At 37.6% G+C, this 121896-nt stretch overlaps 4 protein-coding genes and 1 long non-coding RNA gene across 7 annotated transcripts in view; 3 read left to right on the top strand and 2 right to left on the bottom strand.

The window, feature by feature from the left end:
• Positions 1-9242: 9242 nt before the first annotated feature.
• LOC138334308 (uncharacterized) lies at positions 9243-97585 on the top strand. 3 transcript variants are annotated; one of them, XM_069282946.1, is made up of 25 exons: positions 9243-9555; positions 43605-44139; positions 44345-44492; positions 45403-45517; positions 46555-46621; positions 47732-47990; positions 48983-49083; positions 49436-49606; positions 54202-54394; positions 60795-61143; positions 63332-63501; positions 64555-64715; positions 64985-65167; positions 68427-68523; positions 69138-69356; positions 69988-70134; positions 70529-70715; positions 91962-92024; positions 93199-93444; positions 93637-93735; positions 94161-94339; positions 94729-94838; positions 95139-95301; positions 95520-95662; positions 96747-97585. In XM_069282946.1, the coding sequence occupies exons 2-25, from the start codon at positions 43736-43738 to the stop codon at positions 96991-96993; spliced, it is 4221 nt and encodes a 1406-aa protein (XP_069139047.1). In that variant the 5' UTR covers positions 9243-9555; positions 43605-43735; the 3' UTR covers positions 96994-97585. The 3 variants fall into 3 exon arrangements, with proteins under 3 accessions (XP_069139047.1, XP_069139050.1, XP_069139049.1); XM_069282948.1 differs by lacking the exon at positions 9243-9555 and adding an exon at positions 43127-43145; XM_069282949.1 differs by lacking the exon at positions 91962-92024 and having other exon boundaries at positions 9247-9555.
• On the bottom strand, positions 22120-25773 carry LOC138335673 (uncharacterized). Its single transcript, XM_069284834.1, has 3 exons — positions 25583-25773; positions 22182-25085; positions 22120-22149 (listed from the first exon to the last, which is right to left on the bottom strand). Exons 2-3 carry the CDS (start codon positions 24318-24320, stop codon positions 22120-22122), a joined length of 2169 nt encoding a protein of 722 aa, XP_069140935.1. The 5' UTR covers positions 24321-25085; positions 25583-25773.
• Positions 66650-67913, top strand: LOC138334309 (uncharacterized). Its single transcript, XM_069282950.1, has 2 exons — positions 66650-67053; positions 67251-67913. The coding sequence occupies exons 1-2, from the start codon at positions 66762-66764 to the stop codon at positions 67871-67873; spliced, it is 915 nt and encodes a 304-aa protein (XP_069139051.1). The 5' UTR covers positions 66650-66761; the 3' UTR covers positions 67874-67913.
• A 47-nt stretch (positions 97586-97632) lies between the features above and the next one.
• On the top strand, positions 97633-98577 carry LOC138334307 (uncharacterized). Its single transcript, XR_011210102.1, has 3 exons — positions 97633-97943; positions 98015-98166; positions 98241-98577. It is a non-coding gene; the product is annotated as an uncharacterized lncRNA (long non-coding RNA).
• A 15608-nt stretch (positions 98578-114185) lies between these two features.
• The window catches only part of LOC138335672 (BCL2/adenovirus E1B 19 kDa protein-interacting protein 3-like), a 21099-nt gene continuing 13388 nt past the window's right edge, over positions 114186-121896 (bottom strand). The window contains 4 exon segments of the mRNA XM_069284833.1: positions 114186-116073; positions 116566-116715; positions 117432-117502; positions 118737-118779. Coding sequence (XP_069140934.1) covers positions 116010-116073; positions 116566-116715; positions 117432-117502; positions 118737-118779 — 328 coding nt within the window. The 3' untranslated portion in view covers positions 114186-116009.

Here is a 121896-nt window from a genome sequence, read left to right as displayed (position 1 = left end):
TTCATCCCATATCATAGACACTCACAAAAAAACACTTTCACTCAAGCTTTCGTAGTCTATTAAACGGATAGAAGAACAAATAGAAATTTTTACAACTGTAATTGAAAAAAAATCAGTATATAAAGTTAGTCTATGTAATATATTATCATATTTATCATCACATATTTTTGTATAGACAGATTTATTCCTTTGTATTAATATTACTGATTTTAAAACGTAAAAAGATTTGTTGAAAGTAATGGTATTGTTCAAATTAATTCCTGTTTGTAATTTCGTTTGGCAGCAATGGTTTTATGTGTTTTGTGCATTTTTATATATATGTTTTCAATGCAGTTATGTTTAAGTTCATCTTCTTTCTTGACATCAAAATATGTAGTATATTTTGAGTATAGTATAATCAGTTGATTGGAATACATTTGTCTTTCATTTTTACATCTGCAAGACCAAATAATACGTTCTTAATGTCTAAATTCAATAAGTTATGTGTGATTTATAAAACCCAATGTGAAATATAATCCCAGAATTAGTTTAACATTAGGTTAAACATATGTTCAATTGTCTCTATATCTTCATAACAAAGGTTACATGTGTCATTTGGTAGTTTATTTATCTTTCTAAGTATAAATTTGTTGGAAGTTATCTGTTTTATTATCTGTATTGGAACCAATGTATATTTTCGTCTTTAGTAGCTAGAAACGGAATCTTGTAATGAGGTTGCCAAACATGTCTGTGTATAGTTTGTTGCAGTTAATGTTACTGATTTTTGCCATAAAACTGTTTCATCATTTCGAGATGTTAATAGTTCAAAGTCCTTTTTTAATATTCGATGAACAAAGGAGATCCCAGATGACTCGGACATTTTAAGATATTTGTCTTTTTCCATTTACTAAGGCATTTTCTAGACCGCTACCTAGACGCTTACAGGTTTCCACGTACTACGTCGTAGTTTAGTTGGTTTTTTTTGTTTAGAGTCGATTTTTTTCATTTTTTACTTTCAATTACAAAAACTATTTTAAAGTTATTTATAGAAGGGTGACTTAACATTAATATATATAAACACAACTGCTAACTGCTGAATCGAGACAAAGAACTGTTTGAATACAAGTTATATCATTTCAATGGCCATCAATATGTTTTGTTTCGTAATTTTATTATTTTGTAAATACGTAAGTCTTGTAGTGGGATATTTGGCTTGTAATCGATAAGTCGCTAATGAGATTCCGACACAGACACTTTTTTAAGATACTTCAAATACATTTTAATCAATATGAATCACCTTAGTGTAGAACGGTAGTGGGTGTGAATTCTATGATAAAGATACTAGTGGCTAAATGGCAGTCCCAGCTGTAAGTTTCCAATAGGTTAGAAAAACTACTGTATTAGTAGAAAAAAGCCTAATTACAACGCATACTATTTTTGAAATCGCATGTAATTTGTTTTGTAACCGTAATGTCGGAGGTTTCGGAGAATTTGGATGAGCATTTCACGATTTTCCTTTGGAATGGGGTATTTCCTTTTTTAATTCTTCGAATTTGTTCAGATCATACGACTATGCGAGTGAAACAACATTATCACAGTGTAAATGTCGGACTTTACGATATGGTTATTTGGTGATAGGGTTTTCATTACTTCTTTAATGACTACAAAACCTGCACTATTGTATTTTGTCAAAGCATCAGTGACAGTGTGATTTGGTTCCGAAAGCTTTTATTTAGCTCATTCTAATAATAATTTCATACAAGGGAACTTTTAGGTTTGAACATAGATCATGATTTTATATGTAGTTTTTATAGAATAAAATGTTTTAAATGATTAACTGTATATGTTTTGTTTGTTATATTGATTTATTATCTCCCTTGCGTACGCGAGGCATGTTAATCTATGGAACATATCCACGGTTTGTTCACTTTATGTCAACTTATAAATTCACAAAAATGACATTAACGTTTTTGTCATGAGAAGACGGATATTCCAGACAATACACCACCCACTAAGGTAAATCCACTTCAGTTATCAGGATCGATTTCCCACGTACTTTCGTATTTGTAGAGAGAGTAGGTATAAGATAATGCTATCTTTACTATCGGTCGTTAATTAAATTAATAGTGGTAAGTATCTTTAAATTAGCGAGATATCAAAATCGATATTCTCCGCAGTTATGAGACCCAATTAAATAAAGCACATAAAATAAGAACCGCTGACATCCGAGAAATGCGTTTTGAGTGTTTTTGACTCGACCTCGACGGTAGTCAAGGAAGACTAGACTAAGGCGATGTTGTCTAATGGCAGCAACAGCGGTGACGGCGACGTCAATATTTAGGTTTAAGTCAATCTAATCACATCCGACGCAAAAATCATGAGAATTTATATTTAATCTCATCCTGACATTTTTTGAACTTGAACTTGGACAATTGATTCTTTCATCTGTAAGAACATTATAGACAATGGTTGGAGAAAAATTACCCGATTCTAGTATTTTGTTAGTGAAAAATGTTGGTTAATTTTGAGAATTAGTGTTAAAGTATACTATTGAAACCATATGTTACTAAAAATACGAAAATACATCACTATACGGAAAGCTTTTACCACTTAATATGGACATATTAATATGTAAAACGGAATGGAGAAAAAATAGTATATTGTAATTGATGTTAATATCAGCATCATGATCCGATTTAATGAAGCTAGATTTATTACTTCAAAGCTTCCCCATGGTTCTACTATCTTCATCGGATTTAAATTTAGATTTTAAATCCTTACTACATCGTAAAACGGAGTTCATCTCGAATTTCATTGACCGCTTTTACCTTTTCACATTACTTTTTATCTCAATTGTACAAATGTACCTATTAGCGTAACAACACTTACAAGAGAAATAGACTGTTAATTACAACTTAATTTATTTACAATATCATATAATTTGTATGGCATGTAGTAGGGAATCACCAAAGATTTGGCTCGTGTGGCAAATATACATGTTTGTATGCGATATTTACAATTTAATGCATTTAAAATAATTTCTAAACGTATACATAACTTTCATTTTGCAATGTGAATTAATCGGTTCAAAGTGTTGTTTTTTTCTTTCCGAAAAATTGCCACTTTTAGCAAAGGAATCAAAATCATCAAAAAGCATCGTAACACTCATCTCAGCCATAATAGACCATGTACTTTTTAACAATTTAGTAAACTCGTTTTTTTGAAAACACTTACATTTTTCGCTGTACATAAACTACATGTACACTACGCCGAAATATGACCTGACATTGAATACATACAAATACGTTTTATACAGACAGGCAATATGTAGTAACAATTATTGTCGTTCGAACAAAAAAATCCTGTTGTTTAAAAATAAAAGTTGTGTTCCTCATTGTTTCATTGAGGCGGTTTTCCGGCTTTAACCGTCTCCGTTTTTCGGACCCGTCAGGTTGGTTTATAATACACTTCACTACCAGGAACTAAATCGTAGTCCGTGTTGCTGGTTTTTTGTCAATCAAGAGTTGTCAAAATCGTTGGTAAGTTTTGATTATTAGTCTTTTTAAAGAGAACATCCCATATCGTATCAAAGTGATATCAAAATATATCTAAAACTAATTGTTATACTCAACAGATATATAGATCAACTATCTTAATTCTCTGTGCTCACCTCACGGGTAAAAAGATAACAGCTACCTGTACCGGTATATTGTACTGTGGTCATTGTTCATAGTTTGAGATGTGTGTTCGATATATTCGTCCTTTTGAAACCTAATATTAATTATTTATATTATATGTTCTTCTGGTTATATACGGTATATTCTTTACAGAAGGAAAATGTGTGTTTCACAAATCGAAAGTGAAAGTACCCTGACAATATTCTGCGAAACCGTCATACATATTCACCGATTTAAACTTGCTTTCAATATTATATAACCAATACGGATGTATACCTTCGTTATTCTCAACCATCAATATTGGTTAAATGTATTATTAGATAAACTTCATCTGTGAAATCTCTTCTAGCGACATGAAATAAACATTAATATCTGTAGGTAACTGAAACTGTGTATATCTCAATATCTACTTCAAGTAATGTAAATCATTACAACCTGTACATGACCGGCAACTAATAAATTTTATTTTCACGTCGTCTCATACTTATCATACATATTTAACATAACGAGTTCCCCTACGTTATAAGTAACCGTTTGCTGAATAATATGGATTCTTTCAAAGGCCTTTGAATATATATATGATCTTACATGACTGTTCATTTCATATGAAGATTTTATGAAACGAGTCAAAGAAGTTTTTATTTTTGCAAGCAAAAATTAAAACCTCGAGACGAGTTTCATAAAATCTCATATGAAATTAACACAAACTTAAGATACTTGTGTCACATAACTACAAATACCTACATAACAAAGAATTTCACGTCAAAATGTATTCCAAAAATTCAGCAGAAGCCTCCGTTTTGTCCCGCCGTCCTCGTAATCCTTACGTCACGTCATTTTTCCTGACGTCATTAGACTGTTTCTGTCTAATATGAAAATGCATTTCCAACCAATTAAAATCGCTTTACGTCATATTACACTGGTAACATACGCAAAAATATTACATGGGCGAAATCACTGTATATCAAGCGGATTCTGTGATTATTATGCATTGAAAGTAATAATGAAATCTCGTCTGCTCAAATATGTAACTTCACAGTATAATATAGGATTTTGGTGATAATGTCTCAATCTATGAAAATTTATTCTGATAATTCAAATTCCTGTCTCAAAGTATTAATAGCATTTATCTTCTACTGACTCGATTAACACGAGAGAAAAAAAACAAAATGACAGAATGTCAAAGTACAGTACGTTTTACTGAGAAGAAATGGCAGTAGGAAATATTTGAAATTCTCATATTTAGGATCGTATACTAGTATCTATACAAACACGTGCGGAACATGCGGACGTTGCTGAATCATGTAATCAAAAATGATTTGGCGTTCTCAATATATGGTTTACAACTCAATTTCACGGAATTAATTATATTTAAAGAATCTAATGCCTATTAATGATTACAGTCATTGGTTCATTGCCTGAAAAGTTATACAAACTAAGCACACATGTCATAGAATGTAAAAAAAAATGATGAAATGATAACTGTCACACTGCGCTTTATTTATCAAATTCACTATTTCAGAACAATTTGTATCGTTACATGTTGGGGTATAAGACAATTTTACGTGTCAATATGTTGTTCCTTACATCAAAGGCGAGTCAAATAACGATAAAACAGTTATAATGTTTTGTTGATTGCCTTTATACATAATAGTATGTGTATCTTTTTACTTTACTAATGCCCATTGGGACCGCGGTGGCTGCATGGTTAAGATGGCCTGACGTACTACGACAAGTCCTCCACCTCTGGGTCGCGAGTTCGAATCTCGTGTGGAGCAGTTGTCTGGTTCTAATGGCTAGCACTTCGGCTTTCTTACACCACCCTGACTGTTAATAGGACGTTAAACTAATAAAATCATACCAATTTTCATAAGACTAATATCTACTTGAGTGTTTCCATTCAGATGTCAGAATTGTTTTAACAGTTTGTCTACTCCTCCTGTTAGAAATTAGTTTTAGTTTTAAAAATTCTCTTAGAGTTTATCAAACCTCTTCATCCTATTAAAGGTTTATATATGTCCTAGACATTATCCAGCTGTTTGGTCCTTCTATGGTTCCATACTGACGTTCCAAAAGAGGAAGCGAAAACTGCTAACAGTTATCACTTAAGTGGTTTTATCTATATAATTAAACAAATATGATAAGTGAACTCGAACAAAATCGGAATTTATCCACACGAGCCCATATTTACTGAATGCGGGATGAGAGATAACGCTTGTGTTACCACGGGTTTAAAAAGACTCTATATATGATAACTTTGAGGTTGTTATCTGTATTTGTCTTCATTTGCACCCTTCGTGTGTGTGTTGAAGTGTATCTAGATATTTATTTCTAATAACTAAAGAATTACTAGCAATTTCTGGATACAGCCTGAAGATATATGTCCCGGTATGAGAAGGAATCACAAACTACGCCATTGTAAACCTCAAATTATAGCGCTTTTACCCTATTTGTTGTCTATATCAATCAGCGGCCCATCGAATAGGAATAGAACTTTATATACCTTTTTAACATTACTTTTTGCCATTATCATTGGTCCTTTGCAATGATATGAAATTCTTATTTCGAATTTGTTATCAAGCTGTCTAGTGGAACACGATTTCGTAACTTTTGAAAACTTTTTTATTTGAAATTCTTGGTAAATTATTCTGAAAATAATCACGCAATAAAGTGTGTAACATTAAGCTCATGCAATCTAGACGGGGGTAATTTGATCAATTAAGTAAAACTTAATTTGTCTCATTACTAATTCTAATAACATGATGGTAAAGTAAAGTTGTGATTTCCATCCTCATGTTGTGTGGTTCCATTTGTCATATAAATCTAATTCAAGCTACGTTCGCATATCCTAAATATCATTATCATGTTTTTATGTATAATTATTTTTCAGCCTATGGCAGAAAAGAAATAAAACAAAACAACATTATTAGACGATGTTCTTCCCTCTAAAATGATGGTCAATTACACTGGAATGTATTTATTTGTGATTTATATAAAATTTAATATATTGTGTTCGATCAGATGCTTCTAGTCAATGATCATAAAACGGTACGCAAGAGATTCCAGCCAAGATTTATTCATTTTTAATTAGTAATTTTACATTTTGCGTGAGAAAATGTATGCTCATATTCCCATAAAATATCTAAATATCTCGTTCATATGGTTTGTTGTTCCATACCGAAAAAAAGTAAAAACAAGTGATTTGTAGAATGATTTCCGGTTCAATACTGAAAAATACAGATTATTGAAATATTCTACACCCGCTCTTGGGATTTCAAGGACACGTCTGTACAGTCAAACAGAATAGAACATACAGATGTAATCGATTTCATATGAACGTGCACGAAAGAGGAACTGCGTTGGTACCAAACCTAAGAAAGGTGTGGTGGCATTTCGTGAGGAAGATTGTAACAGTAAGATGATACCATCACCAGAAATAAACTGAAATTTTCTTTGAACAAATTGTATTCCTATTGAGAGGATGGCTCATTTAGAGAAAATTACAATATATTAAAATAGAAAATTTGTCAATGCATGAAAAACAAATCGTAATACATAGCTCAGTATCGGCTAAATTGTGTTTTTTAACTATTCAACCCGATATTACCAAATTCTGCACAAGACGGTGAAGATGGTATAAAGTGTATTCTGCTACTGTACATCAATACAAAACCAAATAATGACACACAACATCGCAATAATCGGATGCAGATGGCATAAGGAATAAAATTGAAAATTATTTCAACTTCTAAGAACATATTTAACTAGATTTTATCGCGATCAAAACACGTGATTTCCTCCGATGTATTGATATCCTCCGATGTATTGATATAGTATTTTTAATTTGACTCTCTGGTCCGCCTCTCAGACGCCTTTTGATCTTCTATACAAAGATATTCTGAATAAACTTGTAGTACTTGAAGTCTTTTACCAAACTACAGTTGTGTCAAAAAACACATATGTTTGGTTTCAACTCCACTTTCATTCTCCTTTCTTGTGAAGATCTTCGACCAATGGGGAATAACTCGTACAATTAGAGTGACGATTATCTCCCTTTGGTCACATAATGTAATCTCATCACATTCGTACAACTACATTTTACACAACATCCAACACACAAAATAAAATCGCCGAAAGGACAATTGAAGTGTTATATCTCCGCCATTTTGAATCATTGAAACTTTGCACAGTACCTCGTAAGTTGAAATATGCGCCAGTAAATTTCAAATATGTTTTAATTTATACATGTGAATGCAACCTTGAGTGGAAAGAGAGAAAATAACGATGTATAAAGAGCGCTGTTAAACCAAGATTTATTCTATACATTAGTTATATTTGATTATAAATATGGTTTATTTGTGATATAACAAAAATTAACGTATGTTTTCTTGACAAAAACCCACATTATTTGTACGGCAGCTTTTAAAATGATTAAACATTTGCCGTGTGAAGTCACAACCAACTTCGCTAGCCAAGGGTATTTAGACCGATTCTCTTAGTAGAAAGAGAATCGGTCTAAATACCCTTGGTTAGCGAAGTTGAGTCACAACGGGCACGGAAGATGATTTAGAATTGTACTTAATACACAAAATTATTACAGATATTATACCTTGTAAAATAAATCAAAGTGCAAGTGTATGTAAATATAACATTACTGAATAATGTATTGTAGTGTATTTGTAATCTTGAAAAGTATATAGCTTGTTACCAGATATTTTCTGATTTTACCAGGTATTGGAATATATCAACGTTGACTCAATTATGCGTTATTTAGGCCAGTGATATATTGAATCATATACACAGAAATACCCGTAATTAAATTTAACAAAAAAAAAAAAAAAAAAAACAATGAAACTTGATAGGTACGGGTTAGCCAATCATGGGTACGAGCTCGCCAAATATTTTGGGTACGGGTTGGAGGGTACGAGTTGGAATGGGTACGGGTTAACTTACTCCAACAATGTTAGAGGTATAGCACGACGAGACACTTTTGATTATTGCGTTGTATATTGCACATCAGAAGTTTCTCAATATCGAGATCTAATATTATTGGATTAGGGTTAACTATACCCCCTCACAGGGGCGAACGCTCATTTCAAGGCCAAATGAGAGGCGGTGCCAAGGGAGGCATTAGGAAGGATAAAGTCAGTTAGGATGAAGAGAAAAGAAAGAATCTCAAATTTAGTCGCATTTTACGATCAATACGAGCAGCAGGTACAATTCTAACGCCCTAACTGCAGGGTTATAGAAATGAATTGAGGAACCTGGTTCTAGACTGACATATAAGTACATATGTATACGTTGTATTTTATTTCTAGGCTACATTTTGTATATATAGTGTATCAGTTCTGTTCTGCCACTTACATGATGAATAGTATGCGGCACGTGTCGTGGATTGTGTAATATTTTGTATATAGATCTACAACTACATGTAGCTTAAAATGATAATTCGCTAGAACAAGGGAGAGGAATTCCAGTTAAAACTATATAGAGGAAGCAGGATAAAGAATTAATTCATTAATTTGCCGGTTAATGTAAAGCTGATGGATACAGGTTTAGCGTAATGAGGAAACTGGCGTGTTTTTTATCGGGTATATGTCGGTAGCAGAACACCTGTACGTTTAATACCTGACTGTACAAGTATTGAGTGACGGGGTATGTAATTGTGTATTCACCGGTAGCTGTATACATAAACAGAAACTAAGTACTCCGTACGTCTCCTCAGTCGACAATTGGAGAACCAGGAAGTGACAAAGATTTAACGGTCACGACATTTGTTTTTATGTGATAAACCAGAGACCGTCATATATTGTGGTTGATAACCTCTACATCAGATATACAGACCTGTAATATTTTAAGTGGGTACTGTCGTTGAACAGCTGACCGGGTATATATAATAGTAAGTATAAGGTACTTTCGTTTGTAGATGTAGATATTATCAATGTTATGGGTCTTTCGAAATGACCAAAGTTTGGGTTATTGTAACTACACGTATCACCAAATGCATAATTAACTTAATTACATGTATAAACACGTACAGATGTAACTTACTGCAGAAGAATACATATATGTAGTCTATGTACCCTATACATTGTATTAAAGTTAGAAAGTAACCAACTACATGTACATATACTTAGAATTTACATGTATAAATACATCATACATGTGAGTATTTGTATATATATATATGTACTGTATATTGATTACACCACAGGAACTTGTCTATCAATGATAAATAATTAAACATGCTCCACCGCTGACAATTGCTCCACCGCTGACAAATGGTATTTTTTTACTATTAAAAATAGGAGCAGACGATTTAGTATGTTTCTTTAGTTACAAAAGTTACTTACGTTACACCATTACTACCATTGAAAATTTTGAGCATCTTATTTTACTTCAAGTTAAAAATATGAAAAATAATTAATTGCATCCCGAAAAAATCCGTAGCCCAATAACCTATATGGAATGAACTACTGAATGCGCATGCACCAAAGGCAAAATAAATTATTTTATATTATCTTTTGTGTTAATTATACTATTATATACACGATTAAACACCAATTATTGTTCAAATGATGAATATCATGTATGCTCTGTCGGCGGTGGAGCATCTTTAAATATACACCACATATATTTATGCTACAGTGTTATTGAAAGAGCATCAAGTTCCTGTGATTATACATAGAACATAATATTGACATTAATACAGTATGTACATGCTGACTAACATGTAATGTCTTATTATCTTAAATCTGAAGCACGGAAATAAAATAATAAAAACTACAGTACCAAATAGTTCACACTTTATATATCTAGGCACAGTAAGCATCAGTTCTCAAATTTCTATAAACTTACAAAACATATTGTCTTATAATGGCTCCTGCTGAGAAGTCCTGAATAGCTATTTAAAAACTAAATAGATAAGGCATTATATTGCCTACAGCTGGGAATCTGTGATCATGAGTGACATTTCAAGTCAGTAAAATAAATTATATATTAATGTAAAATGTCTTGCAAAGCATCTAGAAGTTTGACAGTACTCACCTGTAAATTGGCAACTGAGAAGGTAAATTCAGATAAACACACTAAACTGTCAGATTAGTAAAACCTTGATACAAAACACATAATGTTAACATTATGAAATAATAAGAATTTTATTAGACACTATATTTTTAATCAAACAGGGAATTACTTTCGAAAACAAATTATCTCCCCATGACGTTTTAGCTAACTTTCTAAAACAAATTATCTCCCCTTTACATTTTAGATAACTTTCTAAAACAAATTATCTCCCCTTTACATTTTAGATAACTTTCTAAAACAAATTATCTCCCCTTTACATTTTAGATAACTTTCTTAAATAAATTATCTCCCCTTTACATTTTAGATAACTTTCTAAAACAAATTATCTCCCCTTTACATTTTAGATAACTTTCTAAAACAAATTATCTCCCCTTTACATTTTAGATAACTTTCTAAAACAAATTATCTCCCCTTTACATTTTAGATAACTTTCTAAAACAAATTATCTCCCCTTTACATTTTAGATAACTTTCTAAAACAAATTATCCCCCCTTTACATTTTACATAATTCACTATGTCCTCCTCAACATCAAATTTTGAGCTTGATATAATTGCTCTTTTAGCCTAAGTATATTACATATATTGAATTCATTTGATAATGTAAAAATGTTTCTATAGAAGGCAATTACATGGCTAAACCTCTATGAGACCATTAGTTTTTCCTTGATAACACTCATCCTCCATATTCTAGGGGCTCCATCACTTACGATCTCTACACCTCTAGCTGGTAAAATGGGAGGCAACAGAACAGAATAGGTTATTTAGGAGAGTGACGTACATCAAAAGAGTGGTATAATGGTACACTGTGGTTGACTGTGTTGCTTTGATTTCGGGGGTCGCTCTGTAGTTGTCAAAGGAAATTTTTGCTGACCTGTGATTGGTTCAGATTGTTTCCTCTGAGCTGCCTTCAGTTTTACATATGGGATAGTCCAGGGCTGTAGAGATCCTAAGTGATCGGAACCCTTGGAGTATCGAGGATACATAACAAGGTAATACTATGAAAACTGTAAATTGTGAATTTGTGAATCCCTATTAAAGGCTCACTACCTTTTCAAAACAAAAATTTAAAGTTTCTTAAGAACAATAATAATATAAGAAAAAAACATATCAATGGCCTACAAGGATGTTATAACACCAAACAATACCAAGATAGCAATAGATTTATTTAAATTAAATTGTTAAGAAGGTATTGTTAATGTAGTATTAATGGTAAGTTAATGTAGTATTAATGGTAAGTTAATGTAGTATTAATGGTAAGTTAATGTAGTATTAATGGTAAGTTAATGTAGTATTAATGGTAAGTTAATGTAGTATTAATGGTAAGTTAATGTAGTATTAATGGTAAGTTAATGTAGTATTAATGGTAAGTTAATGTAGTATTAATGGTAAGTTAATGTAGTGTTAATGGTAAGTTAATGTAGTATTAATGGTAAGTTAATGTAGTTGTAATGTTAATGGTAAGTTAATGTAGTATTAATGGTAAGTTAATGTAGTATTAATGTAAGTTAATGTAGTTTAATGGTAAGTTAATGTAGTATTAATGGTAAGTTAATGTAGTATTAATGGTAAGTTAATGTAGTATTAATGGTAAATTAATGTAGTATTAATGGTAAGTTAACAACTTCTGTGACTCTATGAAATTATCAATTTCGTTTTATATTCCCATTTTAAAATTCAAAAGCCGTTTTGGAAAGGTAGTGGCCCTTTAAAAGTACATTGAAGTATATGTTCTTCTTTAAGACTAAATGAAGGTAAGAAGTTCATCAGTTGACTAAGACAGTGTATGTTGTGCTACTTTGAATACATGTATAATGTACAATAATGGTTAGGCCATGGCTGGCTTACTTTTTTTTCCTGTTTTGTGGTCTTTTGATAAAACACACACACAAGAAATAACGCAAAAGTGTACTGTAGAACTTGAGCTATTTAGGCATTTAAATTGTATTGGAGTTAACCTTTCTGTCCAAGGGTTATTTCCTGATTTATTTCTCACTCAATGGGAAGTAAAACCTATCATTATGTGAACGCCAAAAAAAAAAAAAATAAGATTAAAAAAATTAAAAAAAAAAAAAAAAAACGAAAAAAAAAACTCCAGAAAAAGGACAACTTTAGCCTTCATCTGGATGATTAGTGTTTGGGATGATTGGTGTGAAGGCTACAATATGTACATGTGTGAGGTACATATTACACTCAGGACATAAGTCCTTAGGAAAACTAAAATAGCATCCTGTAACACCATAGATAATGTGTATATTTACATGTCTCATTTATACTGGCCTATTGGTAGATTGCAGGGGATGCACTGGATTTAAATTTGTAGTTCATGGAACTCACAAAATATCTCTTTTTGTGTTTTCAGGATTTGATGAATGTACAGAGATTCGAATTTAAAAAAGGGATGTTTCTCTTCCCCTCACCTGGCCTCCTTTCGATGGATGAACTAAATATACCGTAATTTAGTTTTTATATGTACCAAGCCAAATTTGTAGCTTGATAAAAATTAATCCAGCTTCCCCCCCCCACCCCCCCACCCCCCCACCCCCCCACTCTGTAGTGAAATGTATGTAAAATGTTCAAACTCACCTACTGTCCGCCATTACACATAGTAGTGGGATGTCTTGTATGCCGAACCCTGGCCTTTGCCAGTGTAGTAAAGAAATTTTTGTCAAAAACTACTCAAAGCGCTCTGACAGTAGTATAATGTTTACGTTATTAGATGCATGTTCTTGTCTAAATATAATTTCACCAACTCCTCAGTGGTTATGTATTGCATTTGATTTAATGTATGTGAGTATGATGGGTATAGTGTACATGTTATATCTGCTTAATCATTTTGATCAACGATTTGGAATTTCAATGGTGTCGATCAAAATAATGTAAGGGAATTTGTCAATACTTCTTAAGGAATATAGAATAAAATATTTATGTCATATTTTGCTTCGTAGTTATGGAACATAAATATCCTCATTGAATTGTCCCTTTAAAGCAATATTTTTGGTCGTTATTTGTTTGCCTGATAAAAACATTTTGGGTATAGACACTGATTTTATAGGGTCAGTAGGGTTACCAGAAACACAAATATTTGTTTGTATGGCCTTAGCTGTTAACCTATTTGTTTGTATGGCCTTAGCTGTTAACCTATTTGTTTGTATGGCCTTAGCTGTTAACCTATTTGTTTGTATGGCCTTAGCTGTTAACCTATTTGTTTGTATGGCCTTAGCTGTTAACCTATTTGTTTGTATGGCCTTAGCTGTTAAACGTAAGCATTATGAACTGACCAATCCTTTTTTGAAGGACAATGCCAAGAGGTTCAGTCATACATGGATCTGCCTACTCCTATCAGTCTCGACTCACCTGATACAAATCACCCAATATTCTTCTGTATTAGGTCACTAACAAACTGTGTATTATTCCACCCTGATTCCATTGGATGGATATGTCACATGATGTAATATTAAATATGAGTCTCATTATGTTAACCTCTAATATTGGTGGAGTAGGATCCACCAAGTTTCTATCATCAATCACCATTTTCCTCGTATATCACACTTTTGACTACAAAGTGAATGTTTGATACAGTATTGGGTGTACAGTTTACTACTTACATGTTACATGTAGTAAGTATTTTACCAGTGGTTTCAGAAATTCAATGAGACCTGATGTAGACTGGACTGTGTGATGTATTTCAAATATCATCTTCAGGCTCCTGGGCTTGATAGATTATTAACTGTGATAATTGTGATTAGGACTAGCAAGAGGAATATCTCAGAGGAGTATCTGAGTAGCATTAGATACTTCAAATAAACAGTTCATCTCTATCCAGCCATTGGTACATGTAGGTGCATGGTACAGGCCCCATTGACCTCTTGTGTGTGACTTGATTTTCTAACTCTGTTAGAGAGATTTTGTACCAAAGTATATCAACGGAGAAAGTGGAGATTTGTACCAAAGTATATCAACAGAGAAAGAGAGATTTTGTAGCAAAGTATATCAACAGAGAAAGAGAGATTTTGTACCAAAGTATATCAACAGAGAAAGAGAGATTTTGTACCAAAGTATATACAGGCTAGCTTGGTTGATAGACAGACTAGCTAGGTTGATAGACAGGTTAGCTAGGATGATAGACAGACTAGCTAGGTTGATAGACAGACTAGCTAGGTTGATAGACAGACTAGCTAGGTTGATAGACAGGCTAGCTAGGTTGATAGACAGGTTAGCTAGGTTGATAGACAGACTAGCTAGGTTGATAGACAGGCTAGCTTGGTTGATAGACAGCCTAGCTAGGTTGATAGACAGGCTAGCTAGGTTGATAGACAGGCTAGCTTGGTTGATAGACAGGCTAGCTAGGTTGATAGACAGGCTAGCTAGGTTGATAGACAGGCTAGCTTGGTTGATAGACAGGCTAGCTAGGTTGATAGACAGACTAGCTTGGTTGATAGACAGGCAAGCTTGGTTGATAGACTGACTAGCTAGGTTGATAGACAGGCTAGCTTGGTTGAGCTGGCTGTAAACCAAATTCCTTTTGCATGCAATTTTACTTTCATTAATTAGGGCCCCGCATCGAGATGCGGGTGCCCTATAGTAATCAGGTTGTCCGTCTGTCCGTCCGTCCGTCTGTCCGTTTTTTTTCTTTTGCACATTAATGATGGAAGGGAGTGGAGTATTTTCCCCATATTTTACATGATGATTCCCCATCCATCCTAGATCTGCTTGGTAATTTTTCAGGCTGAAATTAAATTAAAAAATCGGCCATCTTGGATTTTAACATTTAAAAAAATCACAATGTTGTTGCTCTTAACTGATAAACATTTTGTTATAACATTATGATGCAAAGTTGTTCAGAATTAAACAAGGAGTTGACTGTCCAAAGGTAAGGTCATGGGCCAAGGTTACTAAGTCGAAGGTCAAGGTCAAATTTATTTGAGTTAATTGTATGCTCTTAATATAATGTTAGCTTGGAATCAGGATTCAAGTTAAATACTTGGAAGACTTTTTCCAAAGAATTATAATAATGTACCATCATCGGTTTCCCAATTAATGTTGACATTAATTATTTATTAGCAACATATAGCTAACACGGAAGAATTCGTTGTCAAAATACTACTTTTCCACTTAAGCACGTCAGACACATAGCGGGGCCCTTTCTGACGTGTCAGTGTTCTAGTTTCGCAATGTCAGTAAATTTACGAATGCATATATCTCCATCGATGCATATGAATCTTGTAACGTTACACCCAATGTATGAATCATATGCATTGGTGGCAAATGCATATCTCTGCCAATGCATATGAATCTTGCTTATATTGATATATATTTCCATTTAAGTTTGAAATTTGTGAAATCTATTCTTCACTAAGTATTGAAAAAGAAATCGCGAAATTTAAGAGCCGCAAAAGCAAGTTGGGTAAAAGTACAGTAATGCTCAAGTTACCATATTGGTAGCGTAGCTGATTATTGTTGTCGTTCAAACATTGGACTAAAAATAATACAAATATCAACTTAGGTGAATTAAAATTTTGCAATATGACTATGAGAATATGTGTGATTTAACAATGAAATATTTTGTGGATGAAACTTTCATGTATATATAATATGTCTTGCATTCAAAATTGTGAAGAAATGTTCATGCCAAAGGTGACCAGTACAGTGTTATCATACTTATAGATAATTGTGTGCTAGACTTTTGCTGTTTTAAGATAACAAGGTTTCAGTGAAGTAACAGACAGAGTGTTAAGAATGAGGAAGTTTACATATGTACTGTTGTCTGATATATAATCTCTGATGTCATTCATTCCAGTCAGGCAGGCAACTCTGGTATTTCACACTTACTACACACACCCAAGTCAGACACACAACTCTGTTATCTCACACTCACTACACTCACCCCATTTAGGCACACAACTCTGTTATCTCACACTCACTACACTCACCCCAGTCAGGCACACCACTCTGGTATCTCACACTCACTACACTCACTCCAGTCAGACACACAACTCTGTTATCTCACACTCACTACACACACCCCAGTCAGGCACACAACTCTGTTATCTCACACTCATTACACTCACCCCAGTCAGGCACACCACTCTGTTATCTCACACTTACTACACACACCCCAGTCAGACACACAACTCTGTTGTCTCACACTCACTACACTCACCCCAGTCAGGCACACCACTCTGTTATCTCACACTCACTACACACACCCCAGTCAGGCACACAACTCTGTTATCTCAAACTCACTACACTCACCCCAGTCAGACACACAACTCTGTTATCTCACACTCACTACACTCACCCCATTCAGGCACACCACTCTGTTATCTCACACTCACTACACACACCCCAGTCAGGAACACAACTCTGTTATCTCACACTCACAACACGCACCCCAGTTAGGCACACAACTCTGTTATCTCACACTCACTACACTCACCCCAGTCACGCACGCAACTATGTTATCTCCCACTCACTACACTCACCCCAGTGAGGCACACAACTCTTGTATCTCACACTCACTACACTCACCCCAGTCAGGCACACCACTCTGTTATCTCACACTCACTACACTCACCCCAGTCAGGCACACCACTCTGGTATCTCACACTCACTACACTCACCCCAGTCAGGCACACAACTCTGTTATCTCACACTCACTACACTCACCCCAGTCAGGCACACAACTCTGTTATCTCAAACTCACTACACACACCCCAGTCAGACACACAACTCTGTTATCTCAAACTCACTACACTCACCCCAGTCAGACACACAACTCTGTTATCTCACACTCACTACACTCACCCCAGTCAGGCACACAACTCTGGTATCTCACACTCACTACACTCACCCCAGTCAGGCACACAACTCTGTTATACTCATTTATCTCACACTCACTACACTCACCCCAGTCAGGCACACAACTCTGTTATCTCACACTCACTCACTACACTCACCCCAGTCAGGCACACAACTCTGGTATCTCACACTCACTACACTCACCCCAGTCAGGCACACAACTCTGGTATCTCACACTCACTACACTCACCCCAGTCAGGCACACAACTCTGTTATCTCACACTCACTACACTCACCCCAGTCAGACACACAACTCTGTTATCTCACACTTACTATACACACCCCAGTCAGGCACACAACTCTGGTATCTCACACTCACTGCACACACCCCAGTCAGGAACACAACTCTGTTATCTCACACTCACTACACTCACCCAAGTCAGGCACACAACTCCGTTATCTCACACTCACTACACTCACCCCCAGTCAGGCACACCACTCTGGTATCTTACACTCACTACACTCACCCCAGTCAGACACACAACTCTGTTATCTCACACTCACTACACACACCCCAGTCAGACACACAACTCTGTTATCTCACACTCACTACACACACCCCAGTCAGGCACACAACTCTGTTATCTCACACTTACTACACACACCCCAGTCAGACACACAACTCTGTTATCTCAAACTCACTACACTCACCCCAGTCAGGCACACAACTCTTGTATCTCACACTCACTACACTCACCCCAGTCAGGCACAAAACTCTTGTATCTCACACTTACCCAAGTCAGGCACACAACTCTGGTATCTCACACTCACTACACACACCCCAGTCAGACACACAACTCTGTTATCTCACACTCACTACACTCACCCCAGTCAGGCACACCACTCTGGTATCTCACACTCACTACACTCACCCCAGTCAGGCACACAACTCTTGTATCTCACACTCACTACACTCACCCCAGTCAGGCACACAACTCTGGTATCTCACACTTACCCAAGTCAGGCACACAACTCTGGTGTAACTATGGACGAGCTCGGCAATGCAAGTGTGGTAAGGGATGATACCAAGACTGTTATACAATATATATAAGGTTTATTTTACAAAATATACATGATTGTTTTTGGGTTTTTCCTTAAGTAAAACTAGATACACTTATTGCACAAATTACACATATGAACCAATATTATACAAAACTACCTATAAAAGCTTATTACATACAATACTTATAATAAACCCCTAGAGTCTCTCAGATAGGATCACCGGAGTTGTCGTGGTCTGTAATCCACGGTCTGGCTACCAGCTGCTACCTTGTGGTTAAGTTGATGCTACCTGGATGCAGCAACACATATACATATCAAAGTCAACAAAGTCGAAGTTCATGACGCGTTGCATCAGCATAAAATAATGCATAAGTGTTCACATAGAACGAAGGCCAAGACTCGGCTCACACAGAACCTGCAGACGTCGCCCACACAGGACCGCCAATCAAAGCCTCGATGCAACCCTTTATGGAAACTGTATAACGATATACACTTGGCTGAAGTGGTAGTAGTGCCACAATATATCCACCATCGTCAGGGGTTTAAGCTAAAATATACGTATGTCAGATTTACTATTTACACCACTATATTCGATGATAAAATTAATAAAATATACTATTTAGCAATATATGTATACCTAACACGATGTTACAAAATGACGGTGCATTCCGCCTTAATGGTTGGCGCATTCCAACAGGTGCGGTTCACTCAACCGTGACGACTACACGATTATATAACGTGGCATTGTAAACGTTCAATAGTAGTAAACAATTGACTAACTTACGTTATAAATATTGCTATCATAAAATAGTTTGCTATATTACATCAATTGAATAGTTTAAATGTTTCCACGAACTAATATACTATATAGAAATGACACTAGCATGTACATGTGCGCGTATGTAAACAACACGCCACATTACAATACACTACACATGTGAGTTAATTAGGAGATACCTGGCTAAACTAATCACTTGTTAGACTCACAGATAGCAATACACAGGTATGTACATGATATAATATTGACAAATGGGTAAAACTCACCACAATCTGTAGTTTGTGCTCTTGTACATATATCTGCACGTGGAGTATTATCGTTCACGCATGGCTATCTACCTGTCGCTACACAGTTATAGCTAATAACAGACCCGAGCGCGGATAACTAAATTCCGTATTTACAATGCGCGAAACAATACAAACTGTAAAATGATTAAAAAAATATATATGTGACCGTAACATATGCCCCCGCTAAAAGAATAAACGTTGGGGTGCATACAGCAACTTTTATTTTACAAGAAGGTCACGATATTTTACTGGAAAATCTCTAGAAAAATCTAGGGAAATAGTCTACACCCTACTCAAAAAATCTGCGCCTACATTTTCGCTACCCCTAATGGCCTGGATACGGAATCTGTGAGGTTGCAGTTGTAGGGCCCATCGCATAAGTCGAGCATTGGTTCCTTTCGACTTATGCAAGTAGAGTAAGGGTTGGTGATCTGTCTCCAATACGAATTGTCTTCCATAGAGGTATCTCTCAAACTTGGCAATTCCCCACACGACTGCTAGACACTCTTTCTCTATAACAGAGTATGACGTTTCTCCTCCTTTGAGCTTCCGGCTCGCATAGGCTACTGGGTGTGGAATGTTATCCTCTTCCTGAAGAAGGATCGCTCCGATCCCGTAATCGGACGCATCTGTTCGCAGTATGAAGGGAGCGTCTAAATCAGGAAGTTTCAGAATCGGATCTGAAGACAGTAGTTTCTTTAGCGTATTGAAGGCTATGTCCTGCGCATCTTTCCAGATTACTCTGTTCGGCTGTCCTTTGCGTGTCAGATCAGTCAGCGGTGCCGCAATGGTTGCAAAATCAGGGACAAATTTCCTGTAGTACCCCGCTAATCCAATGAATGATCGGACTTGTTTCTTTGTCTCGGGGACAGTCGATTCCATGATAGCCTTGACTTTTGCAGGATGTGGCTGCAAACGCTGTTCACCAACCATGTGGCCCAAACATTCCAAGCTACGATATCCTATGGCGCATTTTGTTGGTCTAGCGGTGATTCCTGCCTTCCTTAGTTTTCCGAACAGTTCCTTCAGGACCTCAAGATGTTGTTCCCAGGTTTTCGTGTAAATCAGTATGTCGTCGATGAAACTCTCGATATTGCGCATCCCCTTGAGTAGAATCCTCATGAGCCGACAAAATGTCGCAGGCGCGTTCACAAGACCGAAGGGCATTACGACGAATTGGAAGAGCCCCACTGGGGTTGTGAATGCGGTTTTCTGTTTAGATGACTCGGCTACGGGAACTTGCCAGTATCCCTTGCTTAAATCCAATCTTGAAAAGTAATGATTTCCAGCTAGCCTAGCAAATATCTCTTCCGCGTTTGGCATAGGCTCCGCGTCGAATATCGTAACTCGATTAAGCTGACGGTAGTCGATACAAAAGCGGTTTGTGCCATCTTTTTTCCTAACTATAACCACGGGAGCAGAATATGGCGAATCAGATGGTTCTATGACCCCCATCTGTAACATCTTCTCAACTTCTTTTTGGATTGTCTCTTTCATGTGATAGGGCAAAGGATGATTCTTCGCTTTGACTGGTTCAGTAACCGTGGTTCTGATTTCATGTTGAACAAGATGAGTTGTTCCTGGAACATCTGACAGTACATCATCATATCTATTTAGCAAGCATTTCACCTCATTCCGTTGATCTGATGTAAGATCATCCGAAACCATAACATCCTCAACAGCTTCGGTTCTGACCGGGTTTGGCAGTTGGATGAGATCTTGTGGTGTCGTTTCATCGTTAGCATCTTCAAGATCGTCTTCAACGATACCAGCACATGCTATCGCAAGAATACCCGCGTTGTCAGATGATGAAGTCCTCTCAGTGTATTGTCGTAGAAGGTTAGCATGAAGAACCTTCAATTTCCCATTAATACAGACGCTGTAGTCCATGGGACCTTTCCGCGCAATGATCTCATATGGGCCTTTCCATTGCATGAGTAGCTTGTTCCGTTTTGTTGGTAATAGAATAAGAACTTTCTCTCCAGGCTTCATTTTCCGTTCTTTTGCTTTCTTGTTGTACCAATGAGCTTGCTGTATCTTAGCCAACTTGAGGTGCTCCTGAGCAAGTTTGCATGTTTCCTCAAGACGTTCTCTAAGATCGACGACATATTGGTAGGTTGTTTTCACCTCAGGATCCGGAACGTCTTTGGCACATAACTCTTTTAGAATTCTCATGGGACCTCTGATTACTCTTCCATAGAGAAGCTCAAATGGTGAAAATCCTAAGCTTTCCTGTGGAACTTCTCGATAGGAAAACAGCAGTGCATTTAAATATCTGTCCCAGTCTTTCGGACGTTCGCTGCACATTCTTCTGAGCATCTGTTTGAGTGTTCCATTATACCTTTCTACAAGGCCGTTACACATCGGGTGGTAAGGAGTTGTTGTGAGCTGGCGAATAGATAACAACCTGCTGACTTCCCGCATAACCTCCGACGTAAATTGTGATCCCTGGTCAGTCAAGACCTCCCTTGGTACTCCCACTCTGCTGTAAATATCTACAAGAGCTTCGGCTACCCTTTCAGCTTCAATACCTCGTAACGCAACAGCTTCAGGATACCGTGTGGCGTAATCCACTAAGGTGAGGATGTACCGATTACCACGGTCAGTGGCTGGCTGCAGTGGTCCAACTAAATCGATTGCAACACGCTGGAAGGGTACATCAATAAGTGGCATCCTGCCGAGGGGAACTTTGGTTACTCGTCCCTTAGGGAATGTTCTTTGACAAACGTCGCAAGAACGACAATAACGAGATACATCGGCGATAACTCCTGGCCAGTAAAACTCAAGCAAAATGCGATCTGCGGTACGCTTCGCTCCGAGATGACCTGCCATTACAGAGTCGTGAGCCAATCGAAGAACAAAATTTCTGTACTGCGCTGGAACAACTAATTGTTTAATCCTCCGCTCTTGCATCTTTGATGATCCCTTGTATTCCCTATATATCAGACCCTGACGCAGAGCAAATGAAGACGAACTGCCGTCTTGTCTCTCTTTAACTTCTCCACTTTGAACAAACTTCCGGATATTTGCCAAACTTTCATCAGTCTGTTGAGCATCCTGAAACTTATGTGGGTCAATATCACCTAGATCCTTCGGTACTTTTAGTGGTCTATAAGTGGTCTGCTGACGCGCTTGTGCTCTCGTTTGAACCGCATTTACCTCAGGACTACGAGTCCACTTACTATCAGGTTCCTCTGCTGGCCTAACGTTATCCATATTTCCTAACATAAGATCATAAATCGGCGTCTCCATAACCCAAGCTTCCACTTGACCGGTATAGTAAGGGGTGTCGACCCTAATGCTAGCCGTAGGTAGATGTAGAACTGTGCCATCGGCGAGTTTACAAGTTTCCATCTTCCCTGTCATTTCCTCTGGTGATACTAAGCTCTTACGTACAACCGCCTTTCCACAACCGGAATCCCGTAACACAGAGACATGCTGGTTACCGACATAACCCATTACCACAGGCATCTTAACCGCCGATGTACCGCATGAAACAGGCATGTTCAAGTCTTCAGACTCGTCTTCGCTCGAACTGATGAAGGAACATGACTTCTGACTAGTGGATTTCCCTTTACTCTTCGGCTCTGACGTCTCAGAGTCTACTGTCCCAACCTTATGGGAATCTCTCTTCGGACACCTATTAGCCAAATGATCTGTCTTCTTGCAAATATAGCAATGCCTGCCGTTAATTCCTGCAGCTTTTACATCTTTCTTCTCAGACGATTTCCCATCCGTTGTTTGTGTGCGACTCCCACCATTACCTTGCTTGGAACTAGTGAACTTAGGTTTAACCAGATTCGATGGATTTCCGCGAGCCTCGGCGTACTGATCGGCCAGCTTCGTCATTTCTGCCAATGTCCTTGGAGCGCGTTCCTTAAGGAATAGTGCCAAATCATGACCACAGGTTTGAAGAACCTGATCTCTGACAACGAAGTCCTTAAATTCATCAAAAGTCAGACCCGTACCTGACATCTCCAACCATCGCATGAGATAACTCTCCATCCGAACACCGAACTGTGAAAATGTTTCTCCCGTCTCTGGTCGTCCCGTCCGAAACCGTTTACGAAATCCTTCTTCCGTCATTTCAAATCGCTTAAGGAGAGCAGCCTTAAGGGCATCATAGTCTAGTGACTGGTCAACAGGAAGCCGCGAAAAAACGTCGAGCGCGCGACCCTTCAAAAGTACGCTCAGGTTAGTCGCCCAATGCACCTTGTCCCATCTCTGTGTTGTGGCATATCTCTCAAACCGCCTAAGATACGAATCCATATTATCTTTGTCTTCATCAAATGGAGTGAGCTTAGGACATCTAGCTCCCCCACCAGGTACATCTTTATCAACCATCGAAGACTTGACCCCAAGTTTCGCTTCCTCTTGTAGGAGTTCGATTTTCCGATTATGCTCTCTGATACTTCTTTCTTCCCTTTGGGTTTCCAGATCCATCTCCAGCTTAATCTTTTCCTGTTCATGTTTCTCCTCTTGCTTCATGCGTTCCAACTGAAACTGTCTCTCAGCCTCTTTATTCTTTGCCTCTCTTTCCCTCTGTCGCTCATCTCTCTCTCTTGCCTGCTCATCTTTGACAAATGCCAGTAACTCTGCACCTTCCAGACCCATATCCTTCCCTATATCTATTAGATCTTTTACAGAAGACATGGTTACAGGATAATAAAAATATGGAAGAATCTGACGTAAGATTGGAATATAGCTCTGATATCAAATATTGGGGAGAAAACAAAATGACTGTTATGCAAAACAGTCTAAAGTGACAACAATATGACAATGATTACTTTATCATCATTCCTGACCAAGCCTGCATAGCCTTTCATCCCACCGCTGCCACCAAAAATTGTAACTATGGACGAGCTCGGCAATGCAAGTGTGGTAAGGGATGATACCAAGACTGTTATACAATATATACAAGGTTTATTTTACAAAATATACATGATTGTTTTTGGGTTTTTCCTTAAGTAAAACTAGATACACTTATTGCACAAATTACACATATGAACCAATATTATACAAAACTACCTATAAAAGCTTATTACATACAATACTTATAATAAACCCCTAGAGTCTCTCAGATAGGATCACCGGAGTTGTCGTGGTCTGTAATCCACGGTCTGGCTACCAGCTGCTACCTTGTGGTTAAGTTGATGCTACCTGGATGCAGCAACACATATACATATCAAAGTCAACAAAGTCGAAGTTCATGACGCGTTGCATCAGCATAAAATAATGCATAAGTGTTCACATAGAACGAAGGCCAAGACTCGGCTCACACAGAACCTGCAGACGTCGCCCACACAGGACCGCCAATCAAAGCCTCGATGCAACCCTTTATGGAAACTGTATAACGATATACACTTGGCTGAAGTGGTAGTAGTGCCACAATATATCCACCATCGTCAGGGGTTTAAGCTAAAATATACGTATGTCAGATTTACTATTTACACCACTATATTCGATGATAAAATTAATAAAATATACTATTTAGCAATATATGTATACCTAACACGATGTTACAAAATGACGGTGCATTCCGCCTTAATGGTTGGCGCATTCCAACAGGTGCGGTTCACTCAACCGTGACGACTACACGATTATATAACGTGGCATTGTAAACGTTCAATAGTAGTAAACAATTGACTAACTTACGTTATAAATATTGCTATCATAAAATAGTTTGCTATATTACATCAATTGAATAGTTTAAATGTTTCCACGAACTAATATACTATATAGAAATGACACTAGCATGTACATGTGCGCGTATGTAAACAACACGCCACATTACAATACACTACACATGTGAGTTAATTAGGAGATACCTGGCTAAACTAATCACTTGTTAGACTCACAGATAGCAATACACAGGTATGTACATGATATAATATTGACAAATGGGTAAAACTCACCACAATCTGTAGTTTGTGCTCTTGTACATATATCTGCACGTGGAGTATTATCGTTCACGCATGGCTATCTACCTGTCGCTACACAGTTATAGCTAATAACAGACCCGAGCGCGGATAACTAAATTCCGTATTTACAATGCGCGAAACAATACAAACTGTAAAATGATTAAAAAAATATATATGTGACCGTAACATCTGGTATCTCACACTCACTACACTCACCACAGTCAGGCACACCACTCTGGTATCTCACACTTACTACACTCACCCCAGTCAGGCACACAACTCTGTTATCTCATACTCACTACACACACCCCAGTCAGGAACACAACTCTGTTATCTCACACTCACTACACTCACCCCAGTCAGGCACACAACTCTGTTATCTCATACTCACTACACACACCCCAGTCAGGAACACAACTCTGTTATCTCACACTCACTACACTCACCCCAGTCAGGCACACCACTCTGTTGTCTCACACTCACTACACTCACCCCAGTCAGACACACAACTCTGTTATCTCACACTCACTACACTCACCCCAGTCAGGCACACCACTCTGGTATCTCACACTCACTACACTCACCCCAGTCAGGCACACAACTCTGTTATCTCACACTCACTACACTCACCCCAGTCAGACACACCACTCTGGTATCTCACACTCACTACACTCATCCCAGTCAGGCACACAACTCTTGTATCTCACACTCACTACACTCACCCCAGTCAGGCACACAACTCTGGTATCTCACACTTACCCAAGTCAGGCACTCAACTCTGGTATCTCACACTCACTACACTCACCCCAGTCAGGCACACCACTCACTCTGGTATCTCACACCTTACTACACTCACCCCAGTCAGGCACACAACTCTGTTATCTCACACTCACTACACACACCCCAGTCAGGAACACAACTCTGTTATCTCACACTTACTACACTCACCCCAGTCAGGCACACCACTCTGTTGTCTCACACTCACTACACTCACCCCAGTCAGACACACAACTCTGTTATCTCACACTCACTACACTCACCCCAGTCAGGCACACCACTCTGGTATCTCACACTCACTACACTCACCCCAGTCAGGCACACCACTCTGGTATCTCACACTTACTACACACACCCCAGTCTGACACACAACTCTGTTATCTAACACTCACTACACACACCCCAGTCAGGCACACAACTCTGTTATCTCACACTTACTACACACACGCAAGTCAGACACACAACTCTGTTATCTCAAACTCACTACACACACCCCAGTCAGACACACAACTCTGTTGTCTCACACTCACTACACTCACCCCAGTCAGGCACACCACTCTGGTATCTCACACTCACTACACTCACCCCAGTCAGACACACAACTCTGTTATCTAACACTCACTACACACACCCCAGTCAGGCACACAACTCTGTTATCTCACACTCACTACACTCACCCCAGTCAGACACACCACTCTGGTATCTCACACTCACTACACTCATCCCAGTCAGGCACACAACTCTTGTATCTCACACTCACTACACTCACCCCAGTCAGGCACACAACTCTGGTATCTCACACTTACCCAAGTCAGGCACTCAACTCTGGTATCTCACACTCACTACACTCACCCCAGTCAGGCACACCACTCTGGTATCTCACACTTACTACACTCACCCCAGTCAGGCACACAACTCTGTTATCTCACACTCACTACACACACCCCAGTCAGGAACACAACTCTGTTATCTCACACTCACTACACTCACCCCAGTCAGGCACACCACTCTGTTGTCTCACACTCACTACACTCACCCCAGTCAGACACACAACTCTGTTATCTCACACTCACTACACTCACCCCAGTCAGGCACACCACTCTGGTATCTCACACTCACTACACTCACCCCAGTCAGGCACACCACTCTGGTATCTCACACTTACTACACACACCCCAGTCCGACACACAACTCTGTTATCTAACACTCACTACACACACCCCAGTCAGGCACACAACTCTGTTATCTCACACTTACTACACACACCCAAGTCAGACACACAACTCTGTTATCTCAAACTCACTACACACACCCCAGTCAGACACACAACTCTGTTGTCTCACACTCACTACACTCACCCCAGTCAGGCACACCACTCTGGTATCTCACACTCACTACACTCACCCCAGTCAGACACACAACTCTGTTATCTAACACTCACTACACACACCCCAGTCAGGCACACAACTCTGTTTATCTCACACTCACTACACTCACCCCAGTCAGACACACAACTCTGGTATCTCACACTCACTACACACACCCCAGTCAGACACACACAACTCTGTTGTCTCACACTCACTACACTCACCCCAGTCAGGTACACCACTCTGGTGTCTCACACTCACTAAACACACACCCCAGTCAGACACACAACTCTGTTGTCTCACACTCACTACACTCACCCCAGTCAGGTACACCACTCTGGTGTCTCACACTCACTACACACACCCCAGTCAGGCACACAACTCTGGTATCTCACACTCACTACACTCACCCCAGTCAGGCACACAACTCTGTTATCTCACACTCACTACACTCACCCCAGTCAGACACACAACTCTGTTATCTCACACTGACTACACTCACCCCAGTCAGGCACACAACTCTGTTATCTCACACTTACTACACTCACCCCAGTCAGGCACACCACTCTGGTATCTCACACTCACTACACTCACCCCAGTCAGGCACACAACTCTTGTATCTCACACTCACTACACTCACCCCAGTCAGGCACACAACTCTCTTATCTCACACTTACCCAAGTCAGGCACACAACTCTCGTATCTCACACTCATTACACTCACCCCAGTCAGGCACACCACTCTGGTATCTCACACTCACTACACTCACCCCAGTCAGGCACACAACTCTGGTATCTCACACTCACTACACTCACCCCAGTCAGGCACACAACTCTGGTATCTCACACTCACTACACTCACCCCAGTCAGGCACACAACTCTGTTATCTCACACTCACTACACTCACCCCAGTCAGACACACAACTCTGTTATCTCACACTTACTATACACACCCCAGTCAGGCACACAACTCTGGTATCTCACACTCACTGCACACACCCCAGTCAGGAACACAACTCTGTTATCTCACACTCACTACACTCACCCAAGTCAGGCACACAACTCCGTTATCTCACACTCACTACACTCACCCCAGTCAGGCACACCACTCTGGTATCTTACACTCACTACACTCACCTCAGTCAGACACACAACTCTGTTATCTCACACTCACTACACACACCCCAGTCAGACACACAACTCTGTTATCTCACACTCACTACACACACCCCAGTCAGGCACACAACTCTGTTATCTCACACTTACTACACACACCCCAGTCAGACACACAACTCTGTTATCTCAAACTCACTACACTCACCCCAGTCAGGCACACAACTCTTGTATCTCACACTCACTACACTCACCCCAGTCAGGCACAAAACTCTTGTATCTCACACTTACCCAAGTCAGGCACACAACTCTGGTATCTCACACTCACTACACACACCCCAGTCAGACACACAACTCTGTTATCTCACACTCACTACACTCACCCCAGTCAGGCACACCACTCTGGTATCTCACACTCACTACACTCACCCCAGTCAGGCACACAACTCTTGTATCTCACACTCACTACACTCACCCCAGTCAGGCACACAACTCTGGTATCTCACACTTACCCAAGTCAGGCACACAACTCTGGTATCTCACACTCACTACACTCACCCCAGTCAGGCACACCACTCTGGTATCTCACACTTACTACACTCACCCCAGTCAGGCACACAACTCTGTTATCTCATACTCACTACACACACCCCAGTCAGGAACACAACTCTGTTATCTCACACTCACTACACTCACCCCAGTCAGGCACACCACTCTGTTGTCTCACACTCACTACACTCACCCCAGTCAGACACACAACTCTGTTATCTCACACTCACTACACTCACCCCAGTCAGGCACACCACTCTGGTATCTCACACTCACTACACTCACCCCAGTCAGGCACACAACTCTGTTATCTCACACTCACTACACTCACCCCAGTCAGACACACCACTCTGGTATCTCACACTCACTACACTCATCCCAGTCAGGCACACAACTCTTGTATCTCACACTCACTACACTCACCCCAGTCAGGCACACAACTCTGGTATCTCACACTTACCCAAGTCAGGCACTCAACTCTGGTATCTCACACTCACTACACTCACCCCAGTCAGGCACACCACTCTGGTATCTCACACTTACTACACTCACCCCAGTCAGGCACACCACTCTGTTATCTCACACTCACTACACACACCCCAGTCAGGAACACAACTCTGTTATCTCACACTCACTACACTCACCCCAGTCAGGCACACCACTCTGTTGTCTCACACTCACTACACTCACCCCAGTCAGACACACAACTCTGTTATCTCACACTCACTACACTCACCCCAGTCAGGCACACCACTCTGGTATCTCACACTCACTACACTCACCCCAGTCAGGCACACAACTCTCGTATCTCACACTTACCCAAGTCAGGCACACAACTCTCGTATCTCACACTCATTACACTCACCCCAGTCAGGCACACCACTCTGGTATCTCACACTCACTACACTCACCCCAGTCAGACACACAACTCTGTTATCTCACACTCACTACACTCACCCCAGTCAGGCAACTCTGTTATCTCACACTCACTACACTCACCCCAGTCAGACACACAACTCTGTTGTCTCACACTCACTACACTCACCCCAGTCAGGCACACCACTCTGGTATCTCACACTTACTACACACACCCCAGTCAGGCACACAACTCTGTTATCTCACACTTACTACACACACCCAAGTCAGACACAAAACTCTGTTATCTCAAACTCACTACACACACCCCAGTCAGACACACAACTCTGTTGTCTCACACTCACTACACTCACCCCAGTCAGGCACACCACTCTGGTATCTCACACTCACTACACTCACCCCAGTCAGACACACAACTCTGTTATCTAACACTCACTACACACACCCGAGTCAGGCACACAACTCTGTTATCTCACACTCACTACACTCACCCCAGTCAGACACAAAACTCTGTTATCTCAAACTCACTACACACACCCCAGTCAGACACACAACTCTGTTGTCTCACACTCACTACACTCACCCCAGTCAGGCACACCACTCTGGTATCTCACACTCACTACACTCACCCCAGTCAGACACACAACTCTGTTATCTAACACTCACTACACACACCCGAGTCAGGCACACAACTCTGTTATCTCACACTCACTACACTCACCCCAGTCAGACACACAACTCTGGTATCTCACACTCACTACACACACCCCAGTCAGACACACAACTCTGTTGTCTCACACTCACTACACTCACCCCAGTCAGGTACACCACTCTGGTATCTCACACTCACTACACTCACCCCAGTCAGGCACACAACTCTGTTATCTCACACTCACTACACTCACCCAAGTCAGACACACCACTCTGGTATCTCACACTCACTACACTCACCCCAGTCAGACACACAACTCTGTTATCTAACACTCACTACACACACCCCAGTCAGGCACACAACTCTGTTATCTCACACTCACTACACTCACCCCAGTCAGACACAAAACTCTGTTATCTCAAACTCACTACACACACCCCAGTCAGACACACAACTCTGTTGTCTCACACTCACTACACTCACCCCAGTCAGGCACACCACTCTGGTATCTCACACTCACTACACTCACCCCAGTCAGACACACAACTCTGTTATCTAACACTCACTACACACACCCGAGTCAGGCACACAACTCTGTTATCTCACACTCACTACACTCACCCCAGTCAGACACACAACTCTGGTATCTCACACTCACTACACACACCCCAGTCAGACACACAACTCTGTTGTCTCACACTCACTACACTCACCCCAGTCAGGTACACCACTCTGGTATCTCACACTCACTACACTCACCCCAGTCAGGCACACAACTCTGTTATCTCACACTCACTACACTCACCCAAGTCAGACACACAACTCTGTTATCTCACACTCACTACATTCACCCCAGTCAGGCACACAACTCTGTTATCTCACACTTACTACACTCACCCCAGTCAGGCACACCACTCTGGTATCTCACACTCACTACACTCACCCCAGTCAGGCACACAACTCTGGTATCTCACACTTACCCAAGTCAGGCACACAACTCTGGTATCTCACACTCACTACACTCACCCCAGTCAGGCACACCACTCTGGTATCTCACACTTACTACACTCACCCCAGTCAGGCACACAACTCTGTTATCTCATACTCACTACACACACCCCAGTCAGGAACACAACTCTGTTATCTCACACTCACTACACTCACCCCAGTCAGGCACACCACTCTGTTGTCTCACACTCACTACACTCACCCCAGTCAGACACACAACTCTGTTATCTCACACTCACTACACTCACCCCAGTCAGGCACACCACTCTGGTATCTCACACTCACTACACTCACCCCAGTCAGGCACACAACTCTGTTATCTCACACTCACTACACTCACCCCAGTCAGACACACCACTCTGGTATCTCACACTCACTACACTCATCCCAGTCAGGCACACAACTCTTGTATCTCACACTCACTACACTCACCCCAGTCAGGCACACAACTCTGGTATCTCACACTTACCCAAGTCAGGCACTCAACTCTGGTATCTCACACTCACTACACTCACCCCAGTCAGGCACACCACTCTGGTATCTCACACTTACTACACTCACCCCAGTCAGGCACACAACTCTGTTATCTCACACTCACTACACACACCCCAGTCAGGAACACAACTCTGTTATCTCACACTCACTACACTCACCCCAGTCAGGCACACCACTCTGTTGTCTCACACTCACTACACTCACCCCAGTCAGACACACAACTCTGTTATCTCACACTCACTACACTCACCCCAGTCAGGCACACCACTCTGGTATCTCACACTCACTACACTCACCCCAGTCAGGCACACAACTCTCGTATCTCACACTTACCCAAGTCAGGCACACAACTCTCGTATCTCACACTCATTACACTCACCCCAGTCAGGCACACCACTCTGGTATCTCACACTCACTACACTCACCCCAGTCAGACACACAACTCTGTTATCTCACACTCACTACACTCACCCCAGTCAGGCAACTCTGTTATCTCACACTCACTACACTCACCCCAGTCAGACACACAACTCTGTTGTCTCACACTCACTACACTCACTACACACAACTCTGTTGTCTCACACTCACTACACTCACCCCAGTCAGGCACACCACTCTGGTATCTCACACTTACTACACACACCCCAGTCAGACACACAACTCTGTTATCTAACACTCACTACACACACCCCAGTCAGGCACACAACTCTGTTATCTCACACTTACTACACACACCCAAGTCAGACACAAAACTCTGTTATCTCAAACTCACTACACACACCCCAGTCAGACACACAACTCTGTTGTCTCACACTCACTACACTCACCCCAGTCAGGCACACCACTCTGGTATCTCACACTCACTACACTCACCCCAGTCAGACACACAACTCTGTTATCTAACACTCACTACACACACCCGAGTCAGGCACACAACTCTGTTATCTCACACTCACTACACTCACCCCAGTCAGACACAAAACTCTGTTATCTCAAACTCACTACACACACCCCAGTCAGACACACAACTCTGTTGTCTCACACTCACTACACTCACCCCAGTCAGGCACACCACTCTGGTATCTCACACTCACTACACTCACCCCAGTCAGACACACAACTCTGTTATCTAACACTCACTACACACACCCCAGTCAGGCACACAACTCTGTTATCTCACACTCACTACACTCACCCCAGTCAGACACACAACTCTGGTATCTCACACTCACTACACACACCCCAGTCAGACACACAACTCTGTTGTCTCACACTCACTACACTCACCCCAGTCAGGTACACCACTCTGGTGTCTCACACTCACTATACACTCACCCCAGTCAGGCACACAACTCTGTTATCTCACACTCACTACACTCACCCAAGTCAGACACACAACTCTGTTATCTCACACTCACTACATTCACCCCAGTCAGGCACACAACTCTGTTATCTCACACTTACTACACTCACCCCAGTCAGGCACACCACTCTGGTATCTCACACTCACTACACTCACCCCAGTCAGGCACACAACTCTTGTATCTCACACTCACTACACTCACTCCAGTCAGGCACACAACTCTCGTATCTCACACTTACCCAAGTCAGGCACACAACTCTCGTATCTCACACTCATTACACTCACCCCAGTCAGGCACACCACACTCTGGTATCTCACACTCACTACACTCACCCCAGTCAGACACACAACTCTGTTATCTCACACTCACTACACTCATCCCAGTCAGGCAACTCTGTTATCTCACACTCACTACACTCACCCCAGTCAGACACACAACTCTGTTGTCTCACACTCACTACACTCACCCCAGTCAGGCACACAACTCTGGTATCTCACACTCACTGCACACACCCCAGTCAGGAACACAACTCTGTTATCTCACACTCACTACACTCACCCAAGTCAGGCACACAACTCCGTTATCTCACACTCACTACACTCACCCCAGTCAGGCACACCACTCTGGTATCTTACACTCACTACACTCACCTCAGTCAGACACACAACTCTGTTATCTCACACTCACTACACACACCCCAGTCAGACACACAACTCTGTTATCTCACACTCACTACACACACCCCAGTCAGGCACACAACTCTGTTATCTCACACTTACTACACACACCCCAGTCAGACACACAACTCTGTTATCTCAAACTCACTACACTCACCCCAGTCAGGCACACAACTCTTGTATCTCACACTCACTACACTCACCCCAGTCAGGCACAAAACTCTTGTATCTCACACTTACCCCCAAGTCAGGCACACAACTCTGGTATCTCACACTCACTACACACACCCCAGTCAGACACACAACTCTGTTATCTCACACTCACTACACTCACCCCAGTCAGGCACACCACTCTGGTATCTCACACTCACTACACTCTCACCCCAGTCAGGCACACAACTCTTGTATCTCACACTCACTACACTCACCCCAGTCAGGCACACAACTCTGGTATCTCACACTTACCCAAGTCAGGCACACAACTCTGGTATCTCACACTCACTACACTCACCCCAGTCAGGCACACCACTCTGGTATCTCACACTTACTACACTCACCCCAGTCAGGCACACAACTCTGTTATCTCATACTCACTACACACACACCCAGTCAGGAACACAACTCTGTTATTTCACACTCACTACACTCACCCCAGTCAGGCACACCACTCTGTTGTCTCACACTCACTACACTCACCCCAGTCAGACACACAACTCTGTTATCTCACACTCACTACACTCACCCCAGTCAGGCACACCACTCTGGTATCTCACACTCACTACACTCACCCCAGTCAGGCACACAACTCTGTTATCTCACACTCACTACACTCACCCCAGTCAGACACACCACTCTGGTATCTCACACTCACTACACTCATCCCAGTCAGGCACACAACTCTTGTATCTCACACTCACTACACTCACCCCAGTCAGGCACACAACTCTGGTATCTCACACTTACCCAAGTCAGGCACTCAACTCTGGTATCTCACACTCACTACACTCACCCCAGTCAGGCACACCACTCTGGTATCTCACACTTACTACACTCACCCCAGTCAGGCACACAACTCTGGTATCTCACACTTACCCAAGTCAGGCACTCAACTCTGGTATCTCACACTCACTACACTCACCCCAGTCAGGCACACCACTCTGTTATCTCACACTCACTACACTCACCCCAGTCAGGCACACCACTCTGTTATCTCACACTCACTACACTCACCCCAGTCAGACACACAACTCTGTTATCTCACACTCACTACACTCACCCCAGTCAGGCACACCACTCTGGTATCTCACACTCACTACACTCACCCCAGTCAGGCACACAACTCTCGTATCTCACACACTTACCCAAGTCAGGCACACAACTCTCGTATCTCACACTCATTACACTCACCCCAGTCAGGCACACCACTCTGGTATCTCACACTCACTACACTCACCCCAGTCAGACACACAACTCTGTTATCTCACACTCACTACACTCACCCCAGTCAGGCAACTCTGTTATCTCACACTCACTACACTCACCCCAGTCAGACACACAACTCTGTTATCTCACACTCACTACACACACCCCAGTCAGGCACACAACTCTGTTATCTCACACTCATTACACTCACCCCAGTCAGGCACACCACTCTGTTATCTCACACTTACTACACACACCCCAGTCAGACACACAACTCTGTTGTCTCACACTCACTACACTCACCCCAGTCAGGCACACCACTCTGTTATCTCACACTCACTACACACACCCCAGTCAGACACACAACTCTGTTATCTAACACTCACTACACACACCCCAGTCAGGCACACAACTCTGTTATCTCACACTTACTACACACACCCAAGTCAGACACAAAACTCTGTTATCTCAAACTCACTACACTCACCCCAGTCAGACACACAACTCTGTTGTCTCACACTCACTACACTCACCCCAGTCAGGTACACCACTCTGGTATCTCACACTCACTACACTCACCCCAGTCAGGTACACCACTCTGGTATCTCACACTCACTACACTCACCCCAGTCAGACACACAACTCTGTTGTCTCACACTCACTACACTCACCCCAGTCAGGCACACCACTCTGGTATCTCACACTCACTACACTCACCCCAGTCAGACACACAAACTCTGTTATCTAACACTCACTACACACACCCCGAGTCAGGCACACAACTCTGTTATCTCACACTCACTACACTCACCCCAGTCAGACACAAAACTCTGTTATCTCAAACTCACTACACACACCCCAGTCAGACACACAACTCTGTTGTCTCACACTCACTACACTCACCCCAGTCAGGCACACAACTCTGGTATCTCACACTCACTACACTCACCCCAGTCAGACACACAACTCTGTTATCTAACACTCACTACACACACCCCAGTCAGGCACACAACTCTGTTATCTCACACTCACTACACTCACCCCAGTCAGACACACAACTCTGGTATCTCACACTCACTACACACACCCCAGTCAGACACACAACTCTGTTGTCTCACACTCACTACACTCACCCCAGTCAGGTACACCACTCTGGTGTCTCACACTCACTATACACTCACCCCAGTCAGGCACACAACTCTGTTATCTCACACTCACTACACTCACCCCAGTCAGACACACAACTCTGTTATCTCACACTCACTACATTCACCCCAGTCAGGCACACAACTCTGTTATCTCACACTTACTACACTCACCCCAGTCAGGCACACCACTCTGGTATCTCACACTCACTACACTCACCCCAGTCAGGCACACAACTCTTGTATCTCACACTCACTACACTCACTCCAGTCAGGCACACAACTCTCGTATCTCACACTTACCCAAGTCAGGCACACAACTCTCGTATCTCACACTCATTACACTCACCCCAGTCAGGCACACCACTCTGGTATCTCACACTCACTACACTCACCCCAGTCAGACACACAACTCTGTTATCTCACACTCACTACACTCATCCCAGTCAGGCAACTCTGTTATCTCACACTCACTACACTCACCCCAGTCAGACACACAACTCTGTTGTCTCACACTCACTACACTCACCCCAGTCAGGCACACCACTCTGGTATCTCACACTCACTACACTCACCCCAGTCAGACACACAACTCTGTTATCTCACACTCACTACACTCATCCCAGTCAGGCAACTCTGTTATCTCACACTCACTACACTCACCCCAGTCAGACACACAACTCTGTTGTCTCACACTCACTACACTCACCCCAGTCAGGCACACCACTCTGGTATCTCACACTCACTACACTCACCCCAGTCAGGCACACAACTCTTGTATCTCACACTCACTACACTCACCCCAGTCAGGCACACAACTCTCGTATCTCACACTTACCCAAGTCAGGCACACAACTCTCGTATCTCACACTCATTACACTCACCCCAGTCAGGCACACCACTCTGGTATCTCACACTCACTACACTCACCCCAGTCAGACACAAAACTCTGTTATCTCACACTCACTACACTCACCCCAGTCAGGCAACTCTGTTATCTCACACTCACTACACTCACCCCAGTCAGGCAACTCTGTTATCTCACACTCACTACACTCACCCCAGTCAGGCACACAACACTGTTATCTCACACTCACTGGATTGGTACTTATAGTATGTTAGCACACCTACATTTTCTTTATCTGTTTTCGCTTCACTCGATAAAATGTTTTTTATGTTCGCCGCCGTCATTGGTAGCGGTTGGTAGAATTTACGGAACGGTAAATAGCGAACCACATTATTAGTAACTCATACTCAAAACTGTTACATTGCAAAACTTTGGCATACATACTGGAGCAAATCGATCATTCTAAATCAAAGTATTTTGTAGGTGTTGTAGCGCTTTCGGTTCCCCCTTTTTAGTTTCGTTTTTATATTCATTCCGTAATATTAACCATCGCTTAACAAGTCAAGAAACGTACACATGTCTTGTTTATAATATACGTATGTACTGCTAACGATAGCAATACGTGTGATTAATTGCATACTTCATTTTTATTTTGTTTTGTTTGTGGTAAATACAGTGATTATAAAGTTTACGGAATGGAGACGACATGTACACAACTAGGCTACCACAGTTGATCATGGTAAAAAAAAATCGGTCTAATTTCAACCATGAATAATTGGAAGTCTCGATGTTTCGAAGTTTTTCTGATGGTCCCTTGAACTTCGATACATCGAGGTTTGACTGTACTAGCATTAATCAAGAAACAAAGAATATACTATTTATTACATTTGTTTTCTCGCTTCCATTTACAGAAGACCATCTGACTACTAGTTCCACCAAAGGATATTCTGCTGTTGTATTTTATAGTATAGTGGGATTGAATTGGGACGATCAAGGAAGGAAATAACTTTGTCACCAAATTTTGAAACATTTTAATACTTTAAGTCACATAAATCTTGTTTATCCCCCTACTGCATATGTACATTAAGATGAAATACACATGGATGTGAATTCATTTTGAATCTAAACAGCAAGTGTTTGGAATTGTACTGGCCCTGGTGGTGGTGTCTTAATGCAATTTATAAAGGTAAAGGGCAAATTAATGATGTTTCAAACTATAGGCCTATATCTGTTACTTCATGCTTAAGTAAAATGTTAGAAAAGATTATTTTTAAATACCTATATAACTACCTCTCAACCTACAAAATTATAACTAAACACCAATCAGGTTTTACTCCCAAAGACTCCACTGTAAACCAATTATTGTCCATTTACCATACTATAGTTAATTGTCTAGATCAAAATAAAGAAATAAGATACATATTCTGCGACATCAGTAAGGCATTTGACAGAGTTTGGCATGATGGTCTACTTAACAAATTGCAATCATATAGTTATCTTTTAAATTGGTTCAAAATTTTTTTATCATCAAGAAAGCAAAGAGTTACTACCGAAGGGTACTCCTCAACTTTTAATCCGGTCCAAGCAGGAGTTCCCCAAGGCTCAGTCCTCAGTCCTCGGACCGCTACTGTTTTTAATTTATATTAATGATATTGTCGATTGTGTCTCAAACAAAATAAAGCTATTTGCTGATGATACTTCCTTATATGGCATATGTGATAATAATCCCCAAGAATTAGCCCAAAATCTGTCAAATGATCTCAATAATATCAAAACATGGGCCACTAAATGGGACATCAAATTTAATCCTGCTAAAACAGAGTCTGTTATATTTTCCAGGAAAACTGTTAAAAATCATCCTATTATACACTTTTATAATAATCCTGTTACTGAAAACATAACTCATACACACCTTGGTCTTTCACTTAGTGATGATGCTAAATGGAATCTACATATTTCAAACGTATATGATAAAGCTTTTAAAAGACTTAATATATTAAGACTGCTTAAGAACAAAATTGATAGGAAATCCCTAAATACGATATATATATCTTATATTAGACCAACTGTTAATTTACAGAGTTACAATAAATATGATCAAAAATTATGTCATTCCTCATCTAGGAGTTACCTCCCCTTATTTTCATAAACCTCACCATGTATATGTTTTATATAATTATTTGTTTCAGAGATTTAAATAGTAGGGATAAGAAGGTACCTCATAGCCTTACTTAACGACGCCCGCAGCGGAAGCTATCCCAGAGTGCATCGCGTGTCTACAGTCGAGTACAGTCTAACGACGCCATATTGAAACTACGCTTCGTCCGATGAAGCGATCTAGGCTATAATTCAGGAGATGAATAGAAAATAAACCAAATAGCACAAAGTTTGCTCTTTATTGAAAATGTAATTTATTTGAATAATCCATCACATTTTCATAATTGTAGAGGTGTTACACTAAATAAACGTAATGTTAACTGTGAATGTCCTCATCCAGGCACGATGACTTCCTCGATCGTTACAATCGATCGCCCCGTGAAATATTAATATAATAAAACCAGATAAAACCCACATACTCTGATTTCAATAATTGACCGATTTCCATTTAGTTTTCAAATATTTGTTGCTTGGTAAATTTTAAATGTTAATATATTAAATTGATCTAATTTGAACATATTAAACCTTTTGAATTTTCGGAGGTAAAACTGTACACAAAATATCGAAGCTATCCTACATTTATAATGGCGACGATACTGTTCCGATAGGGTCGTGAAAGATAGCACAATTAAACCCACATACTCTGAATTCAATAATTGAGTGATTTCCACTAAAATTTCAAATGATAAAATATTAAATTGATTGAATTTGAACATATTGAACCTTTTGAATTTTTGGTGGTAAAACTGTACACAAATCATCGAACTTACCCTAAATTTATAATGGCGACGATACTGTTCAGATAGGGTCGTGAAAGATAGCACAGTATAAACCACGTACTCTGATTTCAATAATTGACTGATTTCCATTTATTTAGTTTTCAAATATTAATTTTCTATATTGAGTTTGTACATATGGAAACTTTTAAAGCTCAAGTACAAGTGTTGACAAATTATCGAAGGTACCCAATAATCTCATGGCGAAGAGATACAGTGCCGATCGAGCTGTGATAGATAGCATAATTTGATATCTAATTAACGGAAAGTGATTTGCAACTGCTATAATCAGAGGTGTCATACTGTCATCAGGTGAACCGTCGGCCAGAACACCTGGCCACCGCCCCAGGTCATCGCCTCACTTAACTCAATCGGTGTCTATTTACCTGTGTTTAAGTATCGAAGGCTATGCAGTAAGTTTGTAAATTAGATAATATTTTTCTAATCTTAATTTTTCCAAACAGCTTTATTTATAATGCATAGAACCATATTGAAATAAAAGTGAAATCTAAGTGAAATGTAAATATTCCGCTTTACCAGAAATTTGAATATAATTCATTTAAATATCTTGCTTTACCAAGCAATTTTTTTTACTAAAGCAAAATTGAATCTCCAAGGTTAAACTCATTAAATTTATATGTGTCGTATTTTTCATTTTAACGAATCAAGAAAAGCTTTTATAATATGTAATTAATCACCAAAATTTACCAACATTTTGATCATTGCTTGCTTACAGAATTTTCAATGCATAGGTTTTAATTTTACGATTTTTCATAAAAAAACAACACAGAAATATCTCATCAGTATCTCACCAGTCCAACATCTAGATATATGGTAATATTTACATAAATGATTCTCTAATGCAACAGTAAAAAAAAGCTATGAGATACTTTTCGATGTTTATTGGTTTGTATATAGTCGTATAGTCATATATACACTGTAGTAGTAATATATGCCGTACACAGCTTCATGAGCTAACACTACGATAACTCGCCTCCAGCTATTAGTGCGCAGACGCACGGCTTGGTCTCGCTGTAACCGTTCATCCGTTTACGATAACAATAGGTGGGTACGTGATATCGCGAGAACATCCTTAGTTACTTATCCCAATGATATTTAAATCTCTGTTTGTTTGTACCACCAATATCAGGAGAAGACTAAGATAGGCTACGCCTGATGTCTAATCCAGTTGACACTAACACCTTTTTGTCAATAAAATATTTGGAAATTGAAATTGAAATTGTACCAGTACAACGTACGTGATTCATTGATTTAAATCTGGTGTGTCAACTAGGTGAGAGCTAGGTGAGTGGCTTAACCAATACGCCACCCAACCACAACTATGGGTTATGAATGCTTACATAATTTTTTTTTTATCCCCCTGACTAAGGTAATTAATTTGATGGACCTACTGTTGGAAACTGTAAATATACAGATTTTTGTGGTGACTTTATTTCATGTTTTCATGTATAAAATCTTTTTGTGCGATAATTCAATTTCACACCGTAGTCATGTTGTTGTAATTATGTACTATAGTTGTTTCTGTTCACTAGAGATCTGAAACCTTATTATTTTTATCATCCAAGTGTGTTCAAACTTGTTCAATTACTCAGTGTAAATAATGTTAAAGATTTAAATAATCTCGGAAAATTCTTAAAACTTGCATTCCAGAAACGTTCTCAGTCTCTTAGTACACTGTAACTGCATAATATCTGATGTATAATAATTGTGTGCTAATGTTTGTGTTTTATTGTATACAATCACTCTCCTGTACATGTTTCAATTATTTAATATGTATTAAAATTGTACTTTTTGTCTTATAAGCCGCAAGGCTTACAGAAATAAACAAATTGAAAAATTAATTGAATGTCACTATATTTACTGTAGTTGTTTCTGTTCACAAGAGATTGAATGTCACTAGAGATTGAATGTCACTATATTTACTGTAGTTGTTTCTGTTCACAAGAGATTGAATGTCACTAGAGATTGAATGTCACTATATTTAAGGTTAATCATAAGATGACCTTATAGCTTTATTATCAATGTTTAAATAAAATTAAAAGTTAAACAAAAAAAATGTACTAACATTTCTCCAAGCAAATAGAATTCAAAGAGGATATTGTGAACTTTTCTCTACGCGAAGTTTAACAACTAAATAGGGCAGTTATTTGAAAGATTTTCGTGGTGATTATATTTCTTTCATACCTACAGGTGTAATACTGGCTGGTCCAGGGCAATACACTCATGTCGCCTGCGGCTGTATTGCATGTCTACCCATGCGATAAATAAAGCCTCGTGACGTCACGGCGTCAACAAAATCTCTATTTCTTCGGTAAAATTTAAACATTTTTTCACAAATATGACTGGTTTTACTATAAAAGATGCACACGATGAAATTTGTGTTGAAAATATCACATAAAATTTCATGTATGGAAAATTGATTTCCAGTCGTGGATTTCTTCGAATTTATTTCAAAATGGCGGGATATATTAGTTGTAAAATTGGAATAAAACGTCGAGGTATGAAAGAAAAATACTCTTTCATAAGTGGATATGAAGGATAGGGATATTCTACCCTCGGGATCACAAAATGTTGCAAAACCCTCGGCAAGCCTCGGGTTTTACTACATTTTGTGACCCTCAGGTAGAATATCCCTATCCTTCATATCCACATATGAAAGAGTCTTATAATATATCCCCCGGTTAGGGTTTTCATTATTTCTAAGAAATGCAAAATGTTCTTGCACACAAAAATAAGCTGATGTATTTTTGTGTCCATGTTGTACTTTCAGGATCATTGGTGCCCTTGCTGTGATTTGCTGACTAGGATCATCAGTGCTATAATATAGACCTATGGTGAAGGCTGGCAGTGTATACCGATGAAGCTTTACGTAGAATGTTGTTAATTGAGGCTACGTAACAGATGAAGATGGGACACAGACCTCAGTTATTATTCTGTTTGATTAGTGCTACTTTGTGGCCTTTAATGACAGGAACTGTGATGTTGCCGCCTCTTACAACAGAACCTCTGATACAGAGTACAGTCATTTCAGCTTCTTCCACTTGCAAGTCGCCCGGATCCACATATAGCTGTAACTACTGTGAGAGTCGCACTGATTGGCCAGATCATAAAGACGTTTTAAAAGATTTGGATTCTAGTTGTTCGCGATCGGTAGGTGGGGATGTCCCGGTACCTACAGACAATGGAGCTTTGTTTGTAGATAATGACAACAATCTGTGTCACTATATATATAACATTACGGAGCCTGTCACAGATACAGGCTATACACTGGCATTCTGGCTCCAGTACAGTGGGGACGCCCAAAGGTAAGCACTTTATAGGATTCTTTAACTGTCCTGAGAAATAAATAGTTCAGATTTTTTTTCAAAAAGACTGAACTTGTGGTAAGGCATTAAGAGTAAATCAAAGATCCTTGTGAGATTTTCATTGAACTTTATACATTGGTAATGCATAATGAATAAGTCAAAGATTCTTGCAAGATTTTCATTGTTGTTGATGTTTTCATTGCAGCCACTTATTTAGGGTGAACTCAGATGGTTTGGAGTTTATCGTAGACGTTCGACAGGAAGGACAAGTTTTGACTTATTTCTCTGGTACATCCTCAATCAGCAATAGCATACCAAATCTTGACATGTGGAATCATATTGGGATGAGATTCGTAAGTAACATATTCTGCACTTAATAACTCATAACCAAGGAGGATGTTTTTGTCACTAGCATACATAAATGTATAAGTAAGTATGCATGGAATGCCTAAAGATAAAGGGGCAGAAATGAAAGTTTTGAAAGTTATGTTCATCAACATTTCTTTAAATTGCTACTAGTTATAGTGTTCTGCATGGATTGTAACCATCACTTAATACGAAAATCTGTTTAATAAGAAACAATATTTGAGTCCCCTCGGTACTTTTTGTGTTATTTTAAACCCACATATTGTGAAGTGACAAAACCATGTGAAATACGGTAATTGATCACTGTCATGCATCGACACATGTACTCAAAATATGCCTATACAGTGGATAATCCACACACAGGGGATGAGCAATTTTCAATAAGGCCAACACAAATAATGTCTGTTTAGGGTTACCCGACCGACCCTAATTTTTTACCCCAACCCTAATTTTTTTTTACACTTTTCTACACAAAAAATTAAAAGTGGGGATTTCGATCTCAGACTCCGGTTCCGGCCAATATTTGAGAGTGAAAAACACTAAAAAAAAAAGAATGAAAAAATTCTCCCGATCGACCTACTGACCCTGTTTTTTAATGTAACCCTTAACAGAAATATTGTTTTTTTAGCCTGAAACAACAGTATATCCCTCACTTAAGTCGTCATATTGATTGGTCTTCTGTTTTTGGTGTACAAATGCTAACCCACTTTGTACAAAAACCGTATGTTACGAAAGGATTTCAAAGGTCCCCAGGAATTTGTAATAACCGGATTGGACTGTAGAGTCATAGTAGCCAATAAAGAAAGTGTTCATTGTTTACTTTTGAAATGATCTTTGTCTTCTGGAGAAAGTATCGATTGTTTACTTTTGAAATGATCTTTATCTACTTTTTACCAGTTGGATAATTCTTCTGAAGTTTACATGAATGGTCATAGACTGAGAGATCCTGTACTCGAGTCATGGTTTCCACCCTTCAAATCAATGGGAGCCATCACATTTACCAGCTATAATTGTAAGTTTTACTTTGATCTCACCAAGTTTGTATTTGTCGTTATTAATTATGTATTTATTGCCTCTCTGACTGTCCATGTATTGCCCCTTCAGCTGTCTAAAAAAGGCCATGCAGAGCCTAAACATGAGTTCTGTCCCCTGAACATGCTGTGTAGAGAATTGATGCTAGGTGTTGTATGTTGCATGCTTGGATTAGAAGAAATGCTATTAAAGTTTGTAAAGTGAATATCTTTGACCAAATGGCAGTAAAAATGCGCTGTAAGCTTATTTATTTTTGCATGTGATTGAATTTCCTGTATTTCACGGTCAATGAGAAATCGTGGAAATAAATTGCTGTGAAAATGTTTCAAATACACGTTAAGTAGAACCGAAGTACAAAAGCCTAGAAGGTCCATTTGGATAATAATAAAAAAATAAAATAAGCAAATAGTTTTGTGCAAAAAACAAGCATTTAGTCTAAAACAAATGTCATTTCAAAACAAAATGGGAGGTAACTCAAAAATATTGTAGCAGGGCAAGATTGGTTTGCCGCCAGACAGACTTGAATCTGTGACCCGGGACTTACCAGGTCAGCTACTCTACTGACTGAGCTAAAGGGAAACTCTTCTTAACTATTTAGACTAATTAATGTGAAGCTAGACGGCGATCATATCAATATTTACAATTAAAACCTGCTACAATTTATTTATATTTTTTTTATTTTGATTTTAAGGGAGGTCACTCTAAAAAGTAAAAAGTAATCGTTAGATTGGAATTCTGGTTTGCCTGAAGTGTAACTGCATAACTCAGACAGTGGTACACTTTATCTTAAATAACCTTTTGATACCCAAGATATCTGATAACCTATACATACATATATGTATGTGGATACTTGACTTTTTCTAGATAAAATATTACATAAATGAAGTGACCACCTTCTAGCTTTGTATGGTAAGTCAAAAAAACAATACCGTTGGCTCATAAATCATCATTGAATTCTGATATTTTGGACATATACAATAACATAATACAGTAATATTCATTTTTTTTTCTTTACAGCCATCGGCAATAGTTCCCACTTCAAGATTCTAGATTTTCGGTTTTACGTTGGAGCCTTGACGGAGAGGTAAATATACATCCAGAGAAGTGTTGTTATTTTTCAGGTTGATCAGAAATCCAAGATGGCCGCCACAGCCGCCATCTTGAAAACACATTTTGAAATTCTTCTCAAGTTCTACCTGTGTGATTTTGCTGAAACTTGCACGAAATGAACCTGACATGGTCAAGACCAAATGTTGTTATTTTTCGGGTCAATGTGAAATCCAAGATGGCCACTGCAGCCGCCATCTTGAAAATACATTTTGAACTTCTTCTCAAGTTCTACTGGTGCGATTTAGCTGAGTTTGCCTGAAATACTCCTGATATGAACTTAACAAAGTGTTGTTACATCTTTGGTTGATCCCAAATTGAAGATGGCTACCATGACAGCATTTCTAATTTATTTCCTATAGACTATTCACAAGGTAGTCAGATGATCATTAAGGCCCTGATTTACTTTCATGTATATGTACAGAATTTTGCATCGTCATTATTTTCAACCTATTTGAAATTATATAGATTTGTGTATAGTTATTTATGACAGCTGGTAAGGGCCACCTCGCAACCTCGAACTCAAGCTGAGGTCGCGAGATGACATAAGATTGTGATGGTGAGGTCACAAGGTTGTGAGGTAAGACCAGGAGGTTGCAAGGTTGTGGGTTGGTAATATTGTGACCTCACCTTACAATCTCATAATTCATTTTGAGATAGAGAAAAGCAGACTGCCTTGCACCTCACTAACAATTAGACACTAATATGTCAATACACATGTGTAAATTATTACCCTGTATGAGGTCACAAGATTGTGAGGCGAGGTCACAACTTCACAATCTCTAGACCTTGAAATTCATGGCCACAAGGATTTGAACCCAGGACTTCTAAACTCGCCTAATGCTCTACCAATCAAACAACTTGGTCTCCAGTTATCAACCACTTCAGGCCCCTATTTCTCAAAACAACATTAATTAAAAAAATGACTTTGGTCAAATGTTCTTATTTAAGTTTCATAAGGAAAAAAAGTAAAGTTTTGACTTTTGTTTCAAGAAATCAGGGCCAGAGACGTTACAGATATACCTAGGTATATTATGTAACAAGAGATAGAAAAGAAGAACATTTTATTATTTATAAACATTTACAGGGAAATGATGTACCTATATAACTCGTCAGCCTTGCCCGACATAAGCAGCCCACCATGGGACTGTCGTTGCCCTATAACTCTCCCTCGGACACTGGATAATGATTGGCTGAAATGTACAGCTGGTGGTCCAACAGAGCCTAGATTCCTACCGACGGCCAACCTACCACTATTTGCCATTGACAGTGATTCAGATACTAGCTGGGTCACCGATCAGACAGAGACGGCATGGGTATTACTTACGATGGACAAGACATACCAGGTACTCGTTGTAATATCTATTGATTTTCTAAAATCTGTACATGTCATGAAGTACGCAGCACTGTCAGATAATCTTATTCTGTATTTACATATTACAGATTTATCTGCCCTTGCAGATAGATATTTTGTGACGCCATGTGTTTTGGAGTGTAACATCAAGTTTTTCGGAGAAACCTGACAAAACATTTGATACCTACTCGCAAGGGAGCTAACTCTGTGATATACAAAGCCAAATTGTTTCATTATCTAATTATTGTAAATGTGAATATTAATGAGTCCCCAACCAAGGACCGAGGGGGACTATAGGTTTGTGTCGTGTCATTCTGTCCTTTTGTCCATCCAACCTTGTCTTAGCTGGCTCTATTTCTTATACTGTGAGGCAAAATTAATGGAACTTCAAACTTAATTTGGTTCACTTTTATGAGACGTGCAATGTGTAGCATACCAAAACCAGGTCACTGTGACCTAGTTAATAATACTACACTACTCTAGCCCTCTTACAAAGGTGTTAGAACTTCATACTTGATATGTTGGTCCATTCACCTAGGTGAGACGATGTGTTACATACTAAAACCATGAGGTTATTGACCTATATTTTGACCTCTGATAATTCTGATAAAAAACTTAAGGTTAATTTTTTTGATAACTATGAGGCACTAAATCATTATAATCTGTATATGAGTTTATCTAGACAAAGGGACTTAAATTCTCTGAATTAACTTATTTCTTAGTTGGCTTTAAAACTTTTTGAGATTTACCAATTTTTGCACTGTGAATTCATTCACATATAAAACTTGCACTAATGTTTTAAAATATTTATGCATGTGGATACATATATATATATTCAATTTACATTTAAAAAAGAACGAAATATGAGTGGAAATTTCCATGCCACAAATAATTTCATTTTTACAGTATTATATGGAATATTTTCACAGAGTTTTTTAATGACCTTGCTACACTGCCTTCATATTTGGTGTAATTGTGTTTCAGGTAGACGGAATCACCATCATAGTTAACAACACAGTGCCTTCGTATGTCATCATACAGTTTGAATCACCTCTTACTCCAGGCAGTTCTCCTATCAACTTCAGGTAAAAGGCATTGTCAGCAGGAAAGTTATTTTCTGGAAGGTAATCCTGTAAACGTCTTGTGAACACTAAATACATGTGAACATATAGAATAAGGTGGACTTCCCATGATCTGAACGCCTAGTCACATTCTGAGCAGTATTGTCAAGAGACAAATATCTTAAACGTTTTTACTCACTAGTTTGGTTTTGACTAGATCTGAATCCAGAACTCCATGTTAATCATTTGCAAACAATTTTTATTCATCTCCTATGAAATAAAAAAATTATGGTAATATCAATTATGAAATGTTTCTAATTATTTAGTTATTGTTTAGTTTTTAATTTTAATACATTACAATCTATAACATTTACAGCCCTGCTTCAGACAACAATAACATTATATGGTCTGCAGAGAATAGTTTGGGATCAATAGAAAATCGTCAGGATTTATTGAAACGTCTAGCCAGTTCTTTAAACATCACACTATCAGGTCATGCCGATTCATCCCATGTATTCAGTGTCGTGGACATCCGGGTCAACAGAAGGTTTGTATGGCTGTGAAAATAGTGAAAAAAAACGTTGATGGCTTTAAATAGCCATAGAGATATTTCTACAAGGATACAGAAGGATTTGTCATTATGGGATAAGTTGTGTTTCAAGTTATAGTTATGAAAGGGCCACAGTGGCCAAGTATAAAGAGACCACACTCACTGTGGCCAAGTATAAAGGGGCAACATTGGTCGAGTATAAAGAGACCACACTCACTGTGGCCAAGTATAAAGGGGCAACATTGGCCGAGTATAAAGAGACCACACTCACTGTGGACAAGTATAAAGAGACCACACTCACTGTGGCCAAGTATAAAGGGGCAACATTGGCCGAGTATAAAGAGACCACACTCACTGTGGCCAAGTATAAAGGGGCAACATTGGCCGAGTATAAAGAGACCACACTCACTGTGGCCAAGTATAAAGGGGCAACATTGGCCGAGTATAAAGAGACCACACTCACTGTGGCCAAGTATAAAGGGGCAACATTGGCCGAGTATAAAGAGACCACACTCACTGTGGCCAAGTATAAAGGGGCAACATTGGCCGAGTATAAAGAGACCACACTCACTGTGGCCAAGTATAAAGGGGCAACATTGGCCGAGTATAAAGAGACCACACTCACTGTGGCCAAGTATAAAGGGGCAACATTGGCCGAGTATAAAGAGACCACACTCACTGTGGCCAAGTATAAAGGGGCAACATTGGCCGAGTATAAAGAGACCACACTCACTGTGGCCAAGTATAAAGGGGCAACATTGGCCGAGTATAAAGAGACCACACTCACTGTGGCCAAGTATAAAGGGGCAACATTGGTCGAGTATAAAGAGACCACACTCACTGTGGCCAAGTAAAGGGCTTGGCGATATAAAGAGACCACACTCACTGTGGCCAAGTATAAAGGGGCAACATTGGCCGAGTATAAAGAGACCACACTCACTGTGGCCAAGTATAAAGGGGCAACATTGGCCGAGTATAAAGAGACCACACTCACTGTGGCCAAGTATAAAGGGGGCAACATTGGCCGAGTATAAAGAGACCACACTCACTGTGGCCAAGTATAAAGGGGCAACATTGGCCGAGTATAAAGAGACCACACTCACTGTGGCCAAGTATAAAGGGGCAACATTGGCCGAGTATAAAGAGACCACACTCACTGTGGCCAAGTATAAAGGGGCAACATTGGCCGAGTATAAAGAGACCACACTCACTGTGGCCAAGTATAAAGGGGCAACATTGGCCGAGTATAAAGAGACCACACTCACTGTGGCCAAGTATAAAGGGGCAACATTGGCCGAGTATAAAGAGACCACACTCACTGTGGCCAAGTATAAAGGGGCAACATTGGTCGAGTATAAAGAGACCACACTCACTGTGGCCAAGTATAAAGGGGCAACATTGGCCGAGTATAAAGAGACCACACTCACTGTGGCCAAGTATAAAGGGGCAACATTGGCCGAGTATAAAGAGACCACACTCACTGTGGCCAAGTATAAAGGGCAACATTGGCCGAGTATAAAGAGACCACACTCACTGTGGCCAAGTATAAAGGGGCAACATTGGCCGAGTATAAAGAGACCACACTCACTGTGGCCAAGTATAAAGGGGCAACATTGGCCGAGTATAAAGAGACCACACTCACTGTGGCCAAGTATAAAGGGGCAACATTGGCCGAGTATAAAGAGACCACACTCACTGTGGCCAAGTATAAAGGGGCAACATTGGCCGAGTATAAAGAGACCACACTCACTGTGGCCAAGTATAAAGGGGCAACATTGGCCGAGTATAAAGAGACCACACTCACTGTGGACAAGTATAAAGGGGCAACATTGGCCGAGTATAAAGAGACCACACTCACTGTGGCCAAGTATAAAGGGGCAACATTGGCCGAGTATAAAGAGACCACACTCACTGTGGCCAAGTATAAAGGGGCAACATTGGCCGAGTATAAAGAGACCACACTCACTGTGGCCAAGTATAAAGGGGCAACATTGGCCGAGTATAAAGAGACCACACTCACTTGTGGCCAAGTATAAAGGGGCAACATTGGCCGAGTATAAAAAGAGACCACACTACACTGTGAGTTAAAGACCAAGTATAAAGGGGCAACATTGGCCGAGTATAAAGAGACCACACTCACTGTGGCCAAGTATAAAGGGGCAACATTGGCCGAGTATAAAGAGACCACACTCACTGTGGCCAAGTATAAAGGGGCAACATTGGCCGAGTATAAAGAGACCACACTCACTGTGGCCAAGTATAAAGGGGCAACATTGGCCGAGTATAAAGAGACACCACACTCACTGTGGCCAAGTATAAAGGGGCAACATTGGCCGAGTATAAAGAGACCACACTCACTGTGGCCAAGTATAAAGGGGCAACATTGGCCGAGTATAAAGAGACCACACTCACTGTGGACAAGTATAAAGGGGCAACATTGGCCGAGTATAAAGAGACCACACTCACTGTGGCCAAGTATAAAGGGGCAACATTGGCCGAGTATAAAGAGACCACACTCACTGTGGCCAAGTATAAAGGGGCAACATTGGCCGAGTATAAAGAGACCACACTCACTGTGGCCAAGTATAAAGGGGCAACATTGGCCGAGTATAAAGAGACACACACTCACTGTGGCCAAGTATAAAGGGGCAACATTGCACTTGTGGCCAAGTATAAAAGAGACCACACTCACTGTGGCCAAGTAAAAGAGACCACACTCACTGTGGCCAAGTATAAAGGGGCAACATTGGCCGAGTATAAAGAGACCACACTCATTGTGGCCAAGTATAAAGGGGCAACATTGGCCGAGTATAAAGAGACCACACTCACTGTGGCCAAGTATAAAGAGGGGCAACATTGGTCGAGTATAAAGAGACCACACTCACTGTGGCCAAGTATAAAGGGGCAACATTGGCCGAGTATAAGAGATAAAGTAAAAGGGACATTGGCAGTATAAAGAGCCACACTCACTGTGGCCAAGTATAAAGGGGCAACATTGGCGAGTATAAAGAGATCACACTCATTGTGGCCAAGTATAAAGGGGCAACATTGGCCGAGTATAAAAAGACCACACTCACTGTGGCCAAGTATAAAGGGGCAACATTGGCCGAGTATAAAGAGACCACACTCACTGTGGCCAAGTATAAAGGGACCACACTCATTGTGGCCAAGTATAAAGGGGCAACGCACCACACTCACTGTGGCCAGTATAAAGAGGCCACCACACTCACTGTGGCCAAGTATAAAGGGCAACATTGGCGAGTATAAAGAGACCACACTCACTGTGGACCAAGTATAAAGAGACCACACTCAAGATAAAGGCACATGTGGCCAAGTATAAAGGGGCAACATTGGCCGAGTATAAAGAGACCACACTCACTGTGGCCAAGTATAAAGGGGCAACATTGGCCGAGTATAAAGAGACCACACTCACTGTGTCCAAGTATAAAGAGACCACACTCACTGTGGACAAGTATATAAAGGGGCAACATTGGCCGAGTATAAAGAGACCACACTCACTGTGGCCACAACATTGGCGAGTATAAAGAGACCACACTCACTGTGGCCAAAGAGACCACACTCACTGTGGCAAGTATAAAGGGGCAACATTGGCCGAGTATAAAGAGACCACACTCACTGTGGCCAAGTATAAAGGGGCCACACTCACTGTGGCCAAGTATAAAGAGACCACACTCACTGTGGCCAAGTATAAAGGGGCAACATTGGCCGAGTATAAAGAGACCACACTCACTGTGGCCAAGTATAAAGGGGCAACATTGGCCGAGTATAAAGAGACCACACTCACTGTGGCCAAGTAGAAAGGGGCAACATTGGCCGAGTATAAAGAGACCACACTCACTGTGGCCAAGTATAAAGGGGCTACATTGGCTGAGTATAAAGGAGCCACAGTGGTCAAGTATAAAGGGGTCACAGTGGCCCAGTATGGTGTTGTTATTTTTCTGGTCGATCTGAAATCCAAGACGGCTGCCACAGCCACCATCTTGAAAACACATTTTGAACTTCTTATCAAGTTCTACCGGTGCAGTTTAGTTGAAACTGGCATGAAATGATCCTGACATGGTCCTGACAAAGTGGTTTTTTTCGGGAAAATCCGAAACTGGATGGCCGCCACAGCCCCCGTCCAGAAAACACATTTTGAACTTCTTCTCAACTTACATCAGTACGATTTAGCTGAAACTTGCATGAAATGATCCTGACATGGTCCCGACAATTTTTTGTTATTTTTTGGGTTATTCCAAAACCCTAGATGCCAGCCACAGCCGTCATCTTGAAAACATATATTGAACATCTTCTCACAGTGCAAAATGTGGAAATTTAAAATTGTTTTATTTTCATATTACTCTGAAAAGAAAATGAGAATTTTACAAAAAACTGATGTTATTTGGCTCAACAATTGAAACACTGACAATTTGCATAATTTACATATGATACATAAATGGAAAAATTCGCAAACAAAAAATGTTTTTATACCCCTTATTATATGTAATTATCAAATACTGACATCAATGCTTCAATATTAATCAATTACAATTTTTATTTATTTTTTTTTATTTTTTTTTTTTATTCTTCAGAAAGAACTGCTTTGGTAATGCTGATGATTTGAATGGTGATGAGTGTAACTGTAAGATATCTACTAACACGAATGGTTCAGACTGTGGACAGTGTGAGGTAGGGAGATACAGAGGCCTCAGTGATCTCGACTGTCCTTTTACCTGTAACTGTCCAAGTGCTCCAGGAATACTCCTACCAGACCAGTGTAACCAGGTTTGTTCTTTACAACTCTTGTCAGAATTTTTGTTTACATATTTTCGCAACGAACATGAAATAATGTACATGATTTATAATCTTTAAATAGTCAGGTCTTAGAAAGGATAATGACTTGGCAGCTGCTCAGCTGATCTTGTTTATATGGCTTTATGATATGGGAACTGAGTACTGCTATACTTTATAACTGATTGTATTCAATGATCTACAAAATCAGCAATTTCAAAGGGCTGTGTTGAGAAATGGTAACATATCCAGTGAGTTTGTTTTTTACCTAACTTTCATTCTGATGACTTGAAGTATTGACATGCAGTCCTTTTGAGCTACTCACCATTAGAGCCTTGGTGTGTTTATCGGTTCATGGTGTTTGAGATGTTGCAATTATTTTTTTCAAAGATGTTTCAAGATACCTCAAAAGTGATATTTATACAAGCTAATATATGTGTATCATATACCAATATATGTGTATCATATACCAATATATGTGTATCATATACCAATACAGTGTATCATATACCAATATATGTGTATCATGTTATTCTATTATGTCTCTATAAGGTCAATGTGGAGGGTTACAACTGTAAAGTGTATACATTGTATGTGTTATATAGGACGGAGGGGTGTGTCTGTAAGTTCAATGTGGAGGGTTACATCTGTAAAGTGTATACATTGTATGTGTTATATAGGACGGAGGGGCGTGTCTGTAAGTTCAATGTGGAGGGTTACAACTGTAAAGTGTATACATTGTATGTGTTATATAGGACAGAGGGGCGTGTCTGTAAGTTCAATGTGGAGGGTTACATCTGTAAAGTGTATACATTGTATGTGTTATATAGGACGGAGGGGCGTGTCTCTGTAAGGTCAATGTGGAGGGTTACAACTGTAAAGTGTATACATTGTATGTGTTATTTAGGACGGAGGGGCGTGTCTGTAAGTTCAATGTGGAGGGTTACATCTGTAAAGTGTATACATTGTATGTGTTATATAGGACAGAGGGGCGTGTCTCTGTAAGGTCAATATGGAGGGTTTAACAACCGTAAAGTGTATACATTGTATGTGTTATATAGGACGGAGGGGCGTGTCTGTAAGTTCAATGTGGAGGGTTACATCTGTAAAGTGTATACATTGTATGTGTTATATAGGACAGAGGGGCGTGTCTCTGTAAGGTCAATATGGAGGGTTACATCTGTAAAGTGTATACATTGTATGTGTTATATAGGACAGAGGGGCGTGTCTGTAAGGTCAATATGGAGGGTTACATCTGTAAAGTGTATACATTGTATGTGTTATATAGGACAGAGGGGCGTGTCTGTAAGGTCAATATGGAGGGTTACAACTGTAAAGTGTATACATTGTATGTGTTATATAGGACAGAGGGGCGTGTCTCTGTAAGGTCAATATGGAGGGTTACATCTGTAAAGTGTATACATTGTATGTGTTATATAGGACAGAGGGGCGTGTCTGTAAGGTCAATATGGAGGGTTACAACTGTAAAGTGTATACATTGTATGTGTTATATAGGACAGAGGGGCGTGTCTGTAAGGTCAATGTGGAGGGTTACAACTGTAAAGTGTATACATTGTATGTGTTATATAGGACGGAGGGGCGTGTCTGTAAGGTCAATGTGGAGGGTTACAACTGTAAAGTGTATACATTGTATGTGTTATATAGGACAGAGGGGCGTGTCTCTGTAAGGTCAATGTGGAGGGTTACAACTGTAAAGTGTATACATTGTATGTGTTATATAGGACAGAGGGGCGTGTCTCTGTAAGGTCAATGTGGAGGGTTACAACTGTAAAGTGTATACATTGTATGTGTTATAAAGGACAGAGGGGCGTGTCTCTGTAAGGTCAATATGGAGGGTTTAACAACTGTAAAGTGTATACATTGTATGTGTTATATAGGACGGAGGGGCGTGTCTGTAAGGTCAATGTGGAGGGTTACAACTGTAAAGTGTATACATTGTATGTGTTATATAGGACAGAGGGGCGTGTCTGTAAGGTCAATGTGGAGGGTTTAACAACTGTAAAGTGTATACATTGTATGTGTTATATAGGACGGAGGGGCGTGTCTGTAAGGTCAATGTGGAGGGTTACAACTGTAAAGTGTATACATTGTATGTGTTATTTAGGACAGAGGGGCGTGTCTCTGTAAGGTCAATATGGAGGGTTACAACTGTAAAGTGTATACATTGTATGTGTTATATAGGACGGAGGGGCGTGTCTGTAAGTTCAATGTGGAGGGTTACAACTGTAAAGTGTATACATTGTATGTGTTATATAGGACGGAGGGGCGTGTCTGTAAGTTCAATGTGGAGGGTTACATCTGTAAAGTGTATACATTGTATGTGTTATATAGGACAGAGGGGCGTGTCTGTAAGTTCAATGTGGAGGGTTACAACTGTAAAGTGTATACATTGTATGTGTTATATAGGACTGAGGGGTTGTCTCTGTAAGGTCAATATGGAGGGTTACAACTGTAAAGTGTATACATTGTATGTGTTATTTAGGACGGAGGGGCGTGTCTCTGTAAGGTCAATGTGGAGGGTTACATCTGTAAAGTGTATACATTGTATGTGTTATATAGGACAGAGGGGCGTGTGTGTAAGGTCAATATGGAGGGTTACAACTGTAAAGTGTATACATTGTATGTGTTATATAGGACAGAGGGGCGTGTCTCTGTAAGGTCAATATGGAGGGTTACAACTGTAAAGTGTATGCATTGTATGTGTTATTTAGGACAGAGGGACGTGTGTCTGTAAGGTCAATGTGGAGGGTTACAACTGTAAAGTGTATACATTGTATGTGTTATATGGGACAAAGGGGTGTGTGTCTGTAAGTTCAATGTGGAGGGTTACATCTGTAAAGTGTATAAATTGTATGTGTGATTTAGGACAGAGGGGCGTGTCTTTGTAAGGTCATGTGGAGGGTTGCATCTGTAAAGTGTATACATTGTATGTGTTATTTAGGACGGAGGGGCGTGTCTGTAAGGTCAATATGGAGGGTTACAACTGTAAAGTGTATACATTGTATGTGTTATATACGACTGAGGGGCATGTCTCTGTAAGGTCAATATGGAGGGTTACAACTGTAAAGTGTATACATTGTATGTGTTATATAGGACAGAGGGGCGTGTCTCTGTAAGGTCAATGTGGAGGGTTACAACTGTAAAGTGTATACATTGTATGTGTTATATAGGACAGAGGGACGTGTGTCTGTAAGGTCAATGTGGAGGGTTACAACTGTAAAGTGTATACATTGTATGTGTTATATAGGACAGAGGGGTGTGTGTCTGTAAGGTCAATATGGAGGGTTACAACTGTAAAGTGTATACATTGTATGTGTTATATAGGACAGAGGGGCGTGTGTCTGTAAGGTCAATGTGGAGGGTTACAACTGTAAAGTGTATACATTGTATGTGTTATATGGGACAGAGGGGTGTGTGTCTGTAAGGTCAATGTGGAGGGTTACAACTGTAAAGTGTATACATTGTATGTGTTATATAGGACAGAGGGATGTGTGTCTGTAAGGTCAATGTGGAGGGTTACAACTGTAAAGTGTATACATTGTATGTGTTATATAGGACAGAGGGGCGTGTCTCTGTAAGGTCAATATGGAGGGTTACAACTGTAAAGTGTATACATTGTATGTGTTATATGGGACAGAGGGGTGTGTGTCTGTAAGGTCAATATGGAGGGTTACAACTGTAAAGTGTATACATTGTATGTGTTATATGGGACAGAGGGGCGTGTGTCTGTAAGGTCAATATGGAGGGTTACAACTGTAAAGTGTATACATTGTATGTGTTATATAGGACAGAGGGGCGTGTCTCTGTAAGGTCAATATGGAGGGTTACAACTGTAAAGTGTATACATTGTATGTGTTATATAGGACAGAGGGGTTGTCTCTGTAAGGTCAATGTGGAGGGTTACAACTGTCAAGTGTATACATTGTATGTGTTATATAGGACTGAGGGGTTGTCTCTGTAAGGTCAATATGGAGGGTTACATCTGTAAAGTGTATACATTGTATGTGTTATATAGGACTGAGGGGTTGTCTCTGTAAGGTCAATATGGAGGGTTACATCTGTAAAGTGTATACATTGTATGTGTTATATAGGACAGAGGGGCGTGTCTGTAAGGTCAATATGGAGGGTTACATCTGTAAAGTGTATACATTGTATGTGTTATATAGGACAGAGGGGCGTGTCTGTAAGGTCAATATGGAGGGTTACAACTGTAAAGTGTATACATTGTATGTGTTATATAGGACAGAGGGGCGTGTCTGTAAGGTCAATATGGAGGGTTACAACTGTAAAGTGTATACATTGTATGTGTTATATAGGACAGAGGGGCGTGTCTGTAAGGTCAATATGGAGGGTTACAACTGTAAAGTGTATACATTGTATGTGTTATATATAGGACAGAGGGGTTGTCTCTGTAAGGTCAATATGGAGGGTTACAACTGTAAAGTGTATACATTGTATGTGTTATATAGGACAGAGGGGCGTGTCTGTAAGTTCAATGTGGAGGGTTACATCTGTAAAGTGTATACATTGTATGTGTTATATAGGACAGAGGGGCGTGTGTCTGTAAGGTCAATATGGAGGGTTACAACTGTAAAGTGTATACATTGTATGTGTTATATAGGACAGAGGGGCGTGTCTGTAAGGTCAATATGGAGGGTTACAACTGTAAAGTGTATACATTGTATGTGTTATATAGGACAGAGGGGCGTGTCTGTAAGGTCAATATGGAGGGTTACAACTGTAAAGTGTATACATTGTATGTGTTATATAGGACAGAGGGGCGTGTCTCTGTAAGGTCAATGTGGAGGGTTACAACTGTAAAGTGTATACATTGTATGTGTTATATAGGACAGAGGGGCGTGTCTGTAAGGTCAATATGGAGGGTTACAACTGTAAAGTGTATACATTGTATGTGTTATATAGGACAGAGGGGCGTGTCTGTAAGTTCAATGTGGAGGGTTACATCTGTAAAGTGTATACATTGTATGTGTTATATAGGACAGAGGGGCGTGTCTGTAAGGTCAATTTGGAGGGTTACAACTGTAAAGTGTATACATTGTATGTGTTATATAGGACAGAGGGGCGTGTCTGTAAGGTCAATGTGGAGGGTTACAACTGTAAAGTGTATACATTGTATGTGTTATATAGGACAGAGGGGTTGTCTCTGTAAGGTCAATGTGGAGGGTTACAACTGTCAAGTGTATACATTGTATGTGTTATATAGGACTGAGGGGTTGTCTCTGTAAGGTCAATATGGAGGGTTACATCTGTAAAGTGTATACATTGTATGTGTTATATAGGACAGAGGGGCGTGTCTGTAAGTTCAATGTGGAGGGTTACATCTGTAAAGTGTATACATTGTATGTGTTATATAGGACAGAGGGGCGTGTGTCTGTAAGGTCAATATGGAGGGTTACATCTGTAAAGTGTATACATTGTATGTGTTATTTAGGACAGAGGGACGTGTGTCTGTAAGGTCAATGTGGAGGGTTACAACTGTAAAGTGTATGCATTGCATGTGTTATTTAGGACAGAGGGACGTGTGTCTGTAAGGTCATGGTCATGTGGAGGGTAACAACTGTAAAGTGTATACATTGTATGTGTTATATAGGACAGAGGGGTTGTCTCTGTAAGGTCAATGTGGAGGGTTACAACTGTCAAGTGTATACATTGTATGCTTTATTTAGGACAGGGGCGTGTCTCTGTAAGGTCAATATGGAGGGTAACAACTGTAAAGTGTATACATTGTATGTGTTATATAGGACAGAGGGGTTGTCTCTGTAAGGTCAATATGGAGGGTTACATCTGTAAAGTGTATACATTGTATGTGTTATATAGGACAGAGGGGCGTGTCTCTGTAAGGTCAATGTGGAGGGTTACAACTGTAAAGTGTATACATTGTATGTGTTATATAGGACTGAGGGGTTGTCTCTGTAAGGTCAATGTGGAGGGTTACAACTGTCAAGTGTATACATTGTATGCTTTATTTAGGACAGAGGGGCGTGTCTCTGTAAGGTCAATATGGAGGGTTACAACTGTAAAGTGTATACATTGTATGTGTTATATAGGACAGAGGGGCGTGTCTCTGTAAGGTCAATGTGGAGGGTTACAACTGTAAAGTGTATACATTGTATGTGTTATATAGGACAGAGGGGCGTGTCTGTAAGGTCAATGTGGAGGGTTACAACTGTAAAGTGTATACATTGTATGTGTTATATAGGACAGAGGGGTTGTCTCTGTAAGGTCAATGTGGAGGGTTACAACTGTCAAGTGTATACATTGTATGTGTTATATAGGACAGAGGGGTGTGTGTCTGTAAGGTCAATGTGGAGGGTTACAACTGTAAAGTGTATACATTGTATGTGTTATATAGGATGGAGGGGCGTGTCACTGTAAAACCAATGTGGAGGGTTACAACTGCGACACCTGTAAATCCTTAGCCTATAACCTGACTGCTGCCAATCCTAACGGCTGTATGACATGTACGTCGTGTGACGTGAAAGGAAGTCAGAGGTGTGATGATACTACTGGTGCCTGTGTGTGTAAAAGTAATGTGGCTGGAGCCCAGTGTGACCGCTGCTCACCCGACCACTACGGCCTACAGGATCCTGGATTTGAAGGCTGCGAACCGTGTGATTGTAGTAGGGAGGGAAAAAATCCAAATGGACCAAGTCAATGTAACATCACAACAGGACAATGTCAGTGTAAAGAATATGTCACAGGTAAGGGACATCAGGTGTTGACAATGTCAGTGTAAAGAATATGTCACAGGTAAGGGACATCAGGTGTTGACAATGTCAGTGTAAAGAATGTGTCACAGGTAAGGGACATCAGGTGTTGACAATGTCAGTGTAAAGAATGTGTCACAGGTAAGGGACATCAGGTGTTGACAATGTCAGTGTAAAGAATATGTCACAGGTAAGGGACATCAGGTGTTGCTATTTTTGTGTGTGTAAGGATAAGTGACTGTTGATCAATAGCTTAATGTGCCATAACTTTACATAAAGTTTTGACATGTTTTCTTCAGTAATCTATTGATAACAATAAGGTTTGATGAATTAAGCCGAAAATGTATATGATTCTAGCAAACTTTAGTTAAAACACAAAATTTATGCACTTCAAACCTATACTTTGTAAATATTGTAATTCTCAAAATGTAGTTTACTTTCAGTGATGAATAACATATTAAAAGATCTTCTTGATTTTTGTCTGTTTTTAATTCAAAATATATATATAAGATTGAATAAATTGAGTGTTTTAAAGTATGGTGTTTTAAAGTATATGCACTGTGTATTGACTGAATTTACATGTCTCTGTGTCTAGTAATATCCTGTACATGCACGTCTTTGTGTGTATGTATGTATACGTATGTACATAAGTTGTTATGACATTTTAGAGGCAAGCAAATGTATCGGTTGAGAGAGTTACTTTGACCCTGCATGACCCTGTCCCTACTTGTGCACGAGCTTTACCTGGACCAACAGATCAACTCCATACCTCTGTATGAGTTTGTCACGCTCCATTGTATAATTATATGTATCTTAGTTTGTAAGTTGGATTTCGCGCCATTTAAGTTTCCCTAAAGAGTCACAAGGTAAGTCACGCATGCGCACAGGTGCGAGTTGAAAGCAGAGGACACAGGTAAAATGGTAGCGAACGATAGCAGGGTTGGAACTCAGGGCGCGAAATACAGCTTGTTGTAAGTAAATACATTCATATGTCCTTGTCATAGTATTAATTATAATGAGGTTTCATAAGTATAGGTGTTTGCTATAGTTTATAAGTTTTGGTTAGGTGTAATTCACCCGGCGTGTGTGCTTGCGTACGCGGCAATGTGTGTGCACGGGCCATGTGTATATGCGTGGGTATGAGGCCGGGTGTGTTGTGTAAAGCATTGTTAGGTTGTTAAGTCAGCATTCGTGATATTATTTACCGTAAATGCTTAGAAATGAGATGATTATCTTAGTATTTGTGATATAGCTATATAGTATGCCTTTGAGATAGTCAATATTTAGATAAAAAGCATTGATTTGTATAGAGCGAACATATAAATTGTTTATTGGTGTTATATCATACCATATGTATATTATAGCTTTCCACCCATGGAGAACTACAGAACTATCCAAAAACTGATGGATACATATGCCATTAAGCCATATCGTCGCTAGCCAATGTGACCTCCACATTTACCAGAAGGTCTGTGTGGCCTCTACGACTACTAGCGGGTCTGTGTGACCTCTACATTCACCAGTGACGGGTCTGTGTGACCTCTACATTCACCAGTGACGGGTCTGTGTGACCTTCACCTAGTCTAAATGACTTTTACCTCGGTCTGTGTGACCTCTTCCTTGACTAGCAAGTCTGATTGTGTGACCTTCATCTTGGTCTGTGTGACCTTTACCTTTACTGGAAGGTCTGGTCTGTGTGACCGTCATCGTGGCCTTTGTGACCTCCACCTCAGCCGGCGGGTCTGGGTGACCTTTACCTTGGTTTGTGCGACATTGACAGCGGCAAATTGGCAATACTGTGCAGTGGTACTGAACATTATTGCGGAACAGTGGATTGGGCCAATGGAAAGCAGCCATATAATGAACATTTTTATATCGTTGTAAATAAACATCTGTACATAATATATTATGATAAGGTTATGATAAGGTTAGATGGAGAGAGCCTGTTGTATGAGTGTGTGTTATGTGCTGGTATGACTGTAATTAGTATTATTTGTTGTAAATAAACTTGTAAATATTGTATTCTGGGAGTCTGACTGATGCTTAAAGGAAGGTTGAACAATTCCGGTCGGTTATCGTTAAAGAGTTTAAGAAGTATATAATGAACATCAAAGGTCTTTTAATTAGATTTTTCACAACTAAAAAGTCACATTTTTATTTTCTTGACTTCATTTTATTTCAGGTAGGAAATGTGACCAGTGTATAGCTGGATACAAAGCTCTGGATTTCTCTGATTCTAGAGGATGTAGTGATTGTAGATGTAATAAGATTGGCTCACAGAACATCACATCATGTGACCAAATCTCAGGACAGTGTGTTTGTCTGTACGGAGTCAACAACAATCTGCGATGTGTGAGTACCCTTAATGCTATAGTCTACATCAGGTTTTCCAATTTTCACTGTTCAAATACCTATCATTAGATTTCTACAGTGTACATTGTCTAAATCGGATGTCACCACGACCTATGTATTTTGTTGGTATTATTAGCAAGGTTTTGGGTCATGCATATTTTAATTTTTGTGAATTAAAAGAAAAAGTGCCAGACCATTACATCATTGGCATTGTAAACGAGCTGCAAATTCTGAATTTAAATTTGATCGAAACGTACGAGAAGTAAATCAAAAATTATAATTGGTTTGGTTTATAAAGTAACTTTGTTGATATTTTGCGGTCAGTTGTTCAAAATGTTGACCATATTCGGAGATCTATTTTTTTGACATCTGCATTTTTTTTACTGTTATTTAGAAAAATAAAACTAACGTAAATCCCAAAATATTCATTCAAAACTTTGCAAGAATCAACTTTTGTGATCTACGTCAATCGATTGTTGAGTCTCCACTGATCACTAACTTCTCAACCAATTGTGAAAAATATCTTCAGATTGATCCTCACAAACAGGCATTTTGAAAAACCATTAATACACTGATAAATTATTGAACGGTAATTCTGGGAGAAAAACACAAAAAGCTGGACTTTTTACACCTCATTGCAGGAACAACAATGCGATCTGCTTGAAAAATTTTAATGTAAGTGGGTAGAGCTTTGCGACATAGATTGTAACAAGCAATATGATTGATTACTGGGAAAGAAGTGGATGATCTCAAATTTCTTTTTAGATGTAGATTTCTTATCAATTTTAAGAGAAAATGTGACATGTATGCAACACTGCATCTTCAATAATTTTAGAATTGGGATAGAATGTCATTTCATGAATCTACTGGATATTAGATCATGAATTTTACCGTTTTTAATTGAATTCATCTTGAAGTGTTAAAACTAAAATTTGTGATTGAATCTCCAGTAGATTCATGAAAGATGACATTTTATCTCCTTAATGTTATAGATAGAAAGGGGTCCAGATTAGAAAAAGGTGAGATTTGACAAATTATACTATGTATTTACAGGACCCCATGTTCGACACGGATTCTTTAGAACCTGCTTTTGGTCCGATAGCAGGTGGTACAGAGGTGACCTTGAGAGGCCAATTCTTCAGAAAAAACGATAGCGACAGCACCCTTGTGAAGATCTTCGTTGATGGTGAACCCCAGTTCCTTAATGTAACACGGTAAGTCTCGTTTGAGTCAGCTAGGACATGAAATATTTGATAGGGTTACACTACAACAGATATGCAAATGATCCTTGCCACTATTTTAATAATGTCCTTGTTTAACTTCACTTATTACTTTTCACCCCTGAAAATTCATAATGAAAGCTTCCAACCTTTAGAAGAGTTCCAATGTGCCTTCAGGAATGAATGATATCAAGATATAAATGAGCAGTTTAAGAATGAAATAAAACGTCCTGCTATTTATATGCAGTAGAATCTTTTTTCAGACATGAGGCGAAAATCCTGGTATTTGTTACAAACAGACGTAGCTCTACTGGTCAGTTTACGATTGTAGTACAATGGCCGAAATCTGTAGGATTTGATGAGGATGACTTCTCTAAAAAATTTCCCTTTACATTCCGAGCCAACCCAGAAGTAACAGAGCCGATGAATGCTACAGTATTTAGAAGGTATGAATTAAGTCGGTAGTTACCTGACCATTTAAAATCAAGATAAATGTATATCAAATTCTGCTTAGAAAATCATAAAATTGGAAAGAAAGTTGTCATAAAATCAGATGTAAGAATAGGTTTAGTTTGAATTAGGTTGACCCTTGTTGGATTCAGAGTTCTAAAAGAAGAAACACTCTAATGACCTAGACTTGTATTTCTGCCCCACTACGATGCTCTTTGATATGCTCCAATACAAGATCTAACAACTCCCCGTTTGGGGTCAGCATGATCCCTGGCCTAGAAGCAGAACATCTCTGGACATACTATATATAGCTAGTAGCCGTTTATACTTTCAAGAGAATCTACCACATCAAAGATTTCACAGGCAACACACTGATTGACTAACCATAGGGGTCATGCTGTCATGAGATGACCCCAAACAGGACGTTGTTAGATCTTGTATTGAAGCGTAACGTAGACTGTCTAAGTGGAGCGGAATTACAAGTCTAATTTTTGTGTCACCTGCAAAACAAGGGCGAAACTTAGGTATCACTATGTTGGCATTCGACCGATAATGGTCGAAATCCGTCAATATTTTCAAGAGTTATGTGACTTTAAAATTGTCAAAACAGATAAATGGTTTCCACTCAATAACTTTAATATTTATTGTACAATTTCAACCAAATTATAAATTGTTTTATATCAATGAGATCTCCGATGAGTTCAATAATGGTCAAAATCTGTCAATATTTGCAAAAGTTACGCGACTTTGAATTGTCAATCCATGGTTTCCGCTTGATAACTTTAGTATTTATTGTCCGATTTCAACCAAATTTGGTATATTATTTATATCAATGAGATCTTAGATGGGTTTGATGCTGGTCAAAATCCATCAATGTTTGCAGTTATGGGGCTTCAACTAGTTATTAACAATATTTTCAATTATTATACCTTTACTTCTTTTTCGCTATATAAAAAGTAGTCAATAGAAATGGTATTAAAATTTTCACTGTCATAAAAAGCTATTCCCCGGTAAATAGTCATTTGGACTATTTACCGTGGGAAAAGGCTATTTACCTGCATTCAAATTTGGCGGACTTTTCCTCTATAGCGATTTTGATTGGACGTCATCTGACGACGTTTCATGACGTCAGATGACGTTTATGTGATGTCATTGATGTTCCATCGCAAAGCGACAAGGCTGGTGTTTGGGAAAATGGCTGTAAACAGAACACGATTTGACAACTTTGACGAGGAAACACTAACAAAGTTGGTAAACGAAAGAGACAGTTCAAATACCCAACAGGTTATCAAAACTGCGGTAAACATCTTGAAGGATTACCTCCGAGAAAAATCACTTGGAACGATCAGTGAACTTGAGGGTGAAACAAGCGAAAATGTGAACGGTATTCTTCGAAAGTTTTACGAGGAGTTGAAAAAAGTTGATGGATCCCGATACACTAAAAAATCCATGATTACAATCAGGTATGGATTGCAAAAGTACTTTTTAAAGAAGCGCGATGAGGATATTATAAACACCGACGCATTTAAGAAAGCAAATGAAATGTTCAAGGTGGTGTTGGTGAACCTAAAATAGGCGGGATTAGGGGATATGAAACACAAAGCTCCAATTGATGCAAAAGACATGGAGAAGCTTTACGCAAGTGAAATCTTTTCTACAAATACCTCGGAGGGATTACAAAACCGGACAATATTTGAATATCTATACTATTTCTGTAATAGAGGCCGTGAGAACCTGAGAGATATTCAGAAAAATGATTTCAACATCAATACTGATGCTACAGGGAGACGATACGTCACCGTCACCAGTCGGCAAACAAAAAACCATCGAGGCGACGATTTAAGAGACAATGACAAGGAGGGACGCATGTATGATCAACCAGGTACTGTAACGTTGATTTTATTGATAGTTTTAATATTTCAAATTTGAAAAAGCGTATTTAAAGGTGTAGCTTATACAAACAATACCAAATTCGTTTACAATTACGTCGTGTTCATTTTTCATTAGCATTGACTTTTGTCATTTGTATGAGTCAAGTAAATAATGCATTTCATTTTCCTTCCTCTTCATATGTTTCAGGGAATCCTAATTGTCCTGTGGCTACTATTGAGAAATACCTAAGCAAATTAAATCCTAACAATGACAACTTCTGGCAAAGGCCGAAGAAAACTGTCGATCAGAGCATGGATGTGTGGTATGATAATTGCGCTGTAGGTAAAAATACTTTGAACAATTTCATGTCACGGCTCAGCAAAGATGCAGGTCTCTCTGTTAAATACACCAACCATTGTATACGGGCAACATGTATCACGACGCTTGACCAAAAGGGAGTCGAAGCAAGGCACATCATGGGCATAAGCGGGCACAAATCGGAAAACTCTATCAGGTCTTATAGTGAGAGACTAAGTGAAAACAAGAAACGCCAAATTTCGGACATACTAAGTGAAAATGTTGTCCCAGCAAAGTCTCCAAAACTACACAACTCTGTCAACGGAAATGAACTAGCTACATGCTCTTCCAACCTCCAGCTTCCCGACTTTTTAGACGACGAATTCGAAAGTATAATGGCTGACATTACTGCATATGAGGTAGCCGCTACTAGGACAAATGTCTGCAATAACATCCCAATGAGTACATCAGGCTATATTCCAGGAAATTTCCATCTCAATAATTGCAATGTTACCATCAATATCACAAAGTAGAATTAACTGGATCATATAAATACTGACTGTCACTACTGTATGGGATATTATATATGTTATCTTATTTACTGTTTGTGCATTTCTTGAATATCAATAAAATTTCATTAATTTAATACAGTATTTCAGTTGTGTTTTTTGTCAGAACTATAATTATAAAACACAGACATGGTCAGAGGTATGGGTATTATGGTGACGAACATATTATTACCAATAAAATGTTCTTGATTTTACGCGTCATTTAATCATGATGACATCTTCGTCACTGTAATAGTATACACCATGTATGCTTTTTACATAGCGAAAATGAAGCAAAGGTATAATAAAACACTTATTGAATGGGTATATTCGGGAAATAGCACTTTTATGGTTCCCCTCGGCTTCGCCTGGGAAAATAGTTCGTGTCTCTGGGAACCATAAAAGTGCTATTTCCCGAATATACCCATGCAATAAGTGTCTACTGTAAATAACTATTTTTGTGATGCTGTACAGGCGACACATCCACTTCCGTGAAATTCTTGTAATTAGATTGGAAAAACATGTATCTTTTCTTCAGTGGAGGCTGTTTTGTGAAGATCAGAGGAAGAAACTTTGGCAGTGTGCAGGGAGTGCGGATGATAGCTCATGCGGGAAATACAGAAGTGTTGGGTCAGGTGAGTCTCATTATTACAGTAAATACATGTGCAGGTCACCAGTGATAGAGACAGCAGACTTCAGTGATAGGTTTTCATGCCACAACTCTAGATATCCTTGGTTAATCAGCCACAAGCTTCATTCATGGGATTGGATTCAAGGTCCAACAGTCGAAGGACAAATTCACTCAGTCACTTTAGAGCAAAATTATGTTTATGTGCAATAAAAGCAAGTTAATCTTTAGCTGATCATGCAAGCACATCTAGACTTTATCAAGATTTTTCTATGTGTTTCCTTAGGATAGTGTTAATTCCAGGGCCCAGTTTCATCAATGTTGCTTGAAGGAATTCCTTAACCTTTAAATAAATTCTCTGTAGAAAAACATTATACAAGTAGCGGTAATTATTTATATAGTACTTTCCTATATTTACATTGTGATTTTACTGATTTCTCTTAAAATTAACTCTTAATTAAATCAAGTAAGTTCCATACTACTCAGATTTTCCCTTAACTTTGGTATTGTTTTCGTATATATAGATAATTTAAGTGATGTCTTCCCTAAGTTAAGGAATGTGTATGAAACTAGGACCTGAACTACAAATGTATGAAAGCTAATATTTCCAATATCTTACAGCCTTGTACCAATATAGGAGACGTCCTAATCAACTGCCCGTCCCCTGACCTAAGGAACTTCACGAGTCTATCGACCACCAGTTACGGACTACAGATGGACGGTATGACAATGTACAGGAATCTAAACGGGGCAAGTCTCTCTTTAGTGAACGACCCAAAGGTTTACATCAACGTCGATCTGACAATTGATAATGTCTTCACTAAAAATCTAGTTATCAAGGTAAGTGTCCATGTTGGTTTGAATTTACTGAAGAAGGATTTATCACAAGGAATGTTTATACTCAGTCAATGTATATTAAAATGAATGCTGATTAAATAGATCATAACTTATAATCTAAAATATTAATTTAATATTAAGGAGCAAAACATATTTTGTAGATGGAAATTAGAGATCAACTTCCTATTACAGTATAGTGGTTAAATTTTTCAGATGGTTTAACCTTCAAAAAAATATGTCCCGTACATAGAGAATCACTTGATATTGACCACATGAATTTAAAATGCCATATACTATGTAGAAGAGACTTGGTTTGTATACCGTATTTGACCCAGGCCGTTTAAAAAATTGGAAAAGGATAAGGGGAAACGTATATCCTTTCAAAAAATTTTTGTACAAAATAAGCCATCAATCAGTTGCAAAAATAAATCAAGTAAAGTAACCTAAGGTTTTCATATTTTCAGTCTGCATTAATTCAACGTCAGTGAAATGGAGACCTCAAAAAGGGCAAGGGATACTTATAGTGATATGGGGCTTATTGGGCCAAATACGGTACCGGTATATATTTATTTCATTGTTATTTTATTCTTTTTATTACTTGACCTGTTCATCTTTTCTGATTTCATAATAACAGGGTTCAAACTTAGATCAAGCATGTACAGATAATTTTGAGATAAAGCTTGGCGATGATGTCTGCCCCATCGAATCAATGACCAGTAACGAAGTGACATGTTCCCCCGTGGTTACGTTTCCTGGGGATACGAAGGAGGCAGAACTCAAGGTAATAATTTACCTGATATTGAGGAAATGTATTTTGTGATATTAAACTTTTAAATCTGTGATCTTGAATGTAGGTCAAGTTAATTGATTTGATTAAAAGGTATTCCTTGACTCTAAAAAAAATACCTGAGTTGTGTGTTAAAATTGCAAAGACGAGACAGTTTTAGATTGGGTTTATCCCCAGCGACCAGGTAGCTCAATAGATAGAGCATTCAGCTTGTGTGTCAGGGGGTCAGGCCATATATTTTTTATTATAGCTGCAGGAAATTCCTACTGTATAGGAATATGCCATTATTTTCTTGGTCAATATGTCTGACTCTCTTTAGTGACTATACATTTATTTATTATATACACGTATATATATCATTCTATATCCTGCATAATTCCTTTTTTAGGTTATTGTAGGAAATTTCCAGTCGACTGTAGGGATCGTGAAGATCAAATCTTTCTGGGTCACGTGGCAGTTCATCGTCATTGCTGCATCTCTGGGAGGCCTCATTGTCATCATCATTCTCATTGTCATCATCGTCAAATGTTGTCGTCGCTGCCAAGCTGAAAAGTTTAATGACAGGAAAACCTCAAGTAAGTCAGATTTTATAGAAAATTAAGTACAGAAGCTATGATAATATTTCTAAAAAAAAATTTATTATGAATAAGTCATAATTGATTCATCATTGTATTTTGACACATTGGCTTCAAACTCGTGACCAAGAGGTGGAGGGCTTGTGGTTATATGTTGGGATACCTTAACCACCTGGCCACAACTGTCTTACTAGTTAAGGAGGTAGACTGTACAATGATGGCCAATCAATGATGGAGATGTTGTTTAAGTGTCAACCAATCAATGATGGGGATGTTGTTTAAGTGTCAACCAATCAATGATGGGGATGTTGTTTAAGTGTCAACCAATCAATGATGGGGATGTTGTTTAAGTGTATGACAATCAATGATGGGGATGTTGTTTAAGTGTCAACCAATCAGTGATGGAGATGTTGTTTAAGTGTCAACCAATCAATGATGGAGATGTTGTTTAAGCGTCGACCAATCAATGATGGGGATGTTGTTTTAGTGTCAACCAATCAATGATGGGGATGTTGTTTAAGTGTCAACCAATCAGTGATGGAGATGTTGTTTAAGTGTCAACCAATCAATGATGGAGATGTTGTTTAAGTGTCAACCAATCAATGATGGGGATGTTGTTTAAGTGTCAACCAATCAGTGATGGAGATGTTGTTTAAGTGTCAAACAATTAATGATGGAGATGTTGTTTAAGTGTCAACCAATCAATGATGGAGGTGTTATTTAAGTGTATGACAATCAATGATGGAGATGCTGTTTAAGTGTCAACCAATCAATGATGGAGATGTTGTTTAAGTGTCAGCCAATCAATGATGGAGATATTGTTTAAGTGTCAGCCAATCAATGATGGAGATGTTGTTTATCTAATAGAAGACAAACACAAAATTGATATTTACCAAGACTTAACTTTAATTGAAAATATCCAATCAATATTCAATCAATAACAACCTACATTATAATACTTAGCCTTCAATGGGAATATTAAACTATATTTGATTGTATTTTTAACCTAATATGAATGGCAGAAGTTGGCCAAAGCTTCAACATGAGAATTAAAAACAGCTAATATTAAAATGGAAACTGGGAACAGGAAATTCCACAAAATAGAAGCTGTTGTATAATAGACTTACAAATTCTATATCAGCATTTTCTGTTGCTCCAAGTGAAACACCGCCAAATGGAATTTACACGAACAAATTAATTCCACGACAAAGTTCAGATAATCATTGCTACCGCAATATGTCCCAAACAATCTGTGATGTCCTGGAATAACTTTCACTGCACTCTGGGAAATCATGCTGAAGCCTCGACGAAGGATCTTGGAAGTGATGAGCTGAAACATACAAATTAAAAACCGACAGCAGAAACGCAAGATATCAATCAGCACACTAGCAATAGAAAAATGGGTGGGAAGGGTGGGTTTTTGGCAAACAAATCTATGGGAGCAAATATTGTGCACCTTCCCTGTACGTAAACTAGATTAAAAAGGATTTTATCCACCTCCCAACTGGAGAGTTCCACTGCTATAAAAGGACAGGGGGCGTAACTCTTTTGTCTTCATCTGATAAACTGAACTAATTGAGAGACCATTAGTTCTTATTATCAAATAGAAGACAAACACAAAATTGATATTTACCAAGACTTAACTTTAATTGAAAATATCCAATCAATATTCAATCAATAACAACCTACATTATAATACTTAGCCTTCAATGGGAATATTAAACTATATTTGAATATATTTTTAACCTAATATGAATGGCAGAAGTTGGCCAAAGCTTCAACATGAGAATTAAAAACAGCTAATATTAAAATAGAAACTGGGAACAGGAAATTCCACAAAATAGAAGCTGTTGTATAATAGACTTACAAATACTATATCAGCATTTTCTGTTGCTCCAAGTGAAACACCGCCAAATGACAACATTAGATGTTGTCACCGCCAACAGAAATGTGTTACAGTCAGGACAATTCCAAGAAAAAATGGCCAAAATATAAATAAATTTGCTGCGTAAAGCCATGTCAAAAATGGCATATAAAATTCTAAAATAACAAGATGCACCATACAAATAAGTGCCAAGCCATATCAAAAATGGAATATAAAATGTTAAAATTACAAGATGCACCATACAAATAAGTGCCAAAATAACAAATATGAAGAAGAGCAGATGTCAAAATGAGCCAATTGCTCTGCTGGAAGCGTAACCAAACAAATGTACGCACAAAAATTATGCAAATCGCATAAAAGAGGACACCGACCCAACCAAAATTTGGGCGTATTAGGGCGACCACAAATAAAACCAGCAATATCAAACTCTTCCTCCAAATATACAAAATCAATGCAGCATAGCAAAACAAAATCAATCAATAAATTTTGTTCATTTTTTTTTTTTATTATTATTATTATTGTCCTGACTGCAAGCACCAACTGAACTAAACGTGCACCAAACAATTACCCACTACATTTGCTTAAAACTAAAGCAACCTGGCCCAAGTGCCTTATTCGCCAAAAGGAGAAGAAACAAATGCTGCAAACGATACAAAAAACAGAACACTATCCAACTCAAGTGAACACCATCCGAAAACAAAACCTAGTTCTTATCAGTTTTTTCTGGATATCTTATGTAACAACCACCTCACCTACCAATGCAAGACCCTATCTGGCTAATGATTCTCACTGGAATCAGTTTAACTGTAAAATAACTTCACTCCATCAATTAATGCGGGGTAAAATGGCTGACCACACCAGTCTAGTGGTAGGGAACATATCCTGAAAATTCGTCAAAAATCCTTATCATCCTATGCCTTAACTCGCATGAATTAACCTGTGCTACATCATTCACCCCACAATGTATAACTAAATGGGCTGGTGGCTCAACAATTGTAAAAAGCGAGCTGAAAATAATACTGACTACAAACCACTGATAATATCTGTATTAACATAACTAACAACTCTGGTGATCATGAGATAGGAAGACGGCTATCAACTCTATCATTTAGTCTTGACATGAATTACAGACATCTGTTTGTTTTTGACCAGACTTATTACCTACTACTCCAGAATTTCCATACATATAGAAGCCACAACTCCTGGTCCACCTGATACCATGGCAATGAATTGTGACGAGCCTTTTTAAGGCGAAACTGTTCGTCATAAGATTTCCATGTCAGTCCTCCAGTTCTCCTGGCCCCTAACCTAACTGTATGCATATACTTTAACAACCCAGAAATATCCTCAGGATGGGCAGATGTATAGACAGAAATGAAAATAGTAAAAGCATCCGTCCACATATCAATGTCATTTATCTTCACACTCTTTTGTTTTCTTACATTACCAACAGAAAAATGTTTATCTTCAACAATTGGGGCAGGTTTTGACAAAAGCTGCCCAAGGCCAACAAATACCCTAATGATTATCTTTTGTCTTATAGTGCATGATACTGAAACACCCAAATCGTCACAAACACTTTGAACCTGATGTAGGATTGGGTTAAAATGGTTTACATCTCATGCCAAAGATTGTAATGAATTCTGAATTATACTAGTACCTCAGGTTGAGGAGTTGTGCGAACCAGCTCAGTTGCCTGATGGACTGCTTCCACTAGCTGTTGGGCAACCCTGGCAGACACCTGCTCAAAACAGACTCCAGCTGATCCGCTGATAAAGGACCATGGACCGGTTCCCCTTTACCTTTTGACTTTTAAACATATCTTATTGTCATAAATGTACAAATGAATTAGGCAGTTATTTCAACATAAGAAGCCTTCTTCAATCAACATGAAATATTTACAGGTGATGACATACATACTAAAGGTATAAATGATAATTACGGGTATATTTGTCAGAGTATATAATAACAAGATATATACTATATATTATAATATTATGTAGAATTCAAAATCTTCTGCTGGACTTTATAAATGATAGCACAAGTTCAAATACATAACAGTTTACTACCAAAGCCAAGTTTTCATTTCCATAAAGTAATAAATTAAAATTTACTTGTATATCTAAATCATTTAAAACTTGGAGCTTTTCTGTATGGGCAACAGAATAATTTTGACATACAAAAAAGAAATGGTTAGCATTTTCACAAGTGTAGCCACAATTTATACAAATAGAATTTGGTGCCAAATTTACAAGAAAAGGTCATCTTTTAGAGAACTACACTGATGTCTTAATTTAGCATGTATAATATTAAATTTTCTTTCTCCATAATTAAAATAACATGCTGGTAGACTCGTAGATATAGGCTGAGAAAGAGCTAGTTTAAAGGAAGAAAAAGGTAGGAATTTAACATTAACATCTAAGTTGTTCCAACTTCTTTAGTAGTGGGAAAGAAAAATTTTGTTGTAGTAGAGTCGATAATTTGGAATTTGGAAACTCTCACTATTTCTTAAAAGTATAAGAATTATGATAGCCTACTGTAGGAGGTAATAAGTTTGATAGATAACTTGGAGTCATATTATTATTTATCTTTGTATAGCAACTGTAGTTTTCTTTTAGCTCTTCTGTCCAAAAGCGGTTCCAAATTTGTTTCAAAATATAATGATTCATTTCTAGTATGACACTGTAACCCAGTAATAATTCTAGCTGCTTCACGCCGAGCCCGCTCAGAATCAGCGTAAGAGCATCCGAACCTAACTTCACATGCATATTCAAGAACAGGTAAAATAAAAGACTTATACATTCTTAAAAGAGCACCACGCTTTAACATATATTTGATTTTATGAAAACTTCTAAAATCTAAAAACGTTCCATCAAAAATTAAGTCAAAATTTTTGTCAATGTTAACAAAATTTGATATAAAAATTACCTCAGTTTTATTAGAATTAAAAGAAACAAGCCCATTTTTTATTTATCTAAATCCCTATGTAAATCTGTTTCTATTTCACGACATGAAGATGATGGCTTTATAAGGGTTGTGTCATCAGCGAATAAACGTGATGTTGATTGAGGTTCATCAGCTAAATCATAAGGAAAGAATTGGCCCAAGAATTGAGCCTTGAGGGACACCTGCTCATATCATACCAATATCAGAAGAAGAATTGTTTAGAAATACTTATGTCTTTCTCTTAAGTAATTTTCTAACCAGGGCAATAGGTTACCCAAAATACCATATGATTTTAATTTAATTATAAGACCTTTGTGCCAGACTCTGTCAAAGGCTTTAGAAATGTCACAGAATATCATACAAATACCGGGTATGCTTTTTTTTTTTTTTGAGATTTAGACAAATGTTATGGTATATTTCAATTAATTGGTATACTGTTGAATGACCAGACATAAATCCGGCTTGAAACTGGTAAAATAAATAAAAATAAATATTTTGATATAGAATGTCTATCTCCTTTTTAAAGAGAGGCATAACTTTAGTCATTTTCCATACATTTGGAAATATACAGGTAGATAGAGAAAAATTGAAAAGAATTAACCTTAAGAGGTTTACAAACTGTATCAGCCGTGTATTTAAGCATATGGTGACTTATACCATCTTCACCTGAAGCTTTTCCAAGCTTTAAATTGATTAAAACATCATAAATTTCATTAGAAGTAACAAGTAGATTATTTCAAACACTATTAGTTCAACTGTAAAATAGGCACTTCACTGTTGCTATCGTCAATATTAGTAATACTACAGAAATATTCATTTAATAGATTTGCCTTGTCTTTATCATCTACAATGTTACCCCCACTAGCTACTGCTGGAGCTGTAACACTCAAGTACTGGGACCATTCTCACTCCGACTGGCTGCTGCACTCAACGACCTGGAACCATTCTTGTTCCTTACATAGGGGCTGTAGGGAGCCTCTAGGGTCGCTTTCCCTAACCACACACAACTGAAACTCAAATAGGTACATATAGAACACATCGACATTATCCGACATACAAACATGCCCCTACATCCTCGGTAACTCGGTATTGGAAATTTACCTATCAGCGTTAGCGTATATAACGCCCGGGTCACCGAGGATGACAATAGATCTAGACCAGCGAAAGTTAACAACACTTACACATGATCAAAGGGCAGCAACTCCCATCAACGACAATACCAAACACAACTTAAACGAATTAAATTATCGCCACTTACATTAAAAATAATGATGACCTACAGTCTGAAAATATATCACGATACCAATAAAAATAGTGATACTCAAAATCACTACCTAATATTCATGTCTCCGCTAATGCTAACTCCGTTTGCTATGAACTAGAAGTGCAAGATTAATTCTACGATAAAATAAAAATACCAAAATAAATTCCGGTATGGGATAATGCAGTAAAATTCCGGCAAATTATTAGCAATGATGCCAGGAACAAGACATTTCTGTTTTAAATGGTGTTAACGACTGGAACCGGGACGAACACGTGTTCGATGGTAGGATGGCCATGGCCGCACCATGCGGTACCTAACATACGGCTGACCACACGACATATCAAAATCGAACCACATCCGCTTCAATACAAACCAATTCTGTATAACAGACACACAAAGAATGTCCGTATGAACTTAAATTACTGCTGGCACCACAAAACTTCAACAAGCGATCTTTTTTTGGCAAACAAATCTATGGGAGCAAATATTGTGCACCTTCCCTGTACGTAAACTAGATTAAAAAGGATTTTATCCACCTCCCAACTGGAGAGTTCCACTGCTATAAAAGGACAGGGGGCGTAACTCTTTTGTCTTCATCTGATAAACAGAACTAATTGAGAGACCATTAGTTCTTATTAATTAAGTGTCAGCCAATCAATGATGGAGATGCTGTTTAAGTGTCAACCAATCAATGATGGAGATGCTGTTTAATTAAGTGTCAGCCAATCAATGATGGAGATGTTGTTTAAGTGTATGACAATCAATGATGGAGATGTTGTTTAAGTATCAACCAATCAGTGATAAAAATGTTGTTTAAGTGTCAACCAATCAGTGATGTTATAAAAAATGATTGTTTAAGTGTCAACCAACAATCAATGATGGAGATGTTGTTTAAGTGTCAACCAATCAATGATAAAATGTTGTTTAAGTGTCAACCAATCAATGATGGAGATGTTGTTTAAGTGTCAACCAATCAATGATGGAGATGTTGTTTAAGTGTATGACAATCAATGATGGAGATGTTGTTTAAGTGTCAACCAATCAATGATGGAGATGTTGTTTAAGTGTCAACCAATCAATGATGGAGATGTTGTTTAAGTGTCAACCAATCAATGATGGAGATGTTGTTTAAGTGTATGACAATCAATGATGGAGATGTTGTTTAAGTGTCAACCAATCAATGATGGAGATGTTGTTTAAGTATCAACCAATCAATGATGGAGATGTTGTTTAAGTGTATGACAATCAATGATGGAGATGTTGTTTAAGTGTCAACCAATCATGATGTATTGTTTAAGTGTCAACCAATCAATGATGGAGATGTTGTTTAAGTGTCAACCAATCAATGATGGAGATGTTGTTTAAGTGTCAACCAATCAATGATGGAGATGTTGTTTAAGTGTCAGCCAATCAATGATGGAGATGTTGTTTAAGTGTCAACCAATCAATGATGGAGATGTTGTTTAAGTGTATACAATGATGAGTGTGTTTAAGTGTCACCAATCAATGATGGAGATGTTGTTTAAGTGTCAACCAATCAATGATGGAGATGTTGTTTAAGTGTCAACCAATCAATGATGGAGATGTTGTTTAAGTGTATGACAATCAATGATGGAGATGTTGTTTAAGTGTCAACCAATCAATGATGGAGATGTTGTTTAAGTGTCAACCAATCAATGATGGAGATGTTGTTTAAGTGTATGACAATCAATGATGGAGATGTTGTTTAAGTGTCACAATCAATGATGGAATGTTGTTTAAGTGTCAACCAATCAATGATGGAGATGTTGTTTAAGTGTCAACCAATCAATGATGGAGATGTGTTTTTAAGTGTATGACAATCAATGATGGAGATGTTGTTTAAGTGTCAACCAATCAATGATGGAGATGTTGTTTAAGTGTCAACCAATCAATGATGGAGATGTTGTTTAAGTGCATGACAATCAATGATGGGATGTTGTTTAAGTGTCAACCAATCAATGATGGAGATATTGTTTAAGTGTCAACCAATCAATGATGGGATGTTTTAGATGATGGAGATGTTGTTTAAGTGTCAACCAATCAATGATGGAGATGTTGTTTAAGTGTCACCAATCAATGATGGAGATGTTGTTTAAGTGTCAACAATCAATGATGGAGATGTTGTTTAAGTGTCAGCCAATTAATGATGGAGATGTTGTTTAATTAAATGTAACCCAATCAATGATGGAGATGTTGTTTAAGTGTCAGCCAATCAATGATGGAGATGTTGTTTAAGTGTCAACCAATCAATGATGGAGATGTTGTTTAAGTGTCAACCAATCAATGATGGAGATGCTGTTTAAGTGTCAACCAATCAATGATGGAGATGTTGTTTAAGTGTCAACCAATCAATGATGGAGATGTTGTTTAAGTGTCAACCAATCAATGATGGAGATGTTGTTTAAGTGTCAACCAATCAATGATGGAGATGTTGTTTTAAGTGTCAACCAATCAATGATGGAGATGTTGTTTAAGTGTCAACCAATCAATGATGGAGATGTTGTTTAAGTGTCAACCAATCAATGATGGAGATGTTGTTTAAGTGTCAACCAATCAATGATGGAGATGTTGTTTAAGTGTCATGACCAATCAATGATGGAGATGTTGTTTAAGTGTCAACCAATCAATGATGGAGATGTTGTTTAAGTGTCAACCAATCAATGATGGAGATGTTGTTTAAGTGTCAACCAATCAATGATGGAGATGTTGTTTAAGTGTCACCAATCAATGATGGAGATGTTGTTTAAGTGTCACCAATCAATGATGGAGATGTTGTTTAAGTGTCAGCCAATCAATGATGGAGATGTTGTTTAATTAAATGTCAGCCAATCAATGATGGAGATGTTGTTTAAGTGTCAGCCAATCAATGATGGAGATGTTGTTTAAGTGTCAACCAATCAATGATGGAGATGTTGTTTAAGTGTCAGCAATCAATGATGGAGATGTTGTTTAAGTGTCATGACCAATCAATGATGGAGATGTTGTTTAAGTGTCAACCAATCAATGATGGAGATGTTGTTTAAGTGTCAACCAATCAATGATGGAGATGTTGTTTAAGTGTCATGACCAATCAATGATGGAGATGTTGTTTAAGTGTCAACCAATCAATGATGGAGATGTTGTTTAAGTGTCAACCAATCAATGATGGAGATGTTGTTTAAGTGTCAACCAATCAATGATGGAGATGCTGTTTAAGTGTCAACCAATCAATGATGGAGATGTTGTTTAAGTGTCATGACAATCAATGATGGAGATGTTGTTTAAGTGTCAACCAATCAATGATGGAGATGTTGTTTAAGTGTCAACCAATCAATGATGGAGATGTTTGTTTAAAGTGTCAGCAATCAATGATGGAGATGTTGTTTAAGTGTCAACCAATCAATGATGGAGATGTTGTTTAAGTGTCAACCAATCAATGATGGAGATGTTGTTTAAGTGTCAACCAATCAATGATGGAGATGTTGTTTAAGTGTCAACCAATCAATGATGGAGATGTTGTTTAAGTGTGCAATCAATGATGGAGATGTTGTTTAAGTGTCAACCAATCAATGATGGAGATGTTGTTTAAGTGTCAACCAATCAATGATGGAGATGTTGTTTAAGTGTCAACCAATCAATGATGGGGATGTTGTTTAAGTGTCAGCCAATCAATGATGGAGATGTTGTTTAAGTGTCAACCAATCAATGATGGAGATGTTGTTTAAGTGTCAACCAATCAATGATGGAGATGTTGTTTAAGTGTATGACAATCAATGATGGGATGTTTAAGTTACATCATGAGGATTTAAGTGTCAACCAATCAATGATGGAGATGTTGTTTAAGTGTCAACCAATCAATGATGGAGATGTTGTTTAAGTGTCAACCAATCAATGATGGAGATGTTGTTTAAGTGTCAACCAATCAATGATGGAGATGTTGTTTAAGTGTCACCAATCAATGATGGAGATGTTGTTTAAGTGTCAACAATCAATGATGGAGATGTTGTTTAAGTGTCATGACAATCAATGATGGAGATGTTTGTTTAAGTGTCAACCAATCAATGATGGAGATGTTGTTTAAGTGTCAACAATCAATGATGGAGATGTTGTTTAAGTGTCAACCAATCAATGATGGAGATGTTGTTTAAGTGTCAACCAATCAATGATGGAGATGTTGTTTAAGTGTAACCAATCAATGATGGAGATGTTGTTTAAGTGTCAACCAATCAATGATGGAGATGTTGTTTAAGTGTCAACCAATCAATGATGGAGATGTTGTTTAAGTGTCAACCAATCAATGATGGAGATGTTGTTTAAGTGTCAACCAATCAATGATGGAGATGTTGTTTAAGTGTCAACCAATCAATGATGGAGATGTTGTTTAAGTGTCAACCAATCAATGATGGAGATGTTGTTTAAGTGTCAGCCAATCAATGATGGAGATGTTGTTTAAGTGTCAACCAATCAATGATGGGATGTTGTTTAAGTGTCAACCAATCAATGATGGAGATGTTGTTTAAGTGTCAACCAATCAATGATGGAGATGTTGTTTAAGTGTCAACCAATCAATGATGGAGATGTTGTTTAAGTGTCAGCCAATCAATGATGGAGATGTTGTTTAAGTGTCAACCAATCAATGATGGAGATGTTGTTTAAGTGTCAGCCAATCAATGATGGAGATGTTGTTTAAGTGTCAACCAATCAATGATGGAGATGTTGTTTAAGTGTCAACCAATCAATGATGGAGATGTTGTTTAAGTGTATGACAATCAATGATGGAGATGTTGTTTAAGTGTCAACCAATCAATGATGGAGATGTTGTTTAAGTGTCACCAATCAATGATGGAGATGTTGTTTAAGTGTCAACCAATCAATGATGGAGATGTTGTTTAAGTGTCAACCAATCAATGATGGAGATGTTGTTTAAGTGTCAACCAATCAATGATGGAGATGTTGTTTAAGTGTCAGCCAATCAATGATGGAGATGTTGTTTAAGTGTCAACCAATCAATGATGGAAATATTGTTTAAGTGTCAACCAATCAATGATGGAGATGTTGTTTAAGTGTCAACCAATCAATGATGGAGATGTTGTTTAAGTGTATGACAATCAATGATGGAGATGTTGTTTAAGTGTCAACCAATCAATGATGGAGATGTTGTTTAAGTGTCAACCAATCAATGATGGAGATGTTGTTTAAGTGTATGACAATCAATGATGGGGATGTTGTTTAAGTGTCAGCCAATCAATGATGGAGATGTTGTTTAAGTGTCAACCAATCAATGATGGAGATGTTGTTTAAGTGTCATGACCAATCAATGATGGAGATGTTGTTTAAGTGTCAACCAATCAATGATGGAGATGTTGTTTAAGTGTCAGCCAATCAATGATGGAGATGTTGTTTAAGTGCATGACAATCAATGATGGGGATGTTGTTTAAGTGTCAGCCAATCAATGATGGAGATGTTGTTTAAGTGTCAACCAATCAATGATGGAGATGTTGTTTAAGTGCATGACAATCAATGATGGGGATGTTGTTTAAGTGTCAACCAATCAATGATGGAGATGCTGTTTAAGTGTCAACCAATCAATGATGGAGATGTTGTTTAAGTGTCAACCAATCAATGATGGAGATGCTGTTTAAGTGTCAACCAATCAATGATGGAGATGTTGTTTAAGTGCATGACAATCAATGATGGAGATGCTGTTTAAGTGTCAACCAATCAATGATGGAGATGTTGTTTAAGTGTCAACCAATCAATGATGGAGATGTTGTTTAAGTGTCAACCAATCAATGATGGAGATGTTGTTTAAGTGTCAACCAATCAATGATGGAGATGTTGTTTAAGTGTCAACCAATCAATGATGGAGATGTTGTTTAAGTGTATGACAATCAATGATGGAGATGTTGTTTAAGTGTCAACCAATCAATGATGGAGATGTTGTTTAAGTGTCAACCAATCAATGATGGAGATGTTGTTTAAGTGTCAACCAATCAATGATGGAGATGTTGTTTAAGTGTCAACCAATCAATGATGGAGATGTTGTTTAAGTGTATGACAATCAATGATGGGGATGTTGTTTAAGTGTCAGCCAATCAATGATGGAGATATTGTTTAAGTGTCAACCAATCAGTGATAAAAATGTTGTTAAAGTGTCAACCAATCAATGATGGAGATGTTGTTTAAGTGTATGACAATCAATGATGGGGATGTTGTTTAAGTGTCAGCCAATCAATGATGGAGATGTTGTTTAAGTGTCAACCAATCAATGATGGAGATGTTGTTTAAGTGTATGACAATCAATGATGGAGATGCTGTTTAAGTGTCAACCAATCAATGATGGAGATGCTGTTTAAGTGTCAACCAATCAATGATGGAGATGCTGTTTAAGTGTCAACCAATCAATGATGGAGATGCTGTTTAAGTGTCAACCAATCAATGATGGAGATGTTGTTTAAGTGCATGACAATCAATGATGGAGATGCTGTTTAAGTGTCAACCAATCAATGATGGAGATATTGTTTAAGTGTCAACCAATCAATGATGGAAATGTTGTTTAAGTGTCAACCAATCAATGATGGAGATGTTGTTTAAGTGTCAACCAATCAATGATGGAGATGTTGTTTAAGTGTCAGCCAATCAATGATGGAGATGTTGTTTAAGTGTCAACCAATCAATGATGGAGATGTTGTTTAAGTGTCAACCAATCAGTGATAAAAATGTTGTTAAAGTGTCAACCAATCAATGATGGAGATGTTGTTTAAGTGTATGACAATCAATGATGGGGATGTTGTTTAAGTGTCAGCCAATCAATGATGGAGATGTTGTTTAAGTGTCAACCAATCAATGATGGGGATGCTGTTTAAGTGTCAACCAATCAATGATGGAGATGTTGTTTAAGTGTCAACCAATCAATGATGGAGATGTTTTTAAGTGTCAACCAATCAATGATGGAGATTTGTTTAAGTGTCAACCAATCAGTGATGTTGTTAAGTGTCAACCAATCAATGATGGAGATGTTGTTTAAGTGTCAACCAATCAATGATGGAGATGTTGTTTAAGTGTCATGACAATCAATGATGGAGATGTTGTTTAAGTGTCAACCAATCAATGATGGAGATGTTGTTTAAGTGTCAACCAATCAATGATGGAGATGTTGTTTAAGTGTCAACCAATCAATGATGGAGATGCTGTTTAAGTGTCAACCAATCAATGATGGAGATGTGTTTAAGTGCATGCCAATGATGGAGATGCTGTTTAAGTGTCAACCAATCAATGATGGAGATGCTGTTTAAGTGTCAACCAATCAATGATGGAGATGTGTTTAAGTGTCAACCAATCAATGATGGAGATGTGTTTAAGTGTCAACCAATCAATGATGGAGATGTTGTTTTAAGTGTCAACCAATCAATGATGGAGATGTTGTTTAAGTGTCAACCAATCAATGATGGAGATGTTGTTTAAGTGTCAACCAATCAATGATGGAGATGTTGTTTAAGTGTCAACCAATCAATGATGGAGATGTTGTTTAAGTGTCAACCAATCAATGATGGAGATGTGTTTAAGTGTCAACCAATCAATGATGGAGATGTTGTTTAAGTGTCAACCAATCAATGATGGAGAAATGTTTAAGTGTCAACCAATCAATGATGGAGATGTTGTTTAAGTGTCAACCAATCAATGATGGAGATGTTGTTTAAGTGTCAGCCAATCAATGATGGAGATGTTGTTTAAGTGTCATGACAATCAATGATGGAGATGTTGTTTAAGTGTCACCATCAATGAGAAGTGTTTAAGTGACAATCAATGATGGAGATGTTGTTTAAGTGTCAACCAATCAATGATGGAGATGTTGTTTAAGTGTCAACCAATCAATGATGGAGATGTTGTTTAAGTGTCAACCAATCAATGATGGAGATGTTGTTTAAGTGTCAACCAATCAATGATGGAGATGTTGTTTAAGTGTCAACAATCAATGATGGAGATGTTGTTTAAGTGTCAACCAATCAATGATGGAGATATTGTTTAAGTGTCATCCAATCAATGATGAATGTTGTTAAAGTGTCAACCAATCAATGATGGAGATGTTGTTTAAGTGTCAACCAATCAATGATGGAGATGTTGTTTAAGTGTCATGACAATCAATGATGGAGATGCTGTTTAAGTGTCAACCAATCAATGATGGAGATGCTGTTTAAGTGTCAACCAATCAATGATGGAGATGTTGTTTAAGTGTCAACCAATCAATGATGGAGATGTTGTTTAAGTGTCAACCAATCAATGATGGAGATGTTGTTTAAGTGTCATGACAATCAATGATGGAGATGCTGTTTAAGTGTCAACCAATCAATGATGGAGATGTTGTTTAAGTGTCAACCAATCAATGATAAAAATGTTGTTTAAGTGTCAACCAATCAATGATGGAGATGTTGTTTAAGTGTCAGCCAATCAATTGATGGAGATGCTGTTTAAGTGTCAACCAATCAATGATGGAGATGTTGTTTAAGTGTCAACCAATCAATGATGGAGATGTTGTTTAAGTGTCAACCAATCAATGATGGAGATGTTGTTAAAGTGTCAACCAATCAATGATGGAGATGTTGTTTAAGTGCATGACAATCAATGATGGGGATGTTGTTTAAGTGTCAGCCAATCAATGATGGAGATTGTTTAAGTGTCAACCAATCAGTGATAAAAATGTTGTTAAAGTGTCAACCAATCAATGATGGAGATGTTGTTTAATTAAGTGTCAGCCAATCAATGATGGAGATGTTGTTTAAGTGTCAGCCAATTAATGATGAAGATGTTGTTTAAGTGTCAGCCAGCCAATCAATGATGGAGATGTTGTTTAAGTGTCAGCCAATCAATGATGGAGATGTTGTTTAAGTGTCAGCCAAATCAATGATGGAGATGTTGTGTAAGTGTCAGCCAATTAATGATGGAGATGTTGTTTAAGTGTCAGCCAATCAATGATGGAGATGTTGTTTTCAGTATCAGCCAATCAATGATGGAGATGTTGTTTAAGTGCCAACCAATCAATGATGGAGATGCTGTTTAAGTGTCAACCAATCAATGATGGAGATGTTGTTTAAGTGCATGACAATCAATGATGGAGATGCTGTTTAAGTGTCAACCAATCAATGATGGAGATATTGTTTAAGTGTCAACCAATCAGTGATAAAAATGTTGTTAAAGTGTCAACCAATCAATGATGGAGATGTTGTTTAAGTGTCAACCAATCAATGATGGAGATGTTGTTTAAGTGTCAGCCAATCAATGATGGAGATGCTGTTTAAGTGTCAACCAATCAATGATGGAGATGTTGTTTAAGTGTCAACCAATCAATGATGGAGATATTGTTTAAGTGTCAACCAATCAATGATAGAAATGTTGTTTAAGTGTCAACCAATCAATGATGGAAATGTTGTTTAAGTGTCAACCAATCAATGATGGAGATGTTGTTTAAGTGTATGACAATCAATGATGGGGATGTTGTTTAAGTGTCAGCCAATCAATGATGGAGATATTGTTTAAGTGTCAACCAATCAGTGATAAAAATGTTGTTAAAGTGTCAACCAATCAATGATGGAGATGTTGTTTAATTAAGTGTCAGCCAATCAATGATGGAGATGTTGTTTAAGTGTCAGCCAATTAATGATGAAGATGTTGTTTAAGTGTCAGCCCAGCCAATTAATGATGGAGATGTTGTTTAAGTGTCAGCCAATTAATGATGGAGATGTTGTTTAATTAAATGTCAGCCAATCAATGATGGAGATGTTGTGTAAGTGTCAGCCAATTAATGATGGAGATGTTGTTTAAGTGTCAGCCAATCAATGATGGAGATGTTGTTTAAGTGTCAGCCAATCAATGATGGAGATTTTGTTTATGTTGTTTAAGTGTACGACAATCAATGATAGAAATGTTGTTAATAATGTGTCAGCAAATCAATGATGGAGATGTTGTTTATTAGTGTCAGCAAATCAATGATGGGGATGTTGTTTAAGTGTCAGCCAATCAATGATGGAGATGTTGTTTAAGTGTCAGCCAATCAATGATGGAGATGTTGTTTAAGTGTCAACCAATCAATGATGGAGATGTTGTTTAAGTGTCAGCCAATCAATGATGGGGATGTTGTTTAAGTGTCAGCCAATCAATGATGGAGATGTTGTTTAAGTGTCAACCAATCAATGATGGAGATGTTGTTTAAGTGTATGACAATCAATGATGGGGATGTTGTTTAAGTGTCAGCCAATCAATGATGGAGATGTTGTTTAAGTGTCAACCAATCAATGATGGAGATGTTGTTTAAGTGTCAACCAATGTATGACAATCAATGATGGGGATGTTGTTTAAGTGTCAACCAATCAATGATGGAGATGTTGTTTAAGTGTCAACCAATCAATGATGGAGATGTTGTTTAAGTGTCAACCAATCAATGATGGAGATGTTGTTTAAGTGTCAACCAATCAATGATGGAGATGTTGTTTAAGTGTCAACCAATCAGTGATAAAAATGTTGTTAAAGTGTCAACCAATCAATGATGGAGATGTTGTTTAAGTGTATGACAATCAATGATGGGGATGTTGTTTAAGTGTCAGACAATCAATGATGGAGATGTTGTTTAAGTGTCAACCAATCAATGATGGAGATGTTGTTTAAGTGTCAACCAATCAATGATGGAGATGTTGTTTAAGTGTCAACCAATCAATGATGGAGATGCTGTTTAAGTGTCAACCAATCAATGATGGAGATGTTGTTTAAGTGTCAACCAATCAATGATGGAGATGCTGTTTAAGTGTCAACCAATCAATGATGGAGATATTGTTTAAGTGTCAACCAATCAGTGATAAAAATGTTGTTAAAGTGTCAACCAATCAATGATGGAGATGTTGTTTAAGTGTCAGCCAATCATTGATGGAGATGCTGTTTAAGTGTCAACCAATCAATGATGGAGATGTTGTTTAAGTGTCAACCAATCAATGATGGAGATATTGTTTAAGTGTCAACCAATCAATGATAGAAATGTTGTTAAAGTGTCAACCAATCAATGATGGAGATGTTGTTTAAGTGCATGACAATCAATGATGGGGATGTTGTTTAAGTGTCAGCCAATCAATGATGGAGATATTGTTAAGTGTCAACCAATCAGTGATAAAAATGTTGTTAAAGTGTCAACCAATCAATGATGGAGATGTTGTTTAATTAAGTGTCAGCCAATCAATGATGGAGATGTTGTTTAAGTGTCAGCCAATTAATGATGAAGATGTTGTTTAAGTGTCAGCCCAGCCAATTAATGATGGAGATGTTGTTTAAGTGTCAGCCAATTAATGATGGAGATGTTGTTTAAGTGTATGTAACAATCAATGATGGAGATGTTGTTTAAGTGTCAGCCAATCAATGATGGGGATGTTGTTTAAGTGTCAGCCAATCAATGATGGAGATGTTGTTTAAGTGTCAGCCAATCAATGATGGAGATGTTGTTTAAGTGTCAACCAATCAATGATGGAGATGTTGTTTAAGTGTCAACCAATCAATGATGGAGATGTTGTTTAAGTGCATGACAATCAATGATGGAGATGTTGTTTAAGTGTCAGCCAATCAATGATGGAGATATTGTTTAAGTGTCAACCAATCAGTGATAAAAATGTTGTTAAAGTGTCAACCAATCAATGATGGAGATGTTGTTTAAGTGTCAACCAATCAATGATGGAGATGTTGTTTAAGTGTCAGCCAATCAATGATGGAGATGCTGTTTAAGTGTCAACCAATCAATGATGGAGATGTTGTTTAAGTGTCAACCAATCAATGATGGAGATGTTGTTTAAGTGTCAACCAATCAATGATGGAGATGTTGTTTAAGTGTCAACCAATCAGTGATAAAAATGTTGTTTAAGTGTCAACCAATCAATGATGGAGATGTTGTTTAAGTGCATGACAATCAATGATGGGGATGTTGTTTAAGTGTCAGCCAATCAATGATGGAGATATTGTTAAGTGTCAACCAATCAGTGATAAAAATGTTGTTAAAGTGTCAACCAATCAATGATGGAGATGTTGTTTAATTAAGTGTCAGCCAATCAATGATGGAGATGTTGTTTAAGTGTCAGCCAATTAATGATGGAGATGTTGTGTAAGTGTCAGCCAATTAATGATGGAGATGTTGTTTAAGTGTCAGCCAATTAATGATGGAGATGTTGTTTTCAGTATCAGCCAATCAATGATGGAGATGTTGTTTAAGTGCCAACCAATCAATGATGGAGATGCTGTTTAAGTGTCAACCAATCAATGATAGAAATGTTGTTTAAGTGCATGACAATCAATGATGGAGATGTTGTTTAAGTGTCAACCAATCAATGATGGAGATATTGTTTAAGTGTCAACCAATCAGTGATAAAAATGTTGTTAAAGTGTCAACCAATCAATGATGGAGATGTTGTTTAAGTGTCAACCAATCAATGATGGAGATACTGTTTAAGTGTCAGCCAATCAATGATGGAGATGCTGTTTAAGTGTCAACCAATCAATGATGGAGATGTTGTTTAAGTGTCAACCAATCAATGATGGAGATATTGTTTAAGTGTCAACCAATCAATGATAGAAATGTTGTTTAAGTGTCAACCAATCAGTGATAAAAATGTTGTTAAAGTGTCAACCAATCAATGATGGAGATGTTGTTTAAGTGCATGACAATCAATGATGGGGATGTTGTTTAAGTGTCAGCCAATCAATGATGGAGATATTGTTAAGTGTCAACCAATCAGTGATAAAAATGTTGTTAAAGTGTCAACCAATCAATGATGGAGATGTTGTTTAATTAAGTGTCAGCCAATCAATGATGGAGATGTTGTTTAAGTGTCAGCCAAATAATGATGGAGATGTTGTTTAAGTGTCAGCCAATTAATGATGGAGATGTTGTTTAAGTGTCAGCCAATTAATGATGGAGATGTTGTTTAATTAAATGTCAGCCAATCAATGATGGAGATGTTGTGTAATTGTCAGCCAATTAATGATGGAGCTGTTGTTTAAGTGTCAGCCAATCAATGATGGAGATGTTGTTTAAGTGTCAGCCAATCAATGATGGAGATTTTGTTTATGTTGTTTAAGTGTACGACAATCAATGATAGAAATGTTGTTAATAATGTGTCAGCAAATCAATGATGGAGATGTTGTTTATTAGTGTCAGCAAATCAATGATGGGGATGCTGTTTAAGTGTCAGCCAATCAATGATGGGGATGTTGTTTAAGTGTCAGCCAACCAATGATGGAGATGTTGTTTAAGTGTCAGCCAATCAATGATGGAGATTTTGTTTATGTTGTTTAAGTGTACGACAATCAATGATAGAAATGTTGTTAATAAAGTGTTAGCCAATCAATGATGGAGATGTTGTTTAAGTGTCAGCCAATCAATGATGGAGATGTTGTTTAAGTGCATGACAATCAATGATGGGGATGTTGTTTAAGTGTCAGCCAATCAATGATGGAGATGTTGTTTAAGTGTCAGCCAATCAATGATGGAGATGTTGTTTAAGTGCATGACAATCAATGATGGGGATGTTGTTTAAGTGTCAGCCAATCAATGATGGAGATATTGTTTAGTGTCAACCAATCAGTGATAAAAATGTTGTTAAAGTGTCAACCAATCAATGATGGAGATGTTGTTTAATTAAGTGTCAGCCAATCAATGATGGAGATGTTGTTTAAGTGTCAGCCAATCAATGATGGAGATGTTGTTTAAGTGTCAGCCAATCAATGATGGAGATGTTGTTTAAGTGTCAGCCAATCAATGATGGAGATGTTGTTTAATTAAGTGTCAGCCAATCAATGATGGAGATGTTGTTTAAGTGTCAGCCAATCAATGATGGAGATGTTGTTTAAGTGTCAGCCAATCAATGATGGAGATGTTGTTTAAGTGTCAGCCAATCAATGATGGAGATGTTGTTTAAGTGCCAACCAATCAATGATGGAGATGCTGTTTAAGTGTCAACCAATCAATGATGGAATGTTGTTTAAGTGCATGACAATCAATGATGGGAGATGTTGTTTAAGTGTCAACCAATCAATGATGGGGATATTGTTTAAGTGTCAACCAATCAATGATAAAAATGTTGTTTAAGTGTCAACCAATCAATGATGGAGATGTTGTTTAAGTGTCAACCAATCAATGATGGAGATGTTGTTTAAGTGTCAGCCAATCAATGATGGAGATGTTGTTTAAGTGTCAACCAATCAATGATGGAGATGTTGTTTAAGTGTCAACCAATCAATGATGGAGATATTGTTTAAGTGTCAACCAATCAATGATGGAGATATTGTTTAAGTGTCAACCAATCAGTGTAAAAAATGTTGTTTAAAGTGTCAACCAATCAATGATGGAGATGCTTTTTAAGTGGTAGCAATCAATGATGGGATGTTGTTTAAGTGTCAGCCAATCAATGATGGAGAATTGTTAAGTGTCAACCAATCATGATGGAATGTTGTTTAAGTGTCAACCAATCAATGATGGAGATGTTGTTTAGTGTCAGCAATCAATGATGGAGATGTTGTTTAAGTGTCAGCCAATCAATGATGGAAATGTTGTTTATTAAGTATCAGCCAATCAATGATAGAATGTTTGTTTAAGTGTCAGCTAATCAATGATGGAGATGTTGTTTATAGTGTCAGCCAATCAATGATGGGGATACTGTTTAAGTGTCAGTCAATCAATGATGGAGATGTTGTTTAAGTGTCAGCCAATCAATGATGGGGATATTGTTTAAGTGTCAACCAATCAATGATGGCGATGTTGTTTAAGTATGTCACCAATCAATGATGGGGATATTGTTTAAGTGTCAGCCAATCAATGATGGGGATACTGTTTAAGTGTCAGCCAATCAATGATGGAGATGTTGTTTAAGTGTCAGCCAATCAATGATGGAGATGTTGTTTAAGTGTCAGCCAATCAATGATGGAGATGTTGTTTAAGTGTCAGCCAATCAATGATGGAGATGTTGTTTATTAGTGTCAGCCAATCAATGATGGGGATACTGTTTAAGTGTCAGCCAATCAATGATGGAGATGTTGTTTAAGTGTCAGCCAATCAATGATGGGGATGTTGTTTAAGTGTCAGCCAATCAATGATGAAGATATTGTTTATGTTCTTTTGCTGTATAGACCCAGATCTGATTGACCAGGTAGACTTAGTGGCTTATACAAATAGAGAGTCAGACTCGGACAGTAAGTCACATCTAGGCATGCATCGCTACACAGTTATCTTTCCTTGTGTCAAAACAGATTTATCTTTTTTTTATCTTGGCAAAGTTATATTCTCTAACCACCTATATCCTTTTTTTATATAATCGTCCAGTTGCTTTTTGCGATCAGTCTTTGGCTAAGCATGTAATACTCAGTAAATAAAGTTGATTGCATCACTATCTTGATAACATGGAAATATTACACGTTTCCTGGTAATTAAATATTTTAATTGCTTGTGATGATTAAAGAATGGAAACAGAGAAGCACTATTTACTTATTTGGTCAAAATAGTGAATATTTGCATTACATTTATTTTTTATTTTTAAGACACTTAAACTATCTGTATACAAACATTCAGTCATCAATGAATATTAGACAAATATTTGGTATAGAGATTCACATGTAGAAAAATTGTTGCATTAAGTTTTAAACTTGAAATAGATTGTCATTATCTATTAGATAGATTCAATAATGACATGGTCTTTTGCATGATGCTAGCTTAAGCTAATACCTTTGGAACTAAAATCAGTTTTTGGCATGTCTTCAAGAGTCTGTTCAAATTATCTGAATGCAAGAACCTGAGGTTAATACAATATTTCAAAACTATCAATAATGTTATGAATCTGACATAATTCTAGAAAATATTTATCTTAGGTCTCACAGACTTTACACAGTAGAAGCATGTTATATTTCCTATTGCTATACATTGTTAGAGATTAATCTGTTTTCAGTAAAAGACATGAAGGCTTTAGCTATTAGAGACCAAATAGTACAATTAAGGGATTTGCTTTTGTTTAAAAATGTATAGATTGCATGTTGTAAAACATTTTCTAAAAATAGGGAAAAAAACGTTATTTCCAACAACATTTTGTATAAACTAAGACACAATTTAATTTTTAATCAATAGAAGTAAATTCAGATTAAATTCCCTGCTCTACTCCTTCATAATTTTGAAAAACTTTAAAATGATAAATTTTATTTTTAGAGTTTATAAAAGTTCTTGTAATTTGTAAAGCAGCACATAAATAGAAGATTACTTTTTTATTTAATTTGCATTAACATTGTACTTGTTTTCCAGAGTTTTAAAGAAAAGAATCTTTTACTTATAGAATATATTTAACACAACACTAAATATTTTTATGACATTAATTTACAGGCTTGTCACAGAGAACTGGCCAGTTTGACAGCATAGGACCACCAATAGTAGCCGAGAGTACAGCCAATCCACCACGCCGTAACAGCTACACTGATATGTCAGGAGTGCCATTGTCCGACGTTCAAAGCGAGGAAAGTATTGTTGAGAAATTTCTTCAAAAATTAGATTCAACGTTACGAGATGAAGTGAAATCTAGTCTGTCGAAACGTTCTGTCATCAAACTGGGTCTTCGCTGTACCCAGAAAGGTAATTAAAGACCTTCTCACTAAACATAATACTGTTCACTCCAAAAATTCTAAATGAAAAACCTTCGTCTTGAAACAAAGTTAAATGTTTTGTATATATATGAATGAGTGTGTATTTTGTTTCTTTGTACCTTGTCTCTATAAACAGGTTTGATAATAATAATTATTCATAGATGTTTATTACATTCTGTAGGGGCTGAGATTCGCATGATTGATGGACAATATGAAGAGGGCCCATTTATCGGTCAGGATGCTACCATCAAAACAATAGTTGGAGAATTTAAAGATTTCGGTAAGGAAACACTTATAATTATAGACAGCTTCAATTAATTTTAGCAGGAAAATTTGTGTGTAGGAACAGGAGGAAGAACAATACTGTTGAACCTGACATCGTTAACATGAACTCCCTGTTCTTGAAGGCTTTATCTGTTCAATTGATAAATTTAACTGTTTTGTTAGGTCATGACAAACTTTTTCACTATGCATATTCAGGTAAACTTAATTTGAAAACTTGAATAAATTTTTAGTTAACTTATTCACCTCTAAAAATTCACAATGAACCATTCCAGTCTTTGAATCCGAACGGTTCAAATGTGTTTCCAGGGGTCAATGGGTTGTTAAGTTTAGCTGTTATTGACATAGCATGAGGAAGGTCATCCTTACATGACCGAAGCTGATTAGGAATTTGAAGATTAAGATTGGGCTGTATGATGACAGGTGAAGACATCTTGCCGCGATGGGTAGGGACAGGGTTGGCCGAGACGTTACGTTTCCGAGACTGTTTCCAGGAAAACCTACACCGTAGCTGTGGTATCACTGTGGACCAAAGTCGCTTTTATGTCCTGTATCCGGCCACCCAACGTATTTTAAAGGAACATTTACGTGACAGAAAACAGGTATCAATAACCACACGGAATATTCTCACTACCATACTTACCATAATCAGCACCCTTCCCCCTATAATATATAATACCCTGCCTCTTCAATGCTTATAACATCAGTATTGTATTCCATAATGCATGAACTTGTGAGCCTTTCATGTGTGAATTACAATGCAATAATGGGTCTTTAAAAGGAAAGGTGCATGTAAAAATCATAATGTTTACTGTGACAGATTAATGTGCCATGAGTTCTGAAAGAGTTAAAAGTATGGCTGACTTAAAGTTTTTTTCGTCTAAAACTTACAATTTGGTTTCCTTATAAGTGCCCCCCCCCCTCTTTGGTATAATTTTTCAAATGCCCTGGGTGCTATAACAGTTAATACGGTATATCTTTTCTCTTACAGGAGTTCACATCCTTTAGTTTGATCGAGATTTGTCAGAGGATCGCGGAGGCCATGGACTACCTCTCCTCAAATGATATTGTCCATCGTGACATAGCTACCCGTAACTGTGTGTAAGTGCTGTTTACTCTATAGTCAGTACACATACCAGGTATATGTAAGCAGCAGTACGGCAGTAAGAATTCTGTCTATATCTCAAGAGCGTTAGATATTTAGGATTGAAATATATAGTTTTAACTTAAAATGACCATTCTACGTCTCATCTAAGGAATTTGTTAAAGAAATCAAACATATGTTTCTAAAGAGCTTTGACTACTATAACTTAATAATGAACTGATCCAGCATAAGGAATGGATGAGTCCTAATGTGTTTTTGGGGACAACTGAGATTAACAAGTTTTCCTATGTATACAGTGTATGTCCGGGAGATGTAGTGAAGATAACCGATGCAGCCTTTTCTTGGAGCCTCTTTCCAGATGAGTATATGTATGATTCCGACCGAGAAAGATGGCTGCCAGTACGATGGATGGCCCAGGACAGTCTTCAGACGGGATTCTACAGCAGCAGTACAGACGTGGTAAATTCTAGTTTGATATTTCAGTCACTGTAATTAGTCCCCCACTAGAGATTCTACATTCTAGATTCTAGAGATTGCAACCTTTTGGCACAATAAATATGTTGTTGTACTTATAAGTTTGTCAAATTGTCTTGTTCCAGTTGAGGTTGAATGTGTGGAATTAATTCTAGTTATAGGGATCATATATATTGAATTTGATGTGAGTGACTGTATTTCAGTGGTCGTACGGCGTCCTGATGTGGGAAGTGATGTCACGCGGAGTACTGCTGCCCTACTTCGACATTGAAAACAACGCAGATATCAAAGATCATGTGATCAATGGTTATCGTCTTGGAAAACCGGACATAGTACCGGATGGAATGTAAGTGTTTATAATTTTCATCATTAAAATACATGTACATACGATTTATTTTGAACCTTGTTAAAGTTCAATGTTTTGTTTTATATATAGTTATGTAATCATGACTGAGTGGGTCATTAATAAATTCATCAACAGTATAAATATGGGTCAAGAAGCATGTGCAATACCAACAGTATGTTCCAGTGTGGGCTTAATTCACAGGATCCTTTATTACAAACATTTGTCTGTAGGGTACAAATTACTTCAAATAATAAATATGGGCCAAAGAAGTTTAAACATGTGTGACATCAATTATTATGTTGGAAAGCACAGATTTGTAAACTGCTATGGAACATTTAGTGTAACTTGTTAAAACTGGCCCTTGAATGTCTAATCGGGATCCCTGTATAATCTGGCTTAATTACATGTCATTTTCCTTCTTATGATTATGATAAATACTACTTGTGTAATACAGAAACCTGTCTGGCTAAATATTCTGGTCCAGATGACAAGTTATACTGTATAAAACTTTGAATCACACTTATAAATGACCTCTAAATTGCATAAAAAAATATACACTAACACTGCATGGTGATTGTGTATAATGTGGTTTAGAATTGCTGACTTACACGGCTAAGTATGACTTTTTTATCAGTGATACTTCTTACTTTTTACACTACCAGTTAAAGCTGCTTTTCCAGATAAATACAGTAATTCTTGTGGAGTTAAAATATAGACCAATCTGATTAAAATACAGATCCCTATAACCACTCAGTTAAATGAAGGTTCTGACAAAATCCCATAGGGGGTCACGTCCAGAAGACCTTTATACCACGTGGAATTCATACCAAATCCTGGATTTTGCACGTAGCGATTTGATTGGCCATTTTCAAAGGTCACCTGGACATGACCCCTAATGGGATTTTCTCAGATCCTCTTATCACACGTAGTGATAATAAGGATCTGTATTTTAATCAGATTGAATATAGACCTGCTTCAATTCATTTAAATATTATGTGTTTGTTTTGGGTATTGTCTTATGATTACGCCCTGCAACCTTCAATTATCATCCATAATTAATAGAAGTATCAATTTCATATTTTAGGTACAGTCTAATGATGTCATGCTGGGATACAAATCACAGTCAGCGACCTGCTTTTGTCCGGATCATCGAACGTTTGATAGACATACTGAATCCTCAGGAGTCCTCCACCATGATATACCAGAACGAGGGACTTATTCAGGACGAAGATTTGCCAGAGTATGGAAATATTCCGAGTGATCGACCAAAACTTCCGTCACGAAACAACATGCCAGCCAAAAATGGCAATGTAAACTTCGGCTACAGATGATCGCTTTTACTACACTGAATCCAACACAAATGTATTTATAGCTAGCCTTAGGACTAATTAAAGGACATCATGATTCAAAAGTTGCTAATACCAATATAAGAATGAGATGTGTTTTATTGTTGTTACACTACAATCACTTTGTGATCTTAATCAAAGACCACTGACATTATATACTTAATTATTCTCATAAGTTATTTTGTGCCATAACCATTAACATCTGTACATCTTTATACTGATCAAGCACCTTCAGTTGTAAAATATAAGAAAAAATTCTAGGGGTGTATATTGGATATTCATAAGAGACTTAAACATAAAAGCGTTGACAGATGACGTCTACATTAATATGGTGTAAAACATGTACACCCACATGTTAATAGGACGTAAAAATAAACAAACCAAACCAATGGTCCACATTAGGTTACATGTCACAGATAGAGTCTACACCAGTATGGTGTAAACCTTTACACATTATAGATTGATTGCTCCACATTAGGTTACATGTCACAGATAGAGTCTACACCAGTATGGTGTAAACCTTTACACATTATAGATTGATTGCTCCACATTAGGTTACATGTCACAGATAGAGTCTACACCAGTATGGTGTAAACCTTTACACATTATAGATTTGATTGCTCCACATTAGGTTACATGTCACAGATAGAGTCTACACCAGTATGGTGTAAACCTTTACACATTATAGATTGATTGCTCCACATTAGGTTACATGTCACAGATAGAGTCTACACCAGTATGGTGTAAACCTTTACACATTATAGATTGATTGCTCCACATTAGGTTACATGTCACAGATAGAGTCTACACCAGTATGGTGTAAACCTTTACACATTATAGACTGATTGCTCCACATTAGGTTACATGTCACAGATAGAGTCTACACCAGTATGGTGTAAACTTTTACTTGTTATAGATTGATTACTCCACATTAGGTTAATGCACAGAAAAGTCTACACCATATGGTGTAACCTTTACACATTATAGATTGGTTGGTCCACATTAGGTTACATGTCACAGATAGAGTCTACACCAGTATGGTGTAAACCTTTACACATTATAGATTGATTGCTCCACATTAGGTTACATGTCACAGATAGAGTCTACACTAGTATGGTGTAAACCTTTACTTGTTATAGATTGATTGCTCCACATTAGGTTACATGTCACAGATAGAGTCTACACTAGTATGGTGTAAACCTTTAGGTTATAGATTGATTGCTCCACATTAGGTTACATGTCACAGATAGAGTCTACACCAGTATGGTGTAAACCTTTACTTGTTATAGATTGATTGCTCCACATTAGGTTACATGTCACAGATAGAGTCTACACTAGTATGGTGTAAACCTTTACTTGTTATAGATTGATTGCTCCACATTAGGTTACATGTCACAGATAGAGTCTACACCAGTATGGTGTAAACCTTTACTTGTTATAGATTGATTGCTCCACATTAGGTTACATGTCACAGATAGAGTCTACACCAGTATGGTGTAAACCTTTACACATTATAGATTGATTGCTCCACATTAGGTTACATGTCACAGATAGAGTCTACACTAGTATGGTGTAAACCTTTATACTTGTTATAGATTGATTGCTCCACATTAGGTTACATGTCACAGATAGAGTCTACACCAGTATGGTGTAAACCTTTACACATTATAGATTGATTGCTCCACATTAGGTTACATGTCACAGATAGAGTCTACACCAGTATGGTGTAAACCTTTACTTGTTATAGATTGATTGCTCCACATTAGGTTACATGTCACAGATAGAGTCTACACCAGTATGGTGTAAACCTTTACACATTATAGATTGATTGCTCCACATTAGGTTACATGTCACAGATAGAGTCTACACCAGTATGGTGTAAACCTTTACTTGTTATAGATTGATTGCTCCACATTAGGTTACATGTCACAGATAGAGTCTACACCAGTATGGTGTAAACCTTTACTTGTTATAGATTGATTGCTCCACATTAGGTTACATGTCACAGATAGAGTCTACACCAGTATGGTGTAAACCTTTACTTGTTATAGATTGATTGCTCCACATTAGGTTACATGTCACAGATAGAGTCTACACCAGTATGGTGTAAACCTTTACTTGTTATAGATTGATTGCTCCACATTAGGTTACATGTCACAGATAGAGTCTACACCAGTATGGTGTAAACCTTTACTTGTTTTAGATTGATTGCTCCACATTAGGTTACATGTCACAGATAGAGTCTACACCAGTATGGTGTAAACCTTTACACATTATAGACTGATTGCTCCACATTAGGTTACATGTCACAGATAGAGTCTACACCAGTATGGTGTAAACCTTTACTTGTTATAGATTGATTGCTCCACATTAGGTTACATGTCACAGATAGAGTCTACACCAGTATGGTGTAAACCTTTACACATTATAGATTGATTGCTCCACATTAGGTTACATGTCACAGATAGAGTCTACACCAGTATGGTGTAAACCTTTACACATTATAGATTGATTGCTCCACATTAGGTTACATGTCACAGATAGAGTCTACACCAGTATGGTGTAAACCTTTACACATTATAGATTGATTGCTCCACATTAGGTTACATGTCACAGATAGAGTCTACACCAGTATGGTGTAAACCTTTACACATTATAGATTGATTGCTCCACATTTGGTTACATGTCACAGATAGAGTCTACACCAGTATGGTGTAAACCTTTACACATTATAGATTGATTGCTCCACATTAGGTTACATGTCACAGATAGAGTCTACACCAGTATGGTGTAAACCTTTACACATTATAGATTGATTGCTCCACATTAGGTTACATGTCACAGATAGAGTCTACACCAGTATGGTGTAAACCTTTACACATTATAGATTGATTGCTCCACTTAGGTTACATGTCACAGATAGAGTCTACACCAGTATGGTGTAAACCTTTACACATTATAGACTGATTGCTCACATTAGGTTACATGTCACAGATAGAGTCTACACCAGTATGGTGTAAACCTTTACACATTATAGATTGATTGCTCCACATTAGGTTACATGTCACAGATAGAGTCTACACCAGTATGGTGTAAACCTTTACACATTATAGATTGATTGCTCCACATTAGGTTACATGTCATATGACTATAAATGTTATATTTACTTTTCTAAACACTGTTTAGATGAATTAAGCTGATGAATGAGTTTACATGTTTCTGCTTTTTCACAACTTGTCTTTCAGATCAAGGATATTATTTTATAGATGTGTGTATATTTGTTTGATAAGGATTGTCATCATCTATTTTTCTATTGACACAATGTGTACCATATACAGTGTTTATACCAAAATGTAGTTGTATTTGAAAGCCAGGGTATGATTTTTATTAATTTATAATAATGAAAACCTGTATAATCCAGAAGCCTCACTATACTGACCAAATGTGCTGGTCCTGGTGACATATACGATTTGGACAAGTTACACTGTTTCCAAACACAACTATCTTTTTCTTCCTTTGATTTTAGAGGAACTTGTGTTTATGAGAGAAAAGTTTGATTACTGATACAGATGTTAAATAAATGTTATCTTGCCAGAACTTGTACAGGAAATCCTGCACTGCATTCTCAGATTTGATAATAAGGTTGGATAAAAAATATGTTTAACATTTACAAAGAAACCTATTGGTTTAGAAAAAATATGTCCCATACTAGAACTGTAACCACTCACATATTTTAGAGATAATGTTACTTTACTGCATGAGGCTGCAGCTGACAGAGTAATTAAGATGTTATTACATACATATACATACATATTACTTCTGGGTCACGAGTTCGAATTCCATGTGGGGCAGTTGCCAGTTACTGACTGCTTGTCGGTGGTTTTTCTCCGGCTTTCCTCCAGTATCTAATCCTGGCACATCCAAATTAACTCTGCTGTGGTTATTAATAGGATGATAAGCTTAACAAATCAATCGAAATATTTTACCGGTAGAAATGATGTGCAATGTGATTGTGCGAAGGTTATTGTCTGTATATCATTTATATAACCATTATGAATGATGATGGTGTAAATTGATCATTTTGTTAAATTTTGATTGCACCAAAAAAAGTATTTTTACAATTTTCCTTAGTTTGGAATCTACGGGTTGTAAAAATGCCCATTATTTACTAGGAAACTTATGAGTTATGGGAGAAAAATGCCCAATATAAATATATATTTTAATGATAAATGAGTTGGAATAATTTTTTCTGAGCATGTTATGTATAAATGTTATAACGACATGTGTTATGTCTCTGTTCATGCCAGATCAATATATTGATAAGATACCATATTTACTGGTAATGACTAATGTTTGTAAACAGGGTGCTTATTGTTTTGATTAAAAGCAATTAGTTTTATACATTTAACCATTAAACTGGGCCCAAATTTATTCAAATTCCTCAACTTTAAGAAATTCCTTTAAAAAATTCCTATAAAAAATTCCTTAGAAAAAGCATTATAGGAAAAGTTAAGAAAAAGTGCTCATTTGAGGCTCCTTAACCTCTTTAGTGCTTTCATATGGAGAATTCAAGTTAAGGCCTTAATGTTAACTCATTCATCCCTAATGGACTGGTCCAGTCTTTGATTTAGAAGAGTCTATTTGTGTCTTCAGGGTTGAATAGCTTAAGGAATGCTGATGGCTCTGAATGGATGACGTTTGAGGTGAATGAGTTTAGGTTTAACATAAATAATTATGGTTGCATGTAATTAAAAGAGTTGTTGATCATTCAGTGCTTGATCATATAGTGTTGATAAATGATAGGAAATGATAAATTAGTTGATAAATCCATGTTATATATTTCAATAAGTGTCTATATTAAAGTGTACACGGAACCATCAATGCCATTACATTTACTTGTACATCATGACAACTGTATACCAGAGGGATATCATCTCATTAATTTGTTTTTCAAAAAGTGTCATTATATGTACTTCACAAAGTGATAAGTTGAAACTTAGTTCTTAAACTCAAGCAGCAGGGGTCACTGATAACACATGTTTTTTGGGTCATCAGAGGTTGGTCATTGTGTTTTTAAAAAATTAGAATCACAAACTGAAATGAAATATCCTCCAAAGTTAAAGGTCAACTTAAATTAAACTTATAATTTGTTTACCTTTTTATGTCACCTGAGACGAAGTCTCATGATGACCTATTCTAATCGCCTTTTGTCTGTCGTCGTCCGTCGTGCGACGATAAACAATTTACGTTTTCAACTTCTTCTCCAAAACCTTTGGAGCAATTTCAATCAAATTTTGCATAAACCTTCTAAGGCATAAGGCCAATAAAAATTGTGAATTATATGACGTACCCCCACCCCCCAGGGTACTGTGGGAGGGGCCAAAAAGCGGTAAATTTGACTAAAATTTCAAAAATCTTCCTCACCACTCACTGATGTGGTAGAATCAAATACTTTTCATGGATAGAAAGGTCTCAAGGCCCTTTACAAGAATTGTGAATTTCATGGCCCTGGGGTCTCAGATTTCCCCCTGGGGAGGGGGTTAAGTTAACTATAGATATATAGGGAAAACACATTTTTGAGCATAATTTGGTCATTTATAATAGGAAATTAGTGAAACGTTGTCAAAATTATCTCTATTAAATGAACATTGAATCCTATTAACAAATTTTCCATGACTGACACCCAGGGGCCTTAAGGACAGGGTCAAAAAGGGTCAAATTAGCTAAAACTTCAAAAATCTTCTTCTGAAAATCTGGAACTGGTAGAATCAAATACATGTACTCTTTTATAGATTGAAAGGTTTTAAGGCTCTTTACAAGAATTGTGAATTTCATGGCCCTGGGGTCTCGGGTTTCCTTCTGTGGAGGGGTTTAAATTTACTATAGTTTTTATAGGGAAAACACATTTTGAGCATTATTTGGTCATTTGTAATAGGAAATTAGTCAAATGTTGTCAGAATTATCACTATGAAATTGCCATTGAATCCTATTAACAAATTTTATATGGCTGATCCCCAGGGGCATTAGTGGCAGGGCCAAAAGGGGTCAAATAAGCTAAAACTTCAAAATTCTTCTTCTGAAATTCTGGAACTGATAGAATCAAATACTTCTCATAGTTGAAAAGGTCTTAAAGCTTTTTACAAGAATTGTGAATTTCTTGTCCCTGGGATCTCAGATTTTCCCCTGGTGAGGGGGTCAAATTTACTAAGGTATATATAGGAAAAACACATTTATGAACAATATGTGCTTAGTTTTCATAGAGAGTGAGTCAAACTGGGTTAGAATTATTAGCCTGATATAGCATCTCATCAATATTGGTCCTCACCTGACCCTCAGGGGCCAGAGGGGTGAGGCAAAAGGGGTCAAATTGGCTAAAATTTCAAAAATCGTTCTTCTGAATTCACAGATTTGATGAAATAAAATAATCTTCATAGATTAACAAGTCAAATTTATAAAATCACTGACTGACTTCAAGGGCCTGTTGGGCCAATATATAGTGTTTATATGTCTTTGTTTCATTTTGTATTCTGTAAACAAACTCAGGTGACCGTTAAGGCCCTTGGGCCTCTTGTTATAAAATGTTTTTGATTTTTCACCTGGTATCACTTTGATGTGATTTACTGTTAATTTTTTGTTATACTTACAAGGTTGCTATTATTACATCCATTCTTAAGTTTAACTGTTGATGGTAATGTCTTATGACTTACCATGTATTATCATGTTGAATCTCTTTTTACATAGCAAAACAAATATATATCTCTAACGTTTACTTCTATTATTTGTATCTTACCAAATATTTATTGTTCTTAATTCCACCGAAAGTTTACATAGTGTAGTGTTTATATTTCTTGTTTATATTTCCGAAATCCAGATAATGTACAGAGAGAAATCCATTTAAATATCTGTTGAGCATACTTCTATGCAACATAATTCAAGCATATATATATTTGTGCATTTTCTTTACGTTTTGAAAGATCAGGAAGATTAAAAGATTAACATAAATTACAAACTTTGATTTGGTGTTTTTTTAACTATTGAAATGTGCATGTACAATACTACAGAACTTCCTTCCTTTTAACATGTTATTGACATGAAACTTATCATTTTGTTTATTGCTGTTGATAATTAAGCCATAATCATTTGCTTTTAAAGTTTGCCAAACATTTAACATTATTTTAATCATAGATTGTATATTTCACTAAAATGTTTTTATATTAATTTTATTTAGGGTTAAAAGAATATTATGTTTCTTGTTACCATTGCAGCATTAATGTTCTAATTAATGTTATAATGTTGGAGAGTATATCATTGATACCAGGTCACGTGTGACAGTTTTTGAGCTCATCATCAGTAAATGAGCTGTTTCGTTATGCAGTTACTTCCCTTTGGAGTAGAAATCTTATAAAACAAAGGGTTTTTTTCACTGCAGTTACATTTAAAACATCAGATTTATCGGTACATCTTTAAGTTGTACATCAAAAACTTTAAACTTTAAAAATAAATTAAGTCCATTAAATTCTTGACAACAATTTGAGAGCATATTCTAGAAGTAAAGGTATGTAGTTGGTGCTTTGTATATAGTTACATTCCAGTAATAGTTAGGTTCACTTTATGTAGATTTTAATATGTTCAATACATTCCTCAACTTTACGCCATTGAATCGATATCAGTTTTAGTAAGCTCAATAATAGTATATAATAGACAAAGGCACTGTGTATATGCTAGCTGCAATCCCATCTTCTAAAGCTGTGACACAGTATATACACAAGCTACAATCCCACCTTCTAAAGCTGTGACACAGTATATACACTAGCTACAATCCCACCTTCTAAAGCTGTGACACAGTATATACACTAGCTACAATCCCACCTTCTAAAGCTGTGACACAGTATATATACACTAGTTACAATCTCACCATCTAAAGCTGTGACACAGTATATACACTAGCTACAATCCCACCTTCTAAAGCTGTGACACAGTATATATACACTAGCTACAATCTCACCATCTAAAGCTGTGACAGTTTATATACACTAGCTGCAATTCCACCTTCTAAAGCCGTGACACAGTATTTATGCTAGCTAAAACCCGCGTATATGCTAGCTACAATCCCTTTTTAAGCTGTGACACATCAGGTGATAAAATTCTCCAATCAAATTTAAACAAAATGTGTTTTCTATTTATTTTGTGAAAATAAATTATTTTGGTCACTAATTTGTGTGTTGATTTTTATGTTCTTGTTTAATCTAATTGAAGATCTGTTGGATTATATTAATAATCTCATTGTCTGTAGAACATGGAAACCCACTTATTGTGTTTGTGTACCTGTACAATATTCCGCTTTTTCAGCATTTTCAACATATTCTGGAAATGTAGTACATTTGCGATTAAGGACTCTTATTGACAATCATGCAAAATATTTTAATCATGTTCAAGTTCTCTTGTGAAATAGCAGAAAAATTTGTAAATAAAGTGGTTGTCAGTAGATCAAGTAGCTAATGGAACTGTTAGTCGTACGCTACTGAATGGTCATGATTCTGTATCTGCAGGTAGGTATTGATTGTGACATCGTCTGTTTTTGAGCATAACGTCATACTTTTTAGAGCAAATGATACAAGTTTCACTCAAAAATGATGACCTCGCAATGGGATACTATTGACCACAAGGGAGGTAACTGTAATATACAAATACAGAATTTCCACCACTAATCCTCCATCTCTGGAGTTGTAAGCTAGATTTACTTCCACCACTAACCCTCCATCTCTGGAGTTGTAAGCTAGATTTACTTCCACCACTAACCCTCCATCTCTGGAGTTGTAAGCTAGATTTATTTCCACCACTAACCCTCCATCTCTGGAGTTGTAAGCTAGATTTATTTCCACCACTAACCCTCCATCTCTGGAGTTGTAAGCTAGATTTATTTCCACCACTAACCCTCCATCTCTGGAGTTGTAAGCTAGATTTATTTCCATCACTAACCCTCCATCTCTGGAGTTGTAAGCTAGATTTATTTCCACCACTAACCCTCCATCTCTGGAGTTGTAAGCTATGTTATTTCCATCACTAACCCTCCATCTCTGGAGTTGTAAGCTAGATTTATTTCCACCACTAACCCTCCATCTCTGGAGTTGTAAGCTAGATTTATTTCTGCCACTTACCCTCCATCTCTGGAGTTGTAAGCTAGATTTATTTCTGCCACTTACCCTCCATCTCTGGAGTTGTAAGCTAGATTTATTTCCGACACTAACCCTCCATCTCTGGAGTTGTAAGCTAGATTTATTTCTGCCACTTACCCTCCATCTCTGGAGTTGTAAGCTAGATTTATTTCCACCACTAACCCTCCATCTCTGGAGTTGTAAGCTAGATTTACTTCCACCACTAACCCTCCATCTCTGGAGTTGTAAGCTAGATTTATTTCCACCACTAACCCTCCATCTCTGGAGTTGTAAGCTAGATTTATTTCCGACACTAACCCTCCATCTCTGGAGTTGTAAGCTAGATTTATTTCTGCCACTTAACCCTCCATCTCTGGAGTTGTAAGCTAGATTTATTTCCACCACTAACCCTCCATCTCTGGAGTTGTAAGCTAGATTTATTTCCACCACTAACCCTCCATCTCTGGAGTTGTAAGCTAGATTTACTTCCACCACTAACCCTCCATCTCTGGAGTTGTAAGCTAGATTTATTTCCACCACTAACCCTCCATCTCTGGAGTTGTAAGCTAGATTTATTTCCACCACTAACCCTCCATTTCTGCAGTTGCAAGCTAGATTTATTTCCACCACTTACCCTCCATTTCTGGAGTTGTAAGCTAGATTTATTTCCACCACTAACCCTCCATTTCTGGAGTTGTAAGCTAGATTTATTTCCACCACTAACTCTCCATTTATGGAGTTGTAAGCTAGATTTATTTCCACCACTAACCCTCCATCACTGGAGTTGTAAGCTAGATTTATTTCCACCACTAACCCTCCATCTCTGGAGTTGTAAGCTAGATTTATTTCCACCACTAACCCTCCATCTCTGGAGTTGTAAGCTAGATTTATTTCCACCACTAACCCTCCATCTCTGGAGTTGTAAGCTAGATTTATTTCCACCACTAACCCTCCATCTCTGGAGTTGTAAGCTAGATTTATTTCCACCACTAACCCTCCATCTCTGGAGTTGTAAGCTAGATTTATTTCCACCACTAACCCTCCAATCTCTGGAGTTGTAAGCTAGATTTATTTCCACCACTAACCCTCCATCTCTGGAGTTGTAAGCTAGATTTATTTCCACCACTAACCCTCCATCTCTGGAGTTGTAAGCTAGATTTATTTCCATCACTAATCCTCCATCTCTGGAGTTGTAAGCTAGATTTATTTCCACCACTAACCCTCCATCTCTGGAGTTGTAAGCTAGATTTATTTCTGCCACTTACCCTCCATCTCTGGAGTTGTAAGCTAGATTTATTTCTGCCACTTACCCTCCATCTCTGGAGTTGTAAGCTAGATTTATTTCCGACACTAACCCTCCATCTCTGGAGTTGTAAGCTAGATTTATTTCTGCCACTTACCCTCCATCTCTGGAGTTGTAAGCTAGATTTATTTCCGACACTAACCCTCCATCTCTGGAGTTGTAAGCTAGATTTATTTCTGCCACTTACCCTCCATCTCTGGAGTTGTAAGCTAGATTTATTTCCACCACTAACCCTCCATCTCTGGAGTTGTAAGCTAGATTTATTTCCACCACTTAACCCTCCATCTCTGGAGTTGTAAGCTAGATTTATTTCCGACACTAACCCTCCATCTCTGGAGTTGTAAGCTAGATTTATTTCCACCACTAACCCTCCATCTCTGGAGTTGTAAGCTAGATTTATTTCCACCACTAACCCTCCATCTCTGGAGTTGTAAGCTAGATTTATTTCCACCACTAACCCTCCATTTCTGGAGTTGTAAGCTAGATTTATTTCCACCACTAACCCTCCATCTCTGGAGTTGTAAGCTAGATTTATTTCCACCACTAACCCTCCATCTCTGGAGTTGTAAGCTAGATTTATTTCCACCACTAACCCTCCATCTCTGGAGTTGTAAGCTAGATTTATTTCCACCACTAACCCTCCATCTCTGGAGTTGTAAGCTAGATTTATTTCCACCACTAACCCTCCATCTCTGGAGTTGTAAGCTAGATTTATTTCCACCACTAACCCTCCATCTCTGGAGTTGTAAGCTAGATTTATTTCCACCACTAACCCTCCATTTCTGGAGTTGTAAGCTAGATTTATTTCCATCACTAACCCTCCATCTCTGGAGTTGTAAGCTAGATTTATTTCTGCCACTTACCCTCCATCTCTGGAGTTGTAAGCTAGATTTATTTCCACCACTAACCCTCCATCTTCTGGAGTTGTAAGCTAGATTTATTTCCACCACTAACCCTCCATCTCTGGAGTTGTAAGCTAGATTTATTTCCACCACTAACCCTCCATCTCTGGAGTTGTAAGCTAGATTTATTTCCACCACTAACCCTCCATCTCTGGAGTTGTAAGCTAGATTTATTTCCACCACTAACCCTCCATCTCTGGAGTTGTAAGCTAGATTTATTTCCACCACTAACCCTCCATCTCTGGAGTTGTAAGCTAGATTTATTTCCACCACTAACCCTCCATCTCTGGAGTTGTAAGCTAGATTTATTTCCACCACTAACCCTCCATCTCTGGAGTTGTAAGCTAGATTTATTTCCATCACTAACCCTCCATCTCTGGAGTTGTAAGCTAGATTTATTTCCACCACTAACCCTCCATCTCTGGAGTTGTAAGCTAGATTTATTTCCACCACTAACCCTCCATCTCTGGAGTTGTAAGCTAGATTTATTTCCACCACTAACCCTCCATTTCTGGAGTTGTAAGCTAGATTTATTTCCACCACTAACCCTCCATCTCTGGAGTTGTAAGCTAGATTTATTTCCACCACTAACCCTCCATTTCTGCAGTTGCAAGCTAGATTTATTTCCACCACTTACCCTCCATTTCTGGAGTTGTAAGCTAGATTTATTTCCACCACTAACCCTCCATTTCTGGAGTTGTAAGCTAGATTTTTAGCCCACCATCATCAGATGATTGGCTATGCAAATCGCCCTGCGTCCGTGGTCCGTCGTCCGTCGTAAACAATGCTTGTTATCACTATTTCTTAAAAACTGCTGCAGGGATTTTGTTCAAACTTCACATGGAGGGTCCCCTTGGTCCATATTTGTGCCATACAGATTTTGAGGCTGATCGGAAAAACAAGATGGCCGCCAGGCAGCCATCTTTGATTTTGGCAGTTGAAGTTTGTTATCGATATTTCTTGAGAACTACTGAAGGGATTTTGTTCAAAATTCACATGGAGGTTACCCTTGGTCCCTAATTGTGCCATACAGATTTTGAGGCTGATCGGACAAACAAGATGGCCGCCAGGCAGCCATCTTTGATTTTGGCAGTTGAAGTTTGTTATCGATATTTCTTGAGAACTACTGAAGGGATTTTGTTCAAACTTCACATGGAGGGTACCCTTGGTCCCTAGTTGTGCCATACAAATTTTGAGGCTGATCGAAAAAATAAGATGGCCGCCAGGCAGCCATCTTTGATTTTGGCAGTTGAAATTTGTTATTGATATTTCTTGAGAACTACTGAAGGGATTTAGTTCAAACTTCACATGGAGGGTATCCTTGGTCCCTAGTTGTGCCATACAGATTTTAAGGCTGATCGGAAAAACAAGATGGCCGCCAGGCAGCCATCTTTGATTTTGGCAGTTGAAGTTTGTTATTGATATTTCTTGAGCACTACAGAAGGAATTTTGTTCAAACTTCATATGGAGGTTACCCTTGGTCCCTATTTGTGCCATACATATTTTGAGGCTGATAGGAAAAACAAGATGGCCGCCAGGCGGCCATCTTGGATTTTGATAGTTAAGGTTTGATATCCCTATTTCTCAAAAAGTGCTGAAGGGATCTTTCTCAAATTTAATATGTACGTTCCCCTAGGGCCCTTGTTGTGCATATTGCATTTTTGGACCAATCGGTGAACAAGATGGCAGCCAGGCCGCCATCTTGGGTTTTGATAGTTAAAGTTTGTTATGGCTATTTCTCAGATCGTACTGAAAGGATCCGTCTCAAATTTCATATGTAGGTTCCCCTAGGGACGTAGTTGTGCATATTGCATTTTGGGACCGATCGGTCAACAAGATGGCCGCCAGGCAGCCATCTTGGATTTTTATATTCAAAGTTTGTTATCGCTATTTCTCAGAAAGTACTGAAGATATCTGTCTCAAAATTCATATGTAGGTTCCCCTAGGGCGGTAGTTGTGCATATTGTGATTTGGGACCGATCGGTCAACAAGATTGCTGCCAGGCAGCCATCTTGGATTTTTATATTCAAAGTTTGTTATCGCTATTTCTCAGAAAGTATTAAATGGATCTTTCTCAAATTTCACATGTAGGTTCCCCTAGGGCCCTAGTTGTGCATATTGTGATTTGGGACCAATTGATCAACAAGATGGCCGCCAAGGAGTCATCTTGGATTTTGATAGTTGAAGTTTGTTACCGCTTATTCTCAAAAGGTACTGAAGCGATCTGTCTCAAATTTCATATGTACCGTAGTATGTTTGAAAAAGTTTAAAAAGTAGAGAAAAGATCCATCTTTCCTTTGTCAGATATAGATCATTCTTTGGTGGGCGCCAAGATCCCTCTGGGATCTCTTCTATCTATGGAGCAAGTACTGATTGTGGTTATTTTTTGGGCACTCCTCAGAAGGAATGATCAAAATCAAAACACAAAACCTATTAAAAGTGTTCTTTGTTTTATTTTCATAGTCTTGCGCATTATAACATACAGTACAATGTATCACATATATTTAACCATAAGTAAATCATGCAGTAAATTTGACCAGTAACATGAAGATGGAATAACACATATACAAATTACTTTGAAACAAAGCATCATGTCATAAAAAAGTTCACAAACGTTGGGTACTAAAGGTCGGGGGACAACAGGAGCACTACAAGTACAACATTTGTTTTCTTTAGTTTTCAGTTTGTAATACACAAAGTTTTGATATTCAAGAGAAGCACATATTCAATACGCTTCTTTTTCAGACTTTTTTTTGCATTAATCAATATTGAAATTACCGGTATTCAATCAAATTATATTTCTAACAAAGCAAACAAGGAATGATCTTACGGTAAAAAAATGAAAATAAAGACAACCATTCTGTTTAAAGTGGAAGGAAAGCCACAAAAAAATGAAAATCACATATTGTTTGCAAAGGTGACAGAATTTTTGAAGTGTGCTTGAATTGAATGAACACAGTTTATAATAGAAGAAAGTGTTGAACTAATTAATTGTGTACGTGTTATCATTAGTAAGATAAATACTAAACATACAGCTGCTAAAAAGAAACATTGTCCAGTGTAAGTGATACAAGGCAAACAAATAGCACTATACTTAGGGAAAATAAATAGATAAATAATCAGAGGCTACAAGGTTATAAAGATATGTACAATACATATATCCAACATGAATCTCCAGAAACAATCAACGTCATGATCAAATGTTAATGTTTGATGTTACTCGAGGAACAGGATGAATCTACACAAACATGGTGACCAATGTTTTTGAGTTTATCGTTTGATTATGTACAGTACTTTAATGATATCCAATGTATTTACCCACAAACACTGTGTTTGATAAGTACTTTAATGAAATCCAATGTATTTACCCACAAACACTGTGTTTGATAAGTACTTTAATGATATCCAATGTATTTACCCACAAACACTGTGTTTGATAAGTACTTTAATGATATCCAATGTATTTATACCCACAAACACTGTGTTTGATAAGTACTTTAATGATATCCAATGTATTTACCCACAAACACTGTGTTTGATAAGTACTTTAATGATATCCAATGTATTTACCCACAAACACTGTGTTTGATAAGTACTTTAATGATATCCAATGTATTTACCCACAAACATTGTGTTTGATACAAGAAAAGTTGATGACAAAACAATGAATATTGATTGTGCCCAAAGGGAATGATTATCTGGTTAAAATCAAAACTGTGTCTAAATTCAGGAGACTAAAATGCCTGACTTCACATGATCAAACAGTCCCATCTACATCTGACAACACATCACACCTTGTTTTCTGTCCGTGTTTACACATATGTAATGTAAAGCAGGTGCCCCCTTTTGTATTGGATTAATTTTCTAAAGAGGCCATAAAATCAACCAGAGCCACATCAGACCATACTACCTAAATAGGACCACTACGTTTGACACCTTTATTCCAGCTTTCAGTGTATCTATCTTTTCTGTTGTGTACTGCTAATGGGGAGTCCATGTAAGTCCATGTAATATGTGGATTAAGAATTGTTTAGATAAGTCTGTGTAGGGATAACGAGTCATAAAGACTACATCATCTGTTATCCTCCACAAAAACACTAGGAGAGTTTATATCAGATCTATGGAGGGGAATTATTGGTAAACCAGATATTATACTATATAACATATCTAATACTACAGTGATACAAAATCTTATTAAATCCTTCTTGTCAGGGGAGGTAATACACAAACAAGGGAGATCATTCCCATCAACCAAAAAAACCTAGGGAATTTCTTCTTGTCAGGCGAAATCATCCACAAACAAGGGAGGTAATTCACAAAAGGTATACTACAGTGATACACAAGATTAGGGAATTCTTGTTGTCAGGGAAAGTTATACTCCAGAGAGATATAATGCTTTGAAGAGTTTTAAGGCGTAAGCAAACATGAACAGATACCAAAGCATATAAATAGCTAGAAAATATTTCCATTTTAAAAATGTTTCAACATTGTTTCATTTATCTATTTGTTATTCATTTTATGCATTTTAGGAGCTCAACTTGGAATGAAAATGAATAATCCTAATCTCTTCTATGATCATGAAGCAGAAAACTTTAAATACATGATCAGTTCCACCAGGTAATAATTTCTTTGTTCGAAATTGTATCTAGTTTTATAAGATAGAAATTACTTCAGGCATACCCTTTTTCAAATGGCATTCATCAGCTCTGAGAATTATTCTTCATTTATGAATGCAAGAAATTCACTCTACACTAAAAATATTTACTAAATCAACTTAATCAAATAGAACTACTTAATCTCATCACAACAAATCAATAACGAGGTACGTATAAGGTGTCCACATAACAATAACGTAACAACATTGTGTGCCCAGGATAAGATCAATTAAAATACAATCCATTATATGCCACCATTGTTTATTTTCTATTTTTGTTCCTTCTGGTTTGAGAGTCTATAAATAGTATATCTTATTTTCTATGTCTATTAATTGCTGTGGTTAGTCCTGCGGTTCCCCCCTCCATCAACATTCCCGAGACATATACAATACTTTTTAGACCTAGCAAACACACTTTCCCTCCATCAACATTCCCGAAAAACAATACTTTTTAGCCTATAACCTCACATCACATTCTAAAAGTTGACATAAACTAACCCAATTCTAAAGTTGACCTCTAAAGTTGACCTTAAAGATAAACCCTGACATAGTGTCTGTCTCTTCACATATCTATTATGGTAAGTATTTTGTTATACAGATGTCAAACTTTTCATTGATTCAGATTACCAACTATTTCAAAGGTTTCAAAGGTCATAGTAAAGGTCAAATTTCCAGACATTTTAGAATCTTTCAGTTTAATCACAATGACCCTAACATGAAGTGTATAATGATATCAGAAGTAAATCTTCATTATATAAAGCATACAGGATATAATTCCATTATGATAAAACTTTACAATCAAAAGTTTGGACTACAGAGAAAAGTTAGCGCTTATGTACAGAAATCAGCTTGGAGCCCTACACCTAATGATGTTTTCAATAAAAGCCTTTTGCAATGAACTAAAAAATTATTCATATATTAAAAAGAAAGGAGATTATTTTATCGCTAATAAGTGCATTTAGTATATTATACAATAAAACCCCTATAACTCGAAAAGCTGGGTACCAGATCAATAGTTCGAGGAATACAGGTATTCGATTCATCCAAGGTTGGTCACGATCGATCATCCACAATTAAAATGTCTGATCTCAAACTATGACAAACAATGTGTGTCAATGACATTTCAATTGCCATGATTTTCAGCATTTTTTATTTTTATGAAAGTGGTTTTTGATAGCAATATCAAGTTAAAAAATATATATTACATAAAAATCAACATTTGAAAATTTCTCAATGGCTGCATGAACATCTGTTCACCAAACAATGGTTTAATACTACGTATTTTATGAAACGGGGATATATTTCTGTTTTAGGAATAAGGGGTATTTGATGAATAGCAGTTCGAGCTACCCGGGGTTTTGTTAGAAGAAATAAATAGCGACATGGTTGGGACTGTGCAAACAATTTGACGAATGGCAGGTATTCGAGGATTACGGGTTCGAGTTAGAGGGGTTATACTGTATTTGAAGCTATCATGTATACATTTTGATAAAAGAACAATGTTGGCAATATTTAATATTAAATGTTAAAATGTGGAAAAATGGTGAAGGAAATAAAAACTAAATAAACATAAGTCATTGCAAAATCCGTCCATTGAACATAAAGACAAAAGGAGAGGTTTTATAAAACTCTTGACTAGTATAGTAATTAACACCGTATATAGAATTTGATTTTGTTTTAAAACAAGTTTAACCTGATCACAATAAGGATTTTCCTATCTAAAGCAAACTTATGTACAGAACTGAAAACTATAGATAGCATGAAAACAGGTGATATTAACATTAAGCCCAACACCGTGATTTTATGATAGTGTATTTTACATCCAACAACATACGAAGCTATAAATAGAAATTTTTCATTGCTTTCACTGAATAAAGAATTTTAACAATATCAACAACAAGGTATAATGCTGATTAATTGTGATTCGGGCTAAAAAGCAAGATCATATCACTAGCTCAATGAGCTATAACACAAAATAATGACTCCGAAAACTGAAAATTTCGAAAAAAACTCCAAAAGAAAAATTCTATGAATCGAAACAAGGATTCTAGAAATCCAAAATAAGGATTCTGTAAATATAAGGGCTTACAAATCCTAAATAAGGATCCTTGAAATCCTAAATAAGAATTCTACAAATCCAAAATAAGGATTCTACAAATCCAATATAAGGATCCTAGAAATCCTAAATAAGGTTTCTATAAATCCATAATTAAGATAAGATAAATCTTAAATAAGGATAAATAAATCCTAACAGAAATTCCCCAATTATATAAATCCTAAATAAGAATTTGAAATCCTCAATAAAATTTGAAATAATTCAGCTTCTCTGCTTGTTGCTCAATAAATTGTAAGTACAGATTAAATAAAACTTATTGATATTTCAAAATCATAAAGTTTGGTTCAGAAAAAATACCCAGATCTGATCTCCAGATAGAAAACAAAGATTTACGTAGACTACAATATCAGTACCGGGGTTGATTAAGCATGTAGGAACATTTTCTTCAAGTTTCTCACATTTTTTTGTCTCCATAGGTAATTTACTTCTATTACAACACACGTCATAAATTGTGGCAATGCGTAACATATCATGTAGAAAATTCAGACATTATTTTGTAAATGACAAATTATTTCAACAATTATAAGAGGATTTTTTTTCAAATATAGAGTTATTCCACATAATTCCATAACATGTGGATTATAAGGGGAATTTTTACATTATGTTAATTTCAAATAGAGTTATCCTCATAATTCCCAGAAAAGACTCAATAAGCGATGATGATAAAATTTCTCCGCAAAAGGGAGCAAAAGTGAACCATTTAAGCCTGTGCAGACTCATGTATAATTTAATATGTTTTGATTTTAAAGCCATAAACAGGGAATGTTTCCTGTTAGTTTCACCACAGGTGGATATTCAGGCAGAGGAATCCAAACTTCAAAGTCAGAACATTTTAATTTATCTTGAACGCATCTCCGTGGTGTACTCTAGCTCAGTCCATAGCAGGGGAGGCAACTGTGGCCCAGCTACAGTATCGCTTCAGGCATACAAACATCCTGTAAAAGTCAAAATCACAAATAAGGATATACTTTGTGTTTTTTGCATCATTGACTTTGACAAAAGTTTCAGAATAAATATATATATGAGGACTTTTCTTTTCTTGTTCAGAATACATTCACATCTGTATATAGTTTTTATATCAATTTATCAGGTTTTTATGTTTCTATTTTTATGACAATATGTTTATACCGGTAATACCATTACAGTTGACACAATTTATATGTCATGTGACACACATTCTGCTTATCAATCTTGCACAGATATTAAGGGTAGAAACAAGAAGTTCATATTGGTATAGGCACATTCCAGGTACAGCGAAAATTTCCATGATTATTATAATATGAATAATTTATTTGTTCTATAATGACATGACTATTGAAAATTCTGGAATGGATAATTATTGCATCAATATATAGGTACTAGCTATAAAAGTGTAGTGTTGTAATTAACACATTCTTTAAATCAATCTTGTTTGGACTGTTACTCACACGGCGGCGCCAAGGAAGAAGGAACAGGCATGTGTGAGTAGAAGTTGGGGAAGGTTGTCGATGGTAAACACACCACTCTTTGTCACTCTGATGTTACGAGACGTTGCTTTGTCACGACTAATACGGTGTTTAAATCGTCCACTCCAGTCACTGCACAGACACACAAACATTTGAAAATTATTTCACTATTTTCCTCTTTTTTATCTTTATTTATATATATATAAATAATTTTTATAAACAATTGAAACTTTGATTCTGTGATAACTTCAGTGGAACCTGGTTACGGGGGTATATTGAGATCCTTGGGAAAAATCTAAACTATCGACCTTTGAAGATTTAGATTCCACCAAGTCAATGAATACATATTAACAGGGATTATAACTAATTCCAAATTAAGCAGTGTTTCAATATATCCCATTTCAATTTAAATGGGTTCCATTGTAATGATATATCTTTGTGGAGGTGCATTTATTTTTCATAACCATTTTTGCTAATTGCAAACCTGGGGTATAGTTCAGTCTTTAATTTGTAGAGGGGCATGGTGAGTTGGGTAAGGGGTTAATTATATAAGTCAGGGATTGGATCTGTTGAGTTGGATTATTGTATTGATTTTTGTTTTTGTTTTTTTTTCTAGTGTGTGTGTGTGTGTGTGTGTGTGTGTGTGTGTGTTAGGTTGAGTTGAGTTGAGTTAGAGGTTTGAGTTTGGTGATAGGGGAGGGTGAGTTAGGTCAGCCGAGCTAGGGGGGAGGTTGCGTTGAGTAAGGTGTACGAGTTTTGGGAGAGTCATGTTAGTGGTTTCGAAGTGGTTTGAGTTTGGGGAGGAGGTGAGTTTGAGGAGATTTCCATCTACATGTAATAATTATTACCTTGGTGGGTGAGCCTCAGGTCGGCTTGACCAATCCCAAATCCAGTCTGTGCCTGGGTCTCTGTCAGAGTCCTTCAAACAAACAATATTGATTCATCCATTAATTGAAGTGTTTGCATGCCAACATTCTGATAATTTATGTTATCAAAATTGTACAGGTAGAGCAAAAATAACACTCTTACATTCACAGCGACCTCAAATCTCAGGTCTTACAAGGACCTTTAACTGATCATATTCTATACACGTATCTATATATATATTGTACTCTGTTGATGACTATATGTAAAGATTGACATACCGGTACAATGTATTGTATGTATACAATGTATATAGCTACCATATTTATGCCGTACAATGTATTGTATGTATAGCTACCATATTTATGTCGTACAATGTATTGTATGTATAGCTACCATATTTATGTTGTACAATGTATTGTATGTATAGCTACCATATTTATGTCGTACAATGTATTGTATGTATAGCTACCATATTTATGTCGTACAATGTATTGTATGTATAGCTACCATATTTATGTTGTACAATGTATTGTATGTATAGCTACCATATTTATGTCGTACAATGTATTGTATGTATAGCTACCATATTTATGCCGTACAATGTATTGTATGTATAGCTACCATATTTATGTCGTACAATGTATTGTATGTATAGCTACCATATTTATGTCGTACAATGTATTGTATGTATAGCTACCATATTTATGTTGTACAATGTATTGTATGTATAGATGCCATATTTATGTCGTACAATGTATTGTATGTATAGCTACCATATTTATGTCGTACAATGTATTGTATGTATAGCTACCATATTTATGTCGTACAATGTATTGTATGTATAGCTACCATATTTATGTTGTACAATGTATTGTATGTATAGCTACCATATTTATGTTGTACAATGTATTGTATGTATAGCTACATATTTATGGCGTACAATGTATTGTATGTATAGCTACCATATTTAGGCCGTACAATGTATTGTATGTATAGCTACCATATTAAGGCCGTACAATGTATTGTATGTATATATATATAGCTACCATATTTATGGCATACAATGTATTGTATGTATAGCTACCATATTTATGGCATACAATGTAATGTATGTATAGCTGCCATCTTTATGTAAACTATGTATATGTACACAACATAGACGTTTACGATCTAAATCCATGGAATTATCAGTTTTAGCAATCAACAAAGGAAGGGAGATAACTCATATACAAACAGTTAATGTTTAATTTAGATAACATGGTTACAGTTACCGGTATTGTCATTACCTGTGTAGCCAGTTCATTATTTGGACTGTGTGGACTTTTGGGGCTGAAAGAAAAGAAAAAAAACATAATTAAGTTTGGAATCGATACAAATTTACAACATGTATACCATCAAAATGCAAAACATTAGGTTATGCCTGCCCCTGCAGTGTAAAGATCAGGAATATAATACTTATTTTTCTCACAGTCATTATTGATATGCATTGGCATCTTAACGAGCTACGTATATACATTCTCAATGAATACCTGTAATCAAATTGTAATTTTTCTGTCACCAGAAAGTTTAAGTACTTTGATTCATTGAATTGTGAATGAATAAAAAACCCACATTGGTTTTTTACAACCATGAAATTTGATGAGTCAATTTTAACTTGAGGTTAAAAGGAAATGATTAAGTTCATTGTGTATTATATACTACACACTTACACGGAGGAATCTTTCTTTGTTATTCATGAAACACTGTTTTTGGCAAGGAGCAGTAACCAATTGCAAGAGAAATTCTATTGCCTGCATGCATTTAGTCACGTACATATTTTGTAGTTTATATACTGTATATATCATTATAAATGAGTAGATTTTGAAATGGTAAAATCTTTTAATGTTCTTAATGAAAGCAAATAGCCAAGAATGCTTGACTCATGTACATGAACATGTTCTAAATTTATCAAAAGTAGAAAATGTTTAAGCGTATACTGTATACATGCATGGTGTCAGTAGAAAATCAATATCACTACATGGAGTATATACATAGTGCATGTACAAACTTTCCACAAACATCCCAGCAAACAGGGTGTTGCTCACAACACACAATTGCAAGGCTGTTGAATGTAAGTGTAAATTATTGTCTGACACCCCTTAATTGATAGTTTGCCAGCTGTCAATCACACTGTTGGGTACGGGACAAGACTTTACATTTCTCATTGTAAATACTCTGACATCTGCTCCGACATTTACTTCATCACTGAATATGTACCAGGTGTGTGAGCAAGAAGACATGTATTATATATATATATATATATATATATTCTCTTTATTTAGTTTCTTAGAAACAATGTTAATTGCTCTCACAAAATCATGTAAAAATCGATATCTAACCGCAAGGGAGCTAACCATGTAATATGCAGAGACAGAATACAGCTTATACCTATTGCTGATGATCAGATAATTTTACTGCATATATACATGCCATATTTTTCTGGGAGTGGTAAGGGAGATTGATAACCATTTTAAGGGATTTTGGTCTCAAATAAGGGAGGTACATGCACGGCATGAATATCTGCTTTTTTATGATGAAATTTTATGCAAAATAAACACAAACACATAGTTTCATGGTATGTAACAATTTTGCTTCATTTATGTTAATTATATATCATTTTTCACATTTGCACATGCTAACTTCGCTTTTTGGAGTACAGCATTAATTGGAGTGTAACTGAAACAAGAATTCCACTGAAGTGGATGTGTCGCCTGCACAGCATCACAAAAAATAGTTATTTACAGTTGAAAATATTGTTAATAATTTAGGTGAAGTAATCAAGTTCCATATCTCTTACAAATATTGATGGATTTTGATAAGTATCGAACCCATCTAAGATCTCATTGATATAAAGCAATATACCAAATTTGGTTGAAATCGGACAATAAATATTTAAGTTATTGAGCGGAAACCATGGATTTTTCTGTTTTGATGATTTTAAAGTCCCGTATCTGTTTTGATGATTTTAAAGTCCCGTAACTCTTGCAAATATTGACGGATTTTGACCATTATCAAACACATCTGAGATCTCATTGATATAAAGCTATATCCCAAATTTGGTTGAAATCGGACAGTAAATACTTCAATTATCGCACGGAAACCATTTCCCAGACGCCGACGCCGACACCGACGCCGCCGACATAGTGATACCTAAGTGTCGCCCTTGCGTGCCCTTGCGTTGCAGGCGACACAAAAACTGCATTCATATTGACTTTCACTGACATCAAGGAAAGGATGGGTCTTGAACACCTTTCTTTTCTTCCTTGTAAGGATTTATGATTAGACCATCTCAACACTGATGTAATACGGAGAAATTCGGTTAGCACTGCTGTTCCTCATGTAAAGGTCACAAACTACCTCAAACTGCTGAACTACATGATTCAGTCAGGATAAAATGAAACTTTAATAGAAGCCATTTCAAATTCCCATCATCTTCCTACCGATTTACTTGCCACTTAATTTGAAATCTGATACACACTAAAATTGAAATGAACTTTCAAATTCTGGGTGCATTTGTACTGTATCTCATCATGTTTAAGTACCATATTAAAACAGATATGGTACACTGTTACATTTAATATACACATCATCTAAACTATATATACATGCATCATTTCAGATCAATTATGGTGTGCATTTGCCTAAAATGCTTGCAGCTCTCCTTCACACATATAACTTAAAATGATATCACTATCTGCCCTGCAGGTAGGGCGTTAGAATTGTACCTGCTGTCCCTATTGCATGATCGTAAAAGGCGACTTTTAGGATCTTATCTTTTCTTTTCTTCCTAACTGACTTTATCTTTCTTAATGCCTTCCTTGGCACCGCCTCACTTTTGGCCTTGCGTTGAGCGTTCGCCCCTGTGAGGAAGGCTCTGGGTTCTGTCCCCTGGCCGAGACACACCAAAGTCTATAAAAGTGGTAGTTTCTGCTCCTACTTAGCGCTCAGTAAACGGGAAGTGGGACGACTGGTTCGTCCGTTGTCAGTGTAATGTGACCAGGTGGGGTTTGTTGCTTGGTGTCTTCGGCGGCATGCTTCAGTGATATAGCACTATAAAAAGGGCAATAGTTCCACTATACAAGAAGACACAACATGAGTTTACCGCAGTCTCCCAAAACACGCACCTCGCACAACATACACGCAACACACCGCATACATGGAAGGCCGTCCTTACATGACCATAGCTGTTAATAGGACGTTAATTAATCAAACAAACAAACAAACAAATACACTGTATAAATACGATTTTCTTTCATTTGATGCCTTAATGAAATTTGTTATATACATATGTTTATAATGTCTTTATAAATATATTTATACAGCACAAAGTTGGTGCATCATATGCTAGCCCTTTTGTTATCAGTAAAAAGTATTACTATTATGAATGGATGTGGATGATGGTACATA

Source organism: Argopecten irradians, chromosome 11 (genome assembly GCF_041381155.1).
Source record: "Argopecten irradians isolate NY chromosome 11, Ai_NY, whole genome shotgun sequence".
NCBI classification, from domain to species: domain Eukaryota; kingdom Metazoa; phylum Mollusca; class Bivalvia; order Pectinida; family Pectinidae; genus Argopecten; species Argopecten irradians.
The sequence above is the reverse complement of the archived record's forward strand: the minus strand, read 5'-3'. Positions and strand labels throughout refer to the sequence as shown.

What these genes read in the sequence shown, in the direction of transcription:
- LOC138334308 (XM_069282946.1), top strand. Translation starts at nt 43,736, where the DNA reads ATGAAGATGGGACACAGACCTCAGTTATTATTCTGTTTGATTAGTGCT. An exon ending in GTGTAAAGAATATGTCACAG is followed by an intron (nt 61,144 to 63,331) that starts GTAAGGGACATC and finishes ATTTTATTTCAG; the next exon opens with GTAGGAAATGTGACCAGTGT. An exon ending in TCTTCGCTGTACCCAGAAAG is followed by an intron (nt 93,445 to 93,636) that starts GTAATTAAAGAC and finishes TACATTCTGTAG; the next exon opens with GGGCTGAGATTCGCATGATT.
- LOC138335673 (XM_069284834.1), bottom strand. Translation starts at nt 24,320, where the DNA reads ATGTCTTCTGTAAAAGATCTAATAGATATAGGGAAGGATATGGGTCTG. An exon ending in GAGGTATTGAAGCTGAAAGG is followed by an intron (nt 22,150 to 22,181) that starts GTAGCCGAAGCT and finishes TATTTACAGCAG; the next exon opens with AGTGGGAGTACCAAGGGAGG.
- LOC138334309 (XM_069282950.1), top strand. Translation starts at nt 66,762, where the DNA reads ATGAAACACAAAGCTCCAATTGATGCAAAAGACATGGAGAAGCTTTAC. An exon ending in ACGCATGTATGATCAACCAG is followed by an intron (nt 67,054 to 67,250) that starts GTACTGTAACGT and finishes CATATGTTTCAG; the next exon opens with GGAATCCTAATTGTCCTGTG.